This window comes from Sceloporus occidentalis, unplaced genomic scaffold (genome assembly GCF_023333645.1).
Source record: "Sceloporus occidentalis isolate IW3139 unplaced genomic scaffold, rSceOcc1.0.p SCAF_70, whole genome shotgun sequence".
NCBI lineage: Eukaryota > Metazoa > Chordata > Lepidosauria > Squamata > Phrynosomatidae > Sceloporus > Sceloporus occidentalis.
In genome coordinates this window covers 3,419,171-3,563,349 of record NW_028317050.1, presented here as the reverse complement: position 1 = coordinate 3,563,349, position 144,179 = coordinate 3,419,171, and the positions used below count along the sequence as shown (strand labels likewise).

General features: G+C 43.1%; 1 protein-coding gene across 1 annotated transcript; it reads right to left on the bottom strand.

The window, feature by feature from the left end:
* Window positions 1-38,430: 38,430 nt before the first annotated feature.
* On the bottom strand, window positions 38,431-106,252 carry LOC149286348 (visinin-like). The gene is made up of 3 exons (XM_089494214.1): window positions 105,872-106,252; window positions 42,428-42,539; window positions 38,431-38,516 (listed from the first exon to the last, which is right to left on the bottom strand). The coding sequence occupies exons 1-3, from the start codon at window positions 106,250-106,252 to the stop codon at window positions 38,431-38,433; spliced, it is 579 nt and encodes a 192-aa protein (XP_089350340.1).
* Between the last annotated feature and the right edge of the window lie 37,927 nt (window positions 106,253-144,179).

Here is a 144,179-nt window from a genome sequence, read left to right as displayed (position 1 = left end):
AAACTGGAACATGCGCATTTACATTTTTTTAAATATTTTTTTTCATCAGATTACTTGTAAGTGACAGGTTTAGGCCGCTGACATCAATCAGGGAGACCGATCAATAATCAGCGACTTAAAATGTCACCGACAAGTGATCAGGTAATAATTATGATTATTTCATTTATTAATAATTTGTGTTTTTTCATAATTACCCTAGATGACCCCTCTCTCTTTGTAGAGCAGGGTCATCCGTGGGCTGCCATAATGATCCGATCACTCCTAGTGGCCAGGAGCGATCTGATCAGCCAGGCCCAGGATTTGACCTGGAAGCACCCTGGACTTTCAGGTCAGTGCTGTTATTTTTTTTTTTTATTATTATTATTATTTTATTAATTTTTTTACATTTTTTTTTTATTTTTTTTTATTATTATTATTATTTTTTAAATTTTTTAAACTCTTTCAATGCTGATGCTCCATTGAAGCACAGCATTGACTGATATTTAGTCCCCACAAGCTTGTGGGGACTAATATTAACCCCTGCAATGCTGCGATGGGGGTCATACACAATCGCAGCATTGAAGGGGTTAATTGAGGAAGGGGGGGTAGGGGTTAACTGAGGAAGGGTGGGGGGGTCTGGTCTCCACACTCATGTGGAGACCAAAGAACCCTGTCTCCCTGTCCCTGAAGCTGCCTCTGGCAGCTGGGACACAATCTCCAATAGACTGGAGATTGTAGGGGAGGAGTCTCTCTGATCAGTCCTACAGGACTGATCAGAGGACTTCTGTGGGGGGTCGTTTTTGGTGTTGCTGGTCTGCCTGGGCTTCCAGGCAGACCACCAGCAGCAGAGCCCCCTACAAAACGGGAATTAATCCCTTCAATGCCGCGATCGCGCACTGACGCTCTCATGGAGCGATCAGGCAGCAGGGGGGTGTTGGATCAGGTCCCCACACTTGTGTGGGGACCCATTCAACACCCCCCCTTCCCTGAAGCTGCCTGTGGCAGCTGAAAGCGCGATTGCAGATTTTTCTGCAATCGCTGTTTCTGCCTACAAAATCACTCCATGGGAGTGATCGTATGCTTGGGGGCGGGCTTAGATAGGCTGTGCTGTCTGCCCAGGAGTCCTGGGCAGACAGCAGCAGCAGCGCCCCCACGATCACCGTGATTGTGGTGATGTGGGGGTGTTTTTTGGAGGAGACGTACCTGGTAGTACGTGCAATATGTACACACAATTGAAGGGTAAATAGGGTATCAGATCCACTCACAAACAAGCTGGATAAAGCAGGCTCATCAAGGGAACCCTTGATGCCATAGGTGCATTATCTTGCACTTATCCACATTAAGTGTCAGCTGCCACAGCTCAGACCATTTTACATGCTACTGCCACTCCAGTAGACAGAGTATGGGCATTCACTATGCTGTTGCAGCAGCCAGAAGATTATGCGGGAGCCTGTTTTTGCCATTTTGACAGCCAGAATACTATGCTGGAGCTTACTCCATGTGTTCTGGGAGCCTGAATACCATGCATGAACATGTTTGAACCGTTACTGTACAGTGAACATTATACTGGAGCCTGCTGTGGCAGACAGAATACTATGCCCACTACGAGGAAGCTAGTAGACTGTTGGAATGTGGTTGAACTATTCCAGTGCTGTACACGCCATGCTGTCAGCTGCTATACTCTGCTGGTGTGATGCTAGTAATAAAACATTTTTGTTATATGAAATGGGCAACAAGCCTGGCAACTTACTAGCTAGAGCTTTAAGTGTGAAACTGGCGCAAAACATTGCTTAAAGCTTCCAACACTATTATAGCAATCTATATAATATTCTCCACAAATCTGACCCGAAACAGAGAGACAATGTCTGCAGCAATAACGCAATAGTTAAATGCTAATTTGCATATCACACTTTCCCGTGAAGCCTCACTTGACTCACCACTCACAGCGGAGGAATTAACACTCAACATCAAAAACACCCCCGGTCTACTATATATATTACCTCACTTTTCGGGATATTCTGTCCCCCTACATTCATTCAGTCCCCTGATGAAGGTGCATATCATAGAACCGAAACGCGCGTTGCATCTATTAGGGGTGGGCACACTCACTTTTGGATCACCATTTAGCACCTAGCTGCACTGGCCATGTCGTGAGAAGGAGATAGTTCTAACTATTTTTTTTAACACTTAAAGTTTATTGGGTTTACGATAGACCAAACAGAGAAAAGAGATGATAAACAATGGGTACATAAATTGCAAATATGGCAATAACAAGAAAACCAAAGCAAGTGAAACAGGATTTCAATAATGCACTCAATACACATGACATAATGACAAATGTAAATAAAAAATAATAGACAAAGTAGAATATAGACACAAAAACACGGAAGAACAACATACAAGTCAGGGGAAAGACAAGGACACACACAAGGACAGAACACAACAAGGGAAAAGGACGAGGGCAAAAAGGAGAGAGCAAGGCCCAAACCGACAACCAACTTGACGGGTACCATTGCGTATGTGAAAAGTCTTAGAGAAGAATCCAGAAGAGCACACTCTGGCAGAGGGGCCTCTGTAGAGAAGGAGGACTGCATTGATGAACGTTTCCGGAAGGTTAAAGGCCTCCAAGGTAGCTTTTAGGTATCCCCAGTGAAGGCGGTCAAACGCCTTCTCCGCGTCTAAAGACAGGAGAAGGCACGGCGCTTTAGTGGCATTGGCTAAGTGAACAATATTAATGATCTTGCGAGTATTGTCCGACGGTTGACGGCCGAGAACAAAGCCCACTTGATCAGCGATGGAAGGAAACCGTTTAAACGTAGGGCCAAAAACCTTGAAAAAAGCTTCGTATCCGTATTCAGCAGCGAGATCGGCCTGTAATTAGCACAGATGGTGGGAGATTTACCAGGTTTGGGAATGGTAACAATCTGTGCCTCCATCATTTCTCTTGGTAAGGTCGATGCAGACATAAAGTGGCTAAACAAGGAGCAGATTTGCGGAGCCAAAATAGAGCGGAATTTCTGGTAATACGAATTCGGTAGACCATCCGGTCCGGGTGCTTTGTGAGGTTTGAGTCCCTGGAGGATCGCCTCTATTTCTTCTATCGATGGAGGAGCAATGAGAGAGTCCCATTGTGTCCGAGACAAAGTAGGGATAGGAAGCGAACGTAAAAACGCAGAAATGGAGGTTTGCGACGGCTGGGCAGTATGCGGTTGGGAGTGTAAGTTATAGAGAGAGTCATAATAGTCTGCAAAGCTGTCCCCTATTTCTTTAGGGTTATATAGCCGTCTCCCATCCGGAGCTTGAAGGTAGTGTGTCGTAAGCTGAGCTGAGCGCTGAGTGAGTTTCCTGGCAAGTAAAGAGTCTGCTTTGTTCCTCTTAGCGTAATACGTTTGTGGAAGCTTGCGGAGCATGTATTCCGTACGCTGTAGCTGAAGTTGGAGTAGTTCTGATCTAACAGCGGTAAATTGGCGGTAGGTGTGTGCAGACCACGAGGCCTTATTAGCCAGTTCCAAAGCCGTGAGACGTCAGATCGGAATAGAACCGCATATAAGCTTGTTTCCGTTGAGACGCACAGCCTTGTGGGCCAGCCATAGGGTTGAAGGGGCAACGTCCGGGATATCGAGCCGAAAATATTCCGAAAGAGAGTCGGACACCTTCGTGAGAACATCTGTATGCTGCAGTAAGCTCTCATTCAATCTCCATCTAGATGAGGTGGAGCGCTGAGGATAGAGATGAAACGTTGTCCAGATTGGGGCATGGTCGGACCATGATATAGACCCAATGTCTGCCTTTGTAATCGTTTGCAAGGTAAATTTATCCACAAGGATTAGGTCAATCCTGGAGTAACTAGCATGTGCCGCCGAATAAAACGAGTAATCCCTGTCAAGCGGATGAGTAATCCTCCAAGTATCAAACAGCATGTGTTGGTGCAATAAATCCTGGAAGCGAGTACCCTGAATGGTCAAAGACTTCAAATATTTGGAGGACATTTTAGCAGAGGAGTCGAGAGATGGGATCGGAAGTAAATTAAAGTCCCCACCAACAAAAAATCATCCTTCAGCGATCTTCCGCAGTTTGGCTAAAACATGATCTAGGAAGGAGAGATGATTACTGTTAGGAGAATACACATTGAGGAACGTATAGACAGAACCATTGAGAGTGCCGTGGAGGATGAGGTAGCGACCTTGAGGGTCGCAGATTTTCGAGAGGAGTTGAAACTGGATGTCTCTGTGAAACAGAATGGCCACTCCAAGTTTCTTACTAGTGGAAGAAGCGTGTAAGTCCAGTGGGTAGTATTTAGAAGTCAGACGAGGTTGTTTCGTCTTGAGGAGATGCGTCTCCTGGACCATAACAACAGAGGCATTGTGAGATCTTGCTCCTTGAAGAAGCATATGACGTTTATGGATAGTATTGAGGCCCTTGGCGTTGATCGAGAGCAGCGTAATATTGGACATGGTCAGCAGCGGGAGGGAGGTCAAGGGAGACAGAGGAAAACAAACACAAAGACACACACAAAAGGGAAAACACACAAAGCCAGAGACAAGAAAGAGGAAAGAAGACAAAAACTATACAATCGAGTTTTAGGCCAGAATCGTGACAATCAAAACTAAGCCACAATATATTCCTACTTGAAACGAGCATGAAAGGGTTTGTAGGAAAAGAAGTAGAGAGGGTGAAGAAAAACCAGCCAATGGGGACCATATGGGAATAAAAAAAAATAGGTGTGTGTATGTGTAGATGGGCGACGAGAGCTCATACAGGAAATAAACTCCACATGTAGATATGCAGGATAGAGCTACTATAGTGGAGATGAGCATAAACACATAAACGGACGCCCAAAACTTAAATTACAAACCATATGTGTAGAAGTGGAAGTATGAATGAACAACAGAGGTCCAGAAGTGAGTGGCAACCAGCGACCGGAGCCCACCAGGAAGGTAGGCGCCATATGCATGGAGATATTAATGTGGGGCCAACAGGACGAGGGCAGGCCTATATGGAAAAGTGTACGTGTGTCATGAAGCAGTCAAATGTATGTTGAAGAAAATATGTGTAGCTAAACGACATAAACCCAGGAGAAGGCATATACGGCAGCACTCCACAAGGAGAAAGGTAGTAGGCGGGGTCCAATGCGGTGGAGGAGTAATTGTGTAAATATACGTAGGCTGAATGAGAGAGTATGTCAAATGTGTATAAATGTGTGAAGCCGAGCAACAAACTCCAAAATGTGAGGAAGTAGCGGGAAGACCAATGGAGAGAAAAAAGGGGGGGGGGGGATATGGCAAAGTGCATGTAGATATGTATGTAGAAGAAACAGAATCCACAAGTATGGAAATAATAGTGGAGAGCAGGCACAGTGAAGGGGGCAGGAATATGTGTGTATGCGTGCGAATCTCGATATAAACATCCCCTTGGAAAAACATACTCCGTAGTTATATAAGTATAGGGGATCAGCCCCGGCAAATATGTGGAAATATGTACGTATACGGCCAGATAAGGCATGTAGGTAATGCCTGTTGTTAGTAAAATGCAGGTGTATGGATGGGCAACCAAACCGAGGTCAGTGCCAAGTGAAACAAAAAATAAACATATGTGTAATTGCAGAAAAAACTCATAAAAACGTAAACAAGCATAAGACTCCCATAAAGAGAACATAACCCGGGAGCCCAGCATATGAAACGGCTGCAGGGAGAAAACAAACCCCCCCATACAAACCAGAAGGTACACAACGGATGAGCCCGGCATGTACGACTATAGTCAAGGCTAACTGGGAGGCAGCAAATTCAGGTGGTCTGAGAAGGCAGGGTGGGCTGAGATGAAGAAGAACCCCGTGTAAAGCGTCGACGATCCTTGCGTTAGCCAGGTGTGACCAGTTCCCATTCCGTCAGAAGTCCGCGGGCTGGAGCAGGCTCCGTGGGCACATCAGCGACGGATAAACGATCAACCACATTGCCCCAAAGTTGTAGTAGTTGGAGGCCATCCGCGGGCGACAAGATGGTAGAGTGTACCCCGTTCCTGGTCACAAGGAGCTTGACTGGAAAACCCCATCGGTAAGGTATGTTGTTGGCTCGTAGGACAGTAGTGATCCCTGTTTTATATTAAAGCCTACTTATATTAAAGTATATAATATAAATATTTTTAAACACAGCATATATTGCACCACAGTTAGTTTGACACTGTGCCTCAGGAAGGGTGCCTTTCTCACACTGTATAAGCAAGTTAAGGAATTGCAGGAATAAAATGCATGTAATCTGGTGAAGCAAGTTGTTTAGTTTGTCTGGGTGGCACAATGTATTCATTTTGAAAGGTGTTACAGATACTCAAATTTATATTATTATCTTTATTTGGTGGGTTATGGTTCATGTTAATATGAATTAATGCCTAAACCATAAAGTAACATGGTCCATACAAGTATGCAAAAATAATGCAACAAGATGTCAATAGAAAAATGCTTTTCTTAAGATCCTGATGCAAGGCAAGCTACCTTAATGGACTGCATAAGCCAAATTGCTTTGTCTGCTGTAACATTAAATGCTCTTATGTTTAACCCCTTTGTGACAATGGCTGATTTTTTTTTGTACCCTTCGTGACAATGGCTGTTTTAACATTTCTACGGAGCCAGCATTTAGCTGTAATTTTCTTCTTTCCGTTTTACTGAACCCACACAAGTTATACCATATTGGCTCAGATATAGGCCGCACCCGAATATAGGCCGCACCCTAAAAGTTTTTTAAAGAAAAAGTTTTGTAATAGATATGCTGCCACTCTGTCACCCCCGAGATATGCTGCCACTCTCCCCCCCCCGAGATATGCTGCCACTCTGTCCCCCCCGAGATATGCTGCCACTGTCCTCCCCCCCAAGATATGCTGCCACTGCCACTGACACGGGAGTCTGCTCTGGTAAGTCTTGGGGCAGAGGTAAAACGCATCTTGCCGACATTCACCGGCTGCGGCAATGCGCGTAAACAACCTCCGCTGCCGGCACGTCTGCAAGATGTACTTTAACAATCTCCCTTGCCGGGACTCCCCTCGTGGGAATTCCCGGCAAGGGAGATTGTTAAAGCACTTTGTGCAGACGTGCCGGCAGCGGAGGTTGTTTACCCGTGCATCGCCGCAGCCGGTGAACATCTGCACGATGCTGTGGAATCTTAGGATGTGGAGAGTGGGTAGGAAGAGGTTAACTGTTTCTGCTATTTGGTGATAAGAGTCTGATGCACTGTGAGGTAGTATTGTTCTGTTGAGGAACAGGATATTTATGGTTGAGGGCATAGGTCAAATTACACAGCTGGTGAGAAACTGGACCATAAGTGTGGGCTCAGGGTCAACTTCCGGGCACAGGATGTCTGCTTTAATTAACTGAAACCCCACCCATATCATACATATTAATGATATATAGGTTAGGCTTTTGCCTTTTATGGTAAACCCAGAGATATTACAAGTGTGCCAGCCCTTTTGTAGGAGTTTACTTATTTCTTTTGTTTTCAATGTATATATAGTGTGTGAAAATGTAAAGCTGGGAGATTTGCCTGCTTTTGTGCAGATCTCCCTGCAGCTGCTTGTATCCGGAATAAACTTTTATGCATTCAAAGAAGTCTGGTGGTCAGCACAACGTTTGATTTCCACAACAGTTTTTGGCGTAGTCGGCAGGATCCCAACATCCAGGAAACCTGATCGAACCTTTCCTTGGGACTCTCTCCAGGACACACAAACCCAGCGCGCTATTAAGAGGTAAGACACCTTTTGAAATGTCTATTGTTTGTGTCTCCTGCGAGTGGTATTGTTCCCTTGGAGGGTAAGATATTCCTGGTGACGGGATCTTTTTACTTTGAATGTATAAACGTTAATATTAAGATTGTATAAGGTGACCTAGGTCAGGGATATTGGAACTTGTGTGAGTGCTGTGTGACTGAGACCCAAGTGGGTCGGGACTGGGTAATAATCAGACTGCAGCCGCCCCAAGACCCCTGCTAGCCTTTCGGGTGTTGACCAGGGTATCTTGATTGCAAGGGTGGTCTGAGGAAAACCCAGTTGCGTGTTAAATTGAGGGCTGAATGAAGTGGTACACATGAGACCCCTGAGGACGGTTGAAGGACGGTCAGATTATATTTGATAGAAGGTCCCGGGTATTAATATAAATACCTTTAAGGGAGGAGACTGGCCGTGGTGACGTTGATGTAGTGGACTCAGAGCAAGCGCAAGTAGATAATTGCGTCTAAATTGTTTCTGGTCCAGGAAAATAAGTCCTCGGTGTATGTTTGTGAAGAATGGGTATAAAAAGTTCCAAGGAAATAGTGGTGCCGGAAAAGGGTACCCCGGCATGGTATATGTTTAACAATTATTCATGTGACACATGTATATTTATTGATGAGTGGAATAGGAATACTGTGGATAATGGCAAATTGCAATTCCCTCTAGAAGGTACCTTTGATTTAAATAAGTTAACTTATTTGCGTAATTTTTTGGTAAAAACAAAAACTAAGGTCTCAGCACATCAGTGGGACCAATATTTATTGTGGAATGACGAGAGTGAAAAACGTAGGAGAGAATCAATTATTTCCTCTTGGAAGGAAACCACAAAGAAATTAGAGGAGGAGATTGAACAAATTAAATCTTCTCAAAGTAACCTTTACCCTGCATTGTCTAGTGCACCTCAACAAGAGGATATAGATTTTTTAGAAGAACAAAATTTAATGAAGGTTACACATACTAAAAAGAAAACACAAAACTCTCAGAAACCTCCCCCATATGAACCTTCAGCTTCTAAAATAAATTCCCAAGAAGGGTCAACAAAGGGGGGAGGGAGTCAGACTCCAATTTGTCATCGCACTAGGAGTAAAGTGACAGGTGAAGTTTTAGAAATGCCCCTCCGAGAGGTTTTAGGAGAGGATGATTTAATTCGACATGTGCATGCTCCCTGGTCTCCCTCAGAGCTGATGGCACTAAAAAATAGTTTCCCCAGTGTTTCTGAGAACCCTAGTAAATTTATAGATCAGTTTAATTCCACTTGCATTGCATACAACCCCACTAAAAGTGATCTCTTACAAATAATGCAGATAGTAATGACGTCCACTGAAAGGACTAGGTTTATAGAAAGGTGGAATAAACAAAATGAAAGGAATCATTGGAATAATAATGAGATAGACAGAGATCAACCAGTGAGACAAGAATTTTATGAACTAATAGCTAGAGCAGTTGAAGAAGAATTCCGTCCGAAAACAGACTGGACAAAAATACATTCAACCAGACAAAATAAAAATGAATCCCCTGCTGAATATGCAGAGCGGTTAAAAGTAATTTTTAAACAATATAGTGGAATAAGAGGGCAAAGGGAGGATGATGATCCAATAAGAGTGGGAGGGCCAGCACTTTCTCAAGCATTTGTAAATGGTCTTATACCAGATGTAAGTAATGCTCTCAAACTTATAGCTATTGGATGGGAAACTAAACTTATTTCTGAATTAATTCCCATAGCAGAACATTGTTCTAGACAAAAAGAAGGAAAAAAGAGTAGTCAGATAGACAACTTAATGGCAGCACAAACTGTATTTTTCTCCACTAACAAAGCAGGAAATGGAACACGGTTCCAACAATCATATAATACACAAAGAGGACAAAGAAATCAGACAGATGTTTGTTTTAAATGTGGGAGAAGTGGACATTATAAAAGAGAGTGTCCACGTTTCAACAATGGTAACAGGAAACAGGGTCTAAGAAATGGTCTCTCACTGGAATACTCAGGGGAACAAGATAAAAATGCGTACACATCCCCTAACTCAAATATCCAGACATACAATCCAAATCATTACAATTCCCAATAGGACAGTGAGGAATCCATAGTTTGTGCCCCAATACTACCAACTGATTCACAAGGACCCTGGATAACTTGTAAGGTAAATGGTAGAACCACACAATTTTTGATAGATACTGGTGCTAGCAGATCATGTATTTCTGTTGCAGATTCTAAACATATTCAGAAAAGTAATGAAGCCCCTGTGGGAGTGAGAGGTGTAGGCAATAATATTATACCTCACCCAGTGTCAGAACCACAGACCATTTCTCTAGGTCCTCTTACAGAACGGCATGCTTTTCTCCTAAGTCCTACTTGTCCTGTTAACCTACTAGGAAAAGACCTTTTGTGTAAATTAGGTTGTACATTGTACTGCACTCCACAAGGAGTCTTTCTGGAGGTCCCTGCACATAATTTGAATCTGGCAGAAAGAGTTTTAGATAAAGAGGAAGTAGGATTGAATAATCAAGTACAAGCATATCTTTCTCAGGAATTTCAGAATATCTTGCAAACACTCCCTAACTCATTATGGGCAGGAGAATCTACAGAACCAGGTTTAATTTTGTCAGCAGAACCAGTACAAATTACTTTGAAGCCTAACGCTATTCTGCCTCGAAAAGCACAATATCCTTTAAATAAAGAGGCAGAGAAAGGCATTGCCCCTGTGATAGATAGTTTGCTCAAACAGGGTATCATAATTCCTACCAGAAGTCCTTGTAATACACCAATTTTACCAATTAAAAAGCATTCTGTTATAGGCCCGGTAAAATACAGATTCGTGCAAGATTTAAGAGCTATTAATTCAATTGTGGTACCTTGTTTTCCAGTGGTTCCAAATCCTATTACAATCCTTTCTTCTTTGCCCCCAGAATCTACTCACTTCTCAGTGATAGATTTAAGTTCTGCATTTTTTAGTATTCCTTTACATAAAAACAGCCAGTATTTGTTTGCATTCACTTATAATGGACAACAATACACTTGGACTCGCATACCACAAGGATATACTGAAAGCCCAACTTTATTTTCCCAAATTTTGAAAAAAGATCTTTCTGATTTAAAGTTAAATGGTGGATCAGTTTTAATCCAATACATAGATGATTTGCTAATAGCCTCTCCTTCAAAAGATGCTTGTTGCACCGATACTGTTATTGTTTTACAGGCCTTATATCAAAAAGGACATAAGGTTAACAAATCAAAGTTACAGTTTTGTTCTGAAACTGTAACATATTTGGGGCATCAGTTGTCACATGGACAGCGGTCTTTAACATCTGATAGAATTCAGCCTATACTCGAAGCTAAAAGACCCACTACTGTCTCTGGAGTCCGTGCATTTCTTGGCATGGCTGGATACTGTCGACAATGGATTTTAGATTTTGCATTAATAGCTGCACCTCTTGTAGCCCTCACAAGAAAGGGTGTCTCTGAACCCATTCCTTGGTCATCAGATTGTGAGATCTCTTTTACGCAATTAAAACAAGCACTAATACAGGCTCCTGCCCTTGGTTTACCTAACTTTAATGAACCGTTTACTTTGTATTGTCATGAGAAAGGAGGATTTGCCACAGGAGTTCTTACACAAGATCATGGCACTTCTAAACGCCCAGTTGCTTATTTCAGTACTGCCCTTGATTCAGTGGCTCAAAGTTTCCCTAGTTGCCTACGAGCGGTAGCTGCCACAGCCTTTATGGTAGATCATGCTCAATCTATGTGTCTAGGTAGTACACTAAATGTGTTTGTGCCTCATGCTGTGTCTACGCTCCTTCTAAAGGGAGCTACTCAAATTTCTAATGCCAGAATGACAAAATATGAAATTATTTTGACCTCTTCTCCTAATGTTATCATTAAGCGTTGTCCACCTCTCAATCCAGCTTCACTCCTTCCATATCTGTCGGAAGGTGAGGAACATGAGTGTGAAGCAGTGATACAACAAGAAATCACACTTCGACCATTCTTATATGATACTCCACTTCTAAATCCCCACTTTGAAATATTTGTAGATGGCTCATGTTCTCGAGATGACAAAGGTAACCTTTGTGCAGGCTATTCAGTAGTTACCCTTACTGATATAGTGGAAGCTTCTTCACTTCCCCATGTACATTCAGCACAGGTAACTGAATTAATTGCACTAACACGAGCATGTATTATAGCAGCAGGTGTAACGGCCAATATTTATACAGATTCCAGGTATGCTTTTGGGGTCGTACATGATTTTGGAGGGCTATGGAAAATTAGAGGTTTCCTCACAGCAGCAGGTACCCCTATTCTAAATGCCAAGTATGTGCATGAATTGTTACAAGCCCTAATGCTTCCCAAAGAAGTAGCTATAATTAAATGTTCTGCTCACACAAAAGGCACAGACTATGTTTCTAAAGGTAATTCTTTTGCAGATACTACTGCAAAGAAAGCAGCCACCTTTACTGTTCCCACTATACAAGTGCTGCAAGCTCAAATTCAGGAGGATATTGTACCTCCTATAGACCTTCTGTCGTTCTATAAAGCTGCCCCACCAGAGGAACATACCTCTTGGTCTAATGAGGGATGCACCTCAGATTCCTCAGGCATGTGGTATGGCCCTAATGCCTTACCAGTTCTTCCTTCTGCATTGTTACCTTATTTTGTTCGCATGTATCATGGAGTGGCACATGTGAACAAAGGGGGGATAATTGATTTGATTACCAAACAATGGTATGCTCCAGGTGTAAGTACTATAGCACAACATTACTGCTCCACCTGTTTAATATGTCAGCAATTCAATGTAGGAAAGAAAGTGAAACAGACAAGGACAGGTCATCACCCACCACCATGGGGACCATTTGTTAATTTACAAATGGATTTTATAGAATTACCTAAATGTTTACAATACAGATATGTATTGGTAATTCTTTGTACCTTCTCCGGCTGGATTGAAGGATACCCCTGTGCGCATGCAGATGCTCGCACAGTAGCAAAAAAATTACTACAGGAATTTTTTCCTCGATATGGTTTACCTCATTCTATTAATAGTGATAGAGGTACTCACTTTACAGGACAGATTGTCCAGGAAGTTACGAAAGCATTGGGGATAACATATCACCTACATTGTTCCCATCACCCACAATCAGGAGGTGCTGTGGAAAGAGCCAATGGAATTCTTAAAACTAAGCTTGGAAAAATTATAGCTCAAACAGGATTAAAATGGCCAGATGCTCTTCCTCTAGCTCTGATGTCTATGAGAGCAACTCCAGCTAGGAAACACAAGCTTTCACCTTGTGAAATTATAATGGGGAGACCAATGAGCATGGGGATAAACAAAGAACTCTTAATTAAAGACCAGGTTTTAGCAGATGAAACTGTACAAAAATATTGCATGTCACTAATGAAAACATTGCAGTCTCATCACTCACAGGTCAAAGCTGTACAGCCAACACCATCTGAAGAAAAACTGCACCATATAGAACCTGGAGACTGGGTCCTGGTTAAAAGTTTTCAAAGAAAGAACGCTCTCCAACCACGGTGGAAAGGACCCTACCAAGTTTTACTTACCACACAGACTGCAGTTAAAATTTCTGAACTTGTTTCCTGGATCCATATCTCCCATTGCAAGCTTGCTTCCCCTCCAAAAGACTTAAAAGACTGATAGTTTCTTATTAATTTTATATATCAAATACGTATAGCTTAATTTTTGTTTGTTCTGTGTTATGTTGTTTATTTAGATTTAGATAGTATAATTAATAAGTATTTAAAAAAAAAAAAAAAAAAAAAAAAAATTATACAAATGTTTTCTCTTTTTGTATTTCTATCTTTTATTACTCTATTGCAATGTTATGAACAGAACTCTTATATAGCTCTTACTAACAGTTATGTTGAGAATGTACAAGATTCTCCATGTTATGTTTGTATTCACATGCCTCATAGTTCAGACACAGGTGTTCCTTTTATACCCTACCCATTCAATAGTACTGAGTATTGTATTAATGAAATGGTACAATTTAGAAATAAGACTCAAGTTCAACTCCCAGGTCCCCCTAAAACTCTTTATCCTCCCTTTCTAATAGGTCTTGGATGTCATAAAACTAAACTGAGTGCATGGACAGGATATGTTCGGCCCTATAATTCTTCAAAGAGACTTGAAGCAAATGCACCAAGAATAACAGTAATTCAGACCATTGGGGGTTTATGTTTAGAACGAACAAATGTTGAGGGAGGTATTTTTGTAGGAACTAGTAAGTGTCATAAAACTCTTACATGTAATTGTTCAAGTCCCCCTGCTATGCAGGAATCAGGTGTCATTGTACATCTAGTTAACATTACATGGGAAGAAGATGTTTGGGTATGGGTAAGTTGTAATAAAGCACATATTTATGTGACATTAAATGGGTCTTATTGGGTGTGTGGGAATTATGCGTATCCTAGATTACCTGAGAATTGGCAAGGATCATGTTATTTGGCCTACATACTCCCTGCAATAAGACATACTAAAGAAAGACCAACAGTCACATTTGGGCTTCATAGATCTAAAAGGCACCATAAAAATGGACCCACCTTCTCAGAGATTATGGGTAGCTGGGACAATTTTATAAATATAATAATTCCTTCCACTGGTGTCTATGATAACTGGGGAAGAATTAGAGCTTTAACCATCATGTTAGAAACTGTGGCCAATCAAACAGAAAACGCTCTCACAAGCATTACAGCAGAAATGCAAGCCCTACGATTAGTTGCCTTACAGAACCGTATGGCTCTTGATTTTATTTTAGCAATTAAAGGGGGCGTGTGCTCATTAGTGGGCTCTGAATGTTGCACTTATGTTCCAGACGTCTCTAAAAATGTTACTCTAGCGGTTAGTGAGATTAGGAAAGAAGTACTTGAAATGCAAAGTTCCCTGAAAATTTCTTCTGGGGATTGGGGAATAAGTAGTTGGTTTGGGGCGTTAGGATCAAAAATTTTCTATGGTTTGATTATAGGGGCTTTGTTCCTCACAACCATATTTGCCTCCATAACAGTGTTGAAACTTTTACTCCTTAAATGTTGGAATTCTGCTACCTCGTCTATTGCCCATTATCCTGTTCTAATTGATAAGACCATTCATGAATGTCCCCCTAGTGCTAATGGAGATTCTAATATCAAAACCAAGAATACTCAAGAAATTACAAACCAAGAATTTACACGTTTATTATCTGTGTATGACGCTGACCAAGATTTGGCTGCCCACAAATGTATTAAACACAATGGGTGAATGCCTAAGAGTCATGCTTCATGGAATCTTTAAAGCATGAAAGGGGGGACTGTGGAATCTTAGGATGTGGAGAGTGGGTAGGAAGAGGTTAACTGTTTCTGCTATTTGGTGATAAGAGTCTGATGCACTGTGAGGTAGTATTGTTCTGTTGAGGAACAGGATATTTATGGTTGAGGGCATAGGTCAAATTACACAGCTGGTGAGAAACTGGACCATAAGTGTGGGCTCAGGGTCAACTTCCGGGCACAGGATGTCTGCTTTAATTAACTGAAACCCCACCCATATCATACATATTAATGATATATAGGTTAGGCTTTTGCCTTTTATGGTAAACCCAGAGATATTACAAGTGTGCCAGCCCTTTTGTAGGAGTTTACTTATTTCTTTTGTTTTCAATGTATATATAGTGTGTGAAAATGTAAAGCTGGGAGATTTGCCTGCTTTTGTGCAGATCTCCCTGCAGCTGCTTGTATCCGGAATAAACTTTTATGCATTCAAAGAAGTCTGGTGGTCAGCACAACGTTTGATTTCCACAACAGCTTAGACAATCTCCCGTGCCGGCACTCCCCCTGTGGGAAGTGCTGGCAGGGGAGGCTGTCAGAGCGTATCAGAGAGTAGGATACGGGTCCCCTGCACCGCTGCGGGGGATCTGTATCCTAACCCTGCTGCCTGCCTGGCGCCCGGAACTGCATGTCCCGGGCGTCGGGCGCTAGACCCCGAATATAGGCTGCAAAAGTCTTTAAAGTGGGGGGAAAAAGTGCGGCCTATATTCGGGCCAATACGGTATATTGTTTTTTAGGACAAGAAGCGTTTTCTTTAGATGCCATTATTTTGATTGTATCATATCATTTACGTCAAAAAAAGTAGAAAATATGGTGAAAAATTTAAAAGAAAATTACTTTTTCTGACTTTTACTTGAAAAAATCTTTTACTCATCCATAAAAACTAATGAAAAAACCTGCTAAATAGATTCTACTATTTGTCCTGAATTTAGAAATACCCAATGTTTTTTTTGTGCTTTTTTCTGGGTTAATAAGTACAAGTACAAGTATACGTGTTAAGTGGGTTAATAAGTACAAGTAGTGTTTTGCTATTTCAAAACCGTTTTTTCCAAATCTGGTAATTCTGCTCCATGTGCTATTTCAGTTATGCTTGAAGCTGGGTAATGCAATTTACCCCATCAAACTATATATTTTTGAAGACTAGACACTCCAGGGTATTTCAGATGCTGGTATTTTAACCTTTTCCATGCACTTATTCAAACGTGGTACACCACATCCGCGGCTGTGAATTACCGCATCCGCGGTCCCTTCTATTGCTCCTCCATGGTTCTGCACCGCGCTACACCGTACGGCGCCGCGATTAGAGGCTGACCTCAGTGTTCGTCTGGTAGGCCTCGGCAGTGCACCTGCGGGGCTGGACTCATTTTGTTCTTTTATTTTCCATTTGGGGGTTTTTGTTATTTTCACCGGCTCTTAGTTAGTAACGGGTTCGGGTGGGTTATAGTTAGGTTGGGAGGGTAGGGAAGGGTTTTGGGTCCGTCATTAGTTAGGCAGGGGTTAAGGGTGGGTTATAGTTAGGTTGGGAGGTTGGGGTTCGGTTTGGGTAGGGTGTGCATCACAAGGCAAGTGGGACTGCGACGAGCTTCAAGCGCACAAGATCACATTTCGGCTGACTGCTCCTGCTCTGCTTTACTGGCATTTCTGGCACTTAGTTAGATTTGGGGGTAGATTGGGTTCTAGTTAGGTGGGGTGGTAGGGTACGGGTTTTTTCTTTATTCTTTTTGGGGGTTGTGTTCATTTCCTTTTATCTGCGATCACCGTGCTGAGATCACTGCTTCTGTGGTATACTGTGCTGTGTACATACCTGTTCTGCTACTTTATGTTATCAAAGGATCTGTGACCAGGGTTTACTTTCTGTGTCTACCCCCATACTCTTCTTTTCCTCTCTTTTCTCTCTTCCTTGTGCTGCCCTATTCTCTTTTACTCTGGGGGGTGAGTTCCTCACGGCCCCTTGTCTACACATGGAAAAGTATATGGATCCTCCATCTAAATCATCCACCAGGCAAAGCAAGGCAAGAGATAAGTCTACAGCGACCTTCAAGCAGGTGCCTCCTCCTGGGTCAGGCTCTACCGTAGCGGAGGGGCCCTCCGTGTCCATTGCCTCCTCCAAAGATCCACTGACAGCTCAAGACCTTGTTGGTGTTATATCTCCACTTCTGGATTCAAAGCTTGAGAAACTGTCTGACTCCATCAATGCCGTTCTTGCTGAGTTGGTCTCTCAGGGACAGAGGATCACTTCTCTGGAATCCAGGGTCTCTGACATAGAGGACGGGACCGCTTCCATGTCTGCCTCTCTCCGCTCACGAGATCATCTGATCACGTCCTTACAAGACCATATTGACGATCTTGAAAACCGTAGTAGACGTAACAACATACGTTGGTTGGCCTGCCTGAGGAGGTTAAGGGCACAGCGCTACACGACCTTGTAACGACTTGGCTTCCCAAGTCTTTAGGCCTGGTGCTTCCTCAGGGTGAATTGGTCATCGAGAGGGTACATCGTATTGGTCAACTCCCTGTTACTGCTTCGTCTCGTCCTAGGGCAGTGATTTTTCGGGTCCTCAACTATACTGACAAGGTCAAGCTCCTGGACGCTTATAGAAAGGTCACAGCTCTTTTTTATCACAAGCACAAGCTGTTACTCTTCCAAGATTTTTCTGCTGCAGTAACGGTCAAACGACGTCAGTTCTCCGAAATCTGTACTGAACTCTACAACAAGCGAGTGAAGTTCGCTCTTCTCTATCCGGCTAAGCTCAGGATTACCCATGGGGGGCAAGCCTACTTTTTTGACACCCCTGCGGTGGCCAAGGAATTTCTTCGTGCTGATTCCAGGTCTTCCCCAGCTCCGGATGACAGTTCGGCGGTGTCTGAGGCCTCCCTCCCTCCTTCTCACTCTCTCGCCCTGCTTCTTTGCCTGGTTCTTATCCACTTGTCTCCCCTAGGGCTTGAGAATTCAGTCAGCCGTTGGTGCCTGGCTTTGCATCTTTCGAGTCATAATTTTCTACCATGCAATGTTTTGTTTGCTCTTGGTTACTGTTATTGTTTTTGGTTAATTTGTTGTGTTTCTAGGCACAAAATTACATGTGCCGAGTTCTGGTTTATGCAAAAACAAAAGAATTGCGAGAAGCATAGCTCTTTTCAAATGGTGATGTACGATTCCATTTTATGTCCTGTCTGTAAGGTGTCTGGGAGGGCTGGCTGGGACCCCCCTGGACCGACCTGTTCCGGCTTATTCTCTGTTTGGTCTCTTCCTCCGCGGGGCATCGGGTGAAAACCTGGCTCCGTTGCCATAATAGATATGATGCAAGCCGATACTAGGTGTGATGCGTCATCCTCCTTGCGTATTGTGTCGTGGAATGTAGAAGGTTTAAACACCCCTGTTAAGCGTAAAAAAGTTCTCACCCATCTCAAGCGTATGCGTCCGGATGTTATTTACCTCCAGGAAACCCACTGGTGTGACCCTGTCAAAAACACGCTAAAGGCGCCATGGTTGCGCGCTTGTTATTCCGCTATGTACACCAAGAAATCTAGGGGTGCCACTATCCTACTCTCCAAACAGTTGCCTTTCGTTGTCGAAGCAGAGATTGCTGACCCTATTATTCTTAGGGTCAAATTGTTTAATGACTCCTTTACCTTTGTCAATTTATACACTCCAAATTCTGACCAGTCCGCTTTCATGGCCAAAGTTTACTCGCTGTTACTGGAGATTGCGGCCCCTAACGTGATTTTGGTGGGTGATTTTAACTTAGTGGCTAATGTTGCTTTAGATGTCTCTGGCCCTTCCTCCCGCCCTCTCGGGCTCTCCTCCCTACCCATGCTGGATCACCTCCGTTTGCGGGATGCCTGGAGGTTTCTTAATCCAACAGATAAACAATACACGTTCTACTCCCATCCCCATAATTCGTTTTCCCGGCTGGACTACCTGTTCCTGCCTGAATTATTGCTACATAGGTTGAAGGCTGCCCACATAGGCCAGATAGTGATCTCTGATCATGCTCCCATCTGGATAGAGGTCTCTCTAACCTCCCCATATCAGGTGTCCCGTAATTGGAGGTTTCCTAACTACCTTTATACTTCAGAAGCGTTTAAGCAATTCCTGATTGCCAAATGGAATGACTATGCTGATGATAACCATGTCCATCTTGACGACCCGGATGGACGTCATCCGGGTGCCTCTAAACCAGTTTTCAGGGACCATATTATTGCTTATGTGGTGGGACGCAGGAGAGAGGCCGAAGCTAAACTTGTCCGCCTTATGGAAGATCTCTCTGCGGCGTATGCTGCTCACAAAACCCATCCTAGTTCTGATACCCTGAAAACGTATAAGGAAATTAAATCTCTCTACGATGCTTGGGTTACTGAGAAGGCACAGCTTTCCCATAATTACACTCGCAACACCTTTTTTCGCTGGGGTAATAGGCCAGGTAAGCTCTTGGGCAACCTTATCCGCCACTCTAAATTTAAATATCATAGTGTAACTCAGCTTCGTGATGGTTCTCAATCGGTCGTGACTGAACCCGATAAAATCACGCGACTTTTTGCTGACTATTTTGAGGATTTTTATTCCTCTGAATCCAATGATCCTGATATGATGCTTCAACTGTTTCGCCAGGCTGGTATTCCTAAATTGACGCCTGACGACCGAGAACGTTTGGTTACGCCTTTCACCCCCTCCGAAATTGCGGCTGCCATAAAGTCCCTCCCTAACGGTAAATCCCCGGGACCAGATGGCCTGGGTGCCGAATATTATAAATTACTTTCTACTTACTTACCGACACATCTTACTGATGTTTTTAATGGATTTCTGCAGGGAAAGATACCCCCGAAGGAGTTTACGGCTTCCCGCATTATAGTTATTCCGAAACCCAACAGGGACCCTGCTTTGCTGTCCTCTTATCGCCCCATCTCCCTGCTGAACCAGGATCTTAAAATGTATGCTAAAATCATGGCTTCCCGACTACAACCTGTTTTAATGAAGCTTACCTCCCCCTCTCAAACGGGTTTTGTTAAGGGTCGCTACTCTACGCGGAATATTAGAGGCCTTATTTCCGCAATCTTTACTGCTAAACTTACAAATAGTAAAGCCTCTATTGTGATTAGTTGTGACACTGATAAGGCTTTTGACAGAATTTCCTGGCCTTATCTTGTTAGTTTCTTTAAATTCCATCATTTTGGCTTGCCCTTTATACAGATGTTTCGTGCATTGTATCATTTGCCTATGGCCCAAGTTACAGTGAATAACGTGAATTCCCGCTGGTTCTCTCTAGGCAGGGGTACTCGTCAGGGCTGTCCTCTGTCCCCTCTTCTGTTCAATCTAGCACTCGAGCCCCTCATACGAATTGTTGAGCGTTCCGTCGAGCTTGAGGGTATCCGAGTAGGTGAGGTTGAGCTCAAGATCGCAGCCTTTGCTGACAATCTTCTGTTATACCTTTCCAACCCCAAAGCGGCCATGCCGTTCCTTCTTAATCTGTTTGACTGTTTTCATAAAGCCTCAGGATTTCTCATAAATAAGCTCAAAACAGAGGCGCTGCCTATTTTTCCTCAGGCTAAACGTGGCTGGGGTGGGACGTTCCCCTTCAATTGGACCCAACTTCCCTCTTTAAAATATCTGGGTCTCATTATTCCTACCAATTTGGCGCACCTCTATAAACTCAACTTTTCTCCTCTGTCGCGTCAAATGGAGGATTCTTTCAAAACGTGGTCCAAATTTAACCTCTCCTTCTTGGGAATTGTGCATTGCTTGTACCTGTCTGCATCTAATCTGTCACCGTGTCTCTGTGTACCATTGTTTTTCTGTTATATGCTCTGTCTTCTCCTTGTAATAAAGAAGTTTAAAAAAAACTCCAAAACTTTACAGTCTAGAGGGATTTAGGGTGTATTCCACAATAGGTAAAAGTGCCGTTGTTAGGCATAGACCAGCTGTTACAGGGTCACCGTACCCAAGGCTGGGTACCCCTGCTTGAGGGCTGAGGAATCACCAGTCAGTCCCTCATATGGAAAGCACTCAGCTATCCACGGATCAGTCAGACCACCATTCGTAGTAAAACAAGAAGAACTCTCTTTATTACAAACACACAGAACTTTATACAATCTCAATTCAATGTGCACCGAACCCAACCCCCAATAAAAAAATTAAACTTGCTACACTGGTACATCTTTGAGCCTGGCCAATTCAATGTGCCCTATAAAACCATTTAATAGCCCCTCCCAGGATATTTCAAATACTGTTATTTTAACTCTTTACATGCACTAATTTTACCACCAGAATTTGTCAAAGTTTGCAGTACTATTTTTTTGTGTGTATTTTTCCCACATACATGAATTTACAGCTCCTGGTATATGTCACTGTCACACACCCGAATATGTGTTCAGCAACACCTCCTGAGTACAGTGATACCCCCCATGCATGGGTTTGTCAGGTTGTTGTCAGGCCACATTTGGGGCATGTGTATTTTTCTTTTTTTTTTTCTTATTTTTTACATTTATTTTACTATTCACATTGTGATTAGAAAGCTGGGCTCCATTGACTTCCATGGTTGAATGCCGTACCTGTATTCAACCTGCAAGGGGACCCAGAGTTCTCAGGAGGGTCTGGAGAGACTCTTTGGCAACTTAATTTTAAAGGACGCACCGCCATCTTGCGAATGGCACAATCTTGCAGTGGCGGTTATGGCCACTCTCCGAACACTCTCCAGGGGTGGGTGTTCGGTGTTGCTGAATACCTCGCTATGGAGCCATTTCAGCTATACCATTGAAGTTTAGCTCTTTTAAAACTTGCGTCCGCTGCCATGCAGTGTAGGGCGGACGTTGACGCCACCGATGCAATTGCGGTGTTGCTGAATACTTCGACATAGAGGCATTACAGCACACCACTTGGGTGCAGAAATCGAAAGTACATCGCTTTCTACACCTGTTTAAATCCATGACGGTCCTGTCACGTCAGTTGTCTCTAAGTGAATGTTTTTGCGTGACGTGCCTGGACCGTCAATTGTTGTCAAGGGGTTAATAGAAGAGCAAAAATAATTTTCACTAACACATGAGGACATTAGCGATTTTTGTGAATTTATTCGTTATCTTTATCGTGATTGGTAGTTCAGGTTAACAATCTGCATATTGGAGTTGTACAAAATACCACTTGTCTTATATATGAGGTCGCCTTTAGTCAGACCTCAAATAGAGCTGAATACGCCCATTGAGGAAGTGGACACAGAGGAATCCTGTGAGAACCAAGCTGTTACTGCTACAACACAGCATTATTCCGGTCCTTTCCACAAGAGCATTAAAGTATTCCTATATGTAAGATACTACTTTTTCATTCATATTAAAGCTACTACTTTTTTTTTAACTCTTTCTCCTCCGGTCTTTTCTGGTACACCAGTACAAAGAAGAAATTCCATTCCCCAGAAGGGGCTCTATGGGCTTCCCAACAGAGGAACCTATTGAAGAGTCCACTTTAATGAATTTAAGTATTATTTAATTTAATTTCCACACAAATTGTATTGTAGTTTGTAAATTTTGCGCAGAACTTTATTTCTTTGTTTTGTGTATTCTCAAATAGAGGTCTGACTATAAGACTAAGATCCAGATCCCCTGCAGCATGAATCCTCCTCTCTGGCAGCCAGTTAACATCTGCGCAATACTCACAGACAACCTCCGCTTCCGATAGGGCTTCTATGACGGAGCGCCAGCAAGACATGCTCAGTCATAGAAGCCCTGGCGGAAGGTTTATCTGGGGGCAGAGTGGCATATCAGGGAGGCAGAGAGTGTGGCATATAGGGGTAATGCATATCTGGGGGCAGAGTGGAATATAGGGGGGTGTAAGGCTTGTCTGGGGGGCAAATGTGCATAACTGGGGGCAGGTTGGCAATTAAAAGGAAATAAAAACAAGAAATGCATTTTTCTCAATCATAGTTTTTGTTTAATATGAAAGTGGTTTACATGTGAATTAATATTTACTAGTAAAACGTTTTTCCTTTAGGGCAATCTTATATTCTTATCTTATATATAGGTTCAATAATTTTTTATAAATTAATATTCATATTTTTATAATAAGGGTCGTCTTATAATCGAGCAAATATGGTATTTTATCTCTCTGACCGTTACGGCAATATCCCGAACCGTTGTTTTACTTGTTGAGGGGAAGTTTCTATTGCATGTGCCGACTCTACAAGTGGCTGTGTACTGGTAACTAATACTTCTAAATTTGTTTTTGCATTTGAGCTGGTTATCAGTGCCTATTTTGTATGTGAGTGCATTCAATAATGATCTATTTGTTTCGATATTGTACAGCTCGGTACTATATACCCTTTCCCTTACGTCCTAACTGGCAGCACAAGAGGGGTATTACTGCCCCTGTGAACAATTAGGACAGGTGGAAAATTAATGATTTACACAATTAAATAAGCAATTAACCCCCTTTACCCCACCTATAAAGGGAACTCCACCCCTAACCACAGTGTGCTTTTTTTTCTGTCCTTTGGACATATTGGGACAGGTGGTGGTCTCTGTGTGAGACCTTGTGTTAGCTTGCTAACCTTTATTTTACTTTTTTTCAGGTGCCCTCCTGTTGGATTGTGTATCCTATTTTTATCTGCTGCCCTGCTGTGCTGCAGGACGGCCTAATTTCACCCAGCATTATCTGTGTGTTTGTGCTGGATCTATACCTGACTGGTTTGGATGTCTCCTCCCAGCTGCTTATCTTCATGTCTGCTGATCTAGGCTGTGATGTTCTGGAGTTTCTCTATAACTCCCTGTACTCGTTTTAGCTGCTGAGGGGGAGGAATCCATTTCTTTTCCCTCAGCAGCAGTAATAATCCCATAGAAAGTTTGTTCTTACTTGGATTCCTGATTTTCCTTTGTGGCATCTGATGTCACTTCTGGGGGGCGTGGCTTCCCGTTTTGGCTCTCTGCCAGTGTATATTAACCTGTTAGTGTCCTTTAGGCTGTCTCTTGGTACAGCTATTAGTTAACCTTCCCAGAGTCTCCTGTCTATCTTTGGCTTTGTGTGTTATCCTTCCCTTGCATTTTCAATCTCAGGGTAGGTATAACTAAGAAGATTTTTATGTTTAATAAAACTCTTTATATTTTGGTCATCTCTTTTGCAGATGTCATCCCATACTCCAGAGGATCCTACTCCTAAGGGGCGCAAGTTCACTGCCAAGCGCAGGCATTTTACCTGCCGCGGGTGTGATAAACCTCTAGAGGATGCTTACCCTTATAGCCGCTGCTCAAGTTGCAGAGATCCCCCTGAAGCAGAACCCAATATACGTGATATGATTGGGTTAAAGATTTTGTTGGATCCTCTATCAAGAGATTTGAGGATACACTCCAGATAAAGAGACCTAGGGCCCAGTCCCCTCCTAGGTTGGCCCCTATGTCTGAAGACGCTTATCTCTCTGTAGATGAGCTTGACTCTTCTGAAGAAGAAGAACCTGCTTCTCCGTTCTGGTTTCCCATTGAGAAAACCCAACACTTACTAAAGTTCATCCGGTCAGGGGACCAGGATGTTGACCCTAAGGAAGCTCCAGAAACCACCTCTAGAGGGCAAAGGGCCTTCAAAGTGGATGAGTCTCTCATTAAGTTAATGGAGACTGAATGGAAATTCCCGGAAAAAGGTCCGGTTATCACCTAGCAGTTCAAATCTATGTTTTCGCTTAATGTAGACCAGCAGCGCCCATGGGGTCCTCCCCCTAAAGTCGATATGGCCATCGCCAAGATGTCCAAGAGGATCTTCTTTACACGATGCCATGGATAGGCGCGCAGAGTGTTCCTTGCACCACAATTATGCGGCTGCTTCTGCCTCAGCTTCTGTGGCTATAGCCTCTAGTGAGGTTACTCATTTTCTGCGCACCAGAATGTCTCAAATCCAGTCGGATATTGATGCAGGTGTTCCAAGAGACGATATCTTGAAGCAGTTTAAAACGGCTCAACTGGCTGTGGAATTCCTTTCGGATGCTGCGCCTCAACATCTGAAGCTAGCCTCCAAATCTTTGGCGCTATCTGCTGCTGCAAGGAGACCCCTATGGTTAAACTCCTGGAAAGCGGACAACTGTTATGGAACCAAAATATATCAGCAAGAAACGCTTATTGCTTTAATGAAAATAAGCTGGCTTCGACCAATATAAAGGGTCACACCTTCCTCAGGGATGTGGGAGACACAAGCAGCAGTTTCAGTTTGACTTATATTAGTTTCTGCAATTATACGGCTAATATAATCTTTTTTGTAGCTGGCTGCCGTCCAACTATATCATTTGCATATAACGGTTGCTTGCTTACAACCCCTATCACATATAAACGTTGTACTTTCTGTCTTTTTTCGCATAGTTTCAGGATTAACCAATTAACACAATTTACGTAATCTGACGCCCCTCTATATAAACTATAGTGTAAACAAAATAAAGCAGAGTGATTTTGGACCTGACCCAGAGTGTGTCGTGTGTCTTATTTCTCTCTCCGTGCACGTACATGTATATTCACATAATTTGGAGCAGTTCAACAATTGAAGAAAGGCTTTATTGGAAAGCATCCAAAACAGTTGGCGCCCAACGTGGGGCTCGAGAAAGCCGTACCCGTCGGAGGTCCCTCCCGGAAAGAGTTCCCGCTGTGAGCTGACGATTAGACCCTGGAACTGCAGCCCAGTTACAAGGTAAAATCGTTTCTTATCTACCTTGTGTGTCTCTCGTTACTCATGTGTGTATTCGGAGGAGGGAACTCAGGTGGTTGATGCACCCTCGAGAAGCAATAAAAAAACCCCATGTAAATATACTGTCATAATCACTTGTTGAACTGTGGTGCGTCCCTTTTCTGGCAAACACACTGTAGTGGGAAGGAATCGGTAAAGTATTGCAAATCTACACTGGATCAACCCAGTTGCTCTGATCCCCAAACGGTCCCGTAAGACTAACACTAATTTGGACAGCCCAGTCGCCTGTCCCCAGTACGCTGTAATAGGAAGAATTAACACTGTAGTGGGAAGGAATCGGTAAAGTATTGCAAATCTACACTGGATCAACCCAGTTGCTCTGATCCCCAAACGGTCCCGTAAGACTAACACTAATTTGGACAGCACAGTCGCCTGTCCCCAGTATATTATATTACTACAGTATGTGTGTGTGTCTCGTATCAGAAGGTTTCGGACGGTTGCGGACAAGAACAAGATTACGATATCGTTGCAGAATGGGGAACGATAACAGCATTCCAAGTGGGTCTTGTACGCCCTCCCAATTAGTTGCCGACAGACGAGAAAAAAGGTACATTAAGCAGTTGTCTAAGTTGGAAAAACGATACAAAATACCCAAAGGAAAAACCTTCTCGATTTGCACCTGGCAAAACCTCCTAAATAAAAAGGCAAGAAAAATAAAATGACGACGGATTAAAAGATACTGTTAAAATCTGGCTAAATTGTAGCAAAGAATTTAAATCGTTAGATGGCGAAGAAACGTATGATAAAAAGCACTCAAAATATCTGTGTAAAATTCCAGTGTCTCATACGCCACAGCCCTATAATGGCGCCGAGTTGTGGGACAAGAGGTAGAACTGCACAGCCTGTAATGCAATGACATCAGGGAGCCGTCGCTATTGTCTGTACTGTGAGGCCCCCGCCCCCTGTCTACTCTGGCTACCGTGTCGTGTCTGACACAGACACCAGCGCCATCTTGTGACGCACTTCATCGACTGTCTTTAGTGGAAAATCCCCACCAATTGCCTGCCCCGTCTTCTATGTTATATCCGGTACAGGCATCGGCGCCATCTTTGTTAGCTGACAACGCCCAAAATTCTGGCCTACCTCCGGCTCCATTGTCTTCTATGTCTATTCCCACAGTGTCATTGTACCCAGTAGTTAATCCGGATGGCACATTTGTATTACCTACCCAGATTACAGCACCCAGACATATGGTCCCAATCATGATAATGGGAAGCGGTGAAAAAACAAAGAAGGCAAATATATCTACTAGTGCTGTTATGCTTCCGGCCCAACACCAGGCTGAGGAAGGCCTACTACTCCAGGAAGGCAAAACACTAGAAAAATCTCAAGCAGTACTATTTCCACCCGCTCCTCCCGTAGTTACACCCCCGGAACCTACACCCAGCACTACTGCCCCGATAATGATGATGGGCCCGGGCAACAGTGCAGAAGGGGAGGAAATAGATACGACCGAGGGCGCAACAGCTGCCCCGACCCAATCCGACACCGATAAAGGTATGGTACTCAAAAAGGGGAAAAAATTGCCTGGACCAAAACCACCAGCTAAACCCCAAAGAGAGGCTAGACCCAAACACCCACCTGTTCTCGCTCCCGCAGAAATAAATATATATACTGACCAATCCGACGAAGAAGACGCAGGTGGACCGGAATCCCCTAGTATATACCAGTCCGATCCAGGTCAACTCGCACGATCTTCCCCAGGCCCTCGCCGCCGTTCACGACACTCTAACCCTGAACAGCCTTCGAGTACGTCTGCCCCTCAACCACCTCCATCTATGGGAACTACTAATCGCAACAACCCTTTCTCTCCACAATTTGCCGAGATAATGTCCGCGGCTATAGTGCAAGCCACCCGACTCGCCACAGAAAGTTTTTCTCCACGAGATGGTCTCTTTTCTACGGAACCGCGCTCCAAGTATGTAGCATTCAATCCGCAACAATTGTACACAAGATCTCCCCGAGCCTGATACCCACCCAATACCATTCTATCGCAAAATCTCGCAAGCCTGGACCACGTATGAATGTACTTGGTCTGACCTTGTTAGTATTGTCCAAACCAACTCAGGAGATTATGCAGGTCTTATTCTCGACCAGATACGAGACCCATCTTTCCCACCTTGTGATCCCAGATCTACTGAGTTGGGTTTATCAAACAGCTAGAAATCTGGACCAAGGACAGATTGTCCGAACAAACGGTATCTTTACAAGATATAACCCAAAAAAAGGAAAGTCAGTAGAAAAGTTTGCCCATAGAATCAAGCAGCATTTTCGTGATCTAGGATTTTTATTCCAAGAAATAGCACATTTCCGTGTGCTGGATCGTGCTTTTGTACACGGCCTACGTTCTGATCTCAACAAAGTACTTACCATCTGCCGCCCTGAATAATGATCGATGGACCTCAAAATCCTTATACAAGTTGCTAAAGAATTGAAAGCAGGAAACAGCAAAAAAAAGTCCGCCATCGTGGCGGTAATAACTGGAGCCGACGCCACTAATGAAGCCACGGACGGACAGCGAATATCCCACCAGTACAAGTTGTGCTCAAGAATCCTGACATTTTTCCATATAACGCCTAATATCCTCTATCATTGGCCCAGCAGGATGCAATATCCACCCAAGTAGCTGCACTCCTAGAGTCAAGTGCAATTCTCCTTGTAACACTCCGCTATATCCAGTAAAGAAAAAACAGATTAAAGGACAACCTCCAGTGTACAGGATGGTACAAGATCTACGCGCTGTTAATAAAGCTACGGTTCTGGATGCCCCCATCGTACCGAATCCACATACTCTTCTGTCCAGTATTCTGCCTGCGGCTTCCTGGTTCACTGTAATTGATTATGCTAATGTCTTTTTCTCTATTCCACTGCATCCTTCATGTCAATATTATTTAGCATTTACCCATGCTGGTCGACAGTACACCTGGACTGTGATGCCTCAAGGAGCCCAAAACAGCCCATCCAGTTTCAGCAAAGCTATGTTTTCTGTGCTTTCCTCATGGCAGGACGCTCACCCGGAAGTTGAACTCCTGCAATACGTGGATGATTTGCTACTCTGGACTCATCCACGTGTCAAGAAACTACCCTGGATGTGCTCTATTTTCTAGCCACGGCTGGCCGCAAGGTCTCCAAATCAAATCTACAGTTATATATTCAAAAAGTTATTTTTCTGGAACATTGTATCACCAAAGGCCGCAAATATCTTACGATGGCACGAAGAAAGGCTATCCTAGAGTTAGCCCCGCCAGAAACTCCACATCAATTACAGATTTTTCTGGGGCTTATCTCATATTGCCGCCCATGGATTCCTGACGCTTCAGGAATCCATGGGCGTATTCCTCGAGAACTCTCAGCTATTTTTTATCTCACACAAAAAGCTCTGAATTCTTTCTACGCTCTACAACAAATGATTGCCTCATCTCCAGCTTTGGGAATTCCAAACTACTCTCTTCCGTTCCGTCTATATATAATGGAACAACAAGGTGTTCTCACCCAGATGCACGGTGGTCGACATCGTCCCCTCGGATTTTACTCCAAACGTCTGGATCCAGTTGCTCACGCAGCACCCTCCTGTGTAAGGGCTATTCATGCTGCCAGCTGTCTCTTAGACGTCACTTCAGACATTGTTTTTGGACACTCTCTGACGATTCTAGCTCCACATAAAATTTCAGCTATTTTGCAACAGACTCAACCCAGACACCTCACTGCTCAACGTCATCTCCAACTCCAAGAAAGTCTCCTCCTACCTGACAATGTCTCTATTCAACGTTGCAATATTCTCAATCCGGCTGCCCTCCTTCCGCTTCCAAGGGGGGAGTATACTGATATTCCGTCTACGGATTTTATTGATCTAGCCACAGAAGAGGATTTTCAGGAACAGCTACTGTGGCATACACAGTCATCAAATGTCGATTTTCCAGATGTACCACCCGAAGACGACCCACATGATTGTCTGACCATGATGCAAGCGGAAGTCGGTTCGCCTCCGAGCAAGAGATTATATCACCGCAGCAGGGACTCCAATCAAGAACGGGAAAGCAGTTGAAGCTTTGATGACTCCGGCCCTACTCACTCAAGTTGCAGTGATCAAAATTAAGGCACACTCACGGGCTGACACTATGGAAGCAAAAGGAAACGCCTTAGCAGACAGTACAGCCAAGCAAGCAGCCCTCAATGAAGACTCAACGGTCCCTCTAATGACGGTGACCGAGGAAGCAGCAATGGAATTAGACTGGGATATTCTAATTCAATTACAACAACAAGCTTCAACCAAGGAACAAAACCAATGGATACAAGAAGGAGCAGCTAAAGATGAGCGGGGAGCCTGGGCCAAAGGCCAATATCTTTGTTTACCCTGGACATTATATCCTTAAGTTGCATCGTTAGCTCACGGACCTACACATCAGTCTAAAACCATTATGAAAGAAATTATCGACAAAATCTGGATTGCTCCAGGAATCACTCCAATACTGGCACGCATCACCGAATCCTGTTTAATCTGCGCTCAGTACAACACTGGAAGGGCGGAACCAACTCCGTCCAAATGTTTACCAAAAGCTCAATATTCTTTCCAACAGATTCAAATCGACCATATTCAAATGCCAATGTGTCAGACTTTTCAATATGTACTAGTAGTGGTAGATGTGTTCTCTGGATGGCCTGAAGCTTACCCAGTACGAAACCAAACCGCACCCACTACCGCAAAGAAATTTATTCAAGAACTTATTTGCCGTTTTGGAGTCCCTGAGGTCATAGAAAGCGACCAAGAACCTGCATTTACGGCAAACATCACTCAAGAAGTGTGGAAAATTATAGGTTCACATCTCGCCTTCCACATCCCCTACCGACCCCAAAGTAGTGGGAAAGTGGAAAGACTGAACGGTATACTCAAGTCAAAAATGTTAAAAATGACTCAAGAAACTGGTCTAAATTGGGTACAATGCCTACCCATCGTGCTTTTTGCTATCAGACACACGCCAAAGGCGTCACATAAGCTCACTCCACATGAAATATTTTTTGGAAGTAGTCCCAGGCTAGGACAGTACTTCCCACAGCAGTTGCAAATAAATTATGAAACAATTGCAAAATATGTTATTGCTTTGACTACTCAGTGATCTAATATATATGCCCAAGTTTTCTCTTCTATTCCAGATCCCAATACCCTCGAAGGTACCCATTCCCTATTGCCTGGGGAGTGGGTGGTCATGAAGAAATACGTCCAATCCACTCTGGAACCGCAATTCAAGGGCCCTTATCAAGTGCTACTAACAATTTCTATCTCAGTAAAAGTTGAAGAGAAGCCCACGTGGATACACGCATCGCACTGCAAGAAAGTCAAAGGATACGATCCTCCAGCAATTATCCTTTGCAAGAGGGTGGGCATCCCATAGATATCGCTTATATTGCAGTACACGTGGGGAAACATGATTAGAGCTCATGGGCACACAGATTCTAAGGCTCAAGCCACTAATTATAAAGGAGGACGGGCAGCTGTCTCCCAAGACAGCCCGAAAGGCCCCCCTACCTTTTGGTATAATTCGAGCAACACCCAAGTAGTTACCTTTATATTTCAAGCTTGCCATATTTTTAATTGCACCCCACACCCAGGTCAATTTTGGGTAACGAAAATCACCCCCAACGATCCAGGATATTGCCGCCCTGAATTCGCCGACTGTATCGGGTACATATGCTATATCGGAGGGCAATGGGGGGACGACTGTGGGTACTGGAGTTCCATTATAACTAACTCAGGTACTAAATGGGGATATAAACCCCCGGAAGCTCTAGCCCTCAAGAATCAGTATGGTAAATCTTTATTCACACGGATGACCTTATTATTCACCGGAGTAGGTAATAATCAACAATAAGTATGGTAACCATTGCCAACCCCTTTAATGCTCATGTACGATGATACTGAGCTAAGCAGTCTTGCGCCTTTTTATGAAACAGCATTCGACTCGATTGACCTAGAGAATGCTAACATAATCTTTTTTGTAGCCGGCTGCCGTCCAACTATATCATTTGCATATAACGGTTGGTTGCTTACAACCCCTATCACATATAAACGTTGTACAACTTTCTGTCTTTTTCCGCATAGTTTCAGGATTAACCAATTAACACAATTTACGTAATGTGACGCCCCTCTATATAAACTATAGTGTAAACAAAATAAAGCAGGGTGATTTTGGACCTGACCCAGAGTGTGTCGTGTGTCTTATTTCTCTCCGTGCACGTACATTTATATTCACATAATTTGGAGCAGTTCAACAATTGAAAAAAGGCTTTATTCGAAAGCATCCAAAACACAACGCCTCCAAATTTTCGCTTTGTGGGTTGCCTTACGAACCTGGCAAGCTGTTTGGCAGTGAGCTGGACAGGATCATGGAGGGCCTTTCTGACAAGAAAGGCAAATCCCTCCCCCAGCAGGCTTCTAGAGGGAGGGGCAGACAGTCCAGAGGATCCAGGTCCCAGGGACCTTCTAGATCCCAATGGCGTCAGGGGACTCAGAAGAGAGGAGCAGGTCGCTCCCGCGGGTCCTATGAGAAGAGAAAGGACGTCTGGCACCAGAGAGTCCGGAGGTAACCCCTCCTCCAGTGCTAGACCCCCTGTTGGGAGGTCGTCTATCTTTTTTTCTGGAGGCTTGCGGGAGGTCCATACCAGACCTCTGGGTGTTAGATGTAGTCCGGTCAGGCTACAAAATAAGTTTTGTTTCCCTACCTCCTCTGAATTTTGTTCTGACAAGGATTCTCTCGCGCGAGAGGCACAGAGTCCTAGAGGCATCTATCCACGCCTATATACAGAAGAAGGCGTTGGAGGAAGTTCCTCCAGAAGAGCATGGATCCAGTGTCTTTTCGCCAGTCTTCCTAGTGCCCAAGATCACAGGAGACTGGTGGATGATCATAGATCTTCGCTATTTGAACAAGTTCATAGGGAGAAAGAAATTCCGCATGGAGTCCATCCGCTCTGTAATAAATATCTTACTGCCAGGAGACGTGATGGTCTCTATAGACTTGAAGGACGCTTACCTTCATGTTCCTGTTTGCCAAGCCCACGGGAAGTATCTGCGTGTGGATGTATCCCTTTGTGGCGAAGTGAAACACCTTCAGTTTGCTGCCCTTCCCTTCGGAATCTCCTCTGCTCCTCATACCTTTACCAAGGTAGTAGTTGCCGTGGTAGCAATCTTAAGTCTAGAAGGCCTAGAAATCGTCCCATATTTAGACGATTGGCTTCTAAAAGCCGCTTCTACAGAAATTCTGGATTCTCATCTTCAGCAGGCTCTGGCTTTTCTCCACCAGTTAGGGTGGATAGTAAACTTCCAAAAGTCCGAGTTGGTTCCATCCACTTCCAGGAAGTTTCTGCGGTTCATAATTGACTCGACCCGGATGACTCTCTCTCTGTCGCTCGACAGACACAATTAGGTTGTCAGAGCCGCCAGTTCTCTAAGGACCCCTCAGTCGGTGTCCATCAGAACGCTTATGAAGATGTTAGAGCACATGTCAGCGACTGCGCATGCAGTCCCTTGGGCCCTTTGGCACCTACGCCCTCTCCAATCAGAAGTTTTGGGCATTTGGAATCGCAACCCATTAGGGTTGAACAAAAGGTGCACCCTGTCTCCTCAAGTCCGTCGCTCCCTCAGTTGGTGGGAGCATCTGAAAGATGGGAGGTCCTTGATTCAGCCAGCCTGGATTCTGTTGACCATGGATGCAGCCCATCTAGAGGACATTCCAGTACAAGGTACTTGGTCCGTCCAGAGAGCCTTATGTCTTCGAACTTCAGAGAGCTCAGAACAATCAGATTGGCGCTCCTTCACTTTGCGCCTCAAATCCGTGGCAAAGCGGTGATAGTTCATTCAGACAACATGACGGCGGTTTATTATATCAACAAACAGGGTGGCACGAGATCTCAACCTCTTCTCAAGGAAGTGGGAATGATCCTATCATGGGCAGAGCAGAACCTCTCCCACCTCTCTGCAGTCCACATTCAGGGATCTCTCAATGTGGTAGCAGACCGTCTGAGTCGGGGTCTCAGTGTTCCAGGCGAATGGTCACTAAACCAGGAAGTATTTCATCAAATTACTCTTCGGTGGGGAATGCCAGAAATCGACTTAATGGCTACAAGGTTCAACGCCAAGGTGAAGATCTTCTGCTCCCTATACAGGGAGGACAATCCTTAGGCGACAGATGCTCTGTCTATCCCTTGGAGGTTCGGGCTGGCTTACAATTTTCATGATACCAAAGGTATTGATGAAGATCAGACAGGACCAAACCAATAATTCCATTCTGGCCAAAGAGGTCATGGTTCACCCAGCTCATGGGGATGAGTCAGGGTCTGTACTGGAAGAGAACCCTGTGTTTCTGGGAACAGGTTCTCGCCTAGATCTGAGAATTCTCAATCTGACAGCCTGGAGATTGACAGCTCCCTATTGAAGGATAGTGGACTTTCTTCTGGGGTCTTGATAACTTTGTCTCATTCGAGAGCGGAGTCTACTAATAGAGCTTACAACCGGATTAGAGGCTTTTTTTTTTTCATTATGGTGTGCGAAGAACTAAGTGGGTTTCTCAGATCCCCCCATTTCTTCCATATTACAGTTCCTCCAAGATGGACTGGATAAAGGCCTGGCTCCCTCTACACTCAGAGTGCACACCTCAGCCATATCGTTTTTTTTTTTTTAGGAAACCTCTGTCCCAAGAACCCCTTATCAGGAGGTTCCTTAAAGGAGCTGAAAGGTTAAAACCTAAGATCCTGAGACCCTCAATGGGACCTTACTGTCGTGCTCAGGGGGTTATGCTCTCCCTCCCTTCGAGCCATTGGAAAGCATGGACATGAAGTACCTTTCCTGGAAGGCTGCCTTCCTAGTGGCGATCACCTCTGCCAAGAGAATTGGTGAGTTGCAAGCTCTGTGTGCCTTTGAGCCTTACACCCTATTCCTGCCTGATAGGGTTCTCCTAAGGTTCCTGCCAGCTTTTTTACCAAAGATTCCTTCGTTTCAGAACATTAATCAGGTCATTTCTCTACCTGTTTTTCACCCGGATCCTTCAACAGAAGAAGAATCTCTTCTACATACTCTTGACATCCCCAGATGTCTGCAGATCTATCTGCAAAGATCCGGTGTCTTCAGGAAAGATGAATCTCTTTCTACAGTTTTTTTGGCAGGAACAAAGGATCTAAAGCTTCTAAACCATCCCTGAGCAGGTGGATGAAGGAAGCCATCAGAGAATCCTTCTCAGCTCAAGATTTGCCTCCTCCCGCCTTTGTCCGCGTTCACTCTGCCAGAGCGGTAGCTACCTCGGCTGCTGAAAGGGGCCTCATCCCTCTTCAACATATTTGTGCTGCAGCCTCCTGGAGTTCTGACTCCACTTTTATAAGCCATTATAGGCTAAATTTAATATGTTCGGAAGACACTGCTTTTGGGCGGTCTGTTCTGAACATCGTTCAGCCGGAAGACCCTCCCTCATAGGTGATCTTCTAGCTACTTCCCCTCTTGTGCTGCCAGTTAGGACTAGCGATAATTTGTTTTCCCTTAGTCCTAACGACAGCACACTAATATCCCTGCCTCTTATATTTTTTTATTATTCTTGTTATAGCACACTGTGGTTAGGGGTGGAGTTCCCTTTATAGGTGGGGTAAAGGGGGTTAATTGCTTATTTAATTGTGTAAATCATTAACAACACTAATTGTTCACAGGGGCAGTAATACCCCTCTTGTGCTGCCGTTAGGACTAAGGGAAAACAAATTATCGTTAGAAATTAACGATTCTCTTCCTACGTATGAGTGCCCTGGTCTGAGTGGAGATGTTTTATACATCATTCCTGGATCAAATGGGTGGTGCCAGGCTCCAGCAGAGGCTATTTATAAAGTAGAGTATTTTTCTTTGTATTCTTTTAGTTTATAGTTTTTGGTCTGTTTTGTTGTTGTTATAAAGTATACATTAATAATGTGTGTAATCATCACAATAAATTCCTATGATTTTGGCGTCACTTAAGATGTCTGTGAAATATCATGTGCAGTTGTGCTTTTTATCAGGAAAAAGTCTAAATGGGTCGAATGGTTCTTATGTACTGTCCAATTCTATGTTTCTTTCAAATATATTTTATTAAAGTTTAACAACAATAAAATAAGAGGATAAACAAGATTAAACAGGGGAGGGAAAGGGAATGGGTCTCCATCCATCAAACATAAGTATGAATGACAGTATCATAAAGTCAAATGTTAGTACAGTATAGGCATATACACAAACATACATATTTAAATACCATGGTTGTTTTTAATGAGTGCAGGAGAAAGAAAAATATAAAAAAATAAGTTATGGAGTTTGTTTCAAAATATTAGCTTCCCATGTATCCCAGAAGTACCTGAGTTTGTTTACACGAGTTGAGGAACGTCGCATTGCCAGTTCATACCCTTTATTCTCCACTATTAGGGAAAGAATTTCCTTAACAGCAGGAACAACAAAGGACTTCCAATATCTGGGCAAAACTGATGCGGCTGCAATTAAAACATGCCCTATTAGTATCCTATCAATCCTAGTTATTGTGGTCGATAGCATTTTGAGTAACAAAGGTTCTGGGGAAAAAGGGCCTATAAAAGGTGCTATATCGCTCACAAGTTTATAAACATCCCTCCAAAACTTCTGAATTGTCGCACAAGTCCACCATACATGGGACATGGTACCCTCACCCCCACATCCTCTCCAGCATCTATCGCTTATAAAATAGTTCATCTTGTGGAGCCTAGCAGGAGTAAGGTACCAGCAGTAAATTATTTCCAGATGATAAGAGCATTGTGTGATGCCCTTCAAAGCTGACACTATTGAAAACCATGTTTCCAAATCAAATTGTAAATTAAGTTCCCTCTCCCATGCAAGCACAAAATCTAATTTCTCGACAAAATTGCCCATTAGTGACTGATAACAGAGAGAAATTGTATTTCTTTGATAAGGACTATGAATGCAAACTCTTTCCAAGGATGATAATTGCAATTCTCCAATTTTTGGCCCAACACAGGAACCTGAAAGCAGTCCTGCAATTTAGTCACAATCAAGGTCTGCTCAGATTCCATACCCTCTGGTAGGCCAAATTTCTCTTTCAATGATTTGAAAGTTAGTAAAGAATTACCAGAAAAAAATTGTCCAAATGGGTAATTTGGTAAATTTGACAATTTTTAGGGAAAATTTGTAAAGAATGTTTTTCTAATATGGACAGGGGCATTGCTCTAGACCAATATTTCCCGGAATGGGCCTTTGAAAATAAAATATCCCAAGCCTTTAAAGCTAATTTAGTTGTTGGGAACATTTTGCTAACAATAGGTCTTTTACCTTTAGGAAGCCAAGTTAGCTCACATAAAGAATGTGGAGATACTCTTTAATTTTCCATTACTAGCCATTTAGAATTGAGGCAGCATTAGTAGCATAGTAATACCACGTAAAATCTGTAATACCTAGTCCACCACAATTTCTAAGGTGTTATAGAGTGGCCAATTAAATCCTGCATAATTTATTATGCCAAATGAAACCCAATAGATTAGAATGGACCATTTAAAAAAAAGGACATCGGTATAGTTAGGGGAATAGTATAGAATAAAAGTATAGAAATTTCGGGAGGATATTCATCTTTATCGCAGCTATTCGACCCACTAAAGACAATTCAAAATCTGCCTTCATATTTGTCCATGCCCTAGCTAAATTATTATAGTGCATTTTTGACAGGTCTTTGGTAAGGTGGATACCCAAAAAGAAAAGATATGTCTCTCGCCAATCAAATGAGAACTGATTCTTTAAAGCTGCCAACACAGGTCCTTGTACATAAAACGATAGGGCTTGCATTTTAGAAGTGTTAACCTTATAGTATGATACTATTTACAAACTTTTGTAACAACTCAAATATCGAAGGAAGTGTAGAGGCAGGATCAGACAAAGAAAGAATAACATTGTCTGCAAACAAACCTATTTTATGTGTAGTTTTTCCTGTCTTAATACATTCTATAGCCTGAGATTACCTAACGGACTCAGCCAAAGGTTCAATTGCTAAGATAAAGAGTAAATGCGACAAAGGGCAACCCTGCCTTGTTCCATTAGTCAAAGCAAAAGTATCAGATTCATATCCCGAGGCCGAAACCTTTGCTGTAGGGTTGCGTTACAATGCGAACACAGCAGTGATATACGGTGTAGGCAGGTTCATCCTAGTCAAAACTTCCCTCAGATAGCCCCAATGTATTCTATCAAACGCCTTCTCCGCATCTAAAGATGGAAGCATCGAAGGCGACTTGACTGAATGAATGTGTTGCAATTCTATGTTTCTATACATGAGAAATCCACATGTTTATTATAAGACATAATTACTTGAACAGTGTCCTCATCGGCATATATATTTTAAATAATTTAAAGTACCAACAAACAAAAATATTAAATAAGTAATACTTGTAGACATGATTACCCTAGAAATATAGGTTTTGATTTAATTAAGCAGTCCATTGTTTACATTAGGGAAAACACATTATTGACTGTGTTTCAGCTGCTTGATTCTATAACTTGGTGCCATCTTTAGTATGTCTATTTTGGAATTTCTTATTTTTAATTGTAGAAATAGCACAATTACAAAGAAAGAAAAACATATGAACACCATATACAAAAAGCTAAGCTAAGCTATTTGGCATTCTTCAGGATCTTCTTATCCTCTTCTTTCTTTAGTGTTTACTTCTTTGGGTCATACTGGATAAGCTTCATAATTTCATCATTCATCATAACTCCTTGAATGAATTCGCCTTCAGCGATTTTATCTAGATAGCAAGAAAAAAAGTAAGGTTAAAAATACATATTGTCAGAGTCACACTATTACAAATTACAGACAAGTGGGGTCCTCAATGGTAAAAATATAACATTTAATGTTTAGATCTAAATATAAAGACACTTAACCATTTTATATTGTTGGGGGTCACTAACTGTTTGGCTAGTTGGTCTACCTACTGCTTTAAATAATGTAAGTGTCACCAGAGCATACCCGGAAACTCTCCGGGTTTGACCCGGAGATTGCTGGGTAAGCGCTGCTCCTCCGGTTCTCCGGGTCAAGACCTGAATCCTTCGGGTCGCGGGAGCAGGGTCTTGACACGCCCCGCTTCCCGCCAATTTCCCCTGTAAATCAAGAATGTGGACGTTCTCCTTTACACAGAGCCAAAAATAATACTCCATGAGTCTTACCCCATTGGGCACTGATTTAGGCCTCTGATGTTAAATGGGATTTTCCCAAGTCAGTGTGATAGCAGAGAGCTGGATAATGATCACATAATTTGAAGACAGATAATATAACATATTTACTGTTGTGTCATCTAATTTTACCTTTTATTTAGATGTTATATAGATTGCTAAAACATTTAAAATGTAATTATTTGGATGCTGGAGGTTGGACCCTTCTAGAGGGAAACACACCACCAGTACCACCAGTCATAACACAACAGGATCCAAAATAAAACAAACCTTGTTGGGCAACAACTCTGGATTTTTAAGGGTAACAGAACATAGAAACACAAATCAAATTCCTTGCTGTTATCTCCTGCCAAAGGGCTTGCTTGGTGGAACCACTATATTTTAACCTGGGAAGACAGAACACAGGGACCAACTAGGAGCTAATGGCACCTATTAGACTTGTGCACAAGGCCAAAATAATTTTGGACAAATTTTCTGTTTCAGTTTGGCTCATTGGTTTTTAGAACAAAGAATATTGTTTCCTGCCCTTTTGGTTCAGATGGAATTCAGATGGGCCTTTTTATTTGGAAACTACTTGTGTTGCAACCGCAAAGTGTGCAGCTGCAGAGAAGAAAGCAACAGGAGTAGTGATGTCCGGATTATGAACGAATCGTTCATTTGATTCGATTCTTTTTAGTGATCCGGATGAATCAGTTCAGTAGACTGAACAATTCATTTGTAGCAGATCAGTCTGTGAATCATGCAGTTGTAACCTGATCCTAGAGTGAGTCATCTGCAGAGCACTCAGACACAGACTCTGGGATCAGGTTACAACTCATTAATTCACAGAGGACCGGTGACTCATGGAGTCAGAGAGTCGTTCAAAGATTCTAATGATTTAAAGATTCTAATGATTCAAATGATTCAAAGATTCAAATGATTTGAATCTTACAGGGATCCGGATCTTACAGAGAATATCACTGATACCATACTTTTATAAATAAATACATTAATAATCTTCACTGCCCTTCAGTTAACTTTATTAAATTAATTAAATTAACCCTCAGTCATCAGCATTAACCCCTTCAGGACAGGGATTTTGATACTAAGGTGTCGCTAAAGGACCAGAGCCATTTTTTCTATGTCTTTCTTCATCTGTAATTTCTCTCTTACCAATTAGTGCACCCACACAAAGCATATATTGTTTTTTTCAGCATAAGTAGGGCTTTCATTTGAAACCATATTAAAAAAACACATAAGGAAGACTTATTTTACTGAGGGGTTGTGGATATGTGGACCAGCCTTTCAGCAGAAATAGCTTGAGATCCACAGAGCCCTTTCATTTGTATTTTCCTCATCTTTGTACCTCTCTATTAAAGGCTGGTGTTTTTGTTCAGATTTTAAAAAATATTATAAAACGTTCAGTTTTAGAGTGATCTGAGGTAGGATTTTTATGGTATAGATATCTCTGACATGGTTAACTATAGCCTTTTTTTCTTTTGCTGTATCTAACCTCTTGAAATTAAATGAAATTAAAGGGGCTGGCGTGCACGCACGGCGCCGCCCAATGGCCGTTCTTCAGCACTTCATCCCACGTCTTAAAAGGGGGTGTGTGTTTATATGGGGGGCATAATAAGGCTTTTCTGGAGGCAGTGCCCCATGATATTCATTTTAACCCCCTTTATGCCACTCTGCCTCCAGAAATGCCTTTTAACCCCCTATATGCCATACACATTATTCACCTGACACAAGAATTACTGCTTTCATGCTGTGCAGTGTAGAAACATGCATAATTTACACAAGAACAAGTAATTGGGGCTTGTGACTAGGGGCCCTGAGTGCAGTTGCCTAGTTTGCCTTCTTGTAAACCTGCCCTAGAGTTCAGCACATTACTTCTGTAGAGTTTGTAGACTAAGAACCCAGATTCCTCCATCCTATACCACTTTCGCAGCCGTTCATTAAGCTCCCTAAACTGCCACTTTCAGAAAACATAACCGTTGAAGTCACTGCCCTAACCCAGTGTCTGTAATCTTTTTTAACACCTTAATAACAATTGATGGTCCAGGCACGTCACCTAAAAACAAAGGGTTAATGACAATTGACATGCCAGGACCGTCATGACTTCAAACAAGTGCAGAAAGCGATCTCCGTTCGCTTTCTGCACCCAAACAGTATTGCTGTAATGCCTCCCCGGGGCATCAACGTTTTAATAGAGTTTAAGAGGGGATCAAGGATCGCCTCCTAAACTTCAATGGTGTTGCTGAAATGCCTCGATAGCAAGGCATTGAGCGACACTGAATACCCAACCCAGGACGCTCTATAACTGCTCCTGAGATGGGTCACAACCGCCACTGCGACATATACCAGGAGCTTAAATTCATACCTAAAATACGTGTGTGGGGAAAAATACTACTGCAAACTTGCTGGTGGTTTAATGTGTCTGCATGCAAAGAGTTAAAATACCAGCATTTGAAATACCCTGGAGTGTCTAGTTTTTAAAAATATATTGTTTTATAGGGCACACTGAAATGGCCAAGCTCAAAGATGTACCAAATAGGGCATGGGCAGTGGATCACCAAATGTCAAAGTTCAACATTGAAAAATGCGCATGCCCAAAATGTGGCCCTTTTGCCCCCAAACAGCCAGGCAATGTGGGGTACTCAGGAGATGCTACTGAACACACATAGGGGACCTGTTAATTCATACCTGAAGTAAAATGTGTGTGGGAAAAAAAACGCAAAAAAACTGACTACCACAAAGTTTGACAAAGACTGGTGGTAGAATTAGTGCATGGAAATAGTTAAAATACTAGCATCTGAAATACCCTGGGGTGTCTAGTTTTCAAAAATATATGTTTTGATGAGGTAAATTGCATTGGCCAGCTTCAAAGATACCCGAAATAGCACATGGGGGGGAAGAATTACTAGATTTGGAAAAAAGTTTTGTACTTATTGCCCCATAACGTGCAGAAAAAAGCAAAAAAACATTGGGTATTTCTAAACGCAGGACGAATAGTAGAATCTGTTTAGCTGGGTTTTTTATTAGCTTTTATAGATGCGTAAAAAATTTTTCAAGTAAAAGTTTTTCACCATATTTTATACTTTATAGTAAATAATATGATACAATCAAAACAATGGCATCTAAAGAAAGCCCTTCTTGTCCTGAAAAAAAATATAACTTGTGTTGGTTCAGTAAATGGGAAAGAATCAAATTACAGCTAAACACGAGCAGCACAGAAATGTTAAAACAGCCATTGTCACAAAAGGGTTAAGAACCTCAACACGTGCTATTAACTTCGTAATTAGTACAAATGTGTACCACAACCATTGAATCATCACCGGCCCCTCCACAAAATGCTTAACCAGAGCACCTGAGACAGAAAACCATGTGGCTGTGTGACTTAATTCAATATCAATACAAATGTTTCCATACACTTGTCTTTGTGCTTTATTCATCACACATTCCCTAAAGAACAACGCTGTAAGAGTGTCGTAATTTCTTTAATTACCATGGTCTCTCTTTTTGAAATAGGCCCATAACTTGTCGGCCCTTTTCTGTGGAGTGTTTTCATCTTCAGGCAGATTCTTCTGTTCTTGTTCTGGGATCATCTTGAATATGGCCTGTAAATAACCAAATAATTAGCTGTAACCTAAAGAGATTCCTTTTTCTCAGAATGTAGAGAAATTAACATCATGGTTAATTATGATCTGGAGTAAAGTACACCCTTATTGCTTGCTACATATTATGTATTCACAATGTTTTAATTAATTTTCTGCTCTAACTACCACACTCGTTTCCCGTGACATTATACCGTATTTGCTCGATTATAAGGCGAGATTTTTTTCAGAGCAAATGCTTATAATCGAGGTCGTCTTCTAAACAGATGTCAAATGAGGTCTGACTATGAGACTAAGATTCAGATCCCCCACAGCGCTGAAGGGGACCTGGCTCATCTTGTCTGGTAACCTCAGCTGCTGCCGTCACTTACACCGGGCATCTATCACCGAGCGCCGGCTGCCAGAGAGGAGAATCTACTGGGGGCAGATGTGCATAACTGGGGGGGCAGGTTGGCAAGTAAAAACAAAAAAAATATTTTTCTCAATCATAGCTTTAATTAAATATGAAAAAATAGTTTACATGAATTAATATTTACTAGTAAAACTTTTTTCCTATAGGGTCTTCTTATATTCAGGCTTTTTCTTTTTTTCCTAAATTAATATTCAGATTTTGGGGTGTCATCTTATAATCAGGGTCATCTTATAATTGAGCAAATACAGTAATATATATAGGAATTAAACATATCATTACATTGTAACGCAAATACATTTTGCTTAATGCTCCAGATGTAACTGTAACCAGGAATAAACTAGGCATATTTCTAATTTCCCTCACATTTTTTGTTTATCTTCTAGACTCCTACCCATTGTATACATAAACCCCTACTACAAATTTGTTTTAGGGATATTTTTATTGGGGGTCTGTGTTCATCAAGCCATGACAATTAAACATGTGCAGCCTATTGAAGTGTCATTTACTTCAGTAACATTTTCACCTTTTGCTATGACCAATCACATAATTTCATAACCAATGTCCATTAAAATAATCTGAGGCTTTTATCCTATAAATACTGTTTCATTTGACAATAATTCAGGAATCTTTTTTTGCTACTTTTTGTTGGTGTACATGATAGCTATACTTTACTTCACCTATTATGTTTATGTCTTTTCTCACTTACTTAAAATGATAATTGGTATTGACAAATATTTACACCTCAAATGTTTAAAATAAAGAAAAACTTGACACATTGGCAAAAACAATAAAAATAAAATAAAATTGTATTATAAAATAGTAAAAATCTCATTTAATTATAAAAAAGTATACCGGTATGTACAGTAGAGTACCTTGTTTTCTTCATAAAAGTCCCTGGGTAGGACTGAATTGAGTTTGTATCAGGGCTCTGTCTGTACCCATGATGTGTCAAGACAGGCAAATAAAGACACACAATGCTATATATATATATATATATATATATATATATATATATATATATATATATATATATATATGATACCAAAATCTACCTGTCTTCTCCTGATCTCTCTCCATCTCTCATGTCCCATATTACCAATTGCTTGGTCTGCTATTTCTTCATGGATGTCGCAACGCTACCTGAAACTTAATCTTTCTAAAACTGAACTCATTATCTTCTCTCATTCCATCTCCACTCCACTACCTGAATTCTCTATCACCATTAACACCACTACTATCTCTCCTACTAACCAGGCCTGATGCCTTGGGGCCATCCTTGACTCTAACCTCTCCTTCATTCCTCACGTTCAGTCCCTCGCCAGATCCTGCCGCTTGCACCTAAAAAACATCTCTCGCATCCACCCATTCCTCACCCAAGAATCCACAAAAACTCTGGTTCATTCACTTATCATTTCCCGTCTTGACTACTGCAACACTCTTCTGGTTGACATTCCACTGTCTCGACTCTCTCCTCTGCAGTCGGTCCTAAATGCTGCTGCTAGGCTTCCTTGCACGCCGCTCCTCTTCTGCTTCCCCACTCTTTGAAACCCTCCAATGGCTCCCTATAACCTTTAGAATTACATTTAAAATCCTGGTACTAACATATAAGGCCCACCATACATTTCTGCCCTCATAAGCAAATACTCTCCTACAATACTCTCCTACTCAATCCTTACATTCTTCCCATGGGCTAAGGCTCTCCTCCTCACTTATCAACTCTCCCTTTTTCCGTCTACAAGATCAGGCTACCCCATATCTCGGGAATCTACTTCCACCAAACCTTCAGCATTCACCCTCCCTCCCAACATTCAAGAAACATCTCAAAACTCACATCTTCAGAGAAGCATACCATCTTAGCTTCTAGAACTTCTTTGTCATTAATACAACCACCACATTACCTCTCACCCTTTCTCTGTGCCTTATGTTTGTCACCCCATTCCCTCACGATTGTAAGCTTGCGAGCAGGGCTCTCTCCACCTAATGTATCGGTTTATCTTAGTCTGTCAATTCTCGTCTTGTCATACCCCTTGAATATATGTATTGTATTAAGCGCTGCGTAAATTGTTGTCGTTATAACGTAACAGTCTATATTGGAGTGTGCTGGCAGAATGGGAGAAACAGGACTGGTCAATAAGAATGATAAAGGCACATGCACGGCAGGATATAGACTTCAGGTGGCCACGGATTGGACAGGGTCCTCTGGCAGAGCATAAAGCTAGAACTCCTCAGACAAGGAACACCGCTGGAAGCCTACATATGGGGCACTGGACTCACGGCAGGGAGACCTCAGGCAGGGAGACCTCAGGCAAGGGGCACACGTAGTCAGGTATAGATATTACACAGTCCATGCTGGCAGGGTGGTATTCTGAGAGGTTTTCTGATGATGACATTACTTAATAGGCAATAGGATTATCTTAAATGCCTAATAGTCTGTCTTTTATTATTATTATTATTATAAATACTAATTTATATATCCTGATGATGCCGTTTTTATGTGGATCAGATAAAAGATTTTTTAATAAGGTGGACCATTGGGACTACCAGCTTAAAATCTATCACAAGTCTAACCAATCAGCTGAGACCAGCTGCTATATTAAACAGTAGGTGGATTGTTGAATCTATGCACCAGACAAAATGTAAGGCAAAACGTGTAGTGTGTGTTGACAACATTGGGAGGAGTAAGAATCGCGGACGTATAACAGAGAGCCGATACAGCGTTTTTTTTTTGTGGTAGCGCTGCTACGAATCATACGCTCTGGACTCTGAACACATGGAAGATAAGAATTTTGTTCTTTTTTATATATTAAAGCTGCTATTTTTACTTGACCCTCCTTCTCTGCCTACCTTTTCTATTATGGAAGTTTTTATATGAAGATGACAACAAAGTCTGTTTGAAGAGATTTCAGTACCACTTGAATAGTGGGAGATGCACTTATACATAGGCATATTGTTCCCCTACTTACTGCCTTATATGTTGGCCAAAGGATGGGGCTTACGCATTTCTACCGTTTTCCATGATCCTCAGGTCTCTCCTTACACTGAGGCGTCAGCAGGTTATGATTCTCCTAATCGACCCTCTGTGGAGGAGGCAACCTTGGTTTCCCTTTCTTCTGGAGTTGTCATGTGCCAACTCTCTTCTTCTTCCCCCCTCTCAGGACCTACTGGCGGATTCAGAGGGGAATCCCCATCGCCTGATTTCTTTTCGCAGTGTATCCGACATCAGGACCTTTGACATGGACTCTTTCATCTTCTCCCCAGACAGTATTTCAGTTCCTATATCCTGCAGAACAAAATCACATTCCTCTTCCTTTTCTTACCCTTATTTTCCAGATAGGCCGAAGCTATGTGTTGCTTGGTGTGTCGCACCTATCTAGCTTCCACTGCAGTTTTGTTCCCCCTAAACGGGCCTCTTTTAATCTCCTATGTACGTCCCTTTAAACCGGTTTCGGCCCCTACAGTGGCCCGTTGGATCAAGTGAATCCTCCATCTTGCTGGTGTTGACGGGTCATTTAGGGCTCATTCGGTAAGGGGCGCAGTGGCCTCAGCTGCCTTTGAGCTGGATGGATCCCTATTGGACATTCTGGCTGCAGCAGATTGGTCCAGGCAATCAACCTTCAGGACTTTCTACTTTCGCCTCAGGGCTCATGCCTCCGCTGTTTTGTTTCACGTTAAAAATGAAGCCTCCTGTCTTGCTATAAAATCGGGGATTACTCTATCCTTGGTGTAGAGGTAGAGGTAATCTAAATTTAATTAAAGACAGGAGGCGAGCATTTCCCTCCTGTTTTTTCACACCCTCGGGTTTTGGGTTTTCTTTGTTTGTTGAAAGTATTTTGTTTTTATTTTATATTATTGTGCTTTAATAGTTTTACTATGCTTAGTTCACTATGACCTTAGTCAGATATTTTGCATGTTGTTTTCAAACACAGATCACTTTCATGATGTCTTTTCTTCTCTTGTTGTATGACAGCCTATTGTTTGAGTTTCTCCGATTTTCCAAGTTTATCCTGTTTCTACTGCTTTGCTTCCTGATCTCTACATCAAGAAAGAGGAAGAAGGAGGGACCAGTGAAGGCTTTTATGGACCCTGTTTGTTTTTCATATTGGTTCTTGTATTGCTATTTTGTTAACTGTTCACTTGCTGCTGGAGGCTTCAGTAAAGAAAGTAATGGAAATACTCACCCAGGCTAAAGTAATCCCCAATTATCTTCCTTTAATCTATCTTTTTCTCCCACAATAAACACAAGAAAATTTTATTCTGTGTAATACTATTATATGTTTAATTTCCCCAAAGCCATAGGAGTGGCTGTCAGGACCCGGGTAATCAGGTTGGGTAGGAGCCTCATTGCAGGGGATACTTGGGGTTCTATCTGCACACTGCGATGCATATTAAACGAAACATAAGACAGACAGGCACAAGGGAATACACCACAGGCAGAATTCCAGGTAATGCTATGTATTGTATAATATGGCAGAACAAATACAGGTTAAACAGTCTCTTAGCAAGGAAACGTACGTATGTCAGGAAGCCCACTGGACAGGGCACAAGGCAGGAAGCCCACTTGAAAGGGTACTAGGTAGGAAGCCCACTTGAAAGGGCACAAGGCAGGAAGCCCACTGGACGGGGCACAGAGCAACACAGTCCGATTAGTTTAATGCAAAGGCCCTGACTGAAGGGCAGACCAGGATGAAACAGGCAGGCTCAGTCCAGTCAACGAGGCTCAGCTGGTTGCACTGATTAGGTCTGGGTGCTCCAGAGTGAGAAGGGTTACACCCAGGTAAGCAGAGGCAGCTGGTATGCTCCTTAGCCTACAGGGTACTGTGTACACACACTACACACACACTAGGGACTGCCGCTGATATGACATGAAGTAAAATAAATCCTGGCTGATAGGGTGGAATCCTGACAGTGGCATTATGGTTTCTTTATTCATGGTGCAGTCCCTGTTGTGGCATAAAAAGTTTAAATTGAGACTCATAGACTGTGCTTTTTCTCTTTGCTAATGGGTTGGGTGTTTATTTCAGCTGTTTATAGTGTGTTTGATTTCTATAGGTTTGTCATGAATATCCTAGTTGAAACTATTTATTGTATGGAATGTACCTTAAGCATTCAGTGTGGTGAATTGAGTCAATAAGTTATTTTTATTGATTTCAATGTATTTTCAAAACACTTAAAGCATTAAATGGGTCATTCCTGAGATTCAGTAATATTTCAGTCCCTCTGTGTTTTTAAAATGAAATGTTAAAAGCTTTTTAACATACCTTGGTATGTACGTTATAATGAATAAAAATAATTATTGCATTCAAATAATGATTATCATAAATGTATGTATTATTTCTATCTTACACCAAGCATTTCATCAAGTCCATGAGGCACTTCACTGAATTTATTCTTTGAAAATAATTGATAAAATGTGCAAAGCATCCACAATTTTTGGCAACAATGTAAGTACCGTATTTGCTCGATTATAAGACGAGGTTTTTTTCAGAGTAAATGCTCTGAAAAATACCCCTCGTCTTATAATCGAGGTCGTCTTCAACTTAGACCTTAGTCTCATAGTTGAAAACGACCTCAATTATAAGAAAATATCCAGATCCCCCGCAGCGCTCTTTAATCCCCGATCTGCCACTCTGCCTCCAAAAATGCCTTATACCCCCCTATATGCCACTCTGTCCCATGATATGTCTTTTAACCCCCTATAAGCCAGATTGGCATATAGGAGTTAAATGGCATTTTTGGAGGCAGAGTGGCATAAAGGGGGTATAAGGCATTTCTGGAGGCAGAGTGGCATATAGGAGAGTATAAGGCGTACCAGAGAGGCAGCGTGGCATATAGGGGGTATAAGGCATATCAGGGAGACAAAGTGGCAAGCCTGGGGGCAGATGTGCATAACGGGGGGGGGCAGGTTGGCAAATAAAAGGAAATAAAAACAAAAAACATTTTTTTTCTTAATCATAGCTTTTATTAAATATGAAAAAACACTTTACATGACTTAATATTTACTAGTAAAATGTTTTTCCTATAGGGTCGTCTTATATTTTCCTTAATTAATATTCAGATTTTGGGGGTTCGTCTTATACTCAGGGTCATCTTATAATCGAGCAAATACAGTATTTATTTAGGTTTCTTTCTTGTGAAAAATAATTTTAAAAATAAATGAAGGATATTTTATAAAAAAAACAGGCTATAAAGTTATGCCCCTCAGTCTGGACCTGTCACACAAACGATTCTCTGCCCATAATAATGAAAATGCAACCGATATGTGACATCATTGACAGGAAGTGACATCATTTAGCTTTCTTCTACAGTGGTTTTATTAATATATTTGATGCATATTATAATCAGGGAGGGTAGTGTCAAGCTTAACCACTCATCCCCATCACATACAATTAAGATGAAAAATTATAAATTTTTATTTTAACCAATAAATATATAAAATATAGTTATTTCATTGCTGCCATGTAGTCTTCCTTTCTTACACCTCATGAGCAGCAGTAGCCATTTTCAGCAAGAAAAAACACTGAGTTGAGTTATTAACCGCATTTATAAATACCGTATTTGCTCGATTATAAGACGACCCTGATTATAAGACGACCCCCCAAAATCAAAATATTAATTTAGGAAAAAAACAAAAAGCCTAAATATAAGACTACCCTATAGGAAAAAAGTTTTACTAGTAAATATTAATGTAAACTAATTTTCATATTTAATAAAAGCTATGATTGAGAAAAATATATTTTTTATTTCCTTTTATTTGCCAACCTGCCCCCCCCCAGTTATGCACATCTGCCCCCAGGCTTGCCACTCTGCCCCCAGAAATGCCTTATACCCCCCTATTTGCCACTCTGCCCCATGATGTGCCTTTTAACCCTCTATATGCCACTCTGCCTCCAGAAATGTCTTATACCTTCCTATATGCCACTGTGCCCCATGATATGCCTTTTAACCCCCTATATGCCCCTCTGCCCCATGATATGCCTTAAAAGGCATATCATGGGGCTGAGTGGCATATAGGGGGTTAAAATGCATTTCTGGAGGTATATATATATATATATATAACTGCTAACAGCAATCACACTCCTATCAAGCCAAGGCAGCCAGTACATGCTGGAACCTGGGGATGATAGTAGTATGATTACAGCCTCCCTATGCCATGCTACCACCACCACCCCCCTTACACATCCATGCTATCACACACACACACTCATTCACAAACATTTAAATACTCATTCATTCCATTAATCACATATACTTCACACATTAATCACAAAAACCCTCCCCCACCCCCTTACCTGAACTGCAGATCTCCCACTCGCAGACTTCTGCAGGGGCCTGGCTATGCGAGCAACTTATCTGACCCGCCCCCAGAGGAAGGAGGGGGAGGTAGAGTTATGTGAAGACTGTGCTAGCTTCCTGTTCTCCTGCTGCTAGTGGCAGAGACGCTGCTCGCGACCAAAGCACGGTAAGCTGCACGGCCCCAGCAGAATGAGGTCTGATTAGAAGACGACCTCGATTATAAGACGAGGGGTATTTTTCAGAGCATTTGCTCTGAAAAAAACCCTCGTCTTATAATCAAGCAAATACGGTAATTAAATTTAAAACAGTCATATTGCATAAAGTGAAGATGCAGAAAAGTTTCCTGTAGGCGGGAGCCCATGAAAAACTTTTGCCATCTTAGACCTTTTGGGTTGTACTCTTTTTCATGTTTGACTGAGACACATGCCAATGTAAGCTCCATGAGAATCTGAGCTTTTCGGCTGACAAGCTGAATCAAGTGAAGGTAGCGATTGGCTAAGATGGTATTTTATGAATCTTTAAGCAAGGTATGCATGTCTGGGGAATAGATTTAAGCAAACAAAAGTGTGTCCACCTCTCCAGTCAACATGATGGAATGGCAAAAGTATCCTTTGACCAGTGGCATGGGCGTAGGAACCGGGGGGGACAGGGGGGACAGATCCCCCCCAGTAACTCATGCGGGGGGGACCGATAATGAAGAAATCCCCCCCAGGGCCGTAGGAACCCCCCCAATAAAAACGCCGCAAATGCGGCCCGCGAGACCTCGAGATGCGGCCCGCGTAAGATCGGCAGCCAAGGCAACCGATCTCACGCGGTCCGCACCTCGAGCCCTGCTACTTACCTGCCAGCAGTATGGGGTCTGCACCTCACTTACAGCCACCCTGCACCAGCATGTACTGGCTGACTTGGCATGATAGGAGTGTGATTGCTAACAGCTAACAGCAATCACAGTCCCATCATGCCTAGGTTCCAGCATTTACTGGTTGGATGTGTAAGTGCTGGAACCTAGGCATGATGGGACTGTGATTGCTGTTAGCAATCACACTCCTATCATGCCAAGTCAGCCAGTACATGCTGAAACCTAGCTAGCTGCCCCCCTTGTGTATTGATGCTGCCAGCAATATGGGGTCTGCACATCACTTACAGCCACCCTGTACCAGCATGTACTGGCTGCCTGGGTATGATAGGAGTGTGACTCCTAGTGTGAGAGATGGGGATAAAGTGGGGATCTGATGGGGGAAAATGCTGTCTCCCCCAGATTTTTAGGGGTTCCTACGCCCAGTGGGTGAATTAAGTTCATATATGTCATTATTACACAGTTCGCTAAAATTGAATACTGTGTTTTGGTTGAGTTTTGGAGGGAATTTCATAATAATCAGAAAAAAATTAAATTGAAGGTGATGTGTCCCTTCAACCCTGTTAAAGTCCTCAACCCTGTCACACTATTCTCAACCCCGTCACAGTAATATTTTTAGGGGAAAAATAGGGAAGAGTATTAACCCTTTAATGACAAAGCCCGTACATGGCTATAAAGGCATTGTTTTCAATGGGTTTAGGGACTGCCCATTGTCCTTAAGGGGTTAAAAATGAAAACATGTTTTGCTGAGTACCACCAGACATGTTAAGGGCTAGAACAATAAAGTTGTTCTTCTAGTTAAACATCTAATTTGAAAACATTTGTTTAAAAAATAAGCAGATCACATGCACACACTTTGTTTATTTGTAACTTCAATATCATAAAAATGTGAAGATTTTCATAAATGTTGTAAGTAATAATTTGTTATGAGGGCCATATGAGCAGTAGGTAGATGCTTGTTTTATTAAACATTTTGCATAAAATCCTTTTTAAACCAATACTATTTTGTCTGTTATGGGGTAAACAGACAAACAGATAAAAGGTGTCGAGATCAGAAAAAAACAGAAAATAATAAAATGGCTTTTAATGCCTAAGGAAAATATGATTTGTTAGAAGTTTTGATTTGCACCTAGTTAGATAATCAAATGTAGTTAAAAAAAAATATTACTGAAATCCCAGGAATGACCCAAATACATGCAGAGTTAAATATTGTTTTATGCTTAGGTAAACAGTTTATTAAGGAAACAAAATCCTCTGGAATGCTTACGAAAAATCTAAATTACAGATTAAAATCAATGAATAATGTACCTGTATTCAATTGCGACCTTTGATAACACTCAATAGTAGAGTTCATCACTAACTTCAATTCAGTCATGAATCCTAGTCTACAGTTATTCTTGGCTTTATTTTTACAATGTGTCTGAAACAGATTGAGATATAGTTTATCGTAAGCACATGCTTTCTTATATTTAAGGAAACAGGCTATTGGTTTTTATGTAAGCTCTAGTTTACAGGAAAAGGCCTACTCCCTCTCCACAATTATCCATTGTGTTGTATTTAATTGGAGTTGTGCTAATTAAAATGCATGTATGTAGGTAGTGTGTATCGTGCATTGTAAACCCAAAACCAGTTTAACCCACCAAATAACGACACGGAGACCGAAATTGGATAAAGCAGGCCACAGCACAATTTTATTATAAAACCATAAAACACTGTGTTGGCCCAAAACACCATAAACCAATAAGAATAATATACAATAACCGATAAATAATAAATACAAATATACAAATATACATAACACATTACCGTAACATATTCAAAACATAACCAACACAGGAACCGAATTAACCCCGTCCTTGCCGGCCTCTCACACTGCACAATCCAGACCACAGGTACTCACCTCCCCCCTCGTCCAAACAAAATTGACAGCTACCTTTCGCTGCCCCACCACCAATGCTAACCACCAGCCGTCCAACAAGCTCGGTGGGCACGTCCAATAAAACACCAGAGGTTAGGGGAGGATTGAGCCTTCCATTACACCAGCATCCAAACTCCATCACTTACCAAAACCAGACCGGCAAGGACACACAAACCGCCAGCTGTGACAAAAGAAAGAAAGGTAGTACACAAGAAATAGGGAGGGAGGGTGGGAAGCAGGTAAGACTGTTGGCCGTGCCTGTAAAAAAGGACAGTGACCGGGGTCACCCAGAGGGCACCTTATATCACCTAGGGTCTCCCACCCCTCAATTAACATACCCCAATCAAAACACGGACATGCCCTGAGCATGCACTAACCCACACACATACATGCTCCCTGTCCATTTAGCTACGCTGATTCCCAGGGGCCTTTACCGAGCACTTGATATGGCAGGACCCTCCACTCCTTCTGTAAAAGAATTAATAATGTTCTACCAGTTTTTTTTTTGTAATATCACATATACTCGTGAGCTTACTTGTGTGCTCTGAGCCATAGCTATCTCCTTTTGGGTCCAAAGCAAGAACAGAAAATGAGCCACTCCACTATTTTTTCAAAGAGAAAATAAATTCACGGATTTGCTCGATTATAAGACGAGGTTGTCTTATATTCAAGGTCGTCTTCTAATCAGGACTCAAATGGAGGTCTGACTACAAGACTAAGATCCAGATCCCCCGCAGCATTGCAGGGTACCCCGATCCTCCTATCCGGCAACGGTGGAGGTCTGTGCGATGTGCGCAGACAATCTCCGCTGCTGCCGGCACTTCTACCGGGGCTTCTATGACGGAGCGCCGGCATCACATGACCTTCGGAAGCTCATTCGTAGAAGCCCCGGCGGAAGTGCCGGCAGCGGCTGCTGCTACCACTAGACATCAAGGGATCTGAAGCATGGGGAAAAGTCTAGAAGTCTTAAGCACTGGTAAGTCGGGGGAGGTTAAGAGTGGCATATGTGGGGGTATAAAGGCTTTCTGGAGGCAGAATGGCATATAGGGGGTTAAAGAAGAATTTCAGGGAGGCAGAGTGGCATGTAGGGGCTAAAAGGAATATCAGGGAGGCAGAGTGGCATATAGGAGGTTAAAAGGAATATCAGGGAGGCAGAGTGGCATATAGGGGGTTAAAAGAAATATCAGGGAGGCAGAGTGGCATATAGGGGGTCAAGAGGCATATCTGGGAGGCAGAGTGGCATATAGGGGGTATAAGGCATATCTGGCGGCAAAGTGGCATATCAGGGAGGCGGAGTGGAAAATAGGGGGCCAATAGGCATATCTGGGAGGCAGAGTGGCATATAGGGAGTATAGGCATATCAGGGAGGCAGAGTGGCATTTTACTGAAATAAGTATTGGTACTTGGTGGCAAACCCTTGCTGGCAATCACAGAGGTCAGAGGTTTCTTGTAGAAGGCCACCAGGTTTGCACACATCTCAGGAGGGATTTTGTCCCACTCCTCTTTGCAGATCCTCTCCAAGTTACTACGGTTTCGAGGCTGACGTTTGGCAACTCGAACCTTCAGCTTCCTTTACAGATTTTCTATAGGATTAAAGTCTGGAGAGTGGCTAGGCCACTCCAGGACTTTAATGTGCTTCTTCTTGAGCAACTCCTTTCTTGCCTTGGCTGTGTGTTTTGGGTCATTGTCATGCTGGAATACGCATCCATGATGCATTTTCAATGGAAACAGAAATATAAAGCCTTTAACACCCAATCACGTGTCAGAGTAAATGTGAAAAAATAAATAAAATGAAAGGAAAAGACTTCCCTACTATAACCCTGCCGCTGCCCAACAAAACACTCCTCTCAGCGTTCAAATACGTACACAACAGCAATCGGGGCGCATGTGTATATAGGGAAAAAAATATATAATAGTGTGATACCGTTTTTAAATGAAAAAATGTGAAAAATGTTTAAAATGCACTCACAAACAGTGCCAGTACAAGAGGCTCTTCAGAAGTAAAATCTGTTCTTTATTCTTTAAAATTTGGTGCAGTAACTTCCTATGCTAAATACAGAAGAATTTAATCTGCATTTCCTGATCAACTGTACCGGACCCCGGATTTTTAAGTTTAAATATATTATTTATTTCAACTCAACCATCTTGTAAGTGCATTTCTACTTGCTTATACACAGCATAGGAAGTTACTGCACCATATGGTTGTTCTCTGTTTTATATCTATAGAATTTTAAAGAATAAAGAACAGATTTTACTTCTGAAGAGCCTCTTGTACTGGCACTGTTTGTGAGTGCATTTAAAAAAAAATTCACATTTTTTCATTTAAAAACGGTATCACACTATTATATATTTTTTTCCCTATATACACATGCGCCCCGATTGCTGTTGTGTATGCATTTTCAATGACCTGGCTGAGGGAAGGAGGTTCTCACCCAAGATTTCACGGTACACGGCCCCATCCGTGGTCCCTTTGATGCGGTGAAGTTGTCCTGTCCCCTTAGCAGAAAAACACCCCAAAAGCATAATGTTTGGTGACATAGGCAGCAACCCCCCCAAACATGCCAATTAGCCCCAGACCGAGGGAGATTGACAGTTATTTTGTGTTTCTTCCATTTGCGAACAATAGCACCAACTGTTGTAGCCCATTCCAGCTTTGTGTAGGTCTACAATTTTGTCCCTGACATCCTTGGACAGCTGTTTGGTCTTGGCCATGGTGGAGAGTTTGGAATCTGATTGATTGATTGCTTCCCTGGACAGGTGTCTTTTATACAGGTAACAAACTGAGATTAGGAGCACTCCCTTTAAGAGAGTGCTCTAATCTCAGCTCGTTACCTGTGTATAAGACACCTGGGAGCCAGACATCTTGCTGATTGATAGGGGATCAAATACTTATTTCACTAAGTAAAATGCAAATCAATTTATAACTTATTTGAAATGCGTTATTCTGGACTGATCATATCTTTGTCAGTGGGCAAACGTACAAAATCGGCAGGACACACACCCAGACACACACATCCAGAAATTTACACATGTAAAGATAAACTAACACAACTAAACTAAACAACTAAAAACAAACACACATATCCAGGCACTCAATGCTAACAGACATTCACACAAACTAATACATACACCAAGACACCTAGGTAAGCATACCCAGATACTCAAACTAACACAACCAGACACATACTAACCTTGCAGTTTACATAAACCTGGAGTTTAAGAGAATCCAGGCCAGGAGTTCAGGCTGACTCCAAAGCACTGGTCAGCTGTAAGTGATTAGCTGCAGTGGCTGCAATAAAGCCTTGCCTGATTAACCCCTTAATCACTTTCTCACTTTTTTTGAAAAATCTTTTACTCATCTGTAAAAACTAATGGAAAAAACTGCTAAATAGATTCTACTATTTGTACTAAGTTTAGAAATACCCAATGTTTTTATGTTTGTTTTTTTTAAACTTTTTTATTGTTAATGCTATCGTGTGAATGACGGCCACGAGGAAAGCACGCGCTTTTGCCAAGCGTGGTAGGCGGCTAAATCGAGGCCGGGGATACGGCCTACCTCGCGGACGAGCGATCACGCCGCGAGGCATCCGACACCCGGGACCAGTTCCCCGCGACGACGACTCCCGCCGCGAGGTAGGTAACGGACCCCGGTCCTGACACACCCCCCTCCTTACAGACGACCTCCGGGCGTCTCTAGGACCAGGACGCCCTGGATGTGATTGGTGGAACCTCTTGAGTTTCGCAGGGGCGTGTACGTTGCAGTGAGGTTCCCATGTACATTCATCGCGACCATAACCTTTCCACAAGACAAGGTATTCCAAACGCCCTCTACAAATGCAGGAATCCATGATCTTTTCAACCTCAAACTCCTCTGATCCATCCACACTAACAGGTGGGGGTGGTTGACTCTTTCTTGGAGTGGACTCCGGAACCCATGGTTTAATCAAAGAAACGTGAAAAGTGGGATGTATGCGCCATGATTGAGGAAGTTGTAGACGAACTGCAGCAGGACCTACAAGGGCAGTGATGGGAAAGGGCCCATGAAACCGTGGACTCAATTTCTTTGAAGGACCTGTAGTCTTGATGTGCGCTGAGGAGAGCCACACCTTATCCCCTACCAGATAGGAAGGAGGTTTACTTCTGTGTTTGTCGTAATACTTCTTATGGTCTTGTTGTGCTTTGAGAAGTGAGGTCTTTAATATAGGAAGGATCTGTTGCATCTGACTGAAGACGGTCACCAACTGGTGGGGTATTACGGGCTGGGGTAAATCTACGAGAAAAGACGGATTGTAACCATAGTTGGCCCAAAAAGGAGACATGCCGATAGATCTCTGGGTGTGATTGTTATAAGCAAACTCCGCCATGGGTAACAGCTGTAACCAGTCATCCTGCTGATGCGCCACATAACACTGAAGGTATTGCTCCAGTATTTGGTTGATTCTTTCTGTTTGGCCATTGGTGTTGGGATGGTAAGCAGAGGACAGGCGTCTCTTGATTTGTAATCCTCTACAGAAGGCGGACCAGAATTTGGAGGTAAATTGGACCCCTCTATCGGATAGGATCGAACGAGGGATACTATGCAGGCGGAAAATGAAATTGATAAACAGATCGACCGTTTCCGCGGAGGTAGGTAATTTGGTGGTAGGTACGAAATGGGCCATCTTGGTCAACCTATCCACCACGACCATGATGGTGTTGTGTCTTTGGGATGGAGGTAAGTCCACTATGAAATCTACGGTTATATCCTGCCAGGGTCGCTCTGGAACGTGGAGAGGCTGCAAGAGACCGGCAGGTGGAGAGTTACTTCCCTTGGAACAGGCACAAGTAGAAAAGGAACGGATGTATTGTTGTATGTCTCTTCTCATGGTAGGCCACCAAAACGATCGATTAGCTAGTTCTAATGTTTGTCTTTGGCCGCCATGTCCTGCCAGGGGATGATCATGAATGTAATGAAGGACGGTGTTTCGCGTCAAAGGGGGAACGTAGATTTGTTGCCCTCGGTAAAACAGTCCGTTTGCGGGTTGTAAGGAGGAAGTCTCCGGGGTGTTGCCCAGAACTCGACTGTGTTCTGTAAGTTCTTCTACCACCGAAGAGTGAAGCGCCAGAAAGTGAGCTGGTGGTAGTATGGTATCTGTGGTGGGGAGTTTGGCGTCTGATTCGTACAAACGGGATAGGGCATCAGCCTTAGTGTTCTTCGTACCTGGACGATACGTGATATGCAATTGAAATCTCATGAAGAAGAGGGCCCATCGGGCCTGTCGAGGGCATAGTCTTTTGGCTTTCCTGATGTATTCAAGGTTGCGGTGATCCGTGAACACCGTGATTGGATGGATGGCCCCCTCAAGGAGACGTCGCCACTCTTCAAGAGCCATCTTAATAGCCATGAGTTCTCGGTCCCCAACACTATAATTGGTCTCTGCAGGCATCAGTCGTTTAGAGAAGAATGAGATAGGATGTAAAGAGTCTTTCTCACCATCACGCTGCGACAGGATGGCACCCACTGCACTTTCGGACGCATCTACTTCCAAATAGTAAGCCTTCTGAGGATCAGGGACCATCAGGATGAGAGCCGTCGTAAAGCGTTGTTTCAAGGTCTCAAAGGCTTTTTGGGCTTGGGGGTTCCATGAAAACGGAGTCTTTTTCTTGGTTAAGGCGGTGATTGGTTGTACTATACGGGAGAAACTGTTGATGAATCTGTGGTAGAAGTTAGCAAAGCCTATGAACCTTTGTACTGCTTTCACGGAGGTAGGTACTGGCCATTGAAGGATGGTGGTGATTTTCCTAGGATCCATCTCGATCTTTCCGGGAGTGAGTACATACCCCAAGAACTCCACTCTATCAGTCTCAAAAATGCACTTAGACAGTTTAGCATATAGGTGGTGTTGCTGGAGACGTTGTAAAACCGCCCTGACGTGTTCTCGATGCTCTGTGAGAGTGGGAGAATAAATCAAAATGTTGTCTAAGTATACTATGACAAAGGTATCCAACATGTCCCGGAAAACATCGTTCAAAAAATGCTGAAAGGTGGCAGGGGAATTGCATAAGCCGAATGGCATGACTCGATACTCATAATGGCCATATCGGGTGCGGAAAGCCGTCTTCCACTCATCCCCCTTGCGGATACGGACCAAATTATATGCTCCTAGAAGGTCGATCTTGGTGTAGATCTTAGCATCTCTGAGTCGATCCATCAGCTCCGGGATTAAGGGCAGTGGGTATTTGTTTTTGATAGTTATGTGGTTGAGTTCTCGATAATCCACACAGGGACGTAAACCTCCATCTTTCTTTTCAATAAAAAATATTCCAGCTCCGGCTGGCGAGGTGGAAGGTCGAATGAAGCCTTTGTGCAGGTTTTCCTCTATGTATTCTTTGAGAGTCTTTAGTTCAGGTTCTGAGAGTGGGAATATCTTTCCAAACGGTATGGCTTCTCCTGGAAGAAGGTCGATCGGGCACTCGTAAGGTCGATGGGGTGGAAGTCGTTCTTCCTCTTTGGGATCGAATACTTGACGGAACTCTTGGTACGGACTGGGTATCCTAGGTGCTTCTGTCCCTTCTTCTCCTTGCACTGTTGCCATAAGAGAAGACGAGAAGATGTTGCTGACAAAACACTGACGAAAAGGTAACTTCTCCAGATAACCGACGAAAGATGGGGTCATGTTGACGAAGCCACGGTAGACCCAAGATCAGGGGAAACAGAGGAGATTGAACGAGGTTGAAGCTGATAGTTTCGATATGTCCGGGACCACTATATAATTTGATAGGAACAGTCTCTAGGGTAACAAGACCTGATGTAATGGATCTTCCATCTACTAGCTGGACGGTCAGTGGACTGGATCTTGGACGGGTAGGGATCTGGAAGGTCTGGGCCAACGTGATATCCATAAAGCTTTCACTGGCTCCCAAGTCAATAATAGCGATGGTTGAAGTTTCTTTATTTTCCCACTGTAACGAGACCGAAATGGATAAATGACGGGAGGTATCACTCAGTAAGACAGGAGTAAGCAGAGGAGGTGTCTTACCTCTGGCTGCTAACTTGGTACAGTCACGAACGATGTGTCCTGGTTCTCCACAGTACATACATAGATTGTCTCTCCTTCTTTGAGCCTTTTCAGATTCAGATAAGGGTCCCCTCGTTAGCCCGATCTGCATGGGTTCTTCCCCTGATGCGGTTGGTGAAGGAGACCCCGCTGCGGTCGTCTGTGAGCGAGTAGGGGTACGAGTGGTCCATCCTGGTACAGGTGTACGTTCCACTCTCCTTTCACGGAGTCTTCTATCCATTTGTGTTACCGTATGTATCATGGCTTCCAAGGTATTAGGGGTCTCTACTCGGGCTAGTTCATCCTTGAGGGCCTCGGCTAGGCCTAACCGAAACTGGTAAAGTAGGGCAGGTTCATTCCAATTTAATTCGACGGATAAGCGACGGAATTCGGTGATATAATCTTCGACAGGCCTGCGACCTTGGCGTAGGTTGTGGATCGCCGCTTCGGCAGTAGCTCTGGTATGGGGATCCTCGTATAAAACGTCCATGGCTTGGCGAAATTGGACCCAAGTTTCCAATGCAGGGTGTTGAGTCCGTAGGAGATGTTGGGCCCATGTTAGGGGGCCTCCTGACAACAGGGAAATAGCGTTTTTCACATTAACAAAGTCAGTTGCATAAGTTCGGGGTTTGAGTACAAATAACATTTCACATGATGTAGTGAATGCTCTGTATTTACTGCGATCTCCATTGAATCTTTCGGGTAGTGGTACCTGCGGCTCTGGAGCTGCTGCAGCACCTCCTCCTTGTTGCTCCATGGGTGGAACGGGGAGTGGACCCGCTGGAATAGGAAGGGGCCGCCCCTGTAAGGCTTGTACTTGGTTTTGTAAGTTCAATTGGTGGTCTTGTACCCCTTGTAAGTTTTGGGCAATGACAGCGATTTACTGTGTCAAAGCTTGGATAGCTTCCATCATTCCTGCAGGCTCCATATGGCTTGATAGTTTTGTCAGAACCAGAGACGGAGCGTAGCGCAGGATCAGGTGACAAAAAGGTTTAATGAATAAGGCAATTTAAACACACAGTCCAAACAAATGGAACAACAGTACCGTAGTCCAGCAAACAATTCCAAGGTCAAAAAGGCAGGCAGCGCAGTCTCATAAACGTGGTCACAGTTCCAATTAAAGGGGCAAAAGCAGATAGAGGAATCCAAGAAAGGGTAGCCAAAGGTCAATTACCAGAAAGTCAAGCAGGGAACACGAAATCTTCAAGTAGTAGGTCAGAGGGCATCCACAAGGAACACAGCTCAACTAGCAAGCAACTAGTGTAGGATTTGCAGGGTCTTTATAGTGTCTCTGATTGGAGATCCCTCCCTTGCACACCTGGTCTCCTCCCCTGCACACCTGATCCCCCTCTGGGCACACCTGGTCATCTCTCCTGGGCATGGTAATTGGTATGGGAGCGGAGGCAGGCTCCTCCCCCTCCCCTCCTGATTGGCCTCTTCTGTCTGTCCATCTCCGGCCTCCGGGGCGTAACCACGCCCCCCCGCCACGAGGAAAGCGCGCGCTTTTGCCAAGCGCGATACGCGGCTAAATCGAGGCCGGGGATACGGCCTACCTCGTGGACGAGAGATCGCGCCGCGAGGCATCTGACACCCGGGACCAGTTCCCCGCAACGACGACTCCCGCCGCGAGGTAGGTAACGGACCCCGGTCCTGACAGGGGTTGTGTTGCTACATGCCTCAAATTCGAGGCATGTCAGCAACACAGTTTATGCTTAGGAAGCGATTCTGATCGCTTCCTAAGCTGTTTTAGCCGGGCGCCGCCGCCGCGATCTTTGCTGATCGGTGCGGAGGCGGCCATTTTACTTCCGGGGAGGGCTTTCCTCCCCGGATCCACGGTTAGCCTCACTTATGTGAGCTTCCGTGGATGCTGCAAAGCCGCCGATCGCGGCAATGCAGCTATTTAACGGCAGCCTGTACATGTACGGGCATTGTCGTTATCACGTTGCACTGCAACCCCGTACATGTACGGGCTTTGTTGTTAAGGGGTTAAATCCAAAATAAAGAAGCAGAGGCTCAGCACTCAAATGATAAGGTGAGTTTATTTCACGCAGGCAACATTTCGACACACAGGTCTTTCTCAAGCCTTAGAAACATTAGTGCACACACTCAAGTATTTATGCAAAAACAAGTGATTAAGGGGTCGGACACACCCGATCCTACATAACAATTTAAAGTGACAGTGCAAACTGACCAGTCTATATATAAAGTGACAGTGCAAGGATAGCCAGTCAATGTGTATATATAAATAAATATCATTATATTAAAAGTCTGAATAAATATGAAAGTGAAGTAATATACTACAAATATATATCTATTATATCAAAAAAGTGTACACAAGTTTAAAATCAACACTGTACTACAAATACAGACACTATATGATCTAGAGATATTACTGTAACAAAATTGTGGTATGATAATATACAATATTAAAGATCGGCCTGTCAACACAGCTGCACCTGTCAAATATTTCATAATCTCAAAATTTACAAAGAAGCATTAAATAAACCAGCTGCGTCCCGGAATAACCATCAGCCGAGCTGAAATAGACAGAATCTAAAAGAGATAAAGGATAATGGTTAAGTTAATAAATAAGAATATCATCATATAAAAGTATATTTTTCCAAAATAATTTAATTCACAATCATCCTAAATATCTCATATTCGGGAAAGGCTTTCACACAAATTAACAGCCTATGACTAACCAGTCCCAGCCTTGTTTAGTTTCCAAGATCAGTCAAGATCACGCATATTCAGGATGGTATGGCCATAGGCTCACAAAAATGGCATTAAATCCAATTCCCTATTGAGTCCATTTGGAAATAATGTATTCAATTCATAAATCCACCATGCTTCACGTTGTTTTAGAATATTAACCCGATCACCCCCTCGTTTAGGTCTAGATACCTGTTCAATAACACGAAATTTAAGGTCCATCAATTTATGTTTCAAAATGTGATGGGACCGGTAAATCCAATTTTCTTAATTTGATGGTGGATTTATGTTTGGAAAATCTACTTTTGATCTTCTGTGTAGTTTCTCCCATATATAAAAGTTTACAAGGATACATAAGTATATAAACTACATAGGATGATTCACATGTATAATGGGATTTAAGATTATACCATTTATCTTTCTGTTGGTGTTTAAATATGTCCCCCTTCAATATATCAGGACAGGCCACACAACCTAAACATGGGAAATTGCCACATTTTTTTAAACCCAAAAACCGCTGTGAGTTATCACATTTAACATTTTTAAGTTCAGCATGGACCAATTGATCCCGAATGGTACCAATTATATGCCATAAGGGGGGGCGATGCAAACTCTTTTATCATTGGGTAACCATCAGATAATATATGCCAATGTTTTCTATTATTATTATTATTATTATCCTTAATTTATATAGCGCCAACAGTTTACGCAGCGCTTAATACAATACATAAATTCAAGGAATATGACAAGACAAGACTTGACAGACTAAGACAAACCGATACATTTGGTGGAGAGAGCCCTGCTTGCAAGCTTACAATCGTGAGGGAAATGGGGTGACAAACATAAGGCATAGAGAAAGGGTGAGAGGTAGTGTGGTGGTTGTATCGATGACAAGGAAGTTCTAGCAGCTAAGATGGTATGCTTCTCTAAAGAAGTTGGTTTTTAGATGTTTCTTGAATGTCGGGAGGGAGGGTGAATGCTGAAGGTTCCTTGGAAGTAGATTCCAGAGATATGGGGCAGCTCGAGTGAAATCTTGTAGACGGGAAAAGGAAAAGGTGATGAGTGAGGAGGAGAGCCTTAGCCCATGGGAGGAATGTAGGGATCGAGTAGGAGAGTATTTGCTAATGAGGTCAGAAATGTACGGAGGAGCAGTATTATGGATGGCCTTATGTCAGTACCAGGATCTTAAATTTAATTCTAAAGGTAATTGGGAGCCAGTGGAGGGTTTCACAGAGGGGGGAAGCAGAAGAGGAGCGACGTGCAAGGAAGATGAGCCTAGCAGCGGCATTTAGGATAGACTGTAGAGGAGAGAGTCGAGACAGTGGAGTGCCAACCAGAAGAGTGTTGCAGTAGTCAAGACGGGAAATTATAAGTGAATGAACCAGAGTTTTTGTGGATTCTTGGGTGAGGAATGGGCGGATACGAGAGATGTTTTTTAGGTGCAAGCGGCAGGATCTGGCGAGGGACTGAATGTGAAGGATGAAGGAGAGGTTTGAGTCAAGGATGACCCCAAGGCATCGGGCCTGGTTAGTAGGAGAGATAGTCGTGTTGTTAATGATGATAGAGAATTCAGGTAGTGGAGTGGAGATGGAGGGAGGGAACATAATGAGTTCAGTTTTAGAAAGATTAAGTTTCAGGTAGTGTTGTGACATCCATGAGGAAATAGCAGACAAGCAATTGGTAATACGGGACATGAGAGATGGAGAGAGATCAGGAGAAGACAGGTAGAACAGAAGAGGGCCAAGGACTGAACCTTGGGGGACACCAACCGAGAGTGGAAAGGGTGATGATGTCTTGCCAGAGAAGTTGACAGAGAAGGAACGGTTAGACAGATATGAGGAGATCCAGGAGAGAGCTGTATCTCGAATGCCTATAAAAGCAAGTAAGTCTAGAAGAAGGTGGTGATCAACAGTATCGAAAGCAGCAGAGAGATCCAGTAGAATTAGAATAGAGTAGTGACCTTTTGCTTTGGCAGAGAGCAATTCATTGGAGACTTTTGTTAGAGCTGTTTCAGTAGAGTGAAGGGGTTTGAAACCAGACTGTAGAGGGTCAAGGAGGGAGTTAGAGGAGAGGAAGTTAGTTAGGCGATTGTACACAATCCGTTCTAAAAATCTTTGTAACATCTCTGCTATGGGTACCAAAGTTGGACACAAAAGCCAGTCTGTTCTGAGGAACCCTATGTGTTTTAGATAACAAATTCACTCTAGATGTTTTCTTAACCGATCTATATGTATCATCCAATAAATTTGGGGGATAACCCCTATCTAGAAACTTATTTGACATCTCTTTAAATCTGGTTTCTTTTGTCTCCTCATCAGAAACAATCCGTTTTACTCTGATAAATTGACTTTTTGGTAATGATTTTAACAAACTTTCTGGATGGGCCGAGTCATATCTAAGAAGATTGTTTCTATCAGTCGGTTTAACATATATATCGGTTATCAGAGACTAATTTTTTCTTTGGATCATAGTATCTAAAAAGTTAATCTTAGTATTATCACATGTCATCTCAAATTTAATGTTATCCGAAAATGAATTAAGATTAACTAAGAATTCCTGTAAGGGTTCAAATGGGCCCTCCCATATGCAAAGTATATCATCGACATATCTATACCATATTCTAACATGTTGATGGTATGCTGGGAGTTGATATATATACTTCTCCTCAAACATGCCCATGAATATACCCGCATAGATATCTCTAGATGTTTTCTTAACCAAATATTAAACTTAAGGTGTTCTTTTCTAAGATTCCATATCGGGCCAATTGTACTGATAATGATAATGTGGCATTTAAATTACAAAAATATGGTTTGAAAAATAAAAGTAAATTTATGCCTCAGGTAAATGATACTCCAGTTGAAGCGTTTATTAAACTTATAGAGATGGAGCTTGATACACTTACCGTATTTGCTCGATTATAAGACAAGGTTTTTTTCAGAGCAAATGCTCTGAAAAAATACCCCTCGTCTTATAATCGGGGTCGTCTTATAATCGGACCTCAAATATGTCTGACTATGAGACGACTAAGATCCAGATCCCCCACAGCTGCAGGGGACCTGGATCCTCCTGTCTCCCCCCCCCGCCCCACTTACCGGCGCTTCTGAGTCCCCGGTGTGTAGCCGGGGCAGCGTGTAGATATCTACTCGATTCGCGTAGACAACTTACGCTGCAGCCGGAAGGAGGTGTAGCGGGGGTTGTCTGCGTCCATCGTGCAGACCTTCCCCGGCTGTCAGAGATCAGAGTTCCCCGCACCGGGGGGGAGAATTCTCTCTGACAGGCGGGGAAGGTCTGCGCGATGGACGCAGACAACCCCTGCTGCTAGCCACACCTCCTTCCGGCTGCAGCGTAAGTTCTACACGCTGCCCCGGCTACATGACAGGGGAGTCAGAAGCACCGGTAAGTTTGGAGGAGGGAGGGGGAGGGAGTGTTAAATGGGCGGCCTAAGGCATTTCTGGAGGCAGAGTGCTCTGTGAAATGCCTTTTAACCCCCTTAATGCCACTCTGCCTCCAGAAATGCCTTTTTTAACTCTCTATACGCCATTCTGCCTCCTGAAATGCCTTAAACCTCCCTATATGCCACTCTGCCCCATAATATGCCTTTTAACCCCCTTAATGCCAGAGTGGCATTTAGGGGTATAAGGCATATCATGGGGCACAGTGGCATATAGGGTTAAAAGGCATATCATGGGGCACAGTGGCATTTAGAAGGTTAAAAGGCAGATCATGGGGCACAGTGGCATGTAGGGGGTATAAGGCATTTCTGGGGCAGATGTGCATAACTGAGGGGGCAGGTTGGAAAATAGAAGGAAATAAAACCAAAATATTTTTCTCAATCATAGCTTTTATTAAAAAAAAATAGTTTAGATGAATTAACATTTACTGGTAAAACTTTTTTCCTATAGGGTCGTCTTATATTCAGGCTTTTTTCCCCCCTAAATTAATATTCAGATTTGGGGGGTCGTCTTATAATCAGGGTGGTCTTATAATCGAGCAAATACGGTATGTCACATAAACATCATAATAGAAAAGGATATAATCTTTTCAAATTGGATAGACATGCTCTTTTAAATTTAGTATCTAATGATAAATTGGGTGTTTAAGCCAGCTGATAAGGGGGGTTCACTTGTGGTAATGAATCAGATTGATTATGTTAAAGAAATTGAAAATCAACTTAGTGATAGTGCCACTTATTGTGAACTTAATGCAGACCCTCTTCCAAAGATTAAAATTTAATATTTAATATTTGATGTTGTGGACAATGCAGTACAGGATTATGTCATTGATGGAGCTTTAAAGGATTTCCTGATTAAAGAATTTTCTATGACACCTGTTCTTTATATTTTACCTAAAGTACATAAATCATTGACCCGACCTCCTGGTAGGCCCATTGTAGCAGGGGTGGACTCTGTATTTAGTCCATTATCTATATTTTTAGATAGGATCTTTCGCCCTTTTCTCATTCAGATTCCGTCATATCTTATCGATACCACTCATTTGTTAAATAAAATTGCAGATATTAAACTTAAAGATCAGGCTATATTAGTGACCTTTGATGTAGCAAGTCTTTATACTTCCATTCCCCATGTGGATGGTTTAAATGCTATGGAAACAGCGGCTAAGAGATTGGGATATAATGGAGCCTCCTTAAAATTCTTGATGGACTTATTACATTTGGTCCTATATGAAAATTATTTTTGTTTTGATAATAGATTTTTTGAACAAATTCGTGGTACAGCTATGGGCTTGAATGTGGCCCCCACCTATGCGGGTATATTCATGGGCATGTTTGAGGAGAAGTATATATATCAACTCCCAGCATACCATCAACATGTTAGAATATGGTATAGATATATATCGATGACATACTTTGCATATGGGAGGGCCCATTTGAACCCTTACAGGAATTCTTAGATTAACTTTTTAGATACTATGATCCAAAGAAAAAATGAGTCTCTGATAACCGATATATATGTTAAACCGACTGATAGAAACAATCTTCTTAGATATGACGGATTGTTTCTGATGAGGAGACAAAAACCGATATATATGTTAAACCGACTGATAGAAACAATCTTCTTAGATATGACGGATTGTTTCTGATGAGGAGACAAAAGAAACCAGATTTAAAGAGATGTCAAATAAGTTTCTAGATAGGGGTTATCCCCCAAATTTATTGGATGATACATATAGATCGGTTAAGAAAACATCTAGAGTGAATTTGTTATCTAAAACACATAGGGTTCCTCAGAACAGACTGGCTTTTGTGTCCAACTTTGGTACCCATAGCAGAGATGTTACAAAGATTTTTAGAAAACATTGGCATATATTATCTGATGGTTACCCAATGATAAAAGAGTTTGCATCGCCCCCCCTTATGGCATATAGAAGGGGTGGTACCATTCGGGATCAATTGGTCCATGCTGAACTTAAAAATGTTAAATGTGATAACTCACAGCGGTTTTGGGGTTTAAAAAAATGTGGCAATTTCCCATGTTTAGGTTGTGTGGCCTGTCCTGATATATTGAAGGGGGACAGATTTAAACACCCACAGAAAGATAAATGGTATAATCTTAAATCCCATTATACATGTGAATCATCCTATGTAGGTTATATACTTACGTGTCCTTGTAAACTTTTATATGTGGGAGAAATTACACAGAAGATCAAAAGTAGATTTTCCAAACATAAATCCACCATTAAATTAAGAAAATTGGATTTACCGGTCCCATCACATTTTGATGAGTTGAAACATAAATTGACGGACCTTAAATTTCGTGTTATTAAACAGGTATCTAGACCTAAAACAACATGAAGCATGGTGGATTTATGAATTGAATATATTATTTCCAAATGGACTCAATAGGGAATTGGATTTAATGCCATTCTTGTGAGCCTATGGCCATACCATCCTGAATACACGCGATCTTGACTGATCTTGGAAGCTAAACAAGGCTGGGACTGGTTAGTATGTGGATTGGAAGTACCAAGTGTCGTAGGCTGTTAATTTGTGTGAAAGCCTTGCCCAAATATGAGATATTTAAGATGATTGTGAATTAAATTATTTTGGAAAAATATACTTTTATATGATGATATTCTTATTTATTAACTTAACCATTATCCTTTATCTCTTTTAGATTCTGTTTATTTCAGCTCGGCTGATGGTTATTCCGGGACGCAGCTGGTCCTGTAGGTTTATTTAATGCTTCTTTGTAAATTTTGAGATTATGAAATATTTGACAGGTGCAGCTGTGTTGACAGACCGATCTTTAATATTGTATATTATCATACCACAATTTTGTTACAGTAATATCTCTAGATCATATAGTGTCTGTATTTGTAGTACAGTGTTGATTTTAAACTTGTGTACACTTTTTTGATATAATAGATATATATTTGTAGTATATTACTTCACTTTCATATTTATTCAGACTTTTAATATAATGATATTTATTTATATATACACATTGACTGGCTATCCTTGCATTGTCACTTTATATATAGACTGGTCAGTTTGCACTGTCACTTTAAATTGTTATGTAGGATCGGGTGTGTCCGACCCTTTAATCACTTGTTTTTGCATAAATACTTGAGTGTGTGCACTAATGTTTCTAAGGCTTGAGAAAGACCTGTGTGTCGAAACGTTGCCTGCGTGAAATAAACTCACCTTATCATTTGAGTGCTGAGCCTCTGCTTCTTTATTTTGGATTTATTGAAGGACTTGGCGGAAGGACTTGGTAGTTGATTAATACCTGCAATGCTGTATTTCATATATTATTATTGTATACCTGCAAATACAGGATTTGTATGTCTGATTCTGTTTATTTGATATATACCTTCAGTGCTGAGATCACAAGTGAATTTCAATTGATCTATACATGCAAAGCTGGGTTTGTGTGTTAATGTGTTGATCTATACCTGCTATCGGCAGCAGGGTCTAATATTTATATATATATTTATATATATATATCGGCAGCAGGGACTAATATTAGGCCCTGAAATCATTTAGTGGAAAAGTTAAGGTATTGTGTTTAAAGGATTTCAAGGATTAGTCGTACTAAATTGTGGCTTCAGGCTTCCCATGTTGAATGATCAAGTATTGTATTGTCCAATAACAAAAGTATCATTCCATAGCACATTACTTTTGGCAATATATATATGTGAGTGTTTTTTCAGTGGTATGATTTAATGGTGGAAATTATTAATGCCCCCCCAGTTTGACTGTGGTATCTTGTGTGCCCCCCCTATATATTGTTTCTAGAGTCGCCACTGCCCAGACACATATACATACCCAGGCAGACATTAACATACATTCTCAGACACACACTAAAATACCCAGGCAGACAATTACCAACATACATACATAGACAGATACTAACATACTCAGGCAGACATGTATAACCAGACAGGCACACATTCACAACCAAGCAGACACTAACACACACAGACAAAGATGATGGTAAAGCATGACTCCTATCATTATAGAGTGATCCAGACACAGATAATTTTACAGCATAATTCCCATCACTATATATCTTCCAATATATATATATCACATTTTCTTGGCTCAATCCCTCTGCATCACCGCGCTACCTGACTGCTGACAGCCCAGGCATGCCAGGCAGCACCCGCAAACCCGCAAAGAAGAAGTCGGTACCTGCCATTTTCCAGAGAAAAGCCCCCGACTCTGTGCTTCCCGCTCTGATCTCTGACAGTCGGGGAAGGTCTGCGCGATGGACGCAGACAACCCCTGCTGCTAGCCACACCTCCTTCCGGCTGCAGCGGAAGTTGTCTACGCGAATCGCGTAGACATCTACACGCTGCCCCAGCTACACACCGGGGACTCAGAAGTACCGGTAAGTGGGGCGGGGGGGGGGGGGGAGACAGGAGGATCCAGGTCCCCTGCAGCTGCGGGGGATCTGGATCTTAGTCGTCTCATAGTCAGACCTATTTGAGGTCTGATTATAAGACGACCCCGATTGTAAGAGCTCTGAAAAAAATCTCGTCTTATAATCGAGCAAATACGGTATATATATTGTATAGATAAATTAACTTCCTCAATTAATAGGAAATATAAATAATGCATTAATAATTTATTATATTTTCAAGAATTATACAAAGAATATAAAATAATATTTAAGCGTAAATTAATTATACCATGCTTACTTGGTAACAGTATTGTTACCATAGAATCATACTAACCCCAAAATATATATATATATATTGTGACAAACCCATGAGGGCCATACATGTCACTTTTAGGGGTCCTCTAGGGCAATCAGAGTCAGGAACAGCAGCTTTGAACAAAACAGCGCTTTATTTTAACCGCTTAAACCCCAAAAACCAAATCATAAAAAGAAAACCTAGCTCCCAATTGACTGACTAGCCTAATCACCCACTACCTCAACCTCCCAGTCAGACCCAGCTACGCCAGGCTCTGGAAAACCTCCCCAGACAACACACAAAATGTCCAGGCAGGTATTGCCTCACTTGGCTTAGGGATTGTCTTCTTCAGGGCCTCTCCTTGCCCTGGGAGGGCAGGGAACTTCCTCTTCCCCCAACAGTCTCTCTGAGTATCAAGCTCCAGGGGTTTTTAATGTCAAGCACCTGTGCCTGATGCCGGCCCCATAGGAATCCCAGACCGGATCCTGCAGATTTCTTGCCTCCTGGAAAACCCGGCATGGAATTTCCACAGCATGGGGAAACGGAGAATTGGCCCACCCTGCTCTCCAATTGCTCCACCCCAGGGACCCATATGTATAATATGCGTAGCAGCTGTACTCAGGTGCCATGCTAATCATCTCCCTGGGGTTCACAGTCTCACAATATATATATAGATATATATATATATATATATACTAGACTTGTGCGTTTTCGTTGTTCAGCCCGAATACTGAACATACGAACATGGTGGCGGCAAAATGTATATGTAGACTGTAGAAAAGCCCCTTTAAATCCCGGGATATATAACCTTCACCCGTCTGGCTTTCCTTTAACTACTACAGATTCCTCATCGTATGAAACTCCACTTACACCAGTGGCTTAAAACAATTGGTTTATTAAAATAACAAATACATACATATGAGTATACAGAGAAGCGTCTGAAATACAAGGCTCTATGACTCTAACTATACTATGCTAATGACTCTATGTGTGCATGTAAGGATGGGGTGTCCCTGTCACCTTGATGTTATCCTTCCTTCTTTCTTTCTGGTTCTCTCTCTTGTCTTTGTTGCTCACACAACACCTTTATAGCCACTATGCCCAAACAGTCCCAGCCAATCATCTTCTTAGTTTGTGTCCACTCATCCTTAGGAAGGCACAATCTTGTACCTGCACCAGCTGCCTGTAGAGACCGCTCTTGTCCAGGAAGTTAGATTGCCCCCACAGTGAAGTTGATGGTCCTCAGGGCAAATTCAGGGTGGGTTGATATTGTCTCCTGCAATCCTTTTGTTGTAGGACAAACACATGCTTGTCTCCAGCCCAGATACTATCTCCTGCAGTCCTTTTGTTGTAGGAGATTGTAGATTGTATCTCCTGTTTATTGTTCCCACCTGGTAGAGAGATAGCCCTTTGATGTATTGTGAGTTCCTGGACATTTGGGTTTCACCACTAGTGTAATTCCTTGAAACTGGTTTACTCAAGAGGAATCCCATTGTGTTGGGAGCCAGCTGTTGTCCTTGGAGATTAATAGTTGATTTATATTTATTACAAAGACAAACAACACGAGGAATCTAATCTAATTCTAATCTCCCTGGTCTCTTGCCCATCTAGCCTACCTTATCTATGCAGCATCGCAGGGAACGAAAATCCGTAGGTTCGCCGTCAGGAGTTAAAGGGCCGTGCGAGCGACTCAATTGGTCGTCTGCAGTGGCCTTCTCTGGCATCAACCAATTGCCCTTTAACTCCTGACGAAGAAATCCGTAGGTTCGCCGTCAGGAGTTAAAGACCTTTAACTCTTGGAGCGAGGAGACAGGCCAAGTTCCCCGTCAGTAGTTAAAGGGCCGTGCGAGTGACTCTATTGGTCCAGGAGGGACATGAAGCAGGTGCACTTCATTGATTTATATTCCTTTAGATATATCTAACAATGCTACTCCTCTTCCTGACATCCTCTTCTGGTCTCTCTCAATGGACTAATTCCCCTACACACACTTAGTTACACTCTTTTGATCTGGTTTTCTCCAGATCATGCTCCCTTTCAGATTTCTCCATCTCTCCCTTCCCTCTGTCTGACCACCACCTTCTATCCTTTTCTCCAGTGCTAACAAAACAAACTTGCAGAGCTCACCTCATACTTGTAGGCCATTACCAGATAATACCATTACCCAACTGTCAGCCTCACTAGAACCTCTCTTACCTTCCATTTTCAACTCACTTCTCTGTCCCTCCATACCCACACCGCAGACCTCTTTCACTGCCCAAGATCTTGCTACCCACTTCAAAGACAAGATTGAGACTATCAGACAAGACCTCTCTTCTTTACAACCCCCTCCTACACCACTCACCACCACTCTCTCCACTCATCCCATACTAACTGTATTTTCCCCTACAGCTGAAGAAGATATAGCCACTCTTCTTTTTTCCTCTCACCCAACAACCTGTCCCGTTGACCCCATGTCATCACACCTCACAAAGTCTCTATGTCCATTGCTTGGTCCATCACTTACTCACCTATTTAATCTTTCTCTATCATCTGGAACTGTACCAACAGCCTTCAAGCATGCACTAATCACCGCCTAACTGATTAACTACTGCCCAATCTCTCTGCTTCCTTTTACCTCTAAGTTGCTGGAAAGGATTGTGTACAATTGCCTTACTAACTTCATCTCATCTAATTCCCTCCTTGACCCCCTACAGTCTGGTTTCAAACCCCTTCACTCTACTGAAACAGCTCTAACAAAAGCCTCCAATGACTTGCTTTTTGCCAAAGCAAAAGGTCACTTCTCCATTCTAATACTATAGAATATCTCTGCTGCTTTTGATACTGCTGATCACCACCTTCTTCTTGACTCACTTGCTTCTACAGGCATTCAAGATACAGCTCTCTCTCTTGGATCTCCTCATATCTGTCTAACCGTTGCTTCTCTGGCAACCCTTTCCACTTTCGGTTGGAGTCCCACAAGGCTCTATCCTTGGCCCTCTGCTGTTCTCTCTTTATAGTTGGCAAACTAATCAACTCATTTGGCCTCCAGTATCATCTATATGCAGATGATACCCACATCTACCTGTCTTCTCCTGATCTCTCTCCATCTCTCATGTCCCATATTACCAATTGCTTGTCTGCTATTTCTTCGTGTATGTCAAAACGCTACCTGAAACTTTCTAAAACTGAACTCATTACCTTCCCTCCTTCCATCTCCACTCCACTACCTGAATTCTCTATCACCAACACGACTATGTCTCCTACTAACCTGACTCAATCCCTTGGGGTCAGCCTTGACTCTAACCTCTCCTTTGTCCCTCACATTCAGTCCCTCGCCAGATCCTGCCACTTGCACCTAAAAAACATCTCTCACATCCGCCCATTCCTTACCCAAGAATCGGGAATAACTCTGATTCATTCACTTATCATTTCCCATCTTGACTACTCTTCTGGTTGGCATTCCACTATCTCAACTCTCTCCTCTACAGTCTGTCCTTAATGTTGCTGCTAGGATTATCTTCCTTGCATGCCTCTTCTCTTCTGCTTCCCCACTCTGTGAAACCCACCACTGGCTCCCTATTACCTTTTAGAATTAATTTAAAATCCTGGTACTAACATATAGGGCCCTCCATAACACTGCTCCTCCATACATTTTGCCCTCATAAGCAAATATTCTCCTACTCGATCCTTACGTTTTTCCTATGGGCTAAAGCTCTCCTCCTCACTTATCACCTTTTCCTTTTCCTGTATACAAGATTTCACTTGGGCTGCTTCTTATCTCTGGAATCTACTTCCACCGAACTTACGGCATTCACCCTCCCTCCCAACTTTCAAGAGTCATCTCAAAACTCACTTCTTCAGAGAAGCATACCATCTTAGCTGCTAGATCCTCCTTGTCATTGGTACAACCACCACACTACCTCTTACCCTTTCTCTGTGCCTTATGTTTGTCACCCCATTCCCTCAAGATTGTAAGCTTGCGAGCAGGGCTCTCTCCACCTAATGTATCGGTTTGTCTTAGTCTGTCAATTCTCGTCTTGTCATACCCCTTGAATATATGTATTGTATTAAGAGTTGCGTAAATTGTTGGCGCTATATAAATAAAAGATAATAATAATAATACTGTATTGGCTCGAATATAGGCCACACCCTTAAAGTTTGGTGCTATAAATATTTTCAAAGAAAACATACACATTAGTGGAATGGTAAACAGTATTTTATCTAATGAACAGGAATACATGTAACATAGTAACATAGTTCATAAGGTTGAAAAAAGACCAAAGTCCATCAAGTTCAACCTATATACATATTGTGTCCCTACTGTGTTGATCCAGAGGAAGGCAAAAAACCCTTATGAAGCAGATGCCAATTGCCCCATACCAGGGGGAAAATTTCTTCCCGACTCCAAATATGGCAATCAGAATAAATCCCTGGATCAATGTTCTGTCCCTATTAACCACATTACAGAGCTTATTATTGTCTGCAAAGATTGATACTTTACTATACAATCCCTCTACAAGGTCATTAATAAATATATTAAAAAGAATAGGACCCAAAACTGACCCCTGTGGTACCCCACTAGTAACAGTCACCCACTCAGAGTATGTACCATTAATAACCACCCTCTGTTTCCTATCACTGAGCCAGTTACTTACCCACATACACACATTCTCCCCCAGCCCAAGCATTCTCATTTTATGTACCAGCCTTTTATGTGGCACCGTATCAAATGCTTTGGAAAAATCAAGATATACGACATCCAGCGATTCACCCTGTATTTTAAAATTTTCGGTATCTATTATACAGTTTGTCAGCATATGTTGTATACAAACAGAAAACCAATAGCCATTTTAGGTCCCCCCTTAATTCACAATGCACCTTATAGATATGCCCCTCTGCCCCCAGATATGCTTTATAACCCCTGATATGCCACTCTGCCTCCCAGAAATGCCACTCTGCCCCCCAGATATGCCACTCTGCCCCTAATATGCTTTATAACCCCCAATATGCCACTCTGACCCCCAGATATGCCACTCTGACCCCTAGAAATGCCCACCTGCCCCCCAGATATGCTTTATGCCCCCTAGAAGTGCCACTCTGCCCCCCTGATATGCCACTCTGCTCCCTAGAAGTGCCACCCCGACTTACCAATACACCCCCAGCGTGGATGTCAGTGCGATGCACGCAGACATCCTCCGCTGCCGGCACTTCCGCCAGGGCTTCTTTGGCGGAGCACCGGAAGGTTATGTCACGCCGGTACTCCACCATAGAAGCCCCGGCGGAAGTGCTGGCAGCAGAGGTTATCTACGTGCATCGCGCAGATGTCCATGGCTGCTGGAGAGGAGGATCCAGGTCTACCTGCAGCAGGGATAAATGAAAAAGAAAAAAAAATGTTTGCATGTGATACGAACTGCGAATCCCTGCGCTAAACCCGGAATATAGGACTTTAAAGACCTAAAGTGGGGGGAAAAGTGCGGCCTATATTCTGGTCAATAAGGTAATAATAATTGGTTGATGGCAGAGAAGGCCCCTGCCGGCGACCAATAGAGTTGCTCGTACGGACCTTTAAAATCCTGGCACCAAAGCTGCTGCGTAGTACGTACCGCGTTAACCGCGTATTAACCCCTTCTACAAAAAACAGCAAAATACTAAGAAAAAACTGAATACGAAGAATGTTCACGAATATTTGAACAAACCGAACACAGGATCAGGCGAATATTCGTGGAATATTCATGGAATTACGAAGATTTTTTTCCCCACGAAGACAAACACAAAGACAAACAAGTCTAATATATACAGTTACAGAAGTGATTCCAAATAGATAAATAAATTTGTAATGAAAAATAGAAAACAATGTGCAAACAACCTTAATATTGTAGAGAATATAATTTTAATGAATTTGTTAATTAAATAGCATTTTAAGAAATTTATTGTAACGTTATAAATTGTAATCCTTTATGTATTTTAATTATATAAAACATATATAGCAAATTTTTTTTGATTGAAATCTTTACTGAAATTGGTAACAAATGTTTCCGGATCAATTTTTTTAATAAGTTGTTTTTTTATTTTTTTATTTTTTATTAAATTTTTTTATTCAGATCCGAATGAACAGGGCAAATACAGCAAGAAACATCGGTACAGACTCCAAGACATTCGTTAAAATGTTACAGAGTACATCATCCCAAGGATGAAAAAGTGGACATTAGTAAGTCGTGGTAAACACAGAAACCTTGGAAATCGTAGGATGTATAAGCCGTACCAATGTAAAGAGTAGGATCTGAGATTTTGCTGTTTATGTATAACAAGTGAGCAGCGTTAGGAAGAAGGCCGATAAAGACGTGATGATAACGCCTCTATTGATGCAGATAAAGTGCTCACAGAAGGAAAAAATAAAAAAAAATAAAAATTCAACAAGAACCTAAAACATAAGGTACATTCCAACAGAACATATATAATGGCACAATTAAGTACGTGATGCAGGTCCGAAAGGAACGGAGATCTAGAGAGCAGCGGAATGCACACAGGCGACATAGTCGCAGAGGACATCGAAGGGAGAAAAAGATCCCCAATACGCGTACATCGAGTGGTAAGACTCGGCATGTGCAATGGTGAAAGTTGGTTTAATAAGTTGTTTTATACTTTATGATCTGACTGTTTTTTCTGCTTACTCAACTGAACGCTAATTAACAGCCTGTCAGAGTTACCTCGGCTCACTTCTCTTTTGGAAAAGTTCATAATCCAGCCAGCCCCTTCAGGCTATTTAAGCAGCAAAGGTTAGCTTCCTCCTTGCCCTTGTGTTGTTTCTGGCAGCAAGTGCTGCCTGTTTTGTTCCTGTTTACCTGTTCAAGATCTGGCTTTCCCTGATGTCTCTCCTGGCTCCTGGATTGTTCCTGACTTTGCTGATCTCCCTATTGTTCACCCCAGCTTGTCAGAGTACCCCTATTAGTTCCTGACCCCATGTCTTTTCGTATACGCTCCAGGATTGCTTGGTTTTTTGGTATTTTGCACTAGATATTTTGTGTTTGTCTGGTTCCTGGTCCCTAACATTACACAAGGGCCATGAACCCAGAAGGAGCAGGCAATCCACCAAACATTTTTACCATGCTGGACCAGGTAGACCAGTGAATAGACCAGTTTGCTTTAGCCCTCCAGACTTTGTTGCTCCATACTGCGCATCTGGCTCCTATGGCTTAAGGGCTCTCTATCATGAAATCATGAACGCCAGGGGATTCGCTCTCCTCATTATCCTGTGGTCCTGGGATATACATGATTTTGCAAACACAATCCAATGTTTGATTGGGTAAGGGCAGAGGTCATGGCATAGTCGATCAACTGTTCTAAGACATGCCTAATGAAAGTGGTGAAGGTGCTGCCTGAAGAGTACCAGCTTCCTCCTCACGTCTATACAATTTCACCATTGAGTTGCAACATGGTCGAGTCCACCCTCCGTCACAGAGAATAAGACCATGGAAGAGTATGTTGTGGATGCGCTGTCCCGGGGGTTCATCCGTAAGTCCTCCTCCCCTGTCAGGAACGGATTCTTCTTTATGAAGAAAAGGAGTGGAGAACTGAGACCCTGTATAGGTTGTATCACGGTTACAAACACCCACCTTATTCTGCTAATTATCGAGCTATTCAATCGCTTGAAATGGTACAAGGCTTTTGCTAAGCTGGACCTGCAAAGGACATATAACTTGGTAAGGTTTAAGGATGGGGCACAAATGGAAAACCGTGTTTTACACCAGGAGTGGGCATTACAAATACCTTGTGATGCCCTTTGGTCTCTGCTGTGATTTTACAGGAATTCATAAATGATGTCATCTGGGACCTGCTCCAACCATGCATGGACAACATTCTGATCCATTACGATTCCAGAGAACGCCATCACGCAAATCTAGCTTACCTCCTGCGAGGGTTATGAGAGAACAATCTATTTTGCAAATTGGAGAAATGTGAGTTCCATCGCAAACAGGTCACCTTCTTGGGGTACATCATTTCAGTACGTAATTTTCGGTTAGTTTCACTATGGACCGCAATGAGTAGGTCTCCCTCGGGTTCTCCACCCGGTTCCTCGGGTTCGCTAACTACTACAGGAAATTCATTCGTAATTTTTCCTTTATTGTAAACCCCTTACTGACATGACCAAAAAAGATGGTAACGCCTCTCACTGGTCTCGGAGGCCATGAAAGCCTTTGAGTCATTAAAGGCCGCTTTTGCCGCAGCTCTCATTTTGGCACACCCGAAACCCAAGCTTCCATTCATACTTAAAGGTTGATGCGTCTGAAACAGGAGTGGGAACCCTTCTGTCTCAACGTCCTACTCCTGAGAGCCAGTGGCACTCATGTGGGTACTTCTTTTCAGTCCTGCGGAATGAAACTATGAAATTGGTGACTGTGAGTTGGTGACTGTGAGTTGCTGCTGATAATACTCGATCTCAAAGAATGGAGGCATTTGCTTGAGGGAACGGCCGTGCCAATACTGATCCTCACGGATCATAAAAACTTCACTTAACTGTCTGAGGGGATGGCCCAATGGGCCTTATTTCTATTTCACTTTAATTATGTGGTCTCATACCTGCCGGGGACCAAAAATGTTCAGGCTGATGCCCTCTCTTGACAGCTCTCGAATGCTAAGGAGTAGAGTCCTTCTAGTGCGATTATTCACCCAAAGCGAGTACTGGCCACCATACGTATCTGTCAGGACACGGGCAAGCAGGTCAGGTAGGAGCCCAGTCGCAGGGGATACCAGAGGCTCAATTTGTACCCCACGATGCATTATAACTAGAAGGATGATATAAACACACTACAGGCTGAATAGTACAATATGGTCAGTATTGGAGAAGCTTCACCACAGGCAAGTACAGGCTGTAAGTTTCTTGACAGGGCACTGGACTCACAGCAGGGCACTGGACACACGGCAGGGCACTGGACACATGGCAGGGCACTGGACACACGGCAAGGAGCCCTCTGGCAGGGCATACGGCAGGAAGCCAATCTATGTAGCTGAACTGGCAGGGGCCTGCTCTGTGTAGCTGGGCTCAAAAAAGCCAGATACGGTATGCAGGAGAGTGGTCAAAATAAAGGCGGGGAGGGGCGTGGCCTGGCGACGGAGCTCGATGGACGCGTGAGTGCAGAGCTCTGCCACCACACGAGCATATAAGTGGCTAAAACGGTTGATTTACCGAATTATTTTGCAGCTTCGCATATATTTCGACCCTCTTAACCGGCGGTGATGTCGACTAAACATTCTAAGAAGACCCCGCATAAGCTTCCTCACTATTTTTCTAAACGTGCTCGGCCGGGCGGTGGGCCTCAAGATGGCGACGACCTACCTTTCCCGCTTTCCCATCCAGATACAGACGGGGAAGACCAGGACATTGACCCGGCGCAACCGGTAACATCGGAGATCCTCCGTGATATGCTGGCCTCCATGCAGGCTTCCATGACTGAGGCGATCAAGGGGATGCTGTCCGACCTCAAGAATGATATCGTGCAGCTTGGGGCCCGCACTGATCATATGGAAAATAAGTTCGAAGATTTTGCCTCGACTTTTAATGACATGGTGGACCGTCACGATTTATTGGAGGACAAGTATGATCGACTCGCTCTGAAGCTGGCCGATTTGGAGGATCGTTCCAGATGGAACAATCTTCGCATACGGGGAGTTCCGGAAGATGTACCTGGTGATACCCTCCGGTCGTATGTATATGGCTTTTTTCATACTTTATTGCCTGACGTCCCTGACTCGGAGCTTAGGGTGGACCGTGTCCACAGGGTGCCCAAGCCTCGATCCCTGTCGGTCTCCACCCCGAGGGACGTGGTCCTCCGTTTTCATTACTTCTCTACGAAGGAGGCCATTTTGGATCGGGCCCGCCGCTGCTCTACGTTTCCCGCGCCCTATGATCAACTACATTTGTTTACTGATCTCTCCGCGGAAACCCTCGCTCTCCGCAGATCGTTTGCCCCCATCACGCTGGTGTTACGGGAAAACCGTATCCCTTATCGTTGGGGCTTCCCTACCAAACTATTGATCACCAGGAATGGGGTTCTCCATATCATCCACCGACCGGCTGATGGTCTCTCCCTCCTGCAGCAGTGGGAGCTGGTGCGCGGCGATGGGACTGTTCCGGAGGATCCGGCTGATCGACCTTCTCCACGAGATGTTTCCTCCTCACGACCACCGGAGAGATCCGACCGACGAATTCCGTCGCGGCGCCACACTAAAAACAGCTCGGCCAGGGCGAAGGTGTCCGAGACGGCGTCTTTTCCGGCCTTGCCCCCTGCGGTATCTTGACTGGTGTGACTCGTCTTTGTTCCGCTGCTGAGTGGCTGCGGGGACTACTCTCGTTGGCTCCGCTTCGTTCCCTACGGGTTTGAACGCTACGGGGTGTAACATGTACCTCCCGGTGTTTTTGCTTGTTTTTTCGCATGCCGTTTTTTTTTTTTTTTTTTTTTTTGTATTTATTATTTCGCTTTCGTATTTTCTGTATACCTACTTGCGCTCCATTGATACATTGGGCCGCCTTCTTACTGCCCTCACCATATTGCACACTACCTCGACTTTTACACATTAGCCTTCTCATGTTTCTTTTAGTCTGGGCATGGTGGGAAGAGGTCATGTGACACTTGGTGCTATGCAGTGTGTTACCACCATCCCTACCGCCTATGGCACTCCTGGCCAGTTTCTCTTGTTCAGCTGGAGGTGCACAGCTCATAGCTCACGCTCTTCTTGCGCTAGCCTCTCCTCTTTACTTTAATTTTTTTTATTTTATTTTTTTATTTTATTATTATTTTTTTTTCCTTCTTCCTCTCTGTGCATGTTATACACATATACACTCCTATGGCTCTGCATTCACATTTACACTATCTGCCTACGCCACTCTCCGAAGCTGCTTAGGTTTTGAGTCCCAATACCTTTCTGGGGTGGTGCCTACACGCATTTACGCAGCTAAGTGGGTCTTCTTCTTCCGCCGATCGTCTTTGCTCTATTCATGTGTATAATGGGGTTATGTTGTACTGGTTTTCTGTTAAATACACTATATCTGCCTTGTTTCGGTAGATCCTGTTTATCTCTGTGGTTGCTGGTGTGGCAGCAATTCCATGGAATTGCCCTCGTTTCCCCTCTTTTTCTACTGTCTCTCATACGTGTATTTTTCTCCCGTCAGCCGCTGGGTACGGTGTCTGTTCTGTGGCTCCGTGGCGTAGTGTCTGGCGTGGAAGTGTTCTCTCCGCTTTCTCTGTCGTTTCCTGGTCTCTTTCTCTTTTCTGCTTCTTCTTTACACTCCTCTCTTCCCCCCTCTTTTTCTTTCTTTTCTCTACCTCTTCCTTTTTTTTCTCTTTTTTTTTTTTTTTTTTTTTTTGTATTTATTATTTCGCTTTCGTATTTTCTGTATACCTACTTGCGCTCCATTGATACATTGGGCCGCCTTCTTACTGCCCTCACCATATTGCACACTACCTCGACTTTTACACATTAGCCTTCTCATGTTTCTTTTAGTCTGGGCATGGTGGGAAGAGGTCATGTGACACTTGGTGCTATGCAGTGTGTTACCACCATCCCTACCGCCTATGGCACTCCTGGCCAGTTTCTCTTGTTCAGCTGGAGGTGCACAGCTCATAGCTCACGCTCTTCTTGCGCTAGCCTCTCCTCTTTACTTTAATTTTTTTTATTTTATTTTTTTATTTATTTATTTTTTTTTTTTCCTTCTTCCTCTCTGTGCATGTTATACACATATACACTCCTATGGCTCTGCATTCACATTTACACTATCTGCCTACGCCACTCTCCGAAGCTGCTTAGGTTTTGAGTCCCAATACCTTTCTGGGGTGGTGCCTACACGCATTTACGCAGCTAAGTGGGTCTTCTTCTTCCGCCGATCGTCTTTGCTCTATTCATGTGTATAATGGGGTTATGTTGTACTGGTTTTCTGTTAAATACACTATATCTGCCTTGTTTCGGTAGATCCTGTTTATCTCTGTGGTTGCTGGTGTGGCAGCAATTCCATGGAATTGCCCTCGTTTCCCCTCTTTTTCTACTGTCTCTCATACGTGTATTTTTCTCCCGTCAGCCGCTGGGTACGGTGTCTGTTCTGTGGCTCCGTGGCGTAGTGTCTGGCGTGGAAGTGTTCTCTCCGCTTTCTCTGTCGTTTCCTGGTCTCTTTCTCTTTTCTGCTTCTTCTTTACACTCCTCTCTTCCCCCCTCTTTTTCTTTCTTTTCTCTACCTCTTCCTTTTTTTTCTCTTTTTTTTTTTTTTTTTTTTTTCTTTTCTCTTCTTTCTCCTTCTTTCCCTGCTCCTTTGCCCTCTTCTCCAATGCCGCTCACTGTGGTCTCCATCAATGCGCGTGGTCTGAATACTCCGCATAAACGTCAAATGTTGTTTAGAGAACTTAAGACATTGAAGGCTTCGGTGGTCATGGTCCAGGAGACTCATTTGTCTAAGTCCAACCACCGTCTCTTGGCCTCTAAATGCTATCCTTCAGAATATCATGCTCGTGCCCCCGGGAAGACCTGTGGTGTGATGATATTGTTTCATAAAAATGTTGATTTCCAGCTGCAGTCTCAGACCTGTGACCCCCAGGGCCGTTATTTGATTTTGAAGGGTTCCATACATGGGATCTCTTATACTATTCTGAATTTGTATGCCCCGAATTCTGGCCAATTGACCTTTTTGGATTGCGTATTTACTAAATTACATAAGGTGAGGGAGGGCAGAGTGCTTGTCGGAGGCGACTTCAATCTTTTGGCCGATCCTTCTCGGGACTCTTCAGCTCGACTTGCTCCTAAGTACTTGAAACTGGTGACCTCTCACGGCTTGAAATTGCAACACCTATTTCATCAACATTCCCTTTTTGACACGTGGAGAATCCTGCACCCCCTGGATAGAGACTATTCATTTTATTCCAATGTACATTCCAGTTACTCGCGGATTGACTTGATCCTTGTGGATAAGATTTCCTTGCAGGGAGCGACGCGAGCAGACATAGGACATATCTCATGGTCTGATCATGCTCCGGTGTGGATTATTCTACAGGATGGCCCGCAACTCTCCTCACCGTCTCGATGGCGTTTGAACGAAAGCCTACTTCAACAATCTTCTACCTGTGTGGAAATAGAGGACGCCCTTACACACTACTTTCAGGCTAATGACACCCCTGATGTCTCTTCCTCCACACTCTGGCTAGCCCACAAGGCGGTTATACGGGGACATTTCCTTAAGATTGCTGCCCGACAAAAGAAACAAAGGCTGCAGTTACTGAATGATCTGACCACCCGTCTGGGGATTTTGGAACGTTCTGATAAAACCTCTTGGTCTGCTGCCACCCATGAGGAACTCAAGACGATTAGGACGGAATTACACCGGCTCCAACTTCAACGCACAGAGTTCGCGTTACGCCGTCTACACCTGGCTTACTACTCTAAAGGCAACAAGGCTGATTCCCTCCTGGCGCGACGGCTTCGTCTTCAGGAGGCTAACACTTCCACTCACTATCTTCAGACCCCTCAAGGGGGCAAACTGTTCAACCCCAAGGAGATTGCTGACAAATTTGCAGATTTCTACGGGACTCTCTACAACCTACGGGACCAGAAGGACCTACCGCAACCACAATTAGCGGATATTGCGGCTTTTCTGAGTACGTTACCAATACCGACACTTCCCCGACAGTCCTGGGATATCCTTACTCAGCCTCCTACGACGGACGAAGTGGAGAGGACTATTGCCAGCCTCAAGACGCACAAGGCTCCTGGCCCGGATGGCTTATCCAACGTGTATTACCGGAAGTTTCAGCACAAACTTGCCCCGAGGCTTTGTGCTCTCTTCTCCACTTTTATGACGGCGGGTCTCTTACCTCAAGAAATGTCCGAGGCATATATGGTCACCATCCCTAAGCCTGGGAAATCCGCCGCAGAGTGTGCTAATTATAGGCCCATCTCCCTGCTCAATATGGACACTAAGCTATACTCCAAACTATTGGCTAATCGCCTGAATGCCCTGCTTCCGGCCCTGATCAAAAATGACCAGGTCGGCTTCATTCTAGGAAGACAACCATCTGATAATACCAGGAGATTGCTTAACCTTACCTCGGTCTCTCAGAAAACAACCTCTCCGTGCCTCCTACTCTCTCTCGACGCTGAAAAGGCGTTCGATCGTTTGCACTGGGGCTACTTGTTGTCGGTGTTACGTGCTTTTGGTTTCCCGGAAGCTTTTGTTGCGGCTGTGGCCATACTTTACCACCAACCTACGGCACGTGTCTACACCTCCGGGTTCCTCTCCAAACCGTTCGTCGTTTCCAATGGCACCAGGCAGGGATGCCCACTCTCCCCTCTCCTCTTCGCTCTGGCCATGGAACCGTTGGCTATTGCGATTCGTGCTGATCCCAACATCCATGGATTCACTATGCGCTCTGTTGAAACGAAGCTCTGCTTATACGCGGATGACGTCCTTTTGACCCTTACGGAGCCTCTGATTACGTTGCCGAATCTGTCCCGTCTCCTGGAACTCTTTGGACGTCTCTCCTATTACAAGGTGAACTGGTCTAAGACACAAGCCCTCAGCATCGGCTACCAAGAGTCTATGATTGCGACCTTGTCTTTGTCCTTCCACTGTTCCTGGAGATCTGACTATATTACGTACCTGGGGATTCGTCTTACCAAAACTCCGGCCGGTCTGTTTCGTGCCAACTTTCTACCATTGTGGAATTCGATCAGTGAGGATTTTAACAGGTGGTCTCAGATGGAAATTTCGTGGCTGGGTCGCATTGTCTCCTTTAAAATGAACTCGCTTCCGAAGTTGCTATATCTGTTCCGCACAATCCCCATTATGCTACCGGTGGCCTTTTTTCGACGGATGCAATCGAGACTGTCCAAGTTCATCTGGCTCAACAAGAGGCCCAGGCTCCAACTGGGGGTCGTCCAACGTTCTAAACTACTTGGAGGTCTGGGGGTCCCGGACATCAAGAAATATCACTTGGCTGCAAACCTGGCTCAATCTCTTCTGCTCTTCTCGCCTTGTGACAAGGTGGCGTGGGTGGACCAAGAGTCTTCGTATGCTTCTCCGTTTTTGCTCAGCGACATCCTTTGGCTCCCCAGGGTCCTTCGGCCTCTGTTGTCGGACCTGTTGGACACAACTTTGCTGTCTCTGCGGATATGGGATGCTCACCGTCTTCAGCTGGGCTTTTCCCCTGGACTCCATGGTTCAGCACCGTTGTCATCACTGCGGCCTTTGCTGCCGCACGTTTCCTTGGACGAGTGGATTCGGGGGGGTATCACCTCCATCTCCCACCTTCTCTCCCGGGGTCAGATGCAGTCTTTTCAATCTTTACAGTCTCGCTATTCGCTGCCTCGTCAGGACTTCTTTAAATATCTGCAACTTCGCAATGTTCTTCGTACGCATTTGGGTCATTCTGCCCCTCCCTCTACCTCCTCGTCGATTCCTACACTTTGCCGGAGGGCGCCTGCTGTTCCGAAAGCCATCTCCCTCTGTTATGCGGCTCTGCTGGGTCATGGGTCTGGGACCAAGCTAATGTATATGCTGTGTGGTATGACGCCCTTGCCAACTTTCAGGGTGTCTCCCGGAATGCCACTCATTTTGAAACTACTCGTAAGGTTTTGTTTCGGTGGTACTATGTCCCGGCTACGCTGGCTAAAATGTATCCTTCTACGTCACCGCTCTGTTGGAGACAGTGTGGTGTTTTAGGCACTATGCTACACGTATGGTGGGAATGTCCTGTCATTCGGTCTTTTTGGCAACATGTTTTTCATCTCCTTACTCGCCTGTTGCACATTCCAGTTGACATGGAGGTGGAGGTGGCTCTATTAGACATGTTTCCACCCTCGTTAGATACTCCTTGCAGGAAACTTTTGGCGCATGTGTTATTTGCAGCTAAGATCTGCATTGCTCGTAAATGGAAAAACTCCTCCCCTCCCATGATCCAAGAGGTTCTCTACTCCCTCACTACCACACGTATTTACGAACAGATGGCGCACACGGCCTCTAACTCCCTCCATCTCTTTCAGTCTACCTGGGAGACTTGGGATGATTATTATAGGCACACGTTCACCCCTGCGCCTGGAGGTTTCATCCTAGGGAACATGCGTACTCCCTGGTACACGAAAGCGGTTACTGACTCGTGAGGGTACTATTATTGGATATGTTCCCCCCCCCTCTATCCTTTCTTTTCTTTTTTTTTTTTTTTTTTTTTTCTTTTTCTATTTTCCTCTTCTTCTTTGCCACTGTGCTTTATTTGAGTTGACATATGTTATTAAATTGTTAAAATTTTGAGATTTCCTTGGCAGCTTACGGGCGGCTCTCACATCTCTGACACTCCTCCTCTGCCTGTATTTGGTGCCTATTGGTCATGATGTTCGGTGGACTATTGGATTGTTTGTACACGTGTCTTTGTCATCTGGCGCTGTGGTGTTTCTTTGACCGTACTAATCTCAATAAAACTTCTATGTTCCAAAAAAAAATAAAAAAAAATAAAGGCGGGTCAGAAGCCGAAGATCAGAAGCAGGATGCTAGGAACGATTCAGGACCTGGTATAGAGCCACAGCGATAGGTTGCTAAACTGCAATGCAAATTGACCCAATGAAGGAGGAAGCAGCTATTTAAGGGGGGTAGGGTTACACCCAGGTAAGCAGAGGCAGCTGGTCAGCTCATTGGCCTACACGGTGCTGTGTACAGACAGGCTGCTGTGGAAATGACACCTAGAAAATGAATACAGATTCCTGGCTGACAGGGTGGAATCCTGACAGTACCAGCATAACATCTCCCCACTGAGAGGGAGTATGGGCCGCTCAAGTAGATGCACCTGCTGAAACTCCCTCTGGGTGTTGTTTAATACCTGTGAACCTCCTTACCAAGGTACTTTCTACCTATCATAATAAGTCAGCAGGGCATCCGGAGAAAAACCAACTTCTCTAGTCGGTTTCACATCTTTTCTGGGGGCCAGGACATAACAACGTTAAATCTATTTTTGCTTTTGTCACTGCCTGTCCAGTCTGAGCACAGACTAAATTATCCTTTCACATTCCAGAAGCCCAACCTATACCCAATGGTGAGAGGTCATGGTTACACCTTGCCATAGACTTTATAGTTTACTTTCCACAGTCCAATGGTGACAGAGTTCCTAAGATGATCCATTGCATACCATTCAAAGAGCTAAAGAGTTGAGAGAGGAGGAAGATCCTATTTCTCTTGGAGATACTTTGTGAACGAGGGGTGAAGAGATGTTTCGGTGGAGGGACATCCAGAAAACTGAATCCTTCAAAACATACAATTACTAACTCATGCTATAAAACTGGAGCTACTGGACCAGTCATTGCATATAAGTGAATGCTTAATACATTTTCCAGTATAAAAGACTTATTATTACTGTCTACTCCTCTTAAATGCAAAATCTAAGGCTTTAGTATTGGATTTTATGTGTTATGGGGTCTGTTTCATCATTTATATTGAAGGATAAGAGAAAAGAGAAGTAAAGAAGGAAGATAAAATACAAAAGGTGAGGTCTCTATAAATTCTCTATTAGGTTAATAACCTTTGACTGCCAATCATTACGGCTAACAAAAGAGACCAAAGGCCTGTACAAAAGATTTTTTTTTTGAAAGAACAAGATGATAAAGAAAAAAGAGAAATCTTTAACCGTTTTTTTCTCCCCTACAATACAAAAAAAGACAGACTCTTCCCCTCTTGCTAGTCCACAGACCGAAACGAACACAAAAAAACAATTAGAGATATCAGACCCACACATATATTTCTTTGTTCTGAGTCTAACACCAGAGTATTTGAAACGATGCCTTGAGAACCAGCTTCACCTCATTAAATTGGAGATTCAAACAAATTCATTCAAATTACAAACAGACATAACATATTTAAAATTTAAAATGCAAGATATTGAAGAAAAACTTGATTTTATGCAGATGGTAAATAGAAAAATTCAACAGCAACAAGAAGAGTTGAACGATAAAATTAAAGAATTGGAATATAAGATCACTGATCTAGAAAATCGGTCCAGGAGATATAATCAAGATTTAGAAAAGTTCCAGAGGAAGTGGGACCGGCACAGTTAGAAAAGTACCTATTTGAATATATTAGTTCCATGGACAGGGACATTAAAATTGGATCAAGATATCTTTGAAAGATGCCATAGAATGCACAAGTCTACTCATATAGCAAAAGATATACCTCAAAATATTATAGCATTAACTAGACAGAAAAAAACAACAATGGAGAAGTTTAATGGCATAAAAACATACAATGATCTCACCTATAAAACTAGACAAGCACGGAAAACATACTCTGCTCTTATAGAGACTCTCCGTTCAAACGGAGTAAAATTCTGTTGGGGTTTCCCAGAATCTATCATTATTTTTGAAAACGGTCAGAGAAATAGCTGCAACTCTCCAAGTTTCATTATACATAACATGTGCGTTTACATTTTCTCACTTTTTATATATAATTTGTGACACTAAACATAACTTATTATACGTTCCACTTTTAAAAGAAGTATTTAAAACTATTTGGTCCATGAAATGGAGCAAGCTGATAATTAAAGAAAACTAATTTAAATTACAAGGTTAATTATAAGCCACATGTTTGTTTTTTTCTTCTCTACAATGTGGTATATCAGATTATTCACTATTTATATTATTTATAAGTTTCATTATTCATAATATGTGTGGTTAATTTCCTCTCTTTTTATGTATAATTTATGACACCAAACATAACTTATTATACATTCCAAAGAAGTATTTAAGACTATTTGGTCCATGAAATGAAGCAAGCTGATAAGTAAAGGAAACTAATTTAAATCACATGGTTAATTAAAAGCCACCTGGGTTGTTTTTTTTGCTACAATGTGGTATATCAGATTATTCACTATTTATACTATTTATAAGTTTCATGATTCATAATATGTGGGGTTACTTTTCTCACTTCTTTTTATATAATTATGACACCAAACATAACTTATGGAATGGAGCAAGTTGATTATTAATGAAATGTAAAACACAAAGGATAATTAAAAGCCACTCTGGCTTTTTTTTGTGTCTTGTCCCTTAAGGCCACCAGAAATGTATACATTACCTTATTGATAGACATCTAGGATCTAGGACATTGAATAAATTAAAATCTAAAAAAAATTAATAAAAAAACAAGAAATATTGTGCAGACCAATAACCAATAAGAATAGAGCCCAAGACTCTATATATGATCAAGAGTCCAGCCACTCCTCCTCTTTCTTTGCTGCTTAGCCTCCAGCTGAGAACCTTCCAATTACCGTATTTGCTTGATTATAAGACGACCCTGATTATAAGACGACCCCCCCAAAATCAAAATATTAATTTAGGAAAAAAGCAAAAAGCCTGAATATAAGACTACCCTATAGAAAAAAAGTTTTACTAGTTAATATTAATTCATGTAAACTAATTTTCATATGTAATAAAAGCTATGATTGAGAAAAATATATATTTTTTTATTTCATTTTATTTGCCAACCTGCCCATCTGCACATCTGCCCCCAGGCTTGCCACTCTGCCCCCAGAAATGCCTTATACCCCCCTATTTGCCACTCTGCCCCATGATGTGCCTTTTAACCCTCTATATGCCACTCTGCCTCCAGAAATGTCTTATACCCTCCTATATGCCACTGTGCCCCATGATATGCCTTTTAACCCCCTATATGCCCCTCTGCCCCATGATATGCCTTATACCCCTATATGCCACTCTGGCATTTAGGGGGTTAAAAGGCATATTATGGGGCAGAGTAGCATATAGGGAGGTATAAGGCATTTCAGGAGGCAAAGTGGCGTATAGAGGGTTAAAAGGCATTTCACAGAGCACTCTGCCTCCAGAAATGCCTTATGCCCCCCCCCCGTTTAACACTCCCTCCCCCTCCCTCCTCCAAACTTTCCGGTGCTTCTGAGTCCCCGGTGCTTAGTCCAGAATTGCCTTATACCCCTTTATGCCACTCTGGCATTTAGGGGGTTAAAAGGCATATCATGGGGCTGAGTGGCATATATATATTTATATATATATAACTGCTAACAGCAATCACACTCCTATCAAGCCAAGGCAGCCAATACATGCTGGAACCTGGGGATGATAGTAATGGGATTACAGCCTCCATATGCCATGCTACCACCACCACCCCCCTTACACATCCATGCTATCACACACACACTCATTCACAAACATTTAAATACTCATTCATTCCATTAATCACACATACTTGCTCAAAAACCCTCCCCCCACCCCCTTACCTGAACTGCAGATCTCCCACTCGCAGACTTCTGCAGGGGCCCGGCTGTGCGAGCAACTTCTCTGGCCCCGCCCCCAGAGGAAGGAGGGGGGAGGTAGAGTTATGTGAGGACTGTGTTAGCTTCCTGTTCTCCTGCTGCTAGTAGCAGAGACGCTGCTCGCGACCAAAGCCCGGTAAGCAGCATGGCCCCAGCAGACATTTTTTGAGGTCTGATTAGAAGACGACCTCGATTATAAGAAGAGGGGTATTTTTCAGAGCATTTGCTCTGGAAAAAACCTCGTCTTATAATCGAGCAAATACGGTACTTTGCCTTTGGCTTGTTTATTTGGATGGTTTATTTTATTGATTATGGATTATTATTATCAATTATTATTTTATTTACTTTGTGATTTGGGGTTTTTCTAATATGTTTCTGGTTTAATCTGGTATTTTGTTTTATTTTTTTGTAACTGCTTACTATTGTACTGCTGTTCTTTTTACCCCTTTCAATTTATAGTTCCTTATTTTTTGTGTTCCTTCGAGATTTCCCTCTTGGGTCTGTTTTCCCCTATCTTACTCTATACCCCCTTCCCTCTCTTTGTCAGTCGAGCCGCGGTTCTTTTCTGTTACCGCGAGACGCAACTTCGTTTTGTTCAGTCTGTGCCTGTACGTGCATATCAGTCCTGCTCTGTCAGCTGAGCTCTTCTGCATCGAGATCGCTCACCCGTCTGCACACCGCGGCCGGGGGTTCTTTACCTTTGGCCGCAGAGATCTCTCCCTCGGGTGGCGCGGTTGGGTTTGTCCCATCGACAACGCGGCGCGGTCGCCATTTTGGAACGCACCGTGCGGCCTCTTTGTTTTTCCTGGCACGCCGTGTTGTTTTTCGGCCCTAGTTCTTCTACTGTGGCCCGTTTTTTCCCCTTTGTTCTTTCTTTTTATTTTGTTTCCCTAGCTAGGATCCTATTAAACGTTGCAGCATTCTGTTTCCCCTGATTGCCTGTACATTTATTCTAACCCATTCTAACCCAAACTTGCATTTAGCCCTGGGTGCCATATCTGGGGGTAACCCCCCTCCTATTGAGAGCGAGACAATACATACAGGGTACAGGACACAACAAAGGACAGGGAACAAAGCAAAGAACACAGGGGATGGAGTAAGGAGCCTAGATCCTCAGACACTTCTCCTTTAAGCAATGATAGGAAATATTAACTGGGACATGGGGAGAGGAGAGAGGAACTGAGATCCTCAGATGATTCAGGGAAAAGAGGGCAAAGGTACATAAGAGACAAACAAACATGAAAACAGGAACTAGCCTAGGACTATGTGATAATTATTATTAGAATTATTATTATTGGAGATTCCGTCACATTATATGGCCATAGTATGCTTAGCCCACCACTACGCCAAAGTACTCCAATATTCGGTGGGTCCTAGCACTAAACCCTGCCTACTGAATAACTAAAGCTGAAACTAGACATTGAATCTATACACAGAACACAGAAGGGCATACCTTTAGACTGCAGACTGAGACAAACATAACAAACGGATGGAGCACACCGTATAAAGGAAACAGGGCTGAAGCAAAGAGCAGGACTAGAATCAAAGAATAGAAGCACAGAACAGAGCACAAGAAAATCCAGGAACAGATTGTAGTAAAAAAGGGAAAACCAGAGTTCCTCAAGGACCTCACCCGCCATGTCACCGTGTTCACTTCACTCGACAAGGCGCAAGCATCTCTCAAACGAGTCTTCAGGTCAGGAGACCATGTTTCCTCCCGGGGCTGGTCGGCAGAGGGGTCGTGCCGCCAGCAGATCTGCCTCCTTTGGCTCTAGACCCTGTTTCCCGGACGCCTCTTCCACCTACCAGTCCCGTTAGGATTCTCGTCCTTCAGGGGGAAGACTTCTTCAGGTAAGAGTCATTCCTCTTTTTCCTCTACTCCCTATTGTGGGCAGACTCGCCCATTTTTTCCATGCTTGGTCTGTCCTTACTCCGGATCCCTGGGTCCTCCAGACTGTGGTCGGTTTTCGTCTAGATTTTGTGTCGCTTCCTCGTCAGTCTTTACCTCTTTGCCCCCCTCGGATTGCGTGCACAACGGCCGCCCTCATCCATGCGGAGCTCTCCTCACTCCGGGACAAGGGGGTGATACAGCAGGTGTCCGGCTCTCCCCGTTTCTTCAGCAACATTTTTTGGTGCGCTAGAAATCGGGAGAATTCCGTCCCGTCATAAATCTGCGGGCTCTAAAAAGTGGTATACAGGCATTTCAAGATGGAGGGTATCCATCTCCTCCGCGACCTAGTAAGGGAGAACGATTGGTTCACGAGGTTCAATCACAGGTACGCCTGTTTAACCATTCCCTTACATCCAGGCGACAGGGGATACCTGCAGTTCCGTTGGCGGAGCCGTTTCTGGCAGTTCATGTGTCTCCCATTCGGTCTCAGTTCCGCTCCCTGGTGCTTCACGAAGCTGCTGAAGCCGGTTATGGAGTTCCTATGAACAAGGGATGTCCGAGCCATCATTCTGCCGCGACACTTCCCTTACGGCGCGTCTCCTTCAGGATTTAGGCTTCGTGATCAATGAGGCAAAGTCAGCCCTCTCTCCGACTCACTCGATCCAGTTTCTGGGGTTTACGGTGGATTCCGTGGCGGCAGTGCTCAAGCTCTCTGCGGCCAAGGTCCTGTCCATCAAGAAGGAGATTCAACGGCTACTCAATTGTCGGTTTGTCTTGATGAGGAACCTTGCGCAAGTCATCGGCCTCCTGTCTTTATCTATTCAGGTGATATTCCCCAGTCCTCTTCACTACAGGGCCTTTCAGCACCTGAAGACTTATCACCTTCGCACCTCAGGCTCCTACAATCACCTCATCGCACTCACTGACGAGGCAAGGCTGGAGCTCCGCTGGTGGTTGGTGCACATGTGTTCAGTTTGCCGGGTACTCTCACGTGTCTGTCTTTCCTTTCAGGTCGGTCCTCTGCTATCTAGGCATGGGAAATGGCGGATCTTGCTTGTTGCTGAGTTTTCCCTGTTCAGCTGATGGGTCGGTTGCTGTTTTCTTATAGAACAAATTTTAGAAGTTAACTATCAAGCTTTACTAAAACAAACAAGAAATATTGTGCAGACTGGGGCCATATAGCTATAACGTGGTGGGGGCTTATAAATACAGTTGAATCTTATATACTACCTATATGGCTATATCGCTTTAGATTGATTCCAATGGTTCTTTCAGATAGAAACATTAAAGAATTACAAATGATTCTAGATCAATTTATATGGAGAAATAAGAGACCTAGAAAGGCGAGAAATCTAATTTGTAGGAAACTAAAGAAGAGTGGGATTGGAGCGGTCGATATAAAAAGATATCATGACTCCTATATGATTTCTCATATGAGCATATACTAAAAAATATATACCTTTTGGTATTTAATGGAAAAGGAGAATGGAAACCAGAACTTTTTTTATGGCTACACATGTCAAAATACCAGGAATGGCTATGTATAAACTTACTATTTCTAAAAAAAAAAATTGGTAATATAATGGAATCAAAACTAATTAGTAAAAACCAGAATATGGAATTTTGTACTAACTTAATAAAGTGGGAAAAAGACACAGGATGCCAATTTCCATATGGAGACTGGATTAGAATAATTCCAAAAACAAAACCTTATGTTCATTGTTTAAATCTTTTGGAATTACAGTTTAAACTCAATCAGAGATGGCACCTGGTTCCAAAAGATATATTTAAGATGTTCCCGACTGTATCCCCTAAATGCTGGATGTGCGAAATCGAACTAGGAACATACATTCAAAATCTTTATCCCATGTATTTTTAGCTGGGAAGTCTATCATTGGATGTGTATATAACTTCTGTTACTTTAGCTAGGTTTTTTTTTCACTGGGTTATTCTTGAACACTTTGGAGAGCAAATGGAGAGTTTTTGAATTCTCTTTAATTAAATGTTTATCTAAGTATGATTTGATCCATAAATATGTATACCTTTCGCTGTTAGATATCAAAACTATCTATCAAGCTAATATTATCGCTCATATGGCTAGAAATAATAGCAAAAACTTAAAAAAAACAAGCTGATGACTTAAAAATATATTTTGATATTCTTTGTATAATTCTTGAAAATAAATCTTGAAGATAACAATATTTAGCTTACCAAGCCTCAATTCACCTGTATCCACCTGTTCCTGTAAGAATGGATTTACTGTGTTCAATTTATATATATCGTATTTGCTCGATTATAAAACGAGGTTTTTTCCAGAGCAAATGCTCTGAAAAATACCCCTCGTCTTATAATTGGGGTCGTCTTATAATCAGACCTCAAATAGGTCTGACTATGAGACTAAGATCCAGATCCCCCGCAGCGATGCAGGGGACCTGGATCCTCCTGTGTTATGCCCCCCCCGTAGAGCTCTACGCGATTCGCGTAGACAACTTCCGCTCGTTGTCTACGCAAATTGCGTAGAGCTCTACACGCTGCCCGGACTAAGCACCGGGGACTCAGAAGCACCGGAAAGTTTGGAGGAGGGAGGGGGTTAAAAGGCATATCATGGGGTACAGTGGCATATAGGGAGGTATAAGGCATTTCAGGAGGCAAAGTGGCGTATAGAAGGCATTTCTGGGGCAGAGCGGCAAGCCTGGTGGGCAGATGTGCATAACTGGGGGGGCAGGTTGTAAAAAAAGGAAATAAAAACAATATTTTTCTCAATCATAGCTTTTATTAACAAACAATTGTTCACATAGTTTACATGAATTAACATTTACTGTTAAACTTTTTTCCTATAGGGTCGTCTTATATTCAGGCTTTTTCTTTTTTCCCTAAATTAATATTCAGATTTTGGGGGGTCGTCTTATAATCAGGGTCGTCTTATAATCGAGCAAATACGGTGTATATATATATATATATTATTGTTTATATTTATAAAAAGATACAAGACATAGAAGAGAAAGAATATAAAAATTTGATCATCTGAGGTAAAAACATCTTATCACACAACATCGTGAATCTATCACCTATTTGATGATTTCATAGAGTAGAGTTGAATTCCGATAAGACAAAACACAGTACACAATAATCATATTTATGGTGTATGAACTAACAAAATATATAAGAAAGTAAGTAAAGAATGACAAACAATTTCAAGGTATATGGTTATTAATATATTATTATATCCGATGTGGGTAGCACTCTGTGTCATCTATTTAATCTAATTCACTCGATAGCAAATAACGTTTTATAGGGTAAGTCTACCACAAATATTCCAATATTTAGATATAAGACCTTTTACTTATAGTATCCTCTTTCCATATTTCTCTGATTTTTTTATCTCTTTTTTGACATGCTCCCAACAGATTACAGTATGTCGACGCCATTTTCTAGCTATCACTAGTTGCATTGCCAATAAAACATGATCTAGAATGTGTCGCTATTACGCTGGTCTCTTGGGGAGATTCTCACCGCAGAAGTTCTTCTGCCCAAGCTACTGCTGCTGAGAGAGGAGCCCCTGGCAACAGTAGTCCAGGACTTAGATGATCCCAACAGTGAGACACCTCCCGCCATCTGGAGATAGGCTCTGAGCAAAAGCAGCAAGGTGAATACCAAATATATCAGGACACAAAGCGCCAACAGAGCAGTAGAGGAGCAAAGTCAGGAAGCTGGGTCGGTAACGGAGAGGGCCAAAACATGCCAGGGGATGAAGCAGGAGCCGAGGTCAACAAAGCCGGGTCAGAACACGGGAGTCACAGGCAACGGTACCAAATCGTGGAGCAATGGGACGTCAGACAAGCAAGGGTCAAGAACTATAAGGACAGCAGGAGCAGCAATACTTAGCACAATAGGACCACAACAGGGTGCTTGTGAGAAGCACAACCGGCCTTTTAAATCTGGCGCCACTTCACAAGCCCCTCCCACACAATAACAAAAACCACTCCCCCCGGTCATCCATCAATTCCCCAGCAGCACGCAGCATGCCAGAGAGGCAGGCCGACCGACGATCGGAGGACAGGTAAGAACTTAAGCTCCGGGAACTGCTGTTCCCTGAGCTGGTTCTCCCCTTCCTAGGATGACGATCCGGGGAACGAACCGATTTCCCAGATCGTCGTATACTTCGTGCAGAGGGTTGTCCGCCGCCCGGGGAGATGGTTTCCCGAGACCCGCGGCCAACCCTCCTCCTGCTAATAACACATGTGCCGCGGGCGGCAACAGGAACCGGAGGTGTGACATTACCCTAAGCTTGAGTTTATGCGGGAACTCATATTCAACCTGGGAATCCACGATAACAGGACGAGGACGGGGAGCCAACTGGGTGAAACGGTTATAGGTGAGCGGCTTGAGCGGGTAAACGTGGAAAACCCTGGGAATCTTAAGGGAGGAGGGGAGAATCAATTCATAAGCGACTGGGTTGATCTTGCGCCGAAACGGGCCAATGTAGCGAGGGGCAAGTTTCATAGAAGGGATTTTAAGCTTAAGGTTCTTAGTAGAAAGCCATACCCTATAACAATTCATAAAAGGGGGACCCAAACGGCGACGCCGATCAGCGTGACACTTAGATTTATGGCCAGCATTAACCAAAGAGCGGCGCACCCCGTCCCAAACTAACAGTCTCATATACAGATTCACGGCAGGAACTTGAGAATCAGCGAAGGAAGAAGGCAAAGAAGAAGTGTGAAAACCATAATTACAGAAAAAAAGGACTGATTTTGGAGGACTCCTGAACCGTATTATTCCTAGCAAATTCCGCCCAAGGCAGAAGTAGTGCCCAATTATAATGGTGATCATTAATAAAAAGACGTAAAAATTGCTCAAGAGTCTGGTTGGATCTTTCCGAGATACCGTTAGTTTGGGGGTGATAAGCAGAGGAAAAAGCTAGGGAAATACCCAGAGAGGCACAGAAGGTCTTCCAAAACAGAGCCGTAAATTGCACACCCCGATCTGACACAATCTGAAGTGGGATACCATGCAGACGAACAACATGGTTAACAAACATCGGGTCCAACTCAGGAGCCGAGGGTCATGGAAGTCCTTCCTCTGAGAGAGAACCGCTCCGACTTCTGAGGCATCAACCTCAATGATAAAAGGCTTAGAGGCATCTGGGTGTCTTAATATCGGGGCAGAAGCAAAGGCCTTCTTAAGGTGGGAGAAGTCCTGGATAGCCTCCCTCGACCAAGTCTTGCAGTCAGAACCTTTCTTAGTCATGTTGGTGAGAGGAACTACGATTTTAGAAAAATTCTGAATGAATTTCCTGTAATAATTTGCAAAGCCTAAAAACCGTTGAAGAGGACATTACGCCTGAGGTTGAGGCAGTGGCGTCGCTACAGGGGGGCAAGGGGGGGCAATTGCCCCCCCTAGGTTAATCCTTGCCCCCCCTGTTGCCCCCCTGCCGAATTTGGAAAAAATCGCAATGCGGCTTTAAATCCTGTCTTTTTTTTTTTTTTTTATGCGGAGGAGAGAGAGGGGCGGCCTCTACCGCCGTCTCTACCTCCGCCCAGCAGTGAAGCAACGGCCACCGCAGCAGAGAACGAAGACAGAAGCCTCGTGCTCCCGTCGCTGGACCTAAAGGTGAGAGAACTACAAAGGGGGAGGGTAGATAGTGAATAGGGAGAGGGGGTTAGAAAGTGATAAGGGAGGGAGAGGGGGTTAGAAAGTGATAAGGCAGGGGCGTCCAACATGCGACCTCGAGGTGCGGCCCGCGTAAGATCGCCAGCCAGTGCAACCGATCTTACGCGGGCCGCACCTCGAGCATGTACTGGCTGACTTGGCATGATAGGAGTGTGATTGCTAACAGCAATCAAAGTCCCATCATGCCTAGGTTCCAGCACTTACACATCCGACCAGTAAATGCTGGAACCTAGGCATGATGGGACTGTGATTGCTGTTAGCAATCACACTCCTATCATGCCAAGTAAGCCAGTACATGCTGAAACCTAGCGAGCTGCCCCCCTTGTGTATTGATGCTGCCAGCAGTATGGGGTCTGTACATCACTTACAGCCACCCTGTACCAGCATGTACTGGCTGACTTGGCATGATAGGAGTGTGATTGCTAACAGCAATCACAGTCCTATCATGCCAAGTCAGCCAGTGATTGCTAACAGCAATCACAGTCCCATCATGCCTAGGTTCCAGCATTTACTGGTTGGATGTGTAAGTGCTGGAACCTAGGCATGATGGGACTTTGATTGCTGTTAGCAATCACACTCCTATCATGCCAAGTCAGCCAGTACATGCTGAAACCTAGCTAGCTGCCCCCCTTGTGTATTGATGCTGCCAGCAGTATGGGGTCTACACATCACTTACAGCCACCCTGTACCAGCATGTACTGGCTGACTTGGCATGATAGGAGTGTGATTGCTAACAGCAACCACAGCAAGCACAGTCCCATCATGCCTAGGTACCAGCATTTACTGGTTGCCTGGGTATGATAGGAGTGTGATTGCAGTGTGGACGCCAGGGCTGGCTTTGGGGTATGCAACCTGTGATCTATGCCTGTAATTTAGGGCGTTTTAAATATACCTTTTAATTACGTGTTTTTTTGTGAATTCCAATTGATCTATACCTGCAAAGCTGGGGTTGTGTGTTATTCTGTAGATCCATATCTGCTATGCTATGTTTCCATACATTATTTATGTATACCTGCAAATACAGGGTTAATATGTCTTATTCAGTTGATTAATACCTGCAATGCTGTTTCCATGTATTTATTTGATCTATACCTGCAATGCTACGTTTCATATACTATTGTATACCTGCAAATACAGGATTTGTATGTCTGATTCTGTTTATTTGAGATCACAAGTGAATTTCAGTTGATCTATACATGCAAAGCTTGGTTTGTGTGTTAATGTGTTGATCTATACCTGCTATCGGCAACTGGGGCTAATGTTAATATATATGGGCAGCAGGGGCATCAATACACAGGGGGCAAAAACACTAAGGGGGGTATAAACGACAATGCAGTGTGAAAAATCCATCCTGATGTAGACGTCTGTGACGTAGATTGTGTCCTGCTGTTTGTGTGTTTTTGGTTATCAGTGTAGCAGAGCCTGTCCTCGGTGTGTGTATAGGTGTTGGTGTGGCAGAGCCTGTCCTGGTGTGTGTTTGGGTGTTGGTGTGGCAGAGCCTGTCCTGGTGTGTGTGTTCGGTTGTCAGTGTGTCAGAGCCTATCCTGGTGTGTGTGTTTGGATGTGGGTGTGGCAGAGCCTGTCCTGATGTGTGTGGGTGTCTGTGTGGCAGAGCCTGTCCTGGTGTGTGTGTGTGTTTGGTTGTTGGTGTGGCAGAGCCTGTCCTGGTGTGTGTGTGTCTGGGTGTCGGTGTGACAGAGCCTGTCCTGGTGTGTGTGTCTGGGTGTCGGTGTGACAGAGCCTGTCCTGGTGTGTGTGTCTGGGTGTCGGTGTGACAGAGCCTGTCCTGGTGTATGTGTCTGGGTGTCGGTGTGACAGAGCCTGTCCTGGTGTGTGTGTCTGTGTCACAGAGCCTGTCCTGGTGTGTGTGTCTGGGTGTCGGTGTGACAGAGCCTGTCCTGGTGTGTGTGTTCAGTTGTCAGTGTGGCAGAGCCTGTCCTGGTGTGTGTGTCTGGGTGTCGGTGTGACAGAGCCTGTCCTGTTGTGTGGTGTGTCTGTGTGGCAGAGCCTGTCCTGGTGTGTGTGTGAGTTTGGTTGTCGGTGTGGCAGAGCCTGTCCTGGTGTGTGTGTCGGTGTCACAGAGCCTGTCCTGGTGTGTGTGTCTGGGTGTCGGTGTGACAGAGCCTGTCCTGGTGTGTGTGTTCAGTTGTCAGTGTGGCAGAGCCTGTCCTGGTGTGTGTGTCTGGGTGTCTGTGTGGCAGAGCCTGTCCTGGTGTGTGTGTTCAGTTGTCGGTGTGGCAGAGCCTGTCCTGGTGTGTGTGTCTGGGTGTCGGTGTGATAGAGCCTGTGTTGGTGTGTGTGTTTGGTCATCTGTTTCCTGGCACTTAACTTACAGTAGGAATTATTTAATTTATATTTATCCAGAGATAAAATGCCCTCCTGAAGTTGTAGTGACTTCAGGGGACAAAACGTTCAAGGCCCTGAAATCATTTAGTGGAAAAGTTATTTATTGTGTTATAATATTTATTTCAAGGATTAGTCGCACTCAATTGTGGCTTCAGGCTTCCCATGTTGAATGATCAAGTATTATTTTAGCCCAATAACAAAAGTATAATTCCATAGCACATTACTTTTGGAAATTATTAATGCCCCCCCAGTTTGACTGTGGTATCTTGTGTGCCCCCCCTATATATTGTTTCTAGAGTCGCCACTGGGTTGAGGCCAATCCGAAATTGCCGAAAGTTTCGCAGGATCCATTTCAAAGCCAGAGGCAGAAATGATGAAACCCAGGAAGGAGACTCGGGGAACCTCAAACTGGCACTTCTCAAGTTTGGGGTATTGCAGAACAATACGGACGTGATGGCGATGCGGAGGAATGAATCAGTATATTGTCCAAATACACGATGACAAACTGAAGGGAGACATCGCAAAATATGTCATTAACAAACTCCTGGAACACCGCAGGAGAATTGCATAGTCCAAAGGGCATGACAGTATATTCATAGTGACCCATTCGGGTATTAAAAGCCATCTTCCATTCATCGCCTTTACGTATCCGAATCAAATTGTACACCCCCCTGAGATCCAGTTTCGTGAAAACAGTGGAACCCCTCAACAGATCGAACAATTCTGGAATGAGGGGCAACAGGTATTTGTTTTTGACTGTGATACGATTCAAGCCCCGGTAGTCAATACAAGGTCTTAAGCCACCATCCTTCTTTTCAACCAAAAAAAACCCAGCACCGGCAGGAGAGGTGGATCTGCGGATGAATCCTCTTTCTAAATTATCTTTAATGTATTCTTCAAGAGCCTGAGACTCGGGCAACGACAATGGATAAGTACGTCCGCGACGTGGAAGTGTACCGGGCAAAAGTTCGATAGGACAGTCATAAGGTCTGTGGGGAGGTAAAACCTTATACTCCAAATACGCCCAAGGTACCGTCAAGGCGGACACGAATCGAATGGGAGTGGTGGCTATAAAACATCGCTGAGAACAGTCAGGACCCCAACCTAGGATGTCTCCAGTGGACCACTTAATGCATGGGTTATGGACGCGGAGCCAAGGAAGACCTAGAACAATGGGGCAGGAGGGGGAGGAAATGATATGGAAGGATACACTCTCTCGATGAAATAGCCAGACAGTAGCAATGTAGACGTCTGATGCGTAATGAAGGAGGGTTCTAAGGGTCGTCCGTCAATGGCCGCGACGGCTATAGGAGGATATACTTGTACGAAGGATATCTTCTTTAGGAGAGCAAAGAATTTATCAATAAACGACCTAGCGGCCCCAGAGTCCACCATACCAGAGACCAAAACTTTCATTCCATTCCATTCCAACGTAGCTGGAACAAGCAAATTGTTGCTAAATGTAGGAGCCATACAATGCTCACCCAGACAAGGCCCCTTTACTTGGTCCGGGTGCGAGCGTTTCCCGGTTTACTGGGACATGTACAAACAAAATGGCCTTTTTGACCACAGTAAAAACAAAGTCCTTCAGACCTGTGGCGGGATCTTTCCACTGTGGATAGTCTGGTAGTGTCACGTCCTACCCAGACTGTGGAGCTGCATATCTCACTCTTGCTTCATTTTCTCTGTTTTGCTTCGATCCATTCCTGGATTTCCTTTTGCTCTGTTCTGATCTTCCATTCCTTGCTTCTAGTTCTGCTCTTTGCTTCAGCTCTGTTTCCTTTATAAGGTGTGCCCCACCCGTGTGTTCTGTTTGTCTCAGTCTGCAGTCTAAAGGTATGTCTCAGTGCTATGTGTTTGGATTTCATGTTTGGTTTGTTTCGTACCTCTGTAAGCAGGGATTAGCGTTAGGACCCACCGTCATTGGAGTACTTTGGCGTAGTGGTGGGCTAAGCATACTATGGCCATAAGATGTGATGGAATCTCAAATAGTCCTAGGCTAGTTTCTGTATTTATGTGTGTCAGTCTGTGGTGTAACCTGTGGGGTGTCCTGACCTGTCCTGTTCTGTCTTGTATCCTCGGTAGAGTGGTGTCCTGTCTTGTATCCCCGGTAAAGGGGTGTCCTGTCTTGTTCATGTCTGATCTTGCGTATTCCTTGTCTTGTTCCATGTAGTGCCCTGTATTATGCATATCTTGTCTGGTTATGTTTACTCCTTGTTTTGTGCCCTGTATCATGTATATCTTGTCTGTTATGTTTCTTTATAGAAAGAGTGAGAAAAAACAGTATAGGGAGTAAGATAGTGAATAATAGAAATAATCGGCAATAATGACTTTCCTTTCGTGTCTGGAACCACAGCTGCAACCCTTAAGCAACACTCTCCAGGTGTTGAAGTAATACTGCACAGTACACTTTTTTATACTTCTACACTATATATAATTTTTTTCTGTTTTATTTTTCATTGAATGGAACACACGAGCGCCCCCTAGTGGACTTTTTGCACTGTTATGTTTCTTGCCTGGTCTCCCTATCCCTTGCTTGTTATGTTTCTGCTATAAACTCTGCTTAGCTTCCACACTCCCAGCCTGCAGCATCCCGCACATGAGTCTTGTGCTATGTCTCATGCCTGTTCCAGGGTGCCTGCAGGACTACATCCGCTGCTATATCTGGGCGCTGGTATGTGTCTGCACAACCCTAGATGTTCACCAACCGGGTGAGTGCAGTCGCCCTGCACCAGGCCCTGTCCTGAGACTCTGCTACTGCATATTGAACTCCTGAACTCCAATCTTTTCAGTTTCTTGTATGGACCCAGTTTCCTGACAGGTAGCTCATAACTGCATGGGTTCTTCAGGGGGTTCCGACGATGTAGAGGGTCCAGAAGGTGAGAGGGAGCGTACTTGATGACTGACACTGCGTTCATGTCCGATTATCAAGTTTGAGTGTCAAGGAGACAAATTCATCCAACTCAGCCGGGTGATCCCGGGTAGACAATTCATCCTTAAACCGTTCTGATAAACTGTTGTAGAAGGCCGCGATAAGGGCTTCATCACGCCAATTAACCTCAGCTGCTAGGGTCTTAAACTCAATAGCGTAATCAACGACCGAGGGGGAACCCTGTTTGGTATGTAGCAGAGACAAGGAAGCAGAAGCAGCTTTACCCGGGACATCAAAGGTCTTCCGAAAGGCCGAAATTAAGGCAGCGCAATTATACACTATGGGTGAATCCTTCTCCCACAAAGGTGAGGCCCAGGCTAAGGCCTTGCCAGATAACAAGGAAATCAGGTATCCCACTTTGGCTCTTTCTGAAGCAAACAGATGAGAGGGGAGTTCAAATTGAATGGAGCACTGATTGAGAAAACCACGACAGGAATCCAGTTCCCCATGGTAGCGAGTGGGAGCAGGAAGTTTCACTGTTGAAGAAACGGAGGAAGCCCCAGAGTCAGCAGCCGGAGAGGAAACCGCAACAGGAGAGGAAGAGGTGGATGCAGACGTAGAACTCCCAGTACCCGGATCAGATCTGGCCACCAAAACCTGAATAGCCCTGGCCATATGATCCAACCCTCCTCCCGCTAGTAACACATGTGCCGCAGGCGGAGGCCACTTCTCTTCCCTTTTGCTATAAGGAAGAGCGTTATCAGTGCTTCCTTAAACTATGCACCACCACAGCATGACATAACATGCCACTAAATATCAGTAAGGTCAGGTTCAGTGTTAGGTGGGGAGATCAACTGTAAGAGAACAAAGATCTGTAAACCCTCCATGCACTTTTCTACCACCTGGCTTTGTCAAAGTTTGTGGTGATATTTGTTTTGTGTGATTAAATTACTACCACACATGTTGACAAAAATATATGGCTTGATGGGGTACATTGAATTGGTCAGCTTTAAAGATGTCTCAAATAGGACATGGGCACAGGATAACCAGTTCCATATTGAGAAATGTGCACCTCCCAAATGTGGCCTTATAGCCCCCCAAACAACCTGACAAACCTATGAATGGCTGGTATCACTGTTCTCAGGATTTTGAAACTAAATAAAAAAAATTATATTTTGAAATAGCAATAGGCTACTTGTACTTATTGCCCTATAACTTGCAAAAAACATTCATCATTGGGTATTTCTAAATTAAATATTAGAATCTATTTAGCTTTTTTATCAGCTTTAATAGATGAGTAAAAAAATCGCATAAAAGTCTTAATAAAGTGTTTTGGTTTGTTTTTTTTTTACAATTTTCAGGTATCCTGAAAGAAAAATAATGTGTTTGGGTGCAGTAAATTACACAAACAATTATTATTCGTTCATGTGTACTTTTGCCTGTGAGAAAGCATTGAACCTTAAAGTGTATGGAATTTAGTACAGTAAGCAGCTGTCATCAATTGATGATATAATGTGCTTAGTGTTTTTGCATAAGCCTTTGTACTTAGCATTAGTCTTACCAGACAAAAAGGCAGACAGATGGTTGAGCCACATTTAGATTTCAAAAGAGGTGTAGTTTAGTCACTTTTGAAAAATGGTAAAAGCCACATTGTTTTCCATCCCTTTCTAGCAGAGACCCCATAGAGTAACTGATCATGGTCAGTAAAGTAAAATGTGTGGAATTAGTCGAATTAATGAGCATATTTTTTAACTCACCATGTTTGTGAGCCTTAATTTCATGTAATATTTTTGAAAACATTACTGTCAGACATTTTAGTTTGTCTGTAGAATCTATGTGAGCTATATAAATTAAATAGGAATTTGAAATGCCAAGGGTTGGTTACTGTTATAATTTCAAGAACTTCAACTTTTCTGATTTCACCATTCCTATCAACATCAAACAAGGAAAATGCCCACTCTAGTTTGAGATTGTTTTTTCCAGAAGAGGTAAGATGAAGTGCGATGATATACTCCCGGAAGTCCAATGTGCCGTCATTGTTGGTATCAAAACTACGGAAAACATGTCTGGCATATGTCTTGGGGTCAGAGTTTGGAAAAAAATTGGCATAGATCTTTTCAAAGTCTGTGCGTGTAATCTTGCCATCTGGACATTGCGTTTTAAATCTCTCATACCACTTGAACAATTCTTCTTTTGAATAACGTGTGCTCACTTTTAGGTCATCAAGTATTTCTTTGGAGAGAGCTCCACTCTTACTGTTCCCCATGGTTAAGTTGTTGTTATGCTTTCTTATAACTTTGTGCTTTCTTCTGTCTTCTTCCTTTAACAGAATATTTGAATGACCTTGCTCTTAATAGAATGAGGAGAAGTTAAATATATGCATCTATTCTTATATAGATTCTTACGTGACTGTTGCATCAGAGGCAGATGGGCAACCCTATAGTGTTTGAAAAAGGGGCTTAACAATGCTTTATCTTTTCAATGAAAGGAGATTTCTGTCCTGAGTAGATTTAGACATTTGACGTTCTGTAGATGTTACTGTATTGCGTGTGCTGATGCCACAAAAGACTGATCATATGAAAAATAATTTATTTAATGAACAGCCTAAGGAGCTCATAGTAATTCCCTGTAGCATAAAGTAATTTTAAAATATAGATGTAGTGGCTGATTACATTTTATCTTGGTAGGCTACTATAATGCAGTCCATATCTGTATTAGCACATTTTGTATTACACAATTTGCAAACAAAATTGTATGTTGTGTAATTTTGTATTGAATATACTGTTTATGTCTATCTATATATGTAAATGGTTTAGCCGTATTAGTCCAGTAAACACAATGTCAAAAAAACAGAGTATTGCAATATGCAGTGATACTTTTTTATTGGACTAAGGTAATATTTAAAAGACAAGCTTTCGAGCGTTATCCTTTGTGTAGGCTACTACAATGCAGTCCATTATATTAGCAGATAGTTGGCCCATCATTTATGACACCCCACTCAATCCCCCTTCTCTAACACCATCACTTGTTTTAAGTGGTAACCTCTGTCATGTTGGTTAGTATTTCTTCAGACCTGAAGAAGAAGATAACTCTCGAAAGCTTGTCTTTTAAATATATATATATAATCACCCATGGGATACAGTGTCTCGGTAATTGCAGTGCTACCCCCTCCAACTCGCTATTGTCTTGACATGCAACTTGAACATGTCATGTTGTTTATTATGAATCTTGTTTATGGAAAAGACATTTTCTAAGACTAAGATATTTTAGTATGTAAAAAACAAAACAAAACACAAATTTAGTTAAATTTTGTACTTAAATGGCTGTAGCTTACTTTAATGTAATATACATTAGTATGCTTATAATATTATAAATAAAAGTATGAGTACACAAAATCTTTATATATATTGCATCAATCAGTATACTAGCATAAGCTTGTGATACCCTCTCCTCTATTTTAGTAGTAGACTTGTGCATTTGGATTCATATGAATTTTTATTTTAATATAAATTGCCAATTTTGGAAATTCATTCCATGGAACAGCCTCCTACCATTACTCTCGGAGGAAAGGGTGTGCACAGATTTCCTGAAGGCTTGGTTAATGGAGCTGATACTGGATGTAAAAAGAAGATGTAAGAGATAGGTACACAGAAGTGTTGATGGAGAAAGTAGGAAGACATTGCGAGAGTGTGAGTGAGGATGAGTGACAATGAATTTCATTTCTGAATGGAAAAAGTCCCTCAAACTCCATCTGAAAAGTTCCCTTCCTCATTCCCTCAGACTTTCTGGCTCGTACACAACTTTCAAAACCTCTCTGAAAACCCAACTGTTCAGGGAAGCGTACAACATTCCTTCCCAGTACTCCCAACCATCATCATAATCAAGCTATCTGAATAATCAACAGCTTCAACACATCGGAACCAGATCAACTCATCCCCATCCAAGCAGTCCTCTCCTATTGTTTCACTTCCCCCTCAACCATCGACTAGATTGTAAGCTCGCAAGAGCAGGGCCCTCTTCTCCTTTGCACCAGTTTGTTATTGTATGTGTTTCTAAATTGTTCTTCTGACTGTAACAGCACTGCGGAATCTGCCGCATAAATGTAATGTAAATGTAAAGGGGCGAGAAACAACAATCGTTGGACAAAAATTTAATCTGAAGTGTTTTTGGTCGATCTGCACAGGTCATTAATTTTGTAGTTCAATTATGAACAAACATGTGTTCCCATTTCTCAGATGTCGGGACTTTGTCAGCCGACTCCAGGCTGCTCTCTCACACTCTTCTGTATTGCCAACTTCGAGGTAGTCTGCATCAGTTCCTTCCCTACAATGCACGATCACATGATAACGCGTCTTCTCGCTTGTCCGCCAGACACATGTATGACGTCATGTGATCTTTCTGTGGATAGGATATCTTTGTTTTCTGGCTGGTCAACCTATATTAATACCAGGACTTTGTTAGTGTGTTTAATTTTTTAAAATTTGTTATTGAATTTCTGACCTAGCTTGTTTTTGACCTTGGCCCCTGCTTCTCTGATTTGGCGTGACAATTTTGTTTTTGATTTTTACTTGGCTTTCCCTTCTGCATTATGATTTGGATTTCGCTTCTACATCTTCCTGTGTGACCCTAAAGAATCAGGATTGCCTGTTGCTCTTCTCAAGTTTCCTGTCTACATGCCTCTGTATTTGGATTTGGGGTTCACTTATCTTCCATGTACATTACAGTACATGGACTCTGCAAGGATACAAACATAGGCCAGAAGGTGTCTCCTCGTGAGGCCAGGATTTAGTCTAGACCATCGGATGGATCAGTTCACCTAAGCTCACCAGAACTGACTAAACCCAGCCCCAAGTTCATGTTTCTGCACCGGTTCCTGTCCCTCCTGACATGCTGCCATCCCAACATGTATATTCACTAAACTAGACTTGAGAGGGACATGCAACCTCATTCGTATCTGAGAGGGCAATGAATAGAAGACTTAACTCAACACATGATCTGGACACTATAAATATACAGTCCTACCCTTTGGACTTTGCAATGCTCCTGTTGTCTTTCTAGAGTTTGTGAACAACTGCTTTTGCGACTATCTTCTACAATTTGTGAATGTTTATGTAGCTGACATTCTCATCCACTCCAATCTGTTTTATTACCGAGAGAACTCAAGAGAGTACTCTTGCATATGAGAAAAAATAGACTATATTTCAAACTTGAAAATGTGAATTTGAAGTATTCAGAGTATTTTTTTTTTTTTGCATATGTGGTCAGTGCTTCAGGATCTTAAACTGACTCTGACAAACTAAAACCCATATTACAATGGTCTCACCTACAGGGCCTTAACCCCTTCGAGACAAAGGCTGATTTTACTTTTTGTACCCTTTGTGACAATGGCCTTTTTAACATTTCTGCGCTGCTTGTGTTTAGCTGTAATTTTCTTCTTTCCCGTTTACTGAACCCACACACATTAGATATTGTTTTTTTCAGGACAAGAAGGGCTTTCTTTAGATGACATTGTTTTGATTGTATCATATTATTTACTATTAAAAAAATTATAAAATATGGTGAAAAATTTAGAAAAACATGACTGTTTCTAACTTTTAGTTGAAAAATCTTTTACTCATCTATAAAAGGTAATGAAAAAACCTGCTAAATAGATTCTACTATTTGTCCTGAGTTTAGAAATACCCAATGTTTTTATGTTTTTTTGCTTTTTTCTACCCATTATGGGGCAATAAGTACAGGTAGCGTTTTGCTATTTCAAAGCCATTTTTTCCAAATCTGGTAATTCTTCCCCCCATGTGCCATTTCGGGTATCTTTGAACCCGGCCAATGCAATTTACCCCATCAAGTCATATATTTTTGAAAACTAGACAGCCCAGGGTATTCCAAATGCTAGTATTTTAACTCTTTCCATGCACCATATCTACCACCAGTCTTTGTCAAACTTTATGGTAGTCATTTTTTTGCATTTGTTTTGTCATACACATTTTACTTCAGGTATGAATTAAAATGTTCTAGTTTATGTCACTATCACAAAACACCCCAATATGTGTTCAGCAACATCTCCTGAGCGCAGCGATACCCCACATGAATGATTTTGCCTGGCTGTTTGGGGGCAAAAGGGCCACATTTGGGGCATGCACATTTTTCAATGTTGAACTTTGGCATTTGGGGATCCACTGCCCATGCCCTATTTGGTACATCTTTGAGCCGGGCCATTTCAGTGTGCCCAATAAACCCATATATTTTTGAAAACTAGACACCCCAGGGTATTTCAAATGCTAGTATTTTAACTCTTTCCATGCACCATATCTACCACCAGTCTTTGTCAAACTTTGTGGTAGTCATTTTTTTGCATTTGGTTTTCCACACACATTTTAATTCAGGTATGAATTAAAATGTTCTCGTATATGTCACTATCACAAAACACCCCAATATGTGTTCAGCAACATCTCCTGAGTACAGCGATACCTCACATGAATGATTTTGCCTGGCTGTTTTGGGGCAAAAGGGCCACATTTGGGGCATGCGCTTTTTTCAATGTTGAACTTTGGCATTTGGGATCCACTGCCCATGCCCTATTTGGTACATCTTTGAGCCAGGCCATTTCAGTGTGCCCAACAAAACCATATATTTTTCAAAACTAGACACCACAGGGTATTTTAAATGCTGGTATTTTAACTCTTTGCATGCACATATTTTACCACCAGCATTTTTTCAAAGTTTGCAGTAATATTTTTGTGTGTGTATTTTTCCCACACACACCTACTTTATGTATCAATTTACAGCTCCTGGTATATGCCGCTGTCACACGACACCCCATAATGTGTTCAGCAACATCTCCTGAGTGCAGTGATACCCCACATGCATGGGTGTGTCATTTTTTGGGGGAACTAAAAGGCCACATTTGGTACGTGTGCATTTTTCTAATTGGAAATTAGATGTGTGGCCATCCTTCCCCCCGTGTTAATTGGGACGTTGTTGAACCTGGCCCATTCAATTTACCCCATCAAATCATACATTTTTTAAAAGTAGACACCCCACGGGCATTTAATATGCCAGTATTTTAACTCTTTCCATGCGAGAATTGTTTTAAGCTAATATGCTAATTTTAGGACTTGCTCACAAAAATATATTTTTTATATATATATATATATATTTTTTTTTTCTGTGATTAGAAAGCTGGGCTCCATTGACTTGCATGGTGAATGCAGTACCTGTATTCAACCTGCAAGTGGAGCCAAAGTTCTCTAGATGGTCTGGACCATCTAGCGAACTTTTAAAATTTGTGGTTCCTGTTACAGGACGGCGGCCATCTTCCTTGATGGTGAAGATTGCCGGCAGCTGCGGCTGTGACCGCTCTCCGGAGCGGTCACAGCCCATCAAAAGGTTAGTGTTTGGTGTCGCTGGATGCCTCCTGATCGAGGCATTCCAGCGACACCATTTAAGTTTCGACGATCGCCTCCTAAACGCTTTTAAAACGGGCGTCCGCCGCCATACAAAGTATGGCGGATGTTGACGCCCCGTGGAGGGGCCAGAGATGGCCCCTTCGTGCCGATCACGGCGTTGCTGAATGCCTCGAGGTCGAGGCATTCAGCAACGCTTTTTGGGTGCAGAAAGCGATAGTAGATCGCTTTCTGCACCCGTTTAAAGACGTGCCGGTCCTGGCACGTCAATTGTCGTAAAGCACATGCTTTTCCGTGCCGTGCCAGGACCGGCAATTGTCATTAAGGGGTTAAACTAATTCAGGAAATCAAACTGTATTAAAAAGGCTCAAGTATCTGCTCCTGTGAATCTTCCTAATGAGAAATTGTATGTACCTCTATTACTGCCGTGATCTGCATAACACAGATGGCTTCCTAAATATAAGGTGGCCTACCTGGAAGAGAGACAAAAACTTTTAAAAAACAAGCTGCTCCAAGTTGAAGCAAGAACATGACATTAACCTCCCCGGAACAACTAAAATGGTACACCATATCCTTTAAAGATTATAAACCCCTGGATTAATCATTTTGTCTCAATGTTTTAGACCAAAGTTTAAAAAGAGATTGATTTGGAGAACAAAATCCCACATTTACTAATCTGGAAACTTTAGAACTTTATATTCAAGATTTAAATGTGGTCAAATTGAATTGGAAAGGCATAAAATCAATAAGTCAACTAATAAAACACCAAACTCTGAGGACTTAAAAATATATATTTATATTCTTTGTATTATTCTTGAAAATATAACAGATGATTAACACACTTTATTTATATTTCTTGTATAGGATATATATAGTATACCCCTCACATTTTTGTAAATATTTTATTATATATTTTCATGTGACAATACTGAAGAAATGACACTCTGCTATAATGTAAATTAATGTGTGTACAGCCTGTATAACAGTGCAAATTTGCTGTCCCCTTGAAAATACCTCAACACACAGCCATTAATGTCTAAACCTTGGCAACAAAAGTGAGTACACCCCTAAGTGGAAATGTCCAAATTGGGCCTAAAGTGTGAATATTTTGTGTGGCCACCATTATTTTTCAGCAATGCCTTAACCCTCTTCGGCATGGAGTTCACCAGAGCTTCCACTTCTCCATGACCACATCACCTCAGCTTCTTTACCAATGCAGTGGTCTCTTGGAGGTGTGTTTGGGGTCATTATCATGTTGGAATACTGCCCTGCGGCTCAGTCACTGAAGGGAGGGGATCATGCTCTGCTTCAGTATATCACAGTGCATGTTGGCATTCATGGTTCCCTCTATGAACTGTAGCTCCACTCATGCAGGCCCAGACCATGACACTCCCACCACCATGCTTGACTGTAGGCAAGACACACCTGTCTTTGTACTCCTCACCTTGTTGCCGCCACACACTCTTGACACCATCTGAACCAAATAAGTTTATCTTGGTCTCATCGGACCACAGGACATGGTTCCAGTAATCCATATCCTTAGTCTGCTTGTCTTCACTAAACTGTTTGCGGGCTTTCTTGTGCATCATCTTTAGAAGAGGCTTACTTCTGGGACGACAGCCATGCAGACCAATTTGATGCAGTGTGCGGCGTATTGTCTGAGCACTGACAGGCTCTGCAGGAATGCTGGCAGCACTCATACATCTATTTCCAAAAGACAACCTCTGGATATGACGCTGAGCATGTGCACTCAACTTCTTTGGTCGACCATGGAACCTGTCCTGTGAGGAACCTGTCCTGTGAAACCGCTGTATGGTCTTGCCCACCGTGCTGCAGCTCAGTTTCAGGGTCTTGACAATCTTCTTATGGCCTAGGCCATCTTTTTGTAGAGCAACAATTCTTTTTTCAGATCCTCAGAGAGTTCTTTGCCATGAGGTGCCATGTTGAATTTCCAGTGACCAGTATGAGAGAGTGTGAGAGTGATAACACCAAATTTAACACACCTGCTCCCCATTCATACCTGAGAACTTGTAACATGACAACAGGGGAGGGAAAATGGCTAATTGGGCCCAATTTGGACATTTCCACTTAGGGGTGTAATCACTTTTGTTGCCAAGGTTTAGACCTGTGTGTTGAGTTACTTTGAAGGGACAGCAAATTTATACTGTTATACAGGCTGAACACTTACTACTCTACATTGTAGCAGAGTGTAGCAGAGAGCTTTAGTGTTGTCACATGAAAAGATATAATAAAATATTTACAAAAATGTGAGGGGTGTACTCACTTTTGTGAGATACTGTATATATGTATTTACAAAATTATTTTTATGCATTTTGATTTAAATAAAAAATAAATTCCTATAAGCATATATTCTTACAGATAATGATCAGCAGTTGTGTTAATCTCATATTTAAGTATATCACCTGATCAATTAATATTATTACGCACATTTCCTGTATGCAATATTTAGTTAACCAAGCCTTAATTGACATGTATCCACCTGTTCCTGTAAGAATGGATTTAATTTAATTAATAAGATCCCTCCTGTGACGGAAGCCTCCATCACTGGGACCACTGGAGAAGCCTGACTGCCAGCCTCCTCCCTATTGACTATGGGCCCTGGGTTTGTAAAGGCTTCTGTGGCTACCCCCAGCAGTATCATCTCATCACTGGCTGAGGGGATTATCTCTGGCAGACAGCCAGGATCTGCCACCAGGGAGTGACCACCATTCTTTGATGTTTAATGTTATATAAATCAGTCTCCCCCCTATTGTATTGTTAATCCCATTACTGCCCCTGTTGTCTCTGAGAGGCAGATTAAGGGGGCGGTTTGTGTCCCAATATCTTGTTTTATGTTAATGTGTGTTTTGCTGGATATATCCAGCTCTGTGTGTCTAAAATAAATCAGTCTTCGTTTGGTTTTACCCTACACTGAGTCTCGGCTAGTGACTGGGGAACCGGGGAAAGTGTTGTCCCAGACTAAGGGAGCACAAGACAGCGGAGGTAGTCGGTCGGACTAGCCAGCTCCGTGACACCTCCTGTTTAGTTAAAAAAGATGACCAAGATGTCAATGAAAAGTAATCATTATATGGGATTTTAATCTCCCTAATGTGGAGAGAAAAAATGACATAGCGGGGTCAGGAGTAGAGACATCCATAATTTCTAAGAGGGAGTGAGTCTTATACTATTGGTACAGGAGCAAACAAAGAAGGAGACCGTGCTGGATTTACAAATGGAGACTTGATTTAGTATGTCACTGTAGGAAAGTGTTTCCATGTTTCCTTGATCATGTTTAATCATTATGCTAATGTATTCATACTAAATGTTGGAATGTGCATCTACAAATGCATCTATCTGTCCTTGAAAAAATAAAATTAATTTGTGTGGGTGTGCAAAAAATTAAAAAGGAAAATCATGTAAAGAAGGAGTTAAACTTGATAATGCTCAGTTATGAACACTCTCTCCTAATATCTGCAGATTTTTTTCTTAAAGCATTGTTTAGCCCTTATGCTTTCAATTGTATTAATTCTCTATTTAACCTCACAAATTTTTCATTCTCCCATACTTTTCTTCTCTTTTTACATTGCTTGACCTTATTATTTATTGTTATCTTTACTATTTTTTTACTTTACTTCTTACTTGACCTATCCTTTTCTAATTTTGTCACTTCTGCTCTTAGGTTAGATAAAAAAATGTGCTGGAGGCCACTTCTCTTCCCTTTTGCTATAAGGAAGAGCGTTATCAGTGCTTCCTTAAGCTATGCACCACCACAGCATGACATAACATGCCACTAAATATCACTAAGGTCAGGCTCAGTGTTAGGTGGAGAGATCTACTCTAAGAGAACAAAGATCTGTAAACCCTCCGTGCACTTTTTCTACCACCTGGCTTTGTCAAAGTTTGTGGTGATCATTGTTTTGTGTGACAAAAATATATGGCTTGATGGGGTAAATTGAATTAGTCAGCTTTAACCCCTGATGACAATTGCCGGTCCGGGCACGTCACGGAAAAACAAGTCGTTTACGATAATTGACGTGCCAGGACCGTCATTTGTTAAAATGGGTGAAGAAATCGATCTGTGATCGATTTCTTCACTTTCTTCATTTCTTCACATCGAGGCATTGAGCAACACAAAAAAAAATTCTGGGCCCCGTACGATCGCTCCTAGGAGTGAATAAAATAGCTTATTTGAAAGACTGCACGTCTTTCAATTATGGTGGCACCTGCCGCCGAAAAACGGGTTTAGGAAGCGATTGCGAGTCGCTTCCTTCGCTTAGCTAGTGTTGCTAAGATGCCTCAGTAGTGAGGCATCTTAGTAACACCTGTTTACCAAAGGAATCGACTCACGATCGTTTCCTAAATGCATAACTTACCTTCCCGGTACCAGCATCTCCGAAACACACGAAGCCCTAATTCTTTTTGGGCAAAACAGCCATGGACTCCCATTGACGTGCCAGAATTTCTTAAATTCTGGGCACTCACAATGTTAATGGGCATTATAAAAAAGCCCTCCATCCGCTCCTATTGGAGCACCATCCCCATCTATAGTACCCCCATTTATGCCCAGACTATAGCTAGGCAAAGGTATGAAATGATTCTTCATTTCATGCATTTTAATGACAACAGCCAGTGCCCCCCTAAGGAGCACCCCCAGTTTGATAGGCTCTATAAAATCCGCCCCCTGATTACCCATCTTGCTGCCAGGTTTCCAGAGGTTTATACACCTGGAAGGGATATCTGCGTGGATGAATCCCTGATGAAATATAAAGGAAGCTTGCGGTACTATAAAAAAGAACTGCTTGTGTTTCCCACAACATCTGGCACGAACCCGGCTAGGAAAGGGGGAGACCTCAGCTCTACGTCAAGAGGAGCTCTCGGCATTGAAGTTCAGGGACAGAAAAGAAGTGTGCATGCTGAGCACCGCATCCACAATGAGAGAACTGTGGAGGTTTCTGTCCTTGGCAGAGCTGGGGTCACTAGATAGTGTGCATCAGGGCCTATAATATGAACATGGGTGGAGTTGATCTGTCAGATCAACTCCTACAGCCCTACCTCATATGAGGAAGACAAAGGCCTGGTACAAGAAGGTTGCAATATATCTCATGCAAATTGCAACCTATAACGCTTTTTTGTTGCACAAAAAAGCAGACACTGGGCTGAAACTGTCTTTTTTGCAGTTTCAGCTCCAAGTAATTTCAGGTATCTTGTTCCATCATGCACCTGGTCCCCAAGTGGTGATGGGAGCCAGCAGAATTGGGGCTACCCATTTTATTTTTAAAACCCCCCCTACAGCAAAGAAGCTGAATCCCCAAAAGAGATGCAGAGTGTGCTACAGCAGGGGCAAAGAAAGGACACCGCATTTTACTGTCCAGATTGTCGGTAACTGCTTCAAGTTGTATCACACAGTTTCCCATTTTTAATAACGTGCAGAAGAAAGCAAAAAAACATTAAAACTTTGGGTATTTCTAAACTCGGGACAAATAGTAGAATTCTATTTAGGTTTTTTCAGTAGTTTTTTATGATGAATAAAAGATTTTTCAAATAAAAGTGAGAAAATTTGGGTTTTTTTTCAATTTTTCATCGTATTTTATTATTTTTATTATAGGAAATTACATGATATGAAAAAATAATGGTGTCTGAAGAAAGCCCTTCTTGTCCTGAAATATACACTATATGTAACTTGTGTGGGTTCAGTAAATGGGTTAAAAATTGCAGCTAAAGAAAACACCGCAGAAACGATAAAACAGCCATTGTCACGAAGGGTACAAAAAATAGAATCCGCCTTTGTCATGAAGGGGTTAAAGATGTCTCAAATAGGACATGGGCACAGGTTATATTACTGAACACATTTATTTGGCAATGATGTGTACCAGGAGCTGTAAATTTATACCTGGCGAAGGCTGGTGATATAATTAGTGCATGTAAAATGTTTAAATACCAGCATTTGAAATACCCTGAGGTGTCTAGTTTAAAAAAAAAATGGTTTGATGGGGTTAATTGAATAGGCCGGCTTTAAAGATGTCCCAAATAGGACATGGGCACAAGATGACAAAAGTCCATGTTTAAAAAAACCTGAAATACACGTTTAAAAATTTGGTCTTTTAGTCCCCAAACAATCCGACAAACCTATGCATGGGTGTTATCACTGTATTCTGGAGATGTTGATGTATTTGTTACATTATGGATGCAAGTAATCCTCTATATTCTTAGTACATGTATACCTGAATTGCAATCTGTGTGAAAAAAATATACCAAAAATGTTACTTCTTGTCAAACTTACACAAAGATTGGTGGTAAAATGTTTGCATTAAAATACCACAAGTTGAATGCCTGGGTTGATCTACTTTTGAAGGCTATGTACAACTGGAGGGTGACTCAGGGATGAAAATGATAAATGGAAAAAAAAATATTTTGAAATAGCAATAGGCTACATGTATTTATTGTCCTATAAATTGCAAAAAAACATTCATCATTGGGTATTTCTGAACTAAATATTAGAATCTATTTAGCATTTAGCTTTAATAGATGAGTAAAAAAAATTAAATACAAGTCAGAATAAAGTGGGGTTTTAATGAATAATATTAGGGATTAATATAGGGATTAATATGGAGCATCAATTCATAACTAGGTAAAGCTAATGAATATATTTGCAGATACATTATTTTTGTATACAAAGGGAGTATTGGACCTGGTTTATCATCAATAATTCTATTATTATTACTTTTTCATGTGTACTTTTGCCTGTAAGAAAACATTGAACCTAAAAGTGTATGGAATTTAGTACAGTAAGCAGCTGTCATTAATTGATGATATAATGTACTTAGTGTTTTCGCATAAGCCTTTGTACTTCGCATTAGTCTTACCAGACAAAAAAGGTGGACAGACGGTTGAGCCACATTTAGATTTAGAGGTGTAGTTTAGTCACTTTTGAAAAATGGTAAAAAAAAATAGCCACAGCCACATCCTTTTCTAGCAGAGACCCCATAGAGTAACTTATCATAGCCGGTTTGTGATCCTTAATTGCCTATAATATTTTTGATAACATTACTGTCAGACAATTTCCTCTGTCATTTTAGTTTGTCTGTACAAACTGTATGAGCTACATAAATGAAATAGGAATTTGAAATGCCAAGGGTTACTTACTGTAATAATTTCAAGAACTTCAACTTTGCTGATTTCACCATTCCTATCAACATCAAACAAGGAAAATGCCCACTCTAGTTTGAGATTGGTTTTTCCAGAAGAGGTAAGATGAAGTGCGATGATATACTCCCGGAAGTCCAATGTGCCGTCATTGTTGGTATCAAAACTACGGAAAACATGTCTGGCATATGTCTTGGGGTCAGAGTTTGGAAAAAAATTGGCATAGATCTTTTCAAAGTCTGTGCGTGTAATCTTGCCATCTGGACATTGCTTTTTAAAACTCTCATACCACTTACAGAGTTCTTCTTCTGAGTAACGTGTGCTCATTTTTAGGTCATCAAGTATTTCTTTGGAAAGAGCTCCACTCTTACTGTTCCCCATGGTTAAGATGTTGTTATGCTTTCTTATAACTTCTTTGTGCTTTCTTTTGTCTTCTTCCTTTAACAGAATATTTGAATGACCTTGCTCTTAATGAGGAGATGTTAAATATATGCATCTATTCTTATATAGACTCTTACGTGACTGTTGCATCAGAGACAAGTGGCCAACCCTAGATTGTCTGAGAAAGGGGCTTAACAAAGCTTTATCTTTTTAATGAAGGGAGATTTCTGTCCTGAGTAGATTTAGACATTTGACGTTCTGTAGATGTTACTGTATCGCGCGTGCTGATGCCACAAAAGGCTGATCATATGAAAAATAATTTATTTAATGAACAGCCTAAGGAGCTCATAGTAATTCCCTGTAGCATAAAGTAATTTTAAAATATAGATAGTAGTGGCTGATGACATTTTGTCTCGGTAGGCTACTATAATTAGCACATTTTGTATTACACAAAATTGTATTTTGTGTAATTGTGTATTGAATATACTGTGTATGTCTATCTATATATGTAAATGGGTTTAGCCATATTAGTCCAGTAAACAGGATGTCGAGAAAAGAGAGTATTGCAGTATGCAATGATACCTTTTTTTTTTTGGACTAAGGTAATATTTAAAGGACAAGCTTTCAAGAGTTATCCTTTTGTGTAGGCTACTATAATGCAGTCCATATCAGTATTAGCAGATAGTTGGCCCATCATTTATGACACCCCACTCGACCCACCCTTCTCTAACACCATCACTTGTTTCAAGTGGTAACCTCTGTCATGTTGGTTAGTATTTCTTCAGACCTGAAGAAGAGGATAACTCTCGAAAGCTTGTCTTTTAAATATTACGTTAGTCCAATAAAAAATGTATCGCTGCATACTGCATTATATATATATATATATATATATGTATATATCACACATGGGATACAGTCTCTCAGTAATTGCAGTGCTACCCCCCTAACTCGCTTTTGTCTTGACATGCAACTTGTTGTTGTCATGTCATGTTGTTTATTATGAATCTTGTTTATGGAAAAGACACCTGCAAGACCTCAAATATAATATGTACTGTATATTTTAGTATGTAAAAAACAACAAAGCACTCATTTAGTTAACTATGTACTTATATGGCTGTAGCATACTTTAATATAATATACATTAGTATGCTTATAACATTATAAATACAAGTATGAGTACACTAAATCTTTATATATAATGCAGTATCCTAGCATAAGCTGGTGACACCCTCTCCTCTATTTTAGTAGTAGACTTGTGCATTTGGATTAATATGAATTTTTATTTTAATATACCGTATTTGCTCGATTATGCTCAAATAGGTCTGACTATGAGACGACTAAGATCCAGATCCCCCGCAGCTGCAGACCTTCCTGTCTCCCCCCCCGCAGCTTCCTGTCTCCCCCCCCCCCCGCCCCACAGACCTTCCCCGGCCTTCAGAGATCAGAGTTCCCTGCACCGGTGCGGGGAATTCTCTCTGACAGTTGGGGAAGGTCTGCGCGATGGACGCAGACAACCCCCACTGCTAGCCACACCTCCTTCCGGCTGCAGCGTAAGTTGTCTAGACATCTAGACAGTTGTAGACATCTACACGCTGCCCCGGCTGCATGACAGGGGAGTCAGAAGCACCGGTAAGTTTTGGGGGGGCTTAAATGGGGGCATAAGGCATTTCTGGAGGCAGAGTGTTCTATGAAATGCCTTTTAACCCCTTAATGCCACTCTGCCTCCAGAAATGCCTTTTTAACTCTCTATACGCCACTCTGCCTCCTGAAATGCCTTAAACCTCCCTATATTCCAATCTGCCCCATAATATGCCTTTTAACCCCCTTAATGCCAGAGTGACATATAGGGGTATAAGGCATTTCTGGAGGCAGAGTGGCGTATAGAGAGTTAAAAAGGCATTTCTGGAGGCAGAGTGGCATTAAGGGGTTAAAAGGCATATCATGCGGCACAGTGGTATATAGGGGGTATAAGGCATTTCCGGGGAAGATGTGCATAACTGGGGGGGCAGGTTGGAAAATAGAAGGAAATTTTCTCAATCATAGCTTTTATTAAAAAAAAATAGTTTACATGAATTAACATTTACTGGTAAAACTTTTTTCCTATAGGGTCGTCTTATATTCAGGCTTTTTCTTTTTTTCCTAAATTAATATTCAGATTTGGGGGGTCGTCTTATAATGAGGGTCGTCTTATAATCGAGCAAATACAGTAATTTGCCCATTTTGGTAATTCATTACATGGGACAGCTTCCTTCCATTCCTCTCGGGGGAGAGGGTGTGCACGGATTTCCAACCTTTTGCAGATGTGCTCCTGAAGGCTTGGTTAATGGAGCTGATACGAAGAAGATAGGAAGACATTGAAAGAGTGTGAGTATGGATGAGTGACAACGAATTTCATTTCTGAATGGAGAAAGTCCCCCAAACTCCGTCTGAAATGAAGGGGCGAGAAACAACATTTATTGGCCGAAAATTTAATCCAAAGTGTTTTGGTCGATCTGCACAGGTTATTATTGTAGTTCAATTATGAACACACATGTGTTCCCATTTCTCAGATGTGAGGACTTTGTCAGCTGACTCCAGGCTGCTCTCTCACACTCTACCTCCTCTGTATTGCCAACTTCGAGGTAGTCTGCATCAGGTCCTACCCTACAATGCACGATCACGCGCCTATTCGCTTGTCAGCCAGACACATGTATGACGTCATGTGATCCTTCTATGTCCTAGGATATCTTTGTTTTTTGTATACAACCAATATTAATACATAGAAACATAGAAAGTGATGTGCAGTAATACTGCAGTAAAAGTGCAGTATTGCAGTTTTTTCATGTCCAAAAAACTGCAGTATTACTTCAGAAAAAACTGCAGTAATTTTTCGTAAGGGCAGGAATAAGGACCACAAGAGGGTGCTTGAGAGATGGATTTCTGGCTTTTTAAATCCGGCGCCAGCCCAAGACCCCGCGTTACTTGATGTCATGGCCCAGCCTCCAGCCGTCCATCATTACCCCGATTCAAGCTCCCGTGCTCCTGCTGCAGACGCCGGAAGAACAGGTAAGGCTTCTGACATCGGGTACCCGTCATCTGTGGGCGGCAGTCTGCTCGCTGGTGCCGGGAGCCGAGACCATGACACCTGCTTCTCTGATTTGGCGTGACAATTTTGGATTTGATTTTGACTCAGCTTGTGCATGTTGATTTGGATTTGGCTTCTACATCTTCCTGTGTGACCTTAACGAATCAGGATTGGCTGCTGCTCTTCTCAAGTTTCCTGTCTTTCCAGCACCTGTCTATCTGCCTCTGTATTTGGATTTGGGGTCCACCTATCGTCCATGTACGTTACAGTACATGGACTCTGCAAGGATACAAACATAGGCCAGAAGATGTCTCCTCGTGAGGCCAAGATTTAGTCTGGACCATCGGATGGATCAGTTCACCTAAGCTCAACACAACTGACTAAACCCAGCCCCTAGCTCATGTTTCTGCACTGGTTCCTGTCCCTCCTGACCTGCTGCCACTCCAGCACATATATTCACTAAACTAGACCTGCGAGCGACATGCAACCTCATTCGTATCTGAGAGGGCAATGAATGGAAGACTTAATTCAACACATGATCTGGACACTATAAATATACAGTCATGCCCTTTGGACTTTGCAATGCTCCTGTTGTCTTTCAAGAGTTTGTGAACAACTGCTTTCGCGACTATCTTCTACAATTTGTCAATTTATTTATCTTTTTAGTTTCTGTTCAAGTTTATCTACTGTCTTAACTGTGTCATATATTAAAGGATTTAAATTGGTTATTTTTTAAACAGAGATAAACCAACCCAAAATATAAATCACTTTTTCTAATCCCAGATTGCTCAATTTGTAGCCTTCTCAGTAGGTTATTAGAAAGTTTTACCCCATGCTAAAAAATGAGTCAGCATTGTTGCTACAAGGAGGTTATTTATGTTTGGGTAATGTAATGTTTGAGGTTTTTTTAATCAATATGTTATGGGCTATTCTTCTTTTTTTTCAATGCCAAACAAATTGATGACTTCTTTGTTAAAATTGTTTTAAGATATAGGGGTAGACTCTTAGTGGGATACAATTTTTGGTAGTAAATAACTGTTTATAACGTTTATACATCCAAGCCTTGTGACTTCAAGATAATTCCATCTAGAGAGCTGTATCCTTGTTTTCTCCATGAGAGATCTATAGTTACAATCGATAAGTAGGGATAAATCTTTTGTAATTTTTATACCTAAGTATTCCATGGTTTGATTGTTCCAATCCAGTCTATACAAAGACCCAAACTCATCTAAATTCTCTTGAGTAGTAAAGGTTGTAATTACCTGTGTCTTTCCAAGGTTAATTTTAAAATTAGAAATGTAACCATATTCATTTATCTATTTAAAAAGTACAGGAATAGAAAGAAGTGGGTTAGTCAAAGACTAGGAGGACATTGTTTGCATATAGAGATATTTTGTAGGAATCAGAATTGATTTCCACACCTAGGATATCGGGAGATTGTCTTATTAGTTCTGCCATAGGATCTCTACTGAGCACAGATAATAGTGGAGATAATGAGCCGCCCTGACAGGTTCCATTCTTAATGTGGAACCAATAGATCTGACCACCGAATATTCCCTAATGGGGAACCTTTAACTAAGTTCAAAAATTTTGGTTTTGTCAAAAAATAGTCAATTAGTGGGTATGCTTGATGCATATTGGAAAAAATGTATAAACTCTATCTGTCGGGTGGAAGACTCTCCAGCAGTCAAATAAAGAATTTAAGCATAAATTATTGGATTCCATAGGGGGAATATGTGTGGTCGCTCAAACCTGACCTGTATTGACTGCGCTCGATCTTTGGGTCCTGAGCAGAGTTAGTCTCATACAATAATAAGCGTGGCCGACTGGACCTTATTAATTTTAATAATTAGTGTTTCCAAGAACCGTATTGGTATCTGATTGTGGGAGCGTAAATATTAACTAGTATATATGTAATGTCATAAATTTTTACTACAAGACGCAAATAACGGCTACTAGGTTCAAGCTCCTCGTATATAGTTTCTATCTTAAGTTTGTGAGAGAAAATTAAAGCCACTCTTCTTTTCTTCCTAGTTCTTTCCAAGTTGGCCGAATAAATATAGGGATATAATATACAGGTAAGTGGATGTATATAGTATTTTTATCTGCCTACAACTAAAATGCTGCTAATAGGAAAAAACTCTAATAAATCTAGAGACCATTCTCAACCATCTAGCTAGTGCCTATTACTTGGGGGGGGGGGGTAAATAGAAAAATAAGAACATATTGTGCTCGGTTTGTTTCTAGACAGGACTCCTTGATGATGTATTAAAATATATCTTTGGGTATATCTAATCTAAAATTGTGTATCTTAGTTAATGGCTCAAGAGAGAGAGAGAGAGAAAAAAAAGAGGAAAGATGATGTGTTCAATCTGTTGCTAAATAGAACTTCGTAGTGTTATATTATGTTATAGTATATAGTATATTATAGTATATCCTTTTGTGGATCTGAACTTGTATGACTTATTCTCTTATCAAGTGATATAATTAGTGATTAAAAAAAAGTATTGTGTTCAAGTGGTAGCGTATACCACCCAAAGGGAGGGAGTCATGAATCAGGGAGCGAGAAATTGTCATGCTGAGGGGTAATCTCGGGTTAGGTAGTAGAGGGTAAAGGGGGCCAGGATTCGATGTTAGGGCTCCCTCATTCATTATTTTCCTGAAAACCCATAATATTTGTGTGAATTCTTGAAAGGATTTCCTAGCGAATCTTGTAGCTTGTGAGAGATCTGGAAACACTTGTATGTTCTTATATTGATCTGGTCTTGATTTATCTTTTCTTAATTCCTTCATAATATGTTTTTTGTATAGTAGCTAGAAAATCAAGACAGGAACCTAACTCATGTTGAGGATATAAGGGAGAGGAAAAAGTATTTCAAAAATTGCTCCAAAGAGCTCTGTCCTCTGTCTCTGTCGGCGAGATCTGTCCTCCATGTCTGTAATTTTTTGTTCCAATTCCTTTACTTTGGGTTGTTCTTTTCTTGAGACTTTGTCTCTTTTTTTATCCTTTTTTGGAGGCATTATAATAGTGAAAATCAAGTCATCTCAAGCATGCCTATATCTTGGAAGTAAGTCCACCAGAAAAAAAACCCAATGTAGATAGCTGATATAATGGGATTATGTTCCTTCAGTTTCCTTAGGCCGCCAATCGATAGCTGGTATAAATTATTGTATCCAAAATGGAGTCTCCACAGCTTTAGACCTCTTTACATTAAGTAATATTGATTCCGTTTGATCTGGTACACATTGATCTTGTAGTGTTTTATAGCTGGTATAGACTTCCACACAGTACCTCAGAGATATGTAGTTCCCGGTAGCTAAATTATAAATAATAGTATAATGGTAATAGTGCAGTTCTATTGCTTCCATTTCTTAAGCCGCTAAACATTAGCCAATATTAAATCTATTTTAATATGTCCTCTCATGATTCCCAAATTGTTAATTAGCTCTGGTAATTAGAACTTATAGTGAGAGGAATATCAGAGAGCTATCTGTAAGGAACTGACCACAGTGGCACATCAGCTCCAAAAAAAAAAAATTGTTTGTTCCATGTTGCGGCATTTAGCTTATGTGGGTGCACGGTGAGAGTATAACAAGTTTCCACAATACAAAAACAAATTTATAATAATGTGGAACTCACCACCCTGCACCCTTCATATATCCCAGTCTTCCTGCACCAGGAATCAATCCCCTCCGGTCCCCGCCATAGGAGACTCCTCTGGAAAGCGGGGCAGGTGAGCTAATGAGCTCCACCAGGAGACCCAGTGAGGCAGCAAGAGCCGCTCGGTCGCACCACATCCGGGGTACTGTGTGAAAGGACTGTGCAGGAGCGGGACACAGCCGGGCTCAGAGGGACGCAGTCTTTGCGGTGGTGTTTTCAACTCCATCCCCCTCCTCACTGAGCTTCCCGGAGTGTGCACGTATGTACGTGCATTCACGTCATCACACCACCACGATTTGGTTTTACCACCATTTTAACCATAGTTGATCACTTTTCCAAAATGGTGTATTTGCCTGCAAATACAATTTGACGATTTCAGATTAGATTTTGGCCCAACTTGCCATTGACTTTTCCTTCTGCATAATGATTTGGATTTGGCTTCTACCGCCTCCTGTGTAACCCCAGGAAATCATGCTTGGCTAATTGCCTTGCACTTTATCTGTACATGGCGAAGACTGTGGAGGCAATACAGCAAAACATCCAGGAGTAGGCTTGGTATGAGAATAACCAGAATTATCATGTTTAGTATTAAGACTGTAGAGGAAAGAGAAGGAGAGGAGCTGCAGAAAAGAAGACAGGGACACGGAAGCAGTTGGCAGAGAAGGTAGGAAGACATTAAGAGAGAGCATGAGATTTCATTTCATCCATGACTGGTAATGCAAAATGTCCCTGTATTTGGAAGATAAATTGTATTCATTTTGTTTGTGTTGATCCTTGCATAACGATGATTCAAAAATGCCACCATTCCCATGGTTTGCAAGGTATTTGAAAATTGTATCAGGTTCCGAGGAAGGATATTGCCTTAGAGATCCTTGAAAGATACTATCTTCCCCTATGGAGATCAGAGAGACTGCTGAGGTATCACCGGGTAATTCCTGAAAGTCAGTCCTGATGTGGCAGTGTGCTTGGTGGTATTGGCAGAAACGTGAACCTGCAGTTCCTTTTCTCTTGTGCATTTACATTTCTCCACATTGCAGCATCTGATGCACATTCAACAGGTAATGAAAGGATTAGGCCCCTGGGAATCAGCGTAGCTAAATGGACAGGGAACATGTATGTGTGTGGGTGAGTGCATGCTTGGGGCATGTCCGTGTTTTGATTGGGGTATGTTAATTGAGGGGCGGGAGACCCTAGGTCATATAAGGTGCCCTATGGGTGACCCCGGTCACTGTCATTTTACAGACACGGCCAACAGACTTACCTGCTTGTGCTTTGGTGTATCCTGACGGCCTGGAGTATGGATGTGGAGGCGATCCTCGCTGCTCTCAGGGCTGGTGCGGACCAGGACGGTGGTAGGGCGCTTTGTGAGCAGTTTGCTCACTTGCTACCTCAGGCTGCGGTGCCTGTGGTGCCTGCCGGGTCTGGTGGGGCCTCGGAGGCTGGCTCGCGAGACCTGCCGCTTCCTTGCAGGTGCCGGCGATGGAGGCCCCGGCGCCTGCACGGGCACCGCGGGATGCGGCGCTTCGTCGCAGCCGTTCCGGTGGCCGCGGACGGTCGGTGGAGCCTCCCAGAAGCGTTTCCGCTGCCCGCCCGAAGAGGACGTCTCGAGCAGTTGCGGCAGCCCCGTCCGGGGTCAGGCACGCCGTGGGGGGGGTGAGTAGGCCCGGCTGGGCTGTACGGAGGGCGGCTGGGGGTCCTGCTGGGGAGGATGACTCGGAGGAGGCAGGGGGGTCCTCCGGGGACGACTTGCCCCTCACTCAGGGGCCTTCAGCCCTCTTACCTCCTCAGGGGGAAGGGAAGGGGGGGTCTCCACCTCTGCCATACGGCTCCTCTGATGAGGAGACTTTTGCTACCACCTCCCCCTTTTTCTATACGGCACCTGGTGGTGGCTTGCCGAGGCTAGGCCCCCTTCCGGTGGTCTCTGGTACTGCGGCTGTTCCAGGACATGTTATCTCACGCCCTTCCTCTACACAGGCTGTGTCTGGTGTGCTGCTGCAGGATGCTACGCCGCTGCTGGGACCAGGACTTCAGGGACCTTCTATCAACACGGCTTCAACTACGGCGCCGCAGGAGGTCTGCCGGTCACTTGGCGGTGAGTTACCTTCTCATTCTGTGGGTCTCTTGGGAGCCAGGGTGGAAGGTCGCTCGGGCTCTTCTATGGGTGCTTTTCTTTCGGGTCTGCGGGGTTTTTTGGATGTGTGGGAACGCGGTGGGGGCGCTGGTCCGTCGGGGTCTGGGCTGGATAGTCAGGTTAGGTCCGTGTGGGAGCAACCTGGGGGTGGCGCGGAGTCGTTAGGTTCGGTTTCCCTTTCTGCGCCTGCTGTGGCGGTGTCTGTTGGTGCCGGGACGTCTGGCCCGGTGGCCCCCGGGGTTCCGGTGGTGGCGGCTCAGCCGGCTGGCGGGGCTGCTGCGGTACTTGGCTCGGCGCCGGTTGTAGATGCGGCTTTTGGGGTGGCGGACGTGGCTTGTGGGGTGGCCTACATGTGTTGGCCGGGCCCACTTGGGCTGCACTTGAAACAGGAGATTAAGGAGAAGATCTGGAAAGGGGAGTTCCTTGAGATTTTCTCCCTTCTGCCGCTGGAGGAGGCTCCTCCCCTGCGGCGGAGGAGAAGGATAAGGAAAAGGAGAAGGAAAAACAGAAGTTTCGGTATCGGCGGATTCCAAAGAACTTTGGTAATTGGATCCGCGCTTTTTCTATCTTGGCTAACGTGATAGGCGAAAAGTGCCCTGAAAAATGTTCGGCACTTTTTGCGTATCAAGATCTCATCTGGAGTGCGTGTCGGACTTATGGGAGTCTGGGCTGGTGGCGGTACGATGAGCAGTACCGCCAACGCTTGGCGGTCCGGCCATCTATCGGTTGGGATCAAATGGACATTGGTCTGTGGCTGGCCATTATGACTCGGCCGGCCACGCATCAGGGCGGTTTCTCGTCGTTTCTTGGGGGGGCCGGGGGTGGTATCTGGTGCCACGCCCTCTCCGGCCGGTCATCACTTATCATACCCCCGTGGTAGTTCGGTTAATGACGGCATTTCGGCTGAGATGGTTAGGGTTGTTTACGCGTCTTTTGATAAAGCGGTTGACATGGTGCGGACGGCAGGTCGTGGCGCCCTGTTGGCAAAGACAGATATTGAGGCGGCGTTTCGCCTTCTCCCGGTTCACCCGGCTTGCCATCACTTGGGTTGTCAGTTCGAGGGTTGTTTTTATGTTGATATGTGCCTCCCGATGTGGAATTGGGGGCTGGTGGTCTGAGCTTTCGCATTCGGCGCTCAAAGACGGATGTACTGGGTAGGGGGTCTTGCGGTCGTTTGGGTTCCATTGCGGGCTCCTCTATTTGCCCGGTGTCGTCGGTTCGAGAGTTTCTATTGGTGCGCCCGGCAGCGGGGGGTCCGCTGTTGGTGCATCAGGACGGGTCATATTTATCCCATTTCCAATTTGTCTGTGTTTTTCGGAAGTCGCTGTCAGCCTTGGCTGTTCCTGCCGGGTCTTTCAGGGGCCATTCCTTTAGGATTGGTGCAGCCACGGGGGCTATCCTAGTTGGTTTGCCAGATTCTTCGGTGCAACGTATTGGGCGCTGGCGATCAGGTCGTTTTAGGTCGTATGTTCGTTTGGATATGCCTGTTTAATCTTCTCTGTGTTTTGTAGGTGTGATTCTCCCTCAAGTCTGGCTCGTTGGACATTCCTTCATCTTCTGGGCCAGGAGGCGGGCGGCGCGGTGGTTCGGGAAGCGGGGGATGCGGTGGGTTCATCTCCTTCCAGAGCTGGTTCGGTAATCGCGGTTGTTGGGTCCTCCCTCGGTCCTGGTGATTCACCTCTGGGGGAATGATCTTGGGGTAGTCCCGGTCAGGTCTCTGGGGGATACGGTTCTTAGGGACCTTAGGGTGGCGACTAACCAGCGGGCACTGGAGCGGTCGCGGGTTAAATTTAATCGTTGGATTTCCAAGTTTGTGGCTAGCGTTAATGGCGTGACGGTTAGGCATAAGGTGTTTGAGAGGGACGTGGCTAATTTGTTTCGGAGTGATGGTGTTCATTTAAATGACATCGGTTTGGACATTTTTAATTTGGCTCTGCAGGAGGCTATAGGTCAGACCATGGCGTGCGCTGGTGGGGGCCCCCGCTGATTTAAGGGTTTAAACAGCGGGCTTGGTGGCGGTTTGTGTGTCCTTGCCGGTCTGGTTTTGGTAAGTGATGGAGTTTGGATGCTGGTGTAATGGAAGGCTCAATCCTCCCCTAACCTCTGGTGTTTTATTGGATGTGCCCACCAAGCTTGTGGACGGCTGGTGGTTAGCATTGGTGGTGGGACAGCGAAAAGTAGCTGTCAACTTTGTTTGGACGAGGGGGGAGGTGAGTACCTGTGGTCTGGATTGTGCAGTGTGAGAGGCCAGCAAGGACGGGGTTAATTCGGTTCCTGTGTTAGTTATGTTTGAATATGTGGTCTCTGCCGGCCAACTTAACCCCTGACGGTGAACCTACGGATTTCTGCTCCCGTTACCTCCGCAGCATCACAGGGGTTAACGGGAGCAGAAATCCGTAGGTTCCCCGTCAGGAGTTAAAAAGGCCGTGCGAGTGAGCCTATTGGTCGCCTGCATGCTCTTCCTCTGGCATCAACCAATTGGTTGATGCCAGGCGAGCCCCTGCTGGCGACCAATAGGGTCGCTCGTACAGACTTTTAAAATCCTTTCCCAGCAACTTGGCCCCAAGAGACCACTGGTCTCCCTGCTGCAACAGTTAAAAGTCTGTACGAACGACCACTAAAGTCGCTTGTACAGAGCTTTAACTGTTATAGCAGGGAGACCAGTGGTCTCTGCCGGCCAAGTTAACCCCTGATGGTGAACCTACGGATTTCCGCTCCCGTTATCTCGGCAGCATCACAGGGGTTAACGGGAGCAGAAATCCGTAGGTTCCCCGTCAGGGGTTAAAAAGGCTGTATGAGTGAGCCTATTGGTCGCCTGCATGCTCTTCCTCTGGCAGGGGAGGACCCTGCAGGCGACCAATTATCACGGCTAACCCGTGAGCCAGAAAACAGGTAGTTCCTATTAGCAAAGGCCAAACACACACACACACACAGGCCGAGCGAGGTACAAAAAGGGTAATCCAGAAAGTGAAGTCGGGTCACGGGCAAAGGTTCGGGGTAGGCTGTAGGGAACGCTAGTCAAAATACACAACGGGGGATCCAGTACACGAGTAGGCAGAAGAAATAAATGCTTGGGTATAGAGACAAAGTCCAATTGATATTGGAGCAAAGGTATCTGGGAGAACAGGGCTTATATATTTGGATTTGGCGCCAAAATGACGTCATGGTGACAGACGTGTTGCCATAGCAATGCTTATACACGTTTCTCTCTCTCTGCCTGCGTCTAACAGCAGCAGGGAGAAGATGCGTCTCCATGGTAACCTGTGAGCGTCTCCCTGCTAGTCTTTGCCGGCATTGGAGGGGGCGTGTCTGCACAAAGCTCCTGCTCGTGTCAGAGATCAGGGGGGAAGAGGAGACATGTTGCTGTGTTCTCCTGATGCTGGAACAAGGAGGAGGGTGAGTAGATTTATGACACCAATAGAATCGTTTGCCTGACGCCGAACCTACGGATTTCCGCTTCCGTCAATCCCTGCGATGCTGCAGAGATGCGTAGACAAAGACGAACACGAAGATTCTTCGTGTTGTGTGTCTTCGTCTTCATGTACGTTTTACCGCCACTATATTCTATTTTACGTTTCTTCGGAACGAACACGAAAACGCACTCTTCGTGTTCGTTTTCATGTTCGCCCAAAGACGAATGCACAAGTCTAGTTGATAGTGAGTAGGGGGAGGAGAGGGGGAGAGTAAGTAGATAGTGAGCAGGGTAGTAGAGGGGTAGAGAGTGAGTAGGGGAGGAGAGGGGGTAGATTGTGAGAAAGGGAGTAGAGGGGGTAGATAGTAAGAAGGGGGAAGAGATCATGAGAAAGGGGTTGGTAAGAATCTTGAAAGAAAGAGTGAGAATGAGTGAGATAATGAAGTAATGTGTGGATAAATTGTGTGAATGAGTGAGAGAATGAATGAATTGGTGTATGGATGAATTGTGTGAATGCATGAGAGAATAAATGAATTAATGTGTGGATGAATGGTGAGAATGAAGTGTGAGAATGCATTAATGAATGTGTGTAAATGATTTGTGTGAATGAGAATGAGAATAAATAATCGTGTGAAATTGTGGAAATGACAGAGTGAATGACTGTATAAGTGTTTTGTGTGTATCATAGATGTATAAGTGATTTGGTGAAAGGCAAAGATGGCAGAAGCAGAGTGTTTATGGGACAAAGATGACACAGGCCGGGCTGTTTGGGGACAAATATGTCTTATGCTGGGCTGTTTGGGGACAAAGATATCTTACGCTGGGCTGTTTGGGGACAAAGATGGCTGTGGCTGGGCTGTAATTTATGTGTGTAATCTGGGTGCTGGTCAAGTTCTATGTGGACACCAGGGCTGGCTTTGGGGTGTGCAACCTGTGATCTATGCCTGTAATTTAGGTTTTTTTATCTATACCTTCAGTGCTGGGTTTACATGATCTATAGCTGCAACGCAAAGGGACTCTGGGGATGATTAAGGGGAGAGGACCTTTCAAAGTCACGATAAAGTCAGAAGGAGGGAAGACTACTGTCTCTCATCTGCAGGAGTGATTGCATGCTAGCGTGTATGGAGGGGGTGCAAAGGAAATAATTGTCTAGGGTCAAATTTTTCAATATTTAAAGGAAAAATGTTTTTGTTACAAAGTTAGCAGTTTTTTTCCTATGTTTAATGTATTTAAGATACATTATTGTTACCAGTGTTTCCAGTTATATATTATTGTACTTGTTTGCACTTGCACTTGCACATAAATAATCTCTAATTAAAACTAGTTGTTTCTTACAAGAGAAGTAGTCCGCACAGGGCGCCTGAACACCTAAGGCCCACGGATATACACCCACGGGCCCTGGCCAGACCGCTGTTTTTGATTATCAGGGATTCTTTTATTTCAGGCGTGGTGCCCATAGATTGGCTTAAAGCCGAGGTGGTGCCCATATTTAAAAAGGGAATTACAGACCTGTAAGTTTGACATCTGTGGTGGGGAAATTGTTTGAAGGGTTACCAAAGGATCTTGAACAGGAATTTCATCAGCAGGAGCCAACATGGCTTTGTGAAAGACAGATCTTGTCAAACTAACTTAATTGCATTCTATGAAGAAGCGAGTTGAAATATAGCCATGGGTGCTGCAGTGGGTGTGATATATTTAGACTTTGCTAAGGCACTTGATACGGTCTCACACAAAAGGTTACTGTACAAATTGACTGAAATAGGGCCATATGTTTGTCTGTGGATAGAGAATTGGCTGAAAGACAAAACACAGAGTGGTGGTAAATGGGAAGTTCTCAAATATTTTTCTCAATCATAGCTTTTATTAAAAAAATAGTTTACATAGTTTACATGAATTAACATTTACTAGTAAACCTTTTTTCCTATTGGGTCATCTTATATTTAGGCTTTTTCTTCTTATAATCGAGCACATAAGTACATAAGGTTGAAAAAAGACCTAAGTCCATCAAGTTCAACCCTTCTACCTAACCTCTAAACTCTTGATCCAAAAGAAGGCAAAAAATCCCTAATTAAGCTACTTTGAATTTTGCCATCATGGGAAAAAATTCCTTCTCGACTCCAAAAGGCAATCAGATTTCTCCTTGGATCAAGAAGCTCTAAAATATTAATTTTATTTATAGCCCTGTATGTCATGCCTTTTGAAGGCATCTAATGTATTTGATAGCACCACCTCCCTTGGCAGTGAATTCTATACCTTTATTGTCCTTACTGTAAAGAATACCTTCCTTTGTCGTCTATGAAATGTCCACTCTTCCAGTCTCAGAGGGTGACCTCTTGTTCTTTCTACATTTCTGTTAATGAACAGGTCACCGAAGAGCTCTTTATATTGGCCCTGCATATATTTCTACAATATTATCGCATCCGCTCTAAGATGCCGTTTTTCCAGTGTATATAATTTTAACTTTTCTCTCTTCATAACTAGTATCTCCCAATTTCCTTATTAATTTTGTAGCCCTCCTTTGCACTTTTTCTAGTTCCATAATGTCCTTTTTAAGGACCGGTGCCGAGAATTGTACCGCATATTCAAGGTGAGGTCTTACCATTGACCTGTAAAGAGGCAAGATGATATCCTCTTCCTGTGAATCAATACCTTGTTTTATGCATGCCAAAAAACCTTATTGGCCCTCGCGGCTGCTTGCTGGCATTGCACACTATTGTCAAGTATTTTTACCATAATGTTCTTTGCATGTTGAACTTCATCTGCCACTTGCACGCCCAGTCCCCAACTCTGTCTAAATCCTCCTGCAAAGAAGAAACATCAAGATTAGTCTGAATTACTCCACCTAATTTTGTGTCATCAGCAAAAACTGTGACATGACTCTCAATGCAGTTTGGGAGACCCCTGAGTGCCACTTAATACCTGCATACAAGTCCATTCCTAAAAAGCGAGTAACCTTGTAAATCAACTGACCTCAAACCAAGTGTGCAAACTACTAAATCATAGTATGAGCCTCCAACAAAATTTAAATGGTATGAAATGGAAACCAATTACATCCTAGTTACTGCATAATTCATCCTGGATACACTTCAGTTAATAGAATAAAAAAATTAATGTAAATTTTTAATTTATTTAAAATAATTTAATAAACAAACAGGATGTTAAAACAAACAGCATAATAAATTTTTTTGATAAAATGCATTTCTTGTTTTTATTTCCCAACCTGCCCCCCCAGTTATGCACATCTGAGCCTAGGCTTGCCACACTGCCTCCCAGATATGCCACTCCACCCTCCCACATATGCCTTATACCCCCTGATACGCCACTCTGTCCTCCCCTGATACGCCACTCTGTCCTCCCCTGATACGCCACTCTGTCCCCCCCTGATACGCCACTGTGCCCCCTGATATGCCACACTGCCTCCCAGACATGCCACATTGCCCTCCCCACATATGCCTTATATACCCTATATGCCTTTTTCAGGGTCCACAGCGAGAGAACCCTCACCGCAGCAACTCACCCGAGTACCCGCCGATAGCAGGTACTGTCTCCCACGCCGCATCCTCCATCTTCCCGGAACCAGCTCCTTCTGACTGTGTTAGGCGCGCGCGCCCCCTCCGCCTCTTCTAGTTTCCTGCACAACGTAGCCTGGGGAATGCACGTCAACGGCACCACGCAAGGAGGAGGGGCGACATCTAGTGGAGGATTTAAAAACTGGCACTGAGTTTCATTCAGTGCTCAGTTATTTTCCCTGACAGAGCTATTTAGTTTGCGCTCCTGATTTTGTGATTTCTGGTTTGACCCTTGGCTTTGTACTTCGTGTGTCCTGATCTCTCCAACCCTGAATTTTGGCTCGTCTTTCGGACTTCGCTGATCTCTCCAACCCTGACCTTTGGACCGTCTCTGATTTGCCTTATCATCTAAACCTTCCCTCATCTCCTGGAAGGTAGCCTGCGTACTGGGTTCCTCACCTCGTTTCCACCAGCCTGACATAATAACTGAGCCTAAATATGGAACCCGCAGGTTCAACCGACATGACTGCTGCCCTTACCCAGCAGTTGTCTAATGTTCAACACTGCAAGAGATTCAGGCTGAACAACATCATCTGAGGCAACAGGTACACCACCTGCAAATGCAACTTAATGCTTCCACTTACCAAGCTCCTACTGTTACACCTGCTGCCGTCCCACCTGTTATGGAAGGTGCTCCAGCTTTAGAACCTCAAGTTCCTTTACCTGGGGATCGGAGCCAGTATCGTACGTTTGTAACCTCCTGCGAGATCCTGTTTCACTGCGACCTCGTACCTATGCTACGGACTATGTGAAAGTACACACAGTTATCTCCTTGCTCTCGGGAGAACCCCAACTCTGGGCACACCATTTATTGCATAGCAATAACAGCGTATTAAACTCTTGGAGATCCTTTCGGGAGGCATTAGACTCTCTCTACAAAGATCCCTACAGGGTCTCCTCTGCAGCAACCACCCTACGTACTCTAAAACAAGGTCGGCGTCCCGTGGAGGAATATGTCACGGAGTTCAGACGCCTGGCTCTGGAGTCTAATTGGAACGAGCCAGCCCTTCATGATCAATTTCGCTGGGGTCTGTCTGAGGCCGTCAAAGATGAACTGTCGCGAACTTCTATTCCTTCATCTCTAGAGGAATTCATACGCCTAGTAACACGAATTGACCGGAGACTACGTGAAAGACGGTGTGAACGCCAGACTTCCAGTCCCAGCTGGACTCCAGCAAGTGAACCTCAAAGATCCCCAGCTCCGTCTCCCAATGAAGAACCTATGCAAATAGGTATTGTACGAGGCCCTCTCTCAACTGAAGAGAGACAGCGTCGTAGAACTTTAAATCTATGCATGTACTGTGGCAAGGCAGGCCACCGCTACCAGGACTGTAGAGCCCGTGCCCGTTATAAAGGGTAAGGATCCTACTCCTCTACTATATACACGTCCTGGAAGACGCCCCTGCTTATCTCCTCACCTATCTGTTTCTGTCTCATTACAGTGGGCTAAAGATTCCGCACACCTTTCAGCCATGGTAGACTCCGGAGCAAGCGGGAATTTCATCGATTTTGACACTCTGCACGCCCTGAGGATCCCCTCATGTCTTAAAAAGAACCCGGTGGGTATTCAACTGGTGGACGGAAGCCCCCTTAAGACATGTCCTATTACAAGGGAGACCGTTCCACTAACATCCGGTTTGATGTTGTTCCTTCTCCGGTATCACCTCTCATCCTAGGCCTACCATGGCTCAGAAAACATAATCCTCTCATCAACTGGGAGACGGGAGTGCTTCAATTTTCGTCTTCTTTCTGTACTATAAACTGCCTCAAGCTTGAATCCCTCTGTCTCGCTCAGATTGTCTCGCCGCAGGAGATTCCTCCTCCTTACCGTCAATTCAGAGACGTTTTCGAAAAGAAGAGTGCCGACAAATTACCCCCTTCCAGACCTTATGATTGTCCTATTGACCTCCTACCTGGTGCCGCCATTCCCTTTGGTCGCATTTATCCGCTCTCCGAACCCGAACTCGCCACCCTCAAAGATTAGATCGAAGAGAATTTGACGAAAGGATTCATTTGGCCTTCAACTTCTCCTGCTGGGGCCGGTATTTTCTTTGTGCATAAAAAAGATGGGGGGCTAAGGCCTTGTTACCGTGAACTGAATAATATTACAATAAAGAACCGTTACCCGTTACCACTTATCCCTGAGTTACTTGAACATGCTCGATCCGCCAAGATATTTACCAAACTTGACCTACGTGGCGCTTATAATCTGGTTCGGATTCGTTTGGCCATGAGTGGAAAACAGCTTTTCGATGGACATTTTGAATACCTCGTCATGCCATTTGGTTTATGTAATGCTCCAGCCACTTTTCAGCATTTTGTTAATGAGGTGTTTCATGTTATCTTAGACCACTTCGTCATCGTATACCTGGATGATATTCTAATTTTTTCCTCAACCCTGGAAGACCATCGCGTGCATGTATGTCAAGTGCTAGAACGTCTAAGAAACAACAATCTGTACGTCAAGCTTGAAAAATGTTTATTCGAAGTACAAAGAGTAGAATTTCTAGGATATATCCTATCCCCAACCAGCATTGAAAAGGATCCTAGGAAAGTAAAAGCTATCCTCAACTGGCCCACACCTGTAGATCGTAAAGCAGTACAGCGATTCGTCGGTTTTGCTAATTTTTACCGTAAATTCATACGTGATTTCTCCAAAATAATTCAACCCATTACTAACCTCACCTCCAAGTAGGGCTGAAACAACTAATCGATAAAATCGATAATAATCGATAATGAAAATCGTTGTCAACGATTTTCATTATCGATTAATCGAATCGATTTTTATCGATTATAAAAATTATAATCCGACCTCAAACAGAGATCGGATTATAACACTAGAATCCAGATCCCCCGCAAAGCTGCAGGGGACCTGGATTCCCCTCACTGTCGGCCGGTCTCTCACTTCCGTCTCTCTCCCCCTCCCATACACCCCTCTGACTCCTCCCCCCTCCCATACATCACTCTGCCTCTCTACCCGGCTCCGTTACTGACTTCATATAAGCCTCAGCGTAAGTGAAGGGCAGTAACGGAGGCTGTCTGTGCGCATCGTTTAGACCCCCACCGGCTGACAGAGGATCTGAAGCTGAAGCTCCCACGTTTAGACCCGGCGACAAGGTTTGGCTATCAACTAAACATCTTCGGTTGGATTGCCCCACCAAGAAATTGGGCCCCAAATTCTTAGGACCCTTTCCTATCTCCCGTCTCATTTCTCCCGTGGCAGTTGAGCTCCACCTACCTAACACCATGAAGATTCATCCAGTATTCCACGTTTCCCTCCTTAAACCATGGTTTGCAAACCCTTATCCGGGTCGATCCCTTAATCTTCCAGCGCCCGTCCTAGTTAATGATGTCGAAGAATATGAAGTTGAAAACGTACTGGATTCCCGGCGTCACAGGGGCCGCTTACAATACCTCATTAGCTGGAAAGGTTATGGGCCGGAGGAGGATTCATGGGAACCTGCTAGTGGCATTCATGCCCCTGGGTTAATATCAGACTTTCACCAACGCCATCCTGGTCGTCCCGATCTCGCTAGAGTCGGAAGGCCTCCCCTCGGGGGGGGTACTGTCAGGGTCCACGGCGAGAGAACCCTCGCCGCAGCAACTCACCCGAGTACCCGCCGATAGCAGGTACTGTCTGGCTGGGGCTCTTAATCAGCCAGCACAGCCCTGTCTGCCCAGACGGCACCCGCACTACAGGGGGGATAACACAGGTGGGGGAACCCATTCTATCCCTTAATCCCCTCACCTGATACATCCCCTGTATACTGATGGGATTTGTGATGGGATGTGGTTGATGAGATTGGGGGCTGGGTTTTGTGTTCATTGAATTAAGGATCTATATAAATTTGGTGTGTTTTGCAATAAAGAGTTCTTCTTGTTTTACTACAAATGGTGGTCTGACTGATCCGTGGATAGCTGAGTGCTATCCATACGAGGGACTGACTGGTGATTCCTCAGCCCTCAAAGAGGGGTACCCAGCCTTGGGTACGGTGACCCTGTAACATCCGCCCTCTCCACATATGCCTTATATCCCCTATACGCCTTATACCCCAGATATGTCACTCCATCCTCCCCAGATATGCCTTATACCCCCCAGATATGCCATAGTGCCCTCATGGTGTAAGGCACTTACCTGGCAGACGCGGGGAAGTTCCTCTCCATCCTCCCGGCAGAAACGCCGGCACCGTTCCCTGCTACATGAAGCAGCCGCTCGCACGCGCGGCCGCTTCATGAATATTTATGCGGCTGACCGCCGCCTGGATTCCGCTGCGTCGCTATGGCGACGGTGGGCAGGGTTACGTCAGGGAAGCCGGGGAACGCCCCCCCGGGCTATTTAAACTTCTCAAACCTATCCACCAGTGCTCAGTTGTACTGGTGCTTCCGTACCTTTTGAGCCCCTCGTATTTTCCCTGTATCTTGTTACTATTGCTGGTATCCTGACCCTGGTCTGCTCAACGGCTATCGTGAACTTCTGGAATCCTGACCCTGGCTATTCTTACGACTTGTGTATCTCTGGCATCCTGACCTCGGCTTTCCATTCGGCTCCTGTGTATTTCTGGTATCCTGACCCTGGCTTTCCTAACGACTCTGAGAACTTCCGGTATCCTGACCCTGGTCTGCTTAACGGCGCTGTCCTGATCACCCGTGCTTACAGCAACACCGCCAAGTGCCCTGTTATCCACCTCAGGCCCCTTGTGCGTGTCCTGTACTGAGCAAGCGTGTTCCTTTCCTGCATCCCGGATTCCTTCTGGTAAGACGATCCTCACACATGGATTCACAGACCCGTTCACATCACACTGACACAATACTTTTATAAATAAATACAGGATTAATCTTCACTGCCCCCAGGATTTAGATTCACCTTAGTTGCCCCCCTTTACCTCTAACTGCACCTTACTAAATTAATTAAATTAACCCTTAGTCCTGAGCATTAAATTAACCCTAAAGACCCCATTAACCACAACTGGCCCTAAATTAACCCTAAACACCCCATCAACCACAACTGCCCCTAAATTAACACTATAGACCCCATCCGCCACAACTGCCCCTAAATTAACCCTAAACACCCCATCAACCACAACTACCCCTAAATTAACCCTAAACCCCCATTAACCACAACTGCCCCTAATTTAACCCTAAACATCCCATCAACCACAACTGCCCCTATATTAATGCTAAACACCCCATTAACAACAACTGCCCCTAAATTAACCCCCATCTCCCCTAATTTTCAGCAGCCCAAATATTAATTTTATACTCAGTTAGATGAGTGTCACAGCCATGTGGACGCTATAAGGAAAGGGGCGAGGCCAATCTGCCCCTGACTGCAGGGCGAGACTAGGAGAAGGAAATGGGCGGGCTAATTGTCAGTGACTGCAGGGAGGGACTGTAAGTAGTAACTGCTGCTGTGAGTCACACTGAACGGATTATAAAACGAGGGTTATTTTTCAGAGCATTTGCTCTGAAAAAACCCTCAATTTATAATAGATAAAAATCGATTTAACTAATCGATAATGAAATTCATTGGCAACGATTTTCATTATTGATTATTATCGATTTTATCGATTAGTTGTTATAGCCCTAAATTTAACCCAAGATAACAACATCCCACCCCTCCAAATTGATTTTATAATAGAAGGTATTAAACTCATTTTAGAACATAATGTTTTCTGGTTTTATGACTCTTTTTTTTCCCTTCAACTATTAGGCACTGTTATGGGGATAAAGTTTGCCCCAAGCAATGCCAACATTTTTATGGCAGATTGGGAAAACTCACATTTTTGGTCTGGTCATGCTTGGGTTACAAATCTAATCCTATGTAAAAGATATATAGATGATCTCTTCTTTATTTGGGACGGTTCAGAATCAGACCTCAATTTATTTTTAAACTTTTTAATTAGAAACTCCGGAGGTATTAATTTAACTAGTACCTTTAGTAAGAAACAGGTTAAATTTTTAGATTTAGAAATCTATATTGAAGAAAACATATTGAATACTCGAACACATTTTAAAAAAGTACATACAAATACTTTTATTGATCATACTAGCTGCCACTATCCCCCTTGGCTTGATAGTATACCAAAAAGCCAAGTAACCTTAGTCTATAACCAACAAACAAATTGTCTAGGGCTGCAACAACTAATCGATAAAATCGATAATAATCGATAATGAAAATCGTTGCCAACGAATGTCATTATCGATTAGTTGAATCGATTTTTATCGATTATTAAATGAGGGTTTTTTCAGAGCAAACGCTCTGAAAAATACCCCTCATTATATAATCCGTTTTAGTGACTCACAGCAGCAGCTCCTACTTACCAGTCCCTCCCTGTAATCACTGTGACAACTGGCCCCGCCCCCTTCCTTCTCCCAGAAGGCCATAACCACATGGCTGTGACACTCATCTAACTGTAAGTATAAAATTAATATTTGGGCTACTGAAAGTTAGGGGAGGTGGGAGTTAATTTAGGGGCAGTTATGGTTAATGGGGTGTTTAGGGTTAATTTAGGGGCAGTTATGGTTAATGGGGTGTTTAGGGTTAATTTAGGGACAGTTATGGTTAATAGGGTGTTTAGGGTTAATTTAGGGGCAGCTATGGTTAATGGTGTGTTTAGGGTTAATTTAGGAGCAGCTGTGGTTAATGGGGTGTTTGGGGTTAATTTGAGGCAGTTTTGGTTAATGGTATGTTTAGGGTTAATTTAGGGGCTGTTGTGGTTGATGGGGTCTTTAGGGTTAATTTAGGGGATGTTGTGGTTGATGGGGTCTTTAGGGTTAATTTAGGGGCAGTTATGGTTAATGGGGTGTTTAGGGTTAATTTAATGATGAGGACTGAGGGTTAATTTTATTAATTTATTAAAGTTAATTTAAGGCGCAGTTAGAGATAAAGGGGGGCAAACTAAGGGGAATCTAAATCCTGGGGGCAGTGAAGATTAACCCAGTACTTATTTATAAAAGTATGGTCTGTGACTCTATGAGGGGACTATGAGATATCTGGGGGGTATAAGGCATATCTGGGGAGGATGGAGTGGTGTATCAGGGTGTATAATGCAGATCTGGGGCCACAGTGGCATATCTGGGGGTAGAGTGGAGTGGCGTATCTGGGGGTAGAGTGGAGTGGCATATGTGGGGAGGGCAGTGTGGCATGTCTGGGGAGGATGGAGTGGTATATCGGGGTATAAGGTGTATCAGGCACAGTGGCATATGTGGGAGGCAGCGTGGAGTGGCATATGTGGGAGGCAGCGTGGAGTGGCATATGTGGGAGGCAGCGTGGAGTGGCATATGTGGGAGGAAGCGTGGAGTGGCATATGTGGGAGGCAGAGTGGAGTGGCATATGTGGGAGGCAGAGTGGCATATGTGGGAGGCAGCGTGGAGTGACATATGTGGGAGGCAGCGTGGAGTGGCATATGTGGGAGGCAGCGTGGAGTGGCATATGTGGGAGGCAGCGTGGAGTGGCATATGTGGGAGGCAGCGTGGAGTGGCATATGTGGGAGGCAGAGTGGAGTGGCATATGTGGGAGGCAGCGTGGAGTGGCATATGTGGGAGGCAGCGTGGAGTGGCATATGTGAGAGGCAGCGTGGAGCGGCATATGTGGGAGGCAGAGTGGAGTGGTATATGTGGGAGGCAGCGTGGAGTGGCATATGTGGGAGGCAGAGTGGAATGGTATATGTGGGGGGCAGCGTGGAGTGGTATATGTGGGGGGCAGCATGGAGTGGCATATGTGGGAGGCAGCGTGGCATGTCTGCTGTTTGTATTTAATATAATTTGTTTATTACATTATTTTAAATAAATGAAAAATTTACATTCATTTTTTTTATCCAATTAATCGAAAAAATAATCGGCCAACTAATCGATTATGAAAATAATCGTTAGTTGCAGCCCTAAAATTGTCTGAAATTACCTGTCGTTCCAGACTTTAATAATAAAAGCAAAGCAGTTAAAAAAAATTATACAAAAACATTGTGATATCTTAAAGGAGAATTAAACAATAAAAAAGATTATCACAAGTAAACCAAATCAGGGCTGGCCTTAGGGGTATGCGACCTGTGCGGCCGCACAGGGCGCCACGTTAGCAGGGGCGCCTGCCCGGGACTTCAATTAAAACATCGTTTTTTTAAACTTTATTTAACATCGTCCATTTTAAATAAAGTTAAAAAAAAACAAAAAAACCCACATGTTTTAGTTTAAGTCCCGGGCAGGAGTCGCTCGTGAAGTTTTCAGCAACCGCTCGGCGCCCCTCACTCTCCGTGACTCTGTTGCGGTGCCAGCGTTTCATGCTGAGCTCAACTGTGAAGCGCGCAACACGGCAGAGCGGGACGACAGATGCCTCCCGCTGCCACCGCAGGACTCTGGCAACAAGGTAAGTAAGGATAATGAGAAGTAGGAAGAGGGGGTAGATAGTGAGAAGGGGCAGGGGGGCAGTGAGAAGGGGCAGAGGTGGTAGATAGTGAGAAGGGGCAGGGGGGGCAGTGAGAAGGGGCAGAGGTGGTAGATAGTGAGAAGGGGCAGAGGAGGAAGGCAGTGAGAAGGAGTACATAGTGAGAAGGGGCAGATAATAAGAAGGGGAGGGGTAGATGGGGAGAGGGGGTAGTGTGAATGCATACCAGAATGAATAAATTAATGTGTGGATGAATTGTGTGAATGCATACGAGAATGAATGAATAAATGTGTGGATGAATTGTGTGAATGCGTACGAGAATGAATGAATTAATGTGTGGATGAATTGCTTGAATGATTTGTGAGACTGCATTAATGAATATGTGTAAATGATTTGTGTGAATGAGTGAGAAACTGTTTAAGTGTTTGTGTCTATCATGAATGTTTAAGTGATTTGGGGAAATGCAAAGATGGCACATGAAGGGTGGGCTGTTTGCCGACAAAGATGTCTTACACTGGGCTGTTAGGGGACAAAGTTAGCTCAAGCTGTGCTGTAATATGTGTATAATCTGGGTGCTGATCAGGTTCGATGTGGGCAATGTGGACACCAGGGCTGGCTTTGGGGTGTGCAACCTGTGATCTATGCCTGTAATTTAGGGGGTTATCTATACCTTTAATGCTGAGTTTATATGTGCAATCCAATTGATTTATACCTGCAAAGATGGGTGTGTGTTATTCTGTTGATCTGTATCTGGTACACTCTGTTTCCATACATTATCTACACATAGAGGGTTTGTATGTCTGATTCTGTTTATTTGATCTATACCTTCAACGCCGAGTTAACATGTGGTTTTCAATTGATCTATACCTTCAAAGCTTGTTTTTTGTGTTGATTCTGTTGATCTATACCTGCTAGGCTATCTTTCCATACATAATTTATATATGCACCTTATAGCACCTTAGAATATTGGCACTTTAATATATTGATATGATGGAATTTATATGATTTGATGGAATCTACCTCCTTTAATGTCATAATAATTGCACTTAAAA

Coding starts and splice junctions, on each gene's coding strand:
- LOC149286348 (XM_089494214.1), bottom strand. CDS start 106,252: ATGGGGAACAGTAAGAGTGGAGCTCTCTCCAAAGAAATACTTGATGAC. Junction 42,540..105,871: donor AAGTTCTTGAAATTATAACA/GTAACCAACCCT, acceptor GGTTATTTACAG/GCCATATTCAAGATGATCCC. Junction 38,517..42,427: donor TTTCAAAAAGAGAGACCATG/GTAATTAAAGAA, acceptor CTTGCTATCTAG/ATAAAATCGCTGAAGGCGAA.